This window comes from Pelecanus crispus, chromosome 21 (assembly GCF_030463565.1).
Source record: "Pelecanus crispus isolate bPelCri1 chromosome 21, bPelCri1.pri, whole genome shotgun sequence".
NCBI classification, from domain to species: Eukaryota; Metazoa; Chordata; class Aves; order Pelecaniformes; family Pelecanidae; genus Pelecanus; species Pelecanus crispus.
The window spans coordinates 590,925-729,300 of NC_134663.1; the positions used below are offsets into that span (position 1 = coordinate 590,925).

General features: G+C 54.8%; 8 protein-coding genes across 8 annotated transcripts; 1 reads left to right on the forward strand and 7 right to left on the reverse strand.

Moving 5' to 3' along the window:
- Positions 1-9,043: 9,043 nt before the first annotated feature.
- TCIM (transcriptional and immune response regulator) lies at positions 9,044-9,364 on the reverse strand. Its single transcript, XM_009490975.1, has one exon. The coding sequence runs from the start codon at positions 9,362-9,364 to the stop codon at positions 9,044-9,046; it is 321 nt and encodes a 106-aa protein (XP_009489250.1).
- Positions 9,365-30,473: 21,109 nt separating this feature from the next.
- Positions 30,474-38,802, reverse strand: LOC104023850 (indoleamine 2,3-dioxygenase 2). The gene is made up of 10 exons (XM_075724174.1): positions 38,704-38,802; positions 37,109-37,204; positions 35,762-35,881; positions 35,434-35,552; positions 34,990-35,004; positions 34,437-34,536; positions 34,115-34,232; positions 33,572-33,623; positions 31,566-31,714; positions 30,474-30,844 (listed from the first exon to the last, which is right to left on the reverse strand). The coding sequence occupies exons 1-10, from the start codon at positions 38,800-38,802 to the stop codon at positions 30,474-30,476; spliced, it is 1,239 nt and encodes a 412-aa protein (XP_075580289.1).
- A 3,644-nt stretch (positions 38,803-42,446) lies between these two features.
- On the reverse strand, positions 42,447-54,655 carry LOC104027314 (disintegrin and metalloproteinase domain-containing protein 32-like). The gene is made up of 19 exons (XM_075724175.1): positions 54,650-54,655; positions 54,432-54,487; positions 54,187-54,265; positions 53,373-53,449; positions 53,086-53,257; positions 52,249-52,314; positions 51,934-52,005; positions 51,626-51,792; positions 51,452-51,533; positions 51,073-51,209; positions 50,598-50,778; positions 49,611-49,700; positions 48,544-48,742; positions 47,414-47,519; positions 46,845-47,028; positions 46,474-46,554; positions 45,893-46,001; positions 45,553-45,706; positions 42,447-42,591 (listed from the first exon to the last, which is right to left on the reverse strand). The coding sequence occupies exons 1-19, from the start codon at positions 54,653-54,655 to the stop codon at positions 42,447-42,449; spliced, it is 2,163 nt and encodes a 720-aa protein (XP_075580290.1).
- Positions 54,656-54,714: 59 nt separating this feature from the next.
- LOC142595577 (disintegrin and metalloproteinase domain-containing protein 2-like) lies at positions 54,715-66,181 on the reverse strand. Its single transcript, XM_075724177.1, has 20 exons — positions 66,144-66,181; positions 64,571-64,655; positions 64,252-64,313; positions 63,868-63,946; positions 63,307-63,383; positions 62,931-63,120; positions 62,339-62,395; positions 62,047-62,118; positions 61,068-61,234; positions 60,740-60,821; positions 60,424-60,560; positions 59,026-59,206; positions 58,694-58,783; positions 57,979-58,177; positions 57,338-57,446; positions 56,725-56,908; positions 56,397-56,477; positions 55,685-55,793; positions 55,372-55,528; positions 54,715-54,862 (listed from the first exon to the last, which is right to left on the reverse strand). Exons 1-20 carry the CDS (start codon positions 66,179-66,181, stop codon positions 54,715-54,717), a joined length of 2,304 nt encoding a protein of 767 aa, XP_075580292.1.
- Positions 66,182-66,234: 53 nt separating this feature from the next.
- Positions 66,235-77,197, reverse strand: LOC142595578 (disintegrin and metalloproteinase domain-containing protein 2-like). Its single transcript, XM_075724178.1, is given in 20 exon segments — positions 66,235-66,451; positions 67,166-67,326; positions 67,328-67,555; positions 68,251-68,331; positions 68,656-68,839; positions 69,568-69,676; positions 70,464-70,662; positions 71,001-71,090; positions 71,388-71,574; positions 72,138-72,274; positions 72,454-72,535; positions 73,002-73,168; positions 74,735-74,806; positions 75,073-75,138; positions 75,517-75,706; positions 75,890-75,966; positions 76,115-76,193; positions 76,545-76,606; positions 76,886-76,950; positions 77,029-77,197. Coding segments are annotated over 20 exon segments (2,622 nt in total).
- A 2,041-nt stretch (positions 77,198-79,238) lies between these two features.
- On the reverse strand, positions 79,239-107,553 carry LOC104028492 (disintegrin and metalloproteinase domain-containing protein 9). The gene is made up of 22 exons (XM_075723917.1): positions 107,430-107,553; positions 97,738-97,835; positions 96,450-96,514; positions 95,277-95,355; positions 93,268-93,344; positions 92,323-92,512; positions 91,467-91,532; positions 90,949-91,020; positions 90,014-90,183; positions 88,659-88,740; positions 87,747-87,880; positions 87,359-87,530; positions 87,145-87,237; positions 86,728-86,923; positions 86,087-86,192; positions 85,145-85,328; positions 84,404-84,484; positions 83,369-83,474; positions 81,515-81,653; positions 80,928-81,030; positions 80,180-80,307; positions 79,239-79,396 (listed from the first exon to the last, which is right to left on the reverse strand). The coding sequence occupies exons 1-22, from the start codon at positions 107,551-107,553 to the stop codon at positions 79,282-79,284; spliced, it is 2,580 nt and encodes an 859-aa protein (XP_075580032.1). The 3' UTR covers positions 79,239-79,281.
- Positions 107,554-113,188: 5,635 nt separating this feature from the next.
- Positions 113,189-114,949, forward strand: TM2D2 (TM2 domain containing 2). The gene is made up of 4 exons (XM_075723922.1): positions 113,189-113,394; positions 113,470-113,557; positions 113,653-113,768; positions 113,955-114,949. The coding sequence occupies exons 1-4, from the start codon at positions 113,189-113,191 to the stop codon at positions 114,166-114,168; spliced, it is 624 nt and encodes a 207-aa protein (XP_075580037.1). The 3' UTR covers positions 114,169-114,949.
- Positions 114,950-120,147: 5,198 nt separating this feature from the next.
- PLEKHA2 (pleckstrin homology domain containing A2) lies at positions 120,148-135,863 on the reverse strand. Its single transcript, XM_075723921.1, has 11 exons — positions 135,723-135,863; positions 134,644-134,700; positions 132,500-132,548; positions 130,553-130,650; positions 126,576-126,722; positions 123,343-123,489; positions 123,094-123,162; positions 122,890-122,960; positions 121,836-121,899; positions 120,931-121,008; positions 120,148-120,492 (listed from the first exon to the last, which is right to left on the reverse strand). The coding sequence occupies exons 1-11, from the start codon at positions 135,861-135,863 to the stop codon at positions 120,148-120,150; spliced, it is 1,266 nt and encodes a 421-aa protein (XP_075580036.1).
- Positions 135,864-138,376: the final 2,513 nt, after the last annotated feature.

The window sequence follows — 138,376 nt, forward strand, 5'->3', positions numbered from 1 at the left end:
TGCTCGTGGCCTGCCTAAAAATCAGAAGCAGTGGCTTTGCCTGATCAGTGACCAGTGGCCAGCGAAACTGGCTGTAATCCTGCGGGAGCTCTGAGAGCCGAGTCCCGGCGCTGCGTGGTGCGTGCCCACGCAAAGCCTGGCTGCAGGCATGGCCTCGCTGAAGCAGAATAAACTTTCTGCGTCCCGACACCCATGCCGCAGCGTGCAGCTCCCGCATCTGCAGTGTGGCTGCTGCGCACTGGAAAGGCAGCGTGGGCTAGAGTGTCGCTCCATTGCATGCTTGCTCTTTATCATGTATGTGGTTTTGCAGGGCCTGTAATTTGGCTGAGTATATGACTGAATTGCTATAAGAAAAATATAGCAGGGTGTCCTGGTTTCAGCTGGGATAGAGTTAATTTTCTCCCTAGTAGCAGGCACAGTGCTGTGGTTTGGATTTAGGATGAGAAGAATGCTGATAACACGCTGATGGTTTAGTTGTTGCTCAGCACTGCTTATGCCAGGCAAGGACTTTTCAGCTTCCCAGGCTCTGCCAGGGGCACAAGAAGCTGGGAGGGGGCACAGCCAGAAGAGTTGATCCCAACTGCCCCAAGGGCCATTCCATACCATACGGCGTCATGGGCAGTATGGAAACTGGGGGGGTTGGCCGGGGAGCAGCGATCGCTGCTCGGGAACTGGCTGGGCATCGGTCGGCGGGTGGTGAGCAATTGCATTGTGCATCGCTTGCTCTGTATATTGTTATTATTATAGTATCGTTACTATTATCATTACTATTTTACTTTATTTCAATTATTAACCTGTTCTTATCTCACCCCAGGAGTGTTTCTCACTCTCACTCCTCCAATTCTCTCCCCCATCCCAGCGGGGCAGGGGCAGTGGGCGATGGCTGCGTGGTGCTGAGCTGCTGCCTGGGGCTGAGCCACGACACAGGGAGAAAATTGAAAAGGTTTAGCTTTAATGGACAGGAAATAAATATGTATCGGTTCATGCAGGCCGATGGAAACAGGCTGTTCAAATGTCCCAATCTGCGTATGAATTGCTTAGGTGCTTGTTGCTTCGTGCAGGGCAGCCTCTGCAGCGGGGATCGAGCTCGCAGGGACACACCGGCCTGCACGGCTGGGAATGGCTGTCGATGGGTGGCAACCGCAAGGAAGAGCGGAACAGGGAGGGGGCCTGCAGTGCCGCAGCAAGCAGAAATGCACCTACAGCTTTTTGTCTGCAAGGATCATGGGGGAGTTGGTTCAAGGTAGCACGGGTCTTTATTTTCCATCTTACCTGCGGATAATTCATTTCAGAAAGCAGATACTGTTTTATTCACTTTCCTAGCAAAAAGCTATTTTATTTTTTGGCCAGTTAGCCAGGGAAAACCTGGTCCTTGACTTTGATAAATATCTCTCCACCATTATATAATGCATTTTTGCATTCTTTTTATTGCAGCTAAAACACTCAGTATTTAGGAGGAGGCTTATTGTTTCAATCAGGATAAAACCAGCATATGTTTGGCAGCGCTTTCTGCAGAATATATTCAAGGTTTTTACTTCTGTACAAAATCCTTCAAGTTGCCTGTATTTTTTCCATAGGCTTCACTCGGGTCAAGATTTCGATATGCCTTTGAACTGTCGGTTTGTCCTTGAACTCTCTGGCAGCCCTGTGCAGTCATTCTGCAAATGGGCTCAGAAAATGACACTCGGGTGAGGGTGGTGGGACGTAAATCAGAGCCTCCCAAAAAGTTTGGCATAGGCAAAAAGGGTCTGATGGCTCACCAGCACATTTGTGAAATGATAAATTGCGTCTCCTACCTTACAGTTGAGAGAGAGGGAGGGAAGAAAACGCGTCTGGATTAGAACTTTTTTACCATTCAGGATGGCAGGTGAATTTTAAATAGAAACCCAAATGGAGAATACATCCAACCTGGGAAGCATAATTTGATGATTTTCTCCTGCCTTTCAGTTATGCAATGTCAAAGCAGAACAGTAGCACGTGGGGAAAGTACCTTGAGTCGCATCAAGGTATTGTGAGATGTTTGTATGCCAGTTTTTGCCTACTTCCTTGAGGCATGAAAGCACCTTTACTTTGCAAAGACAATGGAAATCCACTTTTTCTTCTGTATGGACATTTAAAAAAATTGCATTGTTCTCCGATGTTGTGGGAGAGCCGGAGAAATTGGAGCAGCCGTCCGGTCGGGTGCATTTCCGGGGAGGGTGCCATGCGCCGCCGGAGGCTGGAGCCCTGCCCGGGCTGCAGAGTCACGAAAGCCGGCCCGTGAGCCACGGTGCTGGGACCTGCTCCTGCTCGCAGGCACTGGAACACCGAGCCGTGGCGTGGCCGGTGCCTGCAAAAGGGACGTCCCCTCCCTGGGCGAGAGCCGGGTGCATCTGTGCTACCCCAGGCATGTGGGACGTCTCTGACTGCTGGGGTAAGGACAGGCAGGTCGGCGTGGGGCTGGGGCAGCCGCGGGACCCCAAGCACCGCTGAACCCCCACCCTCGGGGCAGCTCTGGAAAGAGCTCTGCCTTGGGCTGGGCAGGCTGGGGGACCTTTCAGGCCCCATGTTCCCCCCGAAAAACTTCACTGCTGCATCCTCTCAGCCCCTTCTGAGCGTTCACATAGCTTCTCGATACCATGGGGAATATCTTCCCCTGGAGCGACGGGGTGCTGGCCCCAGGGGCAGACCCCAGCTTGGTCTGGCAGCACGACGCCCCGCGGGAGGGCGGCAGGAAGCAGGCAGGGCTCGGCAGGACCAGCACAGCTGTGCAGGCAGCGCCGAGGAGCGGCTCCGCATTGTTTCCAGCCGGGTGTTTTGGGAACCGCTCGCTTTCGCATGAGTCAGTGAGCACCCCCGGCCCCAGGGCCTGTGCTCCGTCATTCAGAGGAAGCAGGTTTTCCACGGAGGAGGATGCGGTGCTGAGTCCCAACTGTTGCTCAGTTACCGGAGCCTCCACTCGCCCTGATGATGCTCCCTGCGTGTGGGCGTCTGGACGAGCTGGAGTCTGGGCGCTGACGGCTGCCTGGCTCAGCTCTGATTCACCGCCCAGACCCCCCTGCCTGCTGCGGCATGCGAGGGAGCCCACGGGCTCCTCAGTGCCAGCCCTCCCGCTTCGACCTTGCCGTGTCCTGCTGGAGAGCCCTCCTGAGCCCCTGCGCAGAGCCCAGAGCAGATCAACGTCACGAACTCATCCTGTAGGAGATGGCATTTTGGTTTTGATGCTGTAGGAGTGTCTCGGTACCTTGAATCCCTCGCAAGTGGTGGCTTCTGAAGTGCTTACTGTTGGGTAGGGGTGATGTCACTGCTTACCACAGCAGAGCGCGACATCATGCCGTGCCATGTGCACCAATTCGCTGTACAGCCTAATGGAAATAAGGGGTTTTTTCAGAGCTGTCTATTATTTTTGTGGTCGTAGCCTAACCTTTATTTTTTAGCAAAGATATATAGCAACTGTGCCATCTCCCGTTGGCGACAGTATTTTGGAGGCTTTTCTTCTCATAAATAGCCTTGTCTATCACTTCAAAGTGACACTGTAGCATCATTTTGCTGCACGTGAGGCAGTCATGCTTTGAAACCCCAGACCAGCTCTTCTCCGTGAAAGCCATAGTAACCTAACCATAAATCTCACTGCTTTACAGCTCTTCACGCACGTTTAACACGCTTTGTAGTGGAGGCTTTACTTCTGCAGCCACAGATGAAATACGCTTCATCCGTGCCTTTCTCTGCGAGCAGGGGTCCTGCCCTACGCCGTACCCTCTGCCGCTGAGCCGGGTTTGCGCACCTGGGCACCGTGGCACCCGCGCTCCTCCTTTCTGGGGGGGGCTGGCCGGGTCCGTCTGCCCACTTGCAAGGCTGGGCCACCTCCGTCCCAGCCACTACCCATCCCTGCGCCTTCCCAGGCTCCTGTGGCAGGGAGGCGTTTCCCCCAAGCCCTTCATGGGTGGGTGGTGTGCCTTGGTACTGCACCGAAGCCGGTTGGGTCTGGCACTAGCTTGGCATCGTTCCTGCTGAAGTTTAGTCATGCAAGCAGAAAAGTCTTTTTTCTTCCTGCTCACAGCCTGTCGCTCCGGAGCAGAACTGCTGCCAGCCTCCAGTTCCTCCCCTTGTGCCGTCTGGGGGACGGGTGGGTGGGCAGGCAGGGGAGGGGGTGGCTTTTGCTTTGCCCTGGGCGAGCGAACACCTCGTGCTCAGGTGCTTGCCTGTGGGTACCGGCTTCCCTGGGTGCACCCGGGGTGCTGAACTGCCTGTTTGCAAAGGAGAGTCTGTACCTTCGGGCGAAACAGATGTGCAGTTCAGCTGAACAGTCAATTTTTAACTCGCCCCATTGCTCAATGGTGTGGAAGGGAAACTTGCCCAGGAGGTGTTGAAGATTGGAGCACCCTGTCCATCCGCACACAAACAGTGCCGTGTGAGGTCTGGCCCAGCTCCGCTTTGGACTCTGCTCATGTTGTGTATATTTGATTTCACCAGAAATTAGAAGGTCACAGTACTGGGTGTTCAGACCCTGGGGAACATCCCCACCTCCTTCTGAACACAGCGGTCAGGCTGAGCTGCACTGTTGACTTGTTCCAACCCCATCTTCCCACCATCAGGATGGTTGCAAGAGTAGTTTTTTGGAGAGATGGGGATGGATGTCTGATGGGGGGACAGATCGTGGGACCTCTGCGCTGCCTGCCGTAACTGACCCCCTCTTTGCTCTGAGCTGTTTCTTTCTGGTGCCCTGTGAGCTGCTCCCCACCTTCCCCAGTCTGTCAAACCAGAGCTTGTGTGAAAAAGGCTTCTGCTCGTTTTCTGTCCCAGCCTTCCACGGCTTCTCCCCAGCTGCCTGCAGCAGGGAGCCCACCGGCGCGCTCCTGGGCACGGCCGCTCGAGCTGGGGGGGCACACACCCCCCTCCGCTGTACGCCCATCTATGGCAGAGCATTAGAACAGCTAGATAAAATTAGCTGTTCGGACGCATGTTCCTCAGGATGCCGGGACAGAGGGACACCCAGTACAGCCAGTTTGACTCATGAAGAAGAATTAATGGAAACACCCGGCTCCTGGAGGGAGGAAATACCTTGAACAGCCTTTTCCTCTGTTTGTTGCATGGGGAGGCTGACAATGGGCTCCGCGTCTGGCAGGAGCGCTGCCGGGCCGCCTCATGAATGCAGCCCGCGCGCGCCGACAGACACCGAGTCTGCGGCACCGAGCGCTCAGGAAGGGCCCGGCACAATGCGGGTGACCTGCCCTCCTGCGCCTCTTCTGCACAGATCCTGGCAGGACGGCGGAGCAGAGCGCGGGGAGGGCACTGCTACCCGCGGGGCTTTGCTGGGCTGTACCCCTGCGAGCACACAGGCTGCCGCCAGCGCCGGACTGCCAGGGTCCGGCTCCGGGTGCTCTGAACCATCCGTTGTGCGGCCCTGGTTGCAGGGAAGGCAGAGTGTGAGGAGCCTGCAATGGCTGGACATCTGTACCTCAAACTCTTGTTGACAAATGTTTCATATCAATGAATTGCAATTTATCCTGAGCCTGCTGCGAGACGCACTGCTGTTCACGGAGCACAAACCTGCCAAAATGGCACACAGGCTGCAACCAAGTAAAATTGCCTTTTTCCACTGTAAAAATCCAATAAACACATAACTTTTTTGTAAGCAGCCTTTATTTATCAGGGATGCCACTTGGGCCAATAATTTAAATGTAATGAGACAAGAGGGAATAGAAGGTCCCTAAGTCACAGGATCTTGTCGATAATGTTATGCAAATCTTTGTGAGCAGGAATGTCTGGGCAATTGTAGGACGTGCCAGCAGCAACTGCTTCAGCTGGTGTTGCTTTCAGTCTGCCGCAATCATGGCTTCCTTCAGATTCACTTTCTAGGAGGAAAGAAAGTAGCAGATGATGCATCGGGCTCCCCTGATTGTTGGTAACATTGGGCTGGGCGTGGATATGAGGAGTCAGAGGCACTGTAGCACAAGTCAGGGTGCTGCAGTCCTGATATGGGTGCGTGCGGCAGTCCCCATATGGGTGCGTGCTGCAGTCCCGATATGGGTGCATGCTGCAGTCCTGATATGGGTGCATGCTGCAATCCTGATATGGGTGCGTGCTGCAGCCCAGGCATGGGGACGTCTCTGTCCGGGGAAAACGGGCGGCTGCAGCCCTGCGCAGGACCATCACCCCCTTGCAGACCTGTGCCTCGTGGTGGGCAGGTTCTGGACGCGTGCTTTAATTGCGGCTATCAGTGTGAGGGGCCACGGGTTCTGCTGGTGCTCTGCCCGTGTCTTGCAGCACCAGCACCCTTGTGCGCGTCCTGCTGTCGGCCGCCTCTCCCCAAGCCGCACGGGCTGCCAAAGCATCTGTCCTTCCCTCAGCACGCCTTGGCCCGCTGGGAGCTGGGTGCGTGGTTTGGCACTGGGGGCCAAGAGGCGGCGAGGCCGTGACAAACCCAGAGCTGGCCCTGGCACAGGAGGTGCCCTGTGGAAAGCTCGACGGCCTGGGGCAGGGGAGAACAAAGTCCCAGCAGCGCAGCCAGGGAACTGGAAAGCAGCAGGACGGGATAAAGCTCATTTGGTACCCACGGGGGCATTTCTGAGAGCATCCTCTTGCGGCAGGGTTGTCGGGGTCCCATCGTATAACACACCCCAGAGGCAGATGGATTTGGTGTCTTTGAGTGTTTGTAACACAAGAAATGGCTCTGATGGGAAAACCTGCCGGAGCGGGAGGGAAGAAGCTGCATCCCAAATGCCTGGCGCGGCGCAGCGGAGGGACGGCACGGCAGTGTCCTGTGCCACGGGCGGCCGCTCAAGGGCCCCATTTGGCCTTTTTTGGAAACAGCTGTTTGAGGCACTTCGTGTCACTGCGGAGGGTTTTGTGGGGACATGTCACGAGGTGGTGAAACAGCTGAGCTGCACTGGAACAGGTTGAATGCCAGAAAACTGGCAACCGCCTCTGGAGCAAATCCCACACTGAGGCAGGTTTTTCTGAGTGAGGGCAGTTCTGAAAAGAAATTTTTTCTTTCAAAAAGGTCCGTCCCGAACCAGGCGTGACCCCAGCTCCCTCTAGTCTTCCTGGGAGGAGGGACCACCGTGCATCACCCCTCCCCTGCCCCAGTGAGGTCCCTGTAGCGGACGCTGAGCATGGGAGTGATGGGAGCGCAGGGCGCTGAGCGTGGCAGCGATGGGCGCGCAGGGCGCTGAGCGTGGCAGTGATGGGAGCGCAGGGCAGCGGTGCCCGGAGGTGCTCTCCTGCCGCCGTCCCGGCCTCTTGCCCTCCAGGCCGCGGTGAAGGCTGCAGACCCTTCTCCCACCTCCTGCTTTCGGGAGGCCGGTGCCGTGCTGCACAGCCCCAGGGATGCTCGGGGGAGCCGGCATGGCTCCGCACGCCGTGCATTGCGTTCCCAAGCGTGGTGCTCTCCGGGAATGCTTGGATAAGCTTCATCATGCTATAAATAATTACAATTATGCATCTCTTAAGTAATTTAAAGGATTACTTCTAGTCTCCCTGACTTATAGGCAATTTGGAGTTTTTACTGTAGGCAAAAAACCCTGTTGCTGGTCTATCATTCTTCTGAATTGTTTTATCTTTGTTGCTCTAAGCAGAGTCATGGGAATGTTTTTTTCTAAACGAGCAGGTTATTAGAGGACATACCTATAAATAACTAGTCTTGGCTATTTTTAAGTATTTTCAACATACTCTATCATGATGGTATGGCATAACCTGCAGAAAAACCGAGTCCAGTTCCACTGCCAAAGCATTCATAACTCACTTCTGTTTCTTTGGATGATAGGGAGCCAAGTCTGAGTTCTCGGTCTGCTTTGCAGGAATGCAAAGAGCCTGAAGGACCGCACTGCTTGCTCTGGCTCAGAACGGGTCGTTTTCTAAACCGATTTTTCTGTTACACTATTGCAAAAGATATAATTCTACTTCATTATATAGAGGAAGCTAACCGTTGAGTCTGATTTACAATTAAATTTCTAGGGATACCAGAGTTGTCACAGCAACCGGGGGTCAAACTCTGGTGCTGCTGGAGGGGATGGCGGGAGTGCAGGGGAGCCAGGGGCTGCTGCAGACTCTAAGAACAGGCTGCCAAATCGACACTTGGGAATTAAGGAGAGGTGCAGGGAGTCTGCTCTTAAAACAGAAGCTATATGAAATGACCAAAAAGGTATAACCGCACTCCTGCAGGAGAATTGAGCATTTCAGACAAGAGAAATTGTATTTACTTCATAATTTATTAAATTTCAGATCGCCATATGCAATAAATTATAGTCGATATAATAATAACGTCATCATAAAATATTACCATGAAGGATTTGTCTAATAGCTATAGTAATCTATACAAATAAGAACTGTAGCTATGATATTTACATTATTAGTGTTAATGGGAAGTGAACAAAATATTAAGGAACTTCACAGTAAATTCAGGGAAATATGTCATTATTATTGCTTCTGTGCAAACAATTTATACTGCGCACACACAGCTTGAGAAAGAAAAGGTACAGTTGCATAGTGCGTCTCGAAAGCAAATGCATTCCCTGAAGGTTGAACTTACTGCACCCACACGGTGCACTTCCGTGCATTTTAACAAATGCAAAGTGATCCATGATCAGTAGCTGATCAGTCTCTAGAACCTCCCTCCTAGCCCCCAGCAGCGAGGCTTAGCAAGGGCTCAGCCTTTAAAGAAACAAGTTTGAAAAGGCAAAGCACACAGTGAAGTCAGTGAACACTGAGTCCATTGGAAAGTCTGGAGTCGCGCCGGGTGCGGGGTCCCCCCACGGCTCGGTCCCACGGCTGCCTGGAGGAGCCTGGCTGCCTCCCGCCGGGAGCTGCCCTCCCGGGAGGCTCTGGCCGTCACGCTGCCGTCCGCACCGATGCCGCCGTCCACACCGATGCCGCCGCCCGCAGCGATGCTGCCGTCGGCGCTGCGGGTTGCTGCGTGCTGCGTGGGGCTGAAGCCCTGCGGGCAGTCTGTCAGGTCCGCCGGCCCGCCAGGCGCTCGGGGCAGCGGAGCGCGCCGTGTGCGGTAGGAGGTCACAGACAGTCCCATCCTGAAATGTTCTCCTCCACTTCTGCTCCCTTTGCCGGTTCAGTGAACTTTAATGAAGTATTTCCGAAATGTCAGGAACTGGAGCAGCTTGTCTTTTCGCCTCTGCTTTAGCGCCATTAGCGCTCTCGTTTTCTCCTCCAAGTCCTGGTCGGTGGCGAGGATTATCTTGGCTCTTTCCTCTGCCTTCTTGTCCCCGGAGTTTTTGAAGAGTTTCTGTAGGGACTCTTCATTGATGCTTTCAAAGATGTTGGCCACGGCTTTCTTGCGCAGGGCTGTGTCAAAGCGGTAGCCGTGGACCGAGGGGCTCACGCGCAGGGATGTGGACATGGCTGGAGTTTTGTAGCTTCTCTTTGCTTTCATCTATGTGGGGTGCTGCCGGCTTTGCCCTCGGGTCCAGTCAGAGGGATCGGTGCTGTGCTGGCTCCCAGGACTGGTATTTAAAGGCAGTCTGGAGAAAAAAACGGCGGGCTCAAGTTACAGCGATGAGATCACGCTGATGTCAATGCTGCATAGTCATAGGCGAGTTTAACAGTTACGCTGCCAACTTTCCTCTGCCGTGCAGCGGAGACGAAAAGGTTTCTGTGTTTCTGCGATGGGCATGGTTTTTCTTTGACCTGCTGCAGAACAGGCTTCACACAACTTCAGATACCGCTATGGGACTTTGAGCTAGCACAGCTCAAACTCTCCTCCTGGCCTGTTGCTGCCTGTGGAAAAGCTCTGCGTTCAGAAGATATAATATATAATATAATAAAATATAATAAACAGTTAAAAGTCCAGGTGGGAACTATTGCAATACTAGCAAGAGGTGTTAGCTGCGAGCCTGTGCACGCAGACGTGCACTTGTCTGTCTCTTGGTCAGACAGAAGTACAGCAGCACAGCAGAACCAGCTCAGGTCTGGGCATGGGATGCTTTCTGCTGCTTCCCAGATGATACAGCTCGTGTTTAGCGCTCACGAAGCTGTATTTTCCAATTGGCAGGGTTTACCAAAGGCAGCTGATCCTTAATGTCCTCTGAGGTGACTTCCCCGGGACGTCACACCTGAGCTGCCCAGCTGGCCCATGGCAATGCTGTCACTGGGGCAGCAGGTAAAATCTCTCTGCCCCACTGTGCAGCAACAGCACCGAGCAGTTTGTTGTCCTGCTCCTGCCTCGAGCACCCTTTTTCTCTAATTTCCAGCTCCCCAGTGCAGTTCCTCTGCTCCAGAAGAGCTTGCACTCTGCACCCTACCCTCAGCTCACACCAAGCCTTGGGCTGGGCAAGACCCACTCTTAGTCATATGGTTTAGTTTTAGGTAGCCCTGTGAGAAGCAGGGAGTGGGACTCGATGATCCTTATGGGTCCCTTCCATCTCAAGGTGTTCTATGATGCTGCGACTCCCTCTCGCTGAGGACGTGGACAGGGCATGGCTACCCGCGAGCGGCCAGCTCTGGCCACTGGAGTGTCCTGCTGGGCTTAGAAATCTGGTGTTACTGAGCACAACTAAATCTGGCCCAGAATGGCAGTTGGTTCAAAAGTCACTTGAGAGCAGGGAGCCAGAGATAAGTGTATTTCGGTTAATGGCTTAAAAGCGGCCGGATGCTGCAGGCACTGTTTGGATGGAAAATTAGCTGCTTGTTTACTGGTTGTGTCGATGACCCCTATTACTCATCCTTGCTGAAGAAGTCCAGAAACAGCCCCTGTCTCCATGCCGATTTGACCAACGGCCACAGGGGTTTCCCTTATTTACTGGAGAGCTGTGGAGGTGATCCATGACTGCAGTGGTGAGCAGATCCAAAGCAACATCGCCCAGTTGCTTGTCTTTCCACATTCCCTTTAGCGCTTCTATTCCTTTGGACAGAGCGAGGGGATGTGTCTGGGCGCAGCCCCTGCAAACCCCCTCTCCTGTGGCCAGCGGGAGCCACGGGAGAGGTAGGAGCACCTGAAGTCCATGTGCCAGGCATTTCTGCCGGCACGGAGCAGAGAACGGGATGAATTGTGAGCTGTTGCTCCCCAGGCAGTGCGCAGAGCGGGGCAGGCTGCTGCCGGGCCCCCAGAACGACGGGCAGTCCCAGCTCCATCCAGGCTCTCGTGAACTGCCAGCCGGCCAGGGCTTGCCAGGCTTTTATCTTTAGGAGAGGGAGCGGACTGCATGTCAGTGTTTGGCCACTTCCCTATCTGGGACTTAGGGAATCATCCGTAAGTGCTGGGCACGCCCTGGGGCAGCCTGGCGCCCTGCATTCGCCCGCATCCCGCCCGAGGACCGGTTTTCCCAGCGACTGCCAGGACTTTGCTCCGCACCACTGTTACTGGCATGAGCTCTCCCTGCACATGCCTGCCATTTTTTTCTGCTGGTTCTGCATTGCTGTCATTGTGCGGGTTACTTTTTAGAAATTTGCCTGATTTTCTTTTGTATGTGCTAGCTGTTATGTGCTTTAGTGTATAAACAACTACTTTGCAAAGCCTTGTGATTCTCCGTCTGCCAGAAAGACTTAAAAGCCTCTCACTTTGCTGTAGTCTTGCCGAATTTGTGAGAATTGCACATCAGCCGCTGTTTGCTCAACATTTGCAGGGCTGGTAAATCCACCCTGAATATAGGATTTTCTTGATGTGGCTGGTCCTGGGTCTCTGCCTGTGAAAAAGCCTCATGTTTTACAGACTCCCGTTAACATGAAATACGAGGTGGGGAGCAGTAGGAACAGGGACCGTGCTCATCTCCAGTCCCCTCCTGCTCAGATGGAAAGCGCTGCCTGGAGCGCCGTGTGGGGGGAAAACGTGCCTGTAAAAAATGCCTGACCAAAATGTTAAATGTACTTTGCTTCACTGGACAGGTAATACAGTTGCAGAGTACTTGGGGCAAAAAATAGTGCCAGAAGATCAACCGTCATCTTGTGGCTGTAGAAAACGAGCCCTTCTTTTGCAAGGCGCAGTTTCCACTAGTCGAAAAGAAGAGCTGAGGCATGTTAACATACGCCTGGTTTTCACCGCTCTTATTGCACATGGAATCGTTCTGCAGGTACTTGCAGAGACACGGCTGAGAGAATAAATTAGCAATATTTGTGGAAGATACAAGCTCAGAAAACCATGCCATGGAAACCGAGAATAAAGCTGATGCTTTAGGAGTAAGACATCAGAAAGCTGCCAAGATGAAGCATGCGTTTTCTTGTAAGCTCATCTTGCGCTGAGCAGTAACAAATGTCTTTGCCCCTTCAAGCTTCTCTGCCCACTTTGTATAATTTTAGTTGTGTTCAACTGTGACTGAGAGATGAAGCATGCCTCATCTTTTTTCCAGTAATTTTTGTTTATATGGGTCTTTTAATACTGCTTTCCCAGTAATGCCTAGGAGGAATTATTCATGTGTTGGATTGGAGCAAAACTTCAGACAAGATGTGATTTCTATCATAGCTCTCCTGGTATTGTTGTATAATTGCTTCGTGAAACGCAAACGCTCTATTTCACACATTAATGGGAGGATTAATTCCGATCCCCACCGTCTCTGCAGAGCAGCGCAGCCACATCCCTAATTGTGCTTTGCTTCTCACTGCGCGATGGGTTTGGAGCGCTACAGCTGCAGGGGCTCTTCTGGCCGGGGGACGGGCAGGACTGTGCCCAGCTTTAGGGTGCGTGGGGCCCTTCTGCAGCATCTGGCAGCGCAGCTTGTCCCAGGTCACGGCCATGAAGGTTTTGAAGCTGAAGCACTTATGATTTATTGTAGGCTAAACCAAGCCTCCGGGTCTCACAGTCAGAGCAAGCAATTGCCGGAGGGAAAGATTCGGGAAGGGCGGTGACTCAGTGGCCAGGTCTGCGCTCCGCTGGCAATGCAGAGCGTGTTTCAATAGACCCGCAGGCATCTCCCCCTCAGCGCTGTGAATTGCCCGAGGATCCCGCCTGCCCTGGCTGCACCGTTGCAGGAGAGGGGCAGGTAAAACAGGGAAAAGGGGAATGTCCCCAGCCCCTGCAAGGAGCCGGCAGCCCCGGCAGCAGGAGGTGGAGGGAAGGCCAGGGCTGCCCGTGGCAGCAGGGGTAGCTGGAGCAGCCAGTGCTTTTCCCGCAAACTCTTGCAGAGAACTTAGTCTGCATTTATGTAACCATCCAAAATCACTCCAAAGAAGGTAATCTGGGATGCCTTTGCATTTTGCTAGGGCATGTTTTGCATAGCTTTCCTTTCACTGGCCTGCCCAAGCCTGCATGGCTTGTAAAACTGCGCCGGCATTGAAAGATGCAGCAGTCCCCTAGGAGAGCACTGGTGCTGCAGAGACCTTCCCAGCCACATGTGAAATAGTCACGAACTGAGCCTTTGGAAGGCTTTGGGACAGGAGAGGAAAGTGAAATTATTACCTTAAAAATATATATATGTGCTTTGTCTTTAACGTATATAAAATTTAAGAATCTGAAATGCCCAGGAGCCTCAGACCATCTCTTCTCTTCCCATCCTTTCCCTCGCTACGTGTGTTCGACCTCTGGCTCACTCACAGCCTTCACTTCTTCCACTGGCCGTGGAGGTTGGAAAATCCCTGCCCTTCTCAGGAGCCAAAAATACCGTTCTTTATGTTTGCTCTTTTCTGGGAAATGTATCTGAGATGGAGTTCTCTGCAGCAGACACAGCTGTGGGATGGCTGTAAGGTCAAAGAGGAACCGGTTCATCATGTTCCTCATGGAATCCAAATTCCTGGGAATTTGTCAGACATCCAGGTTGTGCGAATGGCAGCGCCTGCCCCAGCTCTCCAACCCTGCCTACGGCTCCTTCCAGCCGTGGCTCATGTGCCTCTTCCTCTACAGCACAGGATCCACCTGGGATTTTCTGTTTGGTTGGTTGCTGGTTGGGTTTTTCTGTGGTTGTTTCTTCAGTAGAGCATCTGGGAAGACTTGTCCCAGATCTCACGGCAGGACACAGTGCCCTTTCCTTACAGAGCTTAACTAGACCATGTGTGTCGCCTGTGACTTGTCCTGTGGTCCCAGTTCAGATGTGCAGTGTGGTGGGATGTATTTTAACTGCAGTTCTACTGCAGTTCTGTTGCTGGAAAGTAAAGGCATTTCTCAGACTATCCTGATCCCACAGCTGCCTGCCTAAAAAAAAAAAAAAAAAAAGCTATTGCTTTTCAGACAGCAGTAGACATGATTAAACTGGTTAAATTCCATCGGAAAAGTTTTTAATAGGGAAAAAAAATTGCCTTTTGTCTATTTAATACTTTTCTTTATCCTACCTATGAAAACTAAATTAGATGCTGGCTTCTGGGCTGCTAAGACAGGCGTTGTTATATCAGACATAGTCTGCACGGCATTAATTCCGTGCTCCAGCCTCCCACAGCTGACGCGAGCAGGAGTATTTTTTATTAACATCTGTCACTCAGCTGCAGCCGGCAGCTCCCGGCATCTCTCCATAGGGCTCCCTCCGCCCCGTGCCTCATCTCCTTCACCAGCAACCTGCGTACCCATTCTGCTGACACCTGGGACAACCGGCAACAGCCGGCGACAGCCCAACTGGTCCTACAGCTGGCGTGACGTTTACCATTTTAAGGGCAGCACAGGCGGGTGATGAGTTTTAAGAAAATAATGAATTTTCACAGTGTCGATGCAGTAAGAGGAGTCGGTAAAAAGAGTCAGGGGTGCAAAGTGAGAACATCGCCTTGCCCCTCGTTGCTGGCCCTGGCAGCAGTGTCCCTGCGGGCAGGTCCGTCCCTGGTCGGTGGCACCAAGGGTGCAGGTTGGACTGGCTTGGGTGAGGGGGACGGTGCCCTTTGGAAGAGGAAAGCGGAGCTTTGCAGAACAGCACCGTCCTGCGCAGGCAGAAGGAACGCGCTGAAGCTGCCTGGCTGTGCGAACGCTGCTGCTCATCCGCGGGAGCTGAGCATCGCAGGGAGACCATATAAGAGTAAAGTTTGTGGTATTACTGATAATGAATGTCTCCTCATTTCTCATAAATTCTCTGCTAAATGTACGATCACTGAGTTAATAATGGAGTGGAGGACATAATGAATAACCAGTTACAGTAAGTAAATCATGCTTGTTAAGAAACAGAACAGAAACAGAAATTTCTGGCGCTTTTAAAAGCCAGTAAAAGCAGCCCTGCATTCAGCAAAGCTGAGCTGAGGACACACCGACTTCGGGCGTGAAACGCTTGCTGTCACGGCGGGCTGGGGGGGCCGGGGCTGGCGAGGGGAGGCTGGCTGTGTGCAGAAGCCACGGGTGGCTTCTCCTGTTGCCTGAGGCTTCCCAAAGCCACCTTGCAAAGGGGAACTCAAACTGCGGTGCTCCCCACTTGTGGTGGGAGATAATTACTAGAGAGGCTGGTGGCAGATTGCCAGCCAGAGCATGTGGTACAGCTGAAAATCTTGTTAAAAACCGAAAAGCTGTGTCTGGTGGGGATGCAGGCAGCAGCAGGCAACCGGCGTGCTCGGAGCATGCGGGCAGAGTAGCGGTGAGTGGGTTTGCTGGGGTCCCGGCTGGTCGCTGGAGGGGGCTGGGGTGACCCCGCAGCCGGGCAGCTTCCGCGGTGAGCAGAGGGCCGCTCCGTCAGGCGGGGGCTGCGTGCTGGCAGGACCAGCATCCTGAAATGGCACCGTGTTTGCAGACCGGCTCACCATGTCCCGCTATTTCCATGGGAGACAAGGAAAGTATTTTAATATCCTGACTTCAGCATCTTCCTCCCGGGTCAGGAAGACTGAGCATGGCAATGAAAGTTTAGACTTTCAAGCACAAACAACCTTTTTCTTTCTCTGCTGAGTTTCCTGTTTGATCTTCCTGAAGGTCCCCGAGTACCCCTCGCTGGAGAAGGGTGAAGGCAGAGCCGTCTCCAGTTGTCAGACAGCTCATTGTCTGGTGCCGCGGGGACGGGCTCACGGGAAATCCTGCCTTGGGGCTGGGATGCGGGGCTGGCTCGGGTCATTGTCGCAGCCCAGCCCACGGGCGACAGTACCAGACACACGTACCAGCGCTCAAGTGCCCCCCTCATCAGGGCTCTGCTTTCTGCCGAGCTGCTTCCTCTGCTGTAAAAGGGGTGGTGGACAGGATGCGTGCCTTTGTACTGCTCCACCTTCTGGGGGCCCTCTGTGCCCCCCATGGCTCCTGGAGCCGCAGTGGCTGCGGCCCCGGGCTGTGTACGGGGGTCGGCGCCGGATCGGGAGCCAGATGTGCAAAAGGGCACGGCAAAGCCTCCCACGGGGCTCGGGGAGCGGGGTCCTAAAGCGATCAGGATGGAGGCAGAACCGTGGCGACGTGCAGTCGTGACGCAACGTAAGGGTTGGGGGGGCTGATCTGTGGTACCTGGCAAGGGCTGTGATGGTGCAGAGGCGATTCTGGGCTTGGCAGCAGCTCACCAAGGGCTCAGGGCTGGTGCTCTGCCTGGGACCATGACACAGGGGAAAGCCTGGGCGACCTCTGCGCAATGCTGCGACTCCGCGAGTGGTCCAGCGTGGCTGGGAAACCCGCAGAGGGACTTTGCCGGGGTGCAAGAGCGTGAGTTAAAATGGCAAGGCACCTTCACGCCAGGGTGCTCAGCCCGAAATCTGGTTTTGATCTGCATCTGCTGCTTATTTGCCTGCTTTGAGTGAATTGCTGGGTAGCAATAAGGCTATTTCCCGGCTCTGGGGCGTGGGCAGTGACTGACCCCTCACCACTTTTGAAGCAGTTTTCAGTTCTGATTTGCAAAATGCAGTACCAGTTTGCGATCCACCCAGAAGCAAACTAAAGAGCATTGCCCCTGGTGAGGTAAGAAGCACCCGCTTTGCGCAGAGGGAGCTGAGCCGGGTCCTGGTTCAGAGGGACAGGCTTTGCTAGCAGAAAACCTGCAAATTTAGTTTTCAGTTCCTTAATCTTGTGGCGAAGCAAAACAGGCACATGGCAGAGGTAGCTCCTGTGCTGGCTGTGTTTTGGGGAAGAGCAGCGTGTATCTGGTAGCAGTGTGCAGCCAAGGCTTGAGGACATGTATCCGAGTAACACCGAGAGAAGAAAACTGATAATCAGAGCTGTGGGAATCATCCAGCCTGCGCCTATGGAGTTTTATCAGGAAATCAACCGATACCTAAATCGTGTGGGAGATTAGCTTGAAATTGTGGTGTTACCAGCCTTGTAGTTCATTCTTCCAGTAATAAAAGAGCTCCTTGGAGAAAACAGATGGTGTTTGCCTCCTGTCACCCTCTTTTGTGGCCTGACAGCTTTCGCTTTCTAGCTGCCAGAAAAGCAATTTCTGCGATCCTCCTCCTGTCACCGCTGCGGTCACCGGGGCAGCACTGCAGCCCGAATCCTCTGCAGGGCCCTGCCTCTACCCTGCCTGTGGCAGCAATGGCAGCGGCCAGCCGAATCGCAGGGGCTGCTGCTTGCATACAGGTCTCGGGGGGTTTTTTTTTTGCATGCTGAGGCCCTGCTGCAGATTCCCCCAGGGCACACCCGGGGCTGGCTGTGCTTCTGCCGCTTTAGGGGGGACGGGAGATGTACTGCACGGGTGTCGCATGGGTCTGCACAGGTGTCGCATGGGTCTGCACGGGTGCCGCATGGGTCTGCATGGGTGTCGCATGGGTCTGCATGGGTGTCGCATGGGTTTGCACGGGTGTCGCATGGGTCTGCATGGGTGTCGCATGGATTTGCACGGGTGTCGCATGGGTCTGCACGGGTGTCGCATGGGTTTGCATGGGCATCGCACAGGTTTGAGACCCACACAGCCGTCAGAACCAGGTTCAGGCCGTTCCCAGGACCGTTGCGGCTGTTTCTGGGGTTACGGCAGGTTGCTGAACTTCTGCCAGGGGTTGTTTTCCCCAGCAAATTGCAACTGGCAGCGTACGTCATCTCCCACTCCGAAGAGCAATAGCAGGGCTGTAAAGCCTATCTGCAGGGCAGAGGCGAGGCTGGCGGTTTCAGGCGCCGGGCCGGCTCCAGTCGCCTGCCCCAGCTGAGGTCTGTGCCAGGCGGAGCTGGGCCGGGGAGAGCCCTGCGATCCCTGAATCATCCAGAGCGCAGCGGGGCACGGACGTGCTCCGCACGGCCGCAGAGGGGGAAACCCTCTGAGGCTTTCCGAGCAGCAGCCCCCTGGCAGTCTCTGCTCTCAGACTTGTTTAGCTCTTGCAGTGATGACTTCTAGATGTTTCCGAACAATCACGTTGCCTAATTGTTGTAACCTAAGTGACTGATGCCTTGTTTACAAGGGAGCCTTGTCTTTGTTCTCGAGATCTGCCCTTGAATCCTTGTCAAGTGTCAATGCTGGTTTATGGGTATTTCGGTCTGTCTGCATCAGGTTATTTATGCAGGCAGTTCAAACAAAAAAGAACACTTATAGAACTGCAAGTTTATTTCATATGCGGCATATTAGGTCTTATAAGCCTGACTGCTTAGCTACGAATCTTCATGTAGGTTACGCTCTGTATTTAATAGGTGGAATTGCTGTACGTACACTGCAGAGTCCTTACTGCAGGTCACGGAGCTGCAAAGCCTGGTCCAAATCGTGCAGAGAAGTGTGGCAACTGGTTTCTTACCGGGGCTGGAGTGCTGGGGCTGTTCACGCAGCAGCACTGGGCTCAGTCGGAGGCTGTTAACCTCATAGAATGATGGAATCATAGAATCGTTTAGGTTGGAAAAGACCTTTAAGATCATCCAGTCCAACCATTAACCTACACTACCAAGCCCACACTAAACCAATCAAGGGTAGACTAGACTAAACCATGTCCCCAAGTGCCACCTCTGCCCGTTTTTTGAACACTTCCAGGGATGGGGACTCCCCCACCTCTCTGGGCAGCCTGTTCCAATGCTTGACCACCCTTTCCGTGAAGAAATTTTTCCTAATTTCCAACCTAAACCTCCCCTGGCGCAGCTTGAGCCCATTTCCTCTCGTCCTATCACTAACTGCTTGGGAGAAGAGCCCAACCCCCCCCTCCCTGCCCCCTCCTGCCAGGAGCTGCAGAGCGATCAGGTCTCCCCTCAGCCTCCTCTTCTCCAGGCTGAACACCCCCAGCTCCCCCAGCCGCTCCCCACCAGCCCTGTGCTCCAGACCCTTCCCCAGCTCCGCTGCCCTTCTCTGGACACGCTCCAGCACCCCAACGTCCTTCTTGAGCTGAGGGGCCCAAAACTGGACACAGCATTCCAGGTGTGGCCTCACCAGCGCCGAGTACAGGGGCACAATCACCTCCCTGCTCCTGCTGGCCACACTATTCCTGACACAAGCCAGGATGCTGTTGGCCTTCTCTGCATTCAGAGTCACTGCTTCATGGCCTCGACGTGGGCCAGATCAGCACACCGAGCAGGCTGGTCAGCACGCAAAGTGTTTTAGAGGTGGATGGGAGAGCCCTGATGCTGCTTCCAGCCGTGTCCCCTTTCCCTCTTTTCTCTCTCACATAAGAAACACTGAAAGACAAATGGGTCAGAACAGGCGTTGTCAATCTTGCTGACGTCCTGCGTGGCCTGGTGTCGGAGCCGTGTGTGACACAACCTTCCATGGACCTCACCGCAGTGGTCGACAGCCGCAGCGTGTAATTAATGTGCCGAAACGTCAGTGTGGAGCTGCGGGCTTTTTCCATAATACATGAAAGCCCCATTTAGACAGAGAATGCCGGGTAAAACAGCCCTTGTATGGGTTGTCTGCTGCTGATCTAAACACACTTGAGTCCCTGGATTGCTCTGAGCTGCTTGCTTTTGCTCCGCGAAAGCATCAAGGAGGAAAAGCTGAGCAATGCCCTGTGTTTTCACGAGCAGGGCAGGTGAAGGCTGGAAGGACAGTGCAGGGTCTGCCCCTGCGGTGGGCAGGGAAAAGGGGAAAGGGAAATTCAAGGTTTCAAGGTTTGGGTATTATCATGGACTGGGGTGGTCGCTGCTGCTCCTTAAATCACAAGTTGCTGCTTGAATGGTGCGCGCTGACCCTGCGAGCGTCCGCGCTTCAGGCAGGTTCGTGCAGGAGGGGCTGGGGAAGCCGGGGGTGCTGCGGGGTGGGTGGGATGCGTCGGGATGCGTCGGGAGCTCTGCGCACGCCACTCTGACGTGAAGTGCAAATGAAAATAAGATACATTGTCTATCAATAAACAGCGCTGAGTGTGACATCGAGTTAACGAGGCTGGTGAGCTCGTCTCCAGAACCCTGAGTCAGTTCCGGCCACTATAAGGTTCGTGGAAGGAGGGTTTCCCAACACTGTTTAGGGAAATCTTACGGAGAAAATAAACAAAATCCAGCAGATATCTGACCCCAAAACCCTACCCCTGCGCAGGCCTCTCTCATGACGGCAGCAGCTGGGGAAGAGAGGGTCATGGTGCAGCAGAGGGGACGGCACTTGCTCCCCTGACAGGCAGGGCTGCACCCGCATACCTCAGGGGGGACGGGATGGGGCGGGTGGGAGCTGCCCCAAGGACGGATGCTCAGGGGGGAGACCCGTGCCCCTGCCCTCGTACGCACCGCCGCCCCTCGCCCACGTGCCGCCGTCCAACCCCCGGAGCTCCAGGGTCTCCCCATGAGCAAGCGTGCCCAGCCCTGGCATCGCCGCTGCTGCCTGCGCGCAGCAGCAATGGCCTCGAGATGCTCTCAGGCACTGTGTTTGGCCAGCACGCGGGTAAACACCAAGTCTCTCGTTCAGCAAATTCATTGGGAAGAAAAAAATATTAACAGCCTTGCTAATCACTCCTGGCCTTGCAGGGATCGTGTCCTGACTCGCCCTGCCTGCTCGCGGGGCATCCCACTGCGAGCGAGCTGTGCCCTGCGTCTCCTCCGTGAAATAGTTTCCTCGGGGACTTCTCCCCCCCCCCAGGGCCATGGGGCTCCTCTCTGTTGAGGAAATGTCTTTGATCAGAAGAAATTAAACCAGGAAAATACTTTCCATTCGTGTCAGGATAAAAATGGCTCAAGCCAGGCGTGATTGACTGCCGAGAAAAATCGGAGCAACCCCAGTGCCGTTTCAGAAGGCTTCCTACTGTTCTTGCGTACAGTAAACACAGAATATATTTAGCAGCCGAGCCCAGCATGAGACAGCCTCTTACTGTAATAATAGCAGTGCCTTGTCTTTTTTTTCTTTTTTTAGTTTTTTCTAAGGAATCGGTTTTGACAGAGTTCTTGGGTAGCTGGGTATGGATTGCCTCATGGGCTCGCCGTGCCTGCCTGGAACGCCGGCACCTTTGTTTGCCCTTGTTTACCTGCTCTAGCAACCGCGGGCTGCAGTGACTAACTCCACAAACAGGCGTTGGGGCGGACGCCGTGCTTCCTCCATGTGGCACCGGCGACATGCCACCGCGCGGGTGGCGATTAAACCCCGGCTCCTGGCGTGAGCGGCCGCCCCAAGCAGCAGAGAAATCCTTCCCAGCCGTCCGGCCACTTTCCCCTCGTTAGACTGAGCACGCGCCCCATGGCCGGGGCTCGGGCGGGCTCTGGGGGACGGCTCCTCTGCACTGCTGCCCAGCGGGTCCACGTGGCAAACAGCTTTCTGCGCGAGGAAAGGCGTGCAGAAACGGGGTCTGCCCCAAGAGCGTCACCCCCTTGAATCCTAAAATGCAAACCCGGTGGAGCTGGAGTAAGAGGCGAGCTAAAGGAGGGGGATCTTGGTTTATTGCAAATCTTTGTCAGACACTCCAGCCAGCACCAACCGTCCCAGAAACACTCCCTTGACATTATACATGCAAATAATGGCCATGACTTATTTATTGGGAAAACCCCATATTTCATAATAATGCACTTTCTTCATGGTCTTTATTATTCAAAGTACTCCAACACATCGTCGTAAACCAGGAACCTGCTGTGCTCATCTCCAAGTAAATGCAGAAGAAGAGAGCCCCGGCCTCAGAGAGTTTGCACTCAAAGCCTGTGGATTTTATCACCTCCCCTCTCGGCCGCGTCCAGCTGCCTGGGGGGGCATGTGCCGGGACGGGGGAGCCGGCGTCTGCAGCCGGAGCACAGGAAGCCCCGGCAGCCCCCTCCTCCAAGGAGCCCCTGCTTCCCCGGGGTGCCCGGGGACCCCGTCTCCTCCCCTACTTCGCTGCAGGCGAAAGGGTGCCCAGAAGGAGGAATTAAAGCCATCGCTGGTGGTTCTTGTCCCTGAACACACAAGGTGTGCCTAGGCCACAGTCGTGGTGTACGTTTAGTGCTCCCCCGGTCTGTGGAGGAGGGGAAGCTGCGCGGCATACCCCTCTCATCCGGGTGCCTGTCTCCTAAAGGCGAGGCTGCAAACCCAGTCCTATAGCCTGCCATGCACTATATTTCTGCTGTACATTTTATGAACAGGAGAGTGATTTTTACTGTGTCCCAGAAACCCATAAAACCCTGGCTGCCAACTGAGACACTCAAGTTGCTAGCGGAGAGCTCGGTGCAGGGCTGCGGGCAATGGGGGCTACAGCAGCAGCGTGCAGTTACTGCGATGTTTGTAATCCTGGAAGGAGGTCTAAGACCTTTGCCAAGGCCTGTCTTTGGCTTGTTTCTGAACTGCGTTTGCCCCATGCAAAGCTATTTTTATTCTAATGTTTTGGTCTCTGGTTCCTTTTATTTCCAAACAGCATTAACAGTGCAATGGTTTATAAATACTGGCCGTACATGGGGGTCTTCAGGGCTTGAAATAACGCACTTTCCCAAAGGTCCCTCTGGGTATCCTTCCATCTGGTGACTCACTTTACACTGGTGCCATTTCCCAGCACCGACCGTCCATGGGAAAACATGACCAGCATTTGTCTGACACGGGCCGGGCTGTCCCTTTAGCTTCCCAGCAGGCAGAAACATAAGGTGCCGGGAGCTGCGGCCGAGTGAGCGTGTGGCAGCGTGACAGCCCCGGGCACGCGTCCCTTGTCACTTCGCCCCAATGCCACTGCAGTGCTGACATTGCATCTGTACAGATCACACGCTGCAGTGGCGAGCCAGCAAAAGAGAGGCAAGCATTCGGCTTCAGCAAACGGAGGCAGCTACAGGAGGTGATGGAGAGTGCGAATGCAGCCTGCATGGGCAGAGCGGGAGAGGGATCCTCGCACCGTTAGCAGACAGGGTAGAGATGCTTGCCTGCCTGGTAAGGCTAGGAAGCTAAAACACGGCAGAAACCTGGAGATTTACTGGAGGTCACACAGGGAGCATAAACAGACCCTGACAGAGGGTTCCTCCGAGGGCTGTTCACAGGCTGCTGCTGGGCTCGGGGTGGCAGGTCGCTGGGACACTTGGGCAGAGTGTACAAAATCGAGTGACAGAGCAAGTAGACAACCTGCAGAACAAAAACGATGTTGGCAAGAGGTCTGTGGCTGCCTCGGGGCACTGCGTCCGGGGTGTCCCCAGCACAGCGGTGCCGGTGGCCCTGGGCTGGGACAGCCCTGCGTTCATCATCTCTGCAGCGATGGCTTTTCAATCTGTTCCTAACTCCCCTTCCATATTAGGCATAATTTAACAGCTCCTCTCTCCTCCTCCTTCAGTGCTGTAATTAGCACTTTTTGGCTTGAGTCATGGCTTTAATCATATCTGGACAGCAGTCACTCCTGCCAAGGTGAGTAATTCCCCAGGCAGAGATAAAGCCCTCTGTGTTTCTTGTGCTCTTGCCAGGTCGAGTGTTCGGAGGGATACGGTGCTCAGGGCATGCACCCGATGCAAAGTCAGGTCTTGGGCAAGCAGCAGCGCCAGAAAGAAGATGAAGGCATTTATTTTCTGTGCCCTCCTGTCCCTCCCAAGAAGGAAATGCAAAGCAGACTTGGTTGTTATTAATAAATTTCTTTGAGATTTGTGGCCGAGCCATGCAGCAGAGTAGAGCCCGACTAGGAGACAAGTATTTGTCTGTAGAGATGTTGTCACCACGGGTACGCATCCATCACGGGCGTGCCATCGGGACTGTGTGCACCGCTCGCCCTGCGTGGCGTGCCGCAATGTCCATGCCTGGAGCAACGCGCCGAGCTGGGACAGTCGGCGGCCGCTTCCGCAGAGACCTGCTGGTGGGCTGTGGATGGTTTGAGCTCAGGCGTGAAGGGCAGCGTGAGCGGCTGCCCCGGCCCGTGTCTCTCCAGAAGAGCCCTGGGATGGTCCCTGACGGTGATGCAGGGACAGCGGGGGCTGCGAGTGTGACAGCTTTGGGGGGCTCACTGCTTTTCCAGGGTACGGTGAGCAGTTGTGCAGCAGGGCAAAATTCGGGATGTGACCGTCGGGAGCCCGGCAGCCTGCGGGTGCTCCCAGGAATGCAGCAGGCCAGGTACTCGCCTCCAGCCATGCAAGCTAAGCAGGAGTTGGTGCGGGCGGGGGGGATTGCTCTGAGATAAGCTTGCCAGCGGCTAGAGAAAGACAGGGATAAAAATGAGCAATCCTGGCACAGAACAGGAATGCATGGAGAGGAATAGCAGACACGCTTCGGGCTGGAGCAGGCGGTGGTTTTGATGGGACCTTCAGGGTTGTAATGGCAGCCAGGGGATCCTGAAATGGGGCTGCAGACCTCCTGGGCACTTAAGGAAGGTTGATCATGAAATGTTTTATAGCTTATGAGGAGCTCATAAGGCTGCCAGGACCTGGATAATAGGGGATTTTAATTACTTGGATATTGATGGACATAATAAGCATGCAGCAAACCACAAAGGGAAACCTGTGGCTAGAGGGGAGAGCGAGACTGATGTATGCACAGCATGTTAAATAACCTAGATCGTTCAGAGCCTCTTCTGGCCCTGGTTCCAGGAGCAGAGCCAAGTATGATAAATAAGGTCGGGGTTGGGAAGTGTCTAGAATCCAAATGTTTGTATTCTTGTTCGATTTCGAATATTCATGGGGACAAAAGCGGTAGCAGGAGTCACAGCAGAGCGCTTGGCTGTGTCTGCCTGGGGGCTGTGAGATGCCCTGGGGCAAGGGGCCAGCAGCCCGGCCACCGGGAAGGCGTCTGTGAGCGCCCACAGGCATCTCAGGAACTTTTGCACAGATTTGCTGCAGTGAAAGGTGACCTGGGTGAGACCCAGGCGAGGCAAGGAGGGAGCCAGAGGCCAAAGCCATTGAAGAAAAGGACGGAAAGTCTGAGCAAGCAGTGTGGGTGGAATGGGAGCCGCCAGGCTAGGCATGGCACAGGGAGTGGAGGAGAGCCCGGCAGGCAGGGCTGGCAGGGCAGGCAGGCAGGGCTGGCAGGGCTGGCAGGGCTGGCCGCATTGCTGTGGGCAGGTCCCGGGGCCGACCGGGGCTCTCGTCAGGCTTGGTGGCATCGATGGTGTGCCCAGGTGAGGTCTCCTCCCGCCACCTCGAGTGCGTACCAGGCGTCCTTCTCCATCACACTGGTCTGACCATCAGACATCGCGGGGCAAATCTCTGCTTAATAAAGGGGGTGACGAGGAGTCGAGAAGGTGGACACCGCCAGAACGGGGCTGGGAGTGCCGTGCCTGGGCTGCCGGGTGGCTCCCGAGCTGTGGATTGGCAATGGAAATGTGTGCATCAGCGCTGCGGGGCAGGGCCTCTGTTTGCAGTGATAAGAGAGTTTTCTGTGTGGGTGGCGCTAATTTTGGTCTGTAGCCGCTGTTCCGGTTGTGGCCGAGGGCTGCGGCATCTCTCTTGTTTTTACATCAGCTCCCTCGCAAGCATCTGTTCGGGCTGACCCGGCAGATACTGATGGGTTTGGGGAGGTGGTGCAAAATCCCTTTCTTGTCGTGCGGAGCCTGGGCACATAGTGCCATCCCAGCCTAACTGTGGAGAAGTGCCTCTGGGAGCTGAGGTCTTGGGGATGGCGGCTCTGAACGGGGGCGGGGTGGGTGGGATGGGGTGGGGGGGTGGGGTGTCTGCTCTTTTGCTGTTTTCCCCTTGCTGAAAAAACATCCACTTTAATAAAGAGCTGCAGAAACCCTGCCCGTCCCGTTGCAGGCAGCAGTGCAGGGTGTCTCAGGTGTCCTGCAGGCTCAGATTGTCCCAGTGGGGGTCTGAGCTGTGACCATGGCACAGCGCTCTTCCTGAATTTCCTTTGCTCTTCGTATTGCTCTGGGTGGCAGAAGGGCAGTGCCACCCTGCAAGGGCTGGGACCTGGCTGGGGAAAGGCTGTGGGCTCGAAACAGTGCGCAGTGGACCAGCGCAGCAGAGGCCAAGTATTGCTGCTCCACCTGTGGCTCTGTAAAGGTGATGGAGAGCTGTGGCTGGGCTCGTCCTGCGTGTCCCGGGCTCCCCCAGCCCAAAACAAACCCTTCAGGACAGAGCGGGACCTCAGGGCCACAGCCCCATCTTGCTGGGTGGCTGCGGGCGGTCCATTGCAGTGCAGTTCCTGGTGGGAGCATGCAAAATGAATGCCAAGCACCGTGTTAGTCTCAAATGTATTGTGGCATTTTTAGGCATAGGTGTAAATTATTGAAACGCAATGTGCTTACAGTCATAATGCACCTGAGACCTTAGATGTCTGTGTGTTGTGATCAATATTAGACAGCAGTGGTTTGGAAACAGAGAGAAATCAAAGCTCTCGTGAAGCAGCTGTCCCAGCCTGCCGAGAGGAAAGACGGGAAGGGTTTGTGCATCACTGTCTGGGTGCTGCGAGTGCGGCAGGATCCTCCCTGGATCCGACTTTAAAGGAACTGACTCTGATTAATGCATGTGCTGTCGCTGGATGCGTCTCTCACAAAGCATTCAGTGAACTGAACTCACATGTTGTGAGCCCTTGCTATGTAGTTTGCTGACCTGGGAATGCTGTGGTCTGACTCTGTTTCTGTGCAGTTTTTAGGCACCTTCTTCATCCCCCAATAGTCGTGTTGAGGGTGAGCATGCCCACCTTGGCTCTCCAGAGCCCTCCAGCGTCTCTCCTCCAGTTTCCCAGCTCCCTCTTCCAAGGTAGCACAAATCCGCCCTCCTTCCTCCTGAGCTGGAGCGTTGCTGTGATTCTGCCGGTCCGGGGCAGGGGCAGCACGTGACGGGCAGGGACCTGGGGCTTTTGTGAGGGTTTGCAGCAGGAACAAAATCCCCTCCGGGGGCCTTTTGCCCCTTCCTGGTGCTGGCATCGCTGCTGGCCAGCGTGGGCTCGGGCACTTCACAGCACGTGTGGAGCCCACGCGTCTCCCCTGCAGTGCCAGCCTGCACCAGCTCCCTGCAAATCCTAATTGTATTTTTTATTTAGCCAGAGTGATTTTTTTTTTCCCCCTCTAACTTTGCTGTTTTCCTGAAATGGTCTGAAATGTAATAGACCAAGACAATCATCAGAATGAAATATTTCCTACATAAAATAGGCAGCAGCTATTCAGAAATGAAGATCGACTGGAATGAGGGCTGCCAGGCAAAGATTTAAAGGTGCTGACATGTTCCCCTAGGTTGTTTACTGAAGATATTGTCTCCTAAGCCCCAGTTTTAAGACTGCCTTTCAAAAGAGGGCACAAAACAAAATTTAGCAAGGAGCTTTAATAGTTCAAGCTGCTGTGTGCTGAGCTTTTTGTTGCCCTTATGGGAACAAAGCCTCATTTCAAAGGACCTTGACTGTCTTCTGACAGTGCAGGAGAAGTGGCACTGCCAGAGCTATTTTTGCACCAAGACACGGATTGGGTGTGAAACCTGTCTCTGGTGGCTGTGCCAGCAAAACCTGGGCAGGCAAAACACAGAGGCATATGGCCTGATTTCCCTAAATATGCCGATTCCAAGGAATTTGGAGGTGCTTTCTCAATGTAAAAGGACATCTTGGGCACCTGGCATTAGGGAAAAAGCTTTAGCACTGCTCTTGGCGCAAAGATCTGCCCACCCATCCCAGCACGGTGGGGTGAGGCGAGCCCAGTCCTGCAGCCTCGGGGCCGGGGAGCGATGTGCGGGGGAGCAGGCGGGAGCCCTGGCAGCTGTGCCGAGCTGCAGGGCTCTTTGCTGGTCTTGCTTCATCTGCTGCGGCATCTGTATCATCGGAGCCCGTGTATGAGGTCCTGGGCTGAACTCGGCACCAGGCTGGGTGGGGGCCTGCTGCACGGTGAGGACCATGGGTTTATCTGAGGTGTTTTTCCCTTTCAGGCCTATGTACCTGTGTCCCCTGCCACAGCACGATGTTGCTCTTGGGGACTTAAGAAAGTGAATCCTGTGTGTGCCCAAATGTTGCAGCTTTGCCCCGTGACATCCTGAACTCTTACAAACAAGAGCTGCAATGAAGCTGGCAATGGAGAGTAAAACCTTATGCCCTAATGCAGGATCTCCAAGCGAACAGCAGCCTCCTGAACACCTTTCCCCACCTGCTTTGCTCCCTTCTCTCGTCCACTTTGCCCTCGCGGCTGGGTTTGAGTGACCGCAGCACCATTCCCATGGCTGGAGAGTTGGTGTTTGCCAGAGGCTTCCCCTGTAACTGCGGTCCCACTGCAGATGCACCAGCTATGTAAGAGCTCTGCCTTCAAAGCAGGAGCAGGCATTGCAGCAGGCAAAACTGTCCGTCTTGTACAGAAACAAGTAATAGTGAAATGCCGGGCAATCAAGAGCCCGACTTTTAGACTGGACTGCTTGTCGTCTCCAGCCCAAGTATCACATCAGGCTGAAAGGGCTGATGAGAATCGCTGACTGGGGACTGCCTTGGCTGTTCGGGACCCACAGGGGCCTGACGGCCCATGGCACATGAGAAACGTGTCGTGTCCGGGTGTTAACGTGCCAGGGCTGGTTGGTGTGGGGGAGAGGAGCCGTGCCTGGCTGCCGAAGGCTGTGCGGCGCAGTGCGAAGCCCTGTCTTGCCACCCGCTGCACCCCCCAGCCCCCCCAAATCCCGCCCGGTGTTTTGTGTTACCCCCTCGCTCCGCTGCTGCCAGGCAGCCCGTCTGCGACCGAGCCAAAAGCAGGTTTCTGCCGCCACCTCGCGATGGAGAAGCGCTGGGCTGTCGCGATGGGCCGGCGGGGGACGCGGCTTCGCGACGGACGCAGGGCCCGGCAGCACGGCGGGGTTTGGGAATCGCGGCTTTATTAGGGCCGGGCAACACAGCCCTGTCCAGCCCCAGCCGTGTCCAACCCCCACCATGTCCAATCCTGCCGTGTCCAATCCCGCCGTGTCCATCCCCAGCCCTGTCCATCCCCAGCCCTGTCCAACCCCCACCGTGTCCAGCCCCACCGTGTCCAACCCCCACCGTGTCCAATCCCGCTGTGTCCATCCCCAGCCCTGTCCATCCCCATCCCTGTCCATCCCCAGCCCTGTCCATCCCCATCCCTGTCCAGCCCCAGCCGTGTCCATCCCCACCCCTGTCCATTCCCAGCCATGTCCATTCCCAGCCATGTCCATCCCCAGTCGTGTCCATCCCCAGCCCTGTCCATCCCCAGCCGTGTCCATCCCCACCCCTGTCCAGCCCCAGCCGTGTCCATCCCCAGCCCTGTCCAGCCCCAGCCATGTCCATTCCCAGCCATGTCCATCCCCAGCCGTGTCCATCCCCAGCCATGTCCATCCCCAGCCCTGTCCAGCCCCAGCCATGTCCATTCCCAGCCATGTCCATCCCCAGCCATGTCCATCCCCAGCCCTGTCCAGCCCCAGCCATGTCCATCCCCATCCCTGTCCATCCCCAGCCCTGTCCAGCCCCAGCCCTGTCTGTGTCCATCCCTGTCTGTGTCCATCCCTGTCTGTGTCCATCCCCAGCCCTGTCCATCCCCATCCCTGTCCATCCCCAGCCGTGTCCATTCCCAGCCGTGTCCATCCCCAGCCCTGTCCATCCCCACCCGTGTCCATCCGCACCCCTGTCCATCCCCAGCCGTGTCCATCCCCACCCCTGTCCATCCCCAGCCATGTCCATCCCCACCCCTGTCCATTCCCAGCCGTGTCCATCCCCAGCCCTGTCCATCCCCAGCCCTGTCCATCCCCACCCCTGTCCATCCCCAGCCCTGTCTGTGTCCATCCCTGTCTGTGTCCATCCCCAGCCCTGTCTGTGTCCATCCCTGTCTGTGTCCATCCCCAGCCGTGTCCATCCCCATCCCTGTCCATCCCCATCCCTGTCCATCCCCACCCATGTCCATCCCCACCCCTGTCCAGCCCCAGCCGTGTCCATCCCCAGCCATGTCCATTCCTAGCCGTGTCCATCCCCACCCCTGTCCATCCCCAGCCCTGTCCATCCCCAGACGTGTCCATTCCCAGCCGTGTCCATCCCCAGTCGTGTCCATCCCCAGCCCTGTCCATCCCCACCCCTGTCCATCCCCAGTCGTGTCCAGCCCCATCCCTGTCCATCCCCAGTCGTGTCCATCCCCAGCCGTGTCCAGCCCCAGCCGTGTCCAGCCCCAGCCCTGTCCAGATGTGCCTGCAGCCCGGGTCCACGGGGAGCCAGCCTGGTGGGCTGCAGCGAGCAGGGCTTGGGTGGACATGGCTCTTCCCAGCGCCTGGAAGGGTGCAGTGCCCATCCCAGTGCCGTGGAAGGGTGCAGTGCCCATCCCGGTGCCGTGGAAGGTTGCAGTGCCCATCCCAGTGCCCTGGAAGGGTGCTGCGCTCATTGCTTGCCTTGCAGGGGTTATCAGCAGCAATGCTCTCCTCCCTCGACAACCCAGAACGCGTTCCCCGCATCACAGATGTGTGCGTGAGGAGGGGGCTGCTGAGAGGAGGTTTTTGGTGAGGGTCACTGCAGTCAGATTTTGGCTTCTGCGCTGCAGACGTGCACCCAAGCCGTGTGGCCTCCTGCACCTGCTTTGAGCAGCGCCATGCAAACCCTCAGGGCAAGTCAGGCACTTATCATCCCTTCCCTGGTCGTGTCCCTGACGCTCTTCAGGAAGCTGAAGATGTGGGACCCGCCAGTCCCTTTGGCCTCCAGCGCGGACGGAGGTTTCCCTGCAGAGGGGCCAGCCCTGTCGCCCAGCTCTCCCCGCCTGGCCTTGGCTTTGGCCGCTGCCACAGCGATGTACTTGGTGACGATGGTGATGTGGTAGGACCTGAAGTCCGCCAGTGCAGAGATGCACTGGTTGAAAGCCGCGCAGAGCTGCGCATCCCCGGAGGAGAGCACGTGCTGCTTCAGGGAGGGGGCACGGCGGATCTCCTCCACAAAGGCTCTGTGGGGCGGGGGCATGTAGTCCCTCATCCTGTGCAGGAAGGCGGCTGCAAGACACCAGTAAAAGGAAGAAATAAGTTGCGGGTGAATGGGTTAAAGCGCCTGGATGCTCTCAAAGAGCAGCCAGCCTGGAGCTCTGGTGCTGGCACGGTCTGCAGGGACCACCGCGCTGGATGGTACCCGACAGCATGCCCAGCCTCCCAGCCTCCTCTGTCCTGTCTCAGTGCCTCCAATTAATTGAGAAAGAAAACCCATATTAGGTCAATGCTCTGTTAGGGTTGGTCTTAACCCTAAAAGGCAGGGTTTAGCCCTTGCTCTCAGCCTTTTGGTTTCGGGTTGTTCGGGAATTTTTTTTTTTGCTATTAGAGTGGTTTTGCTAATTTCTGATAAATATACTCTGTTATGGGCCAGACTAATGAGAAGCTATGTGAATGGATGTGCTAAATTACTGGCAGGATGCTGGCGTGCTCTGCTCTCTCATCTCTGTACCCATATATAACCTCAATAAAAAGTTGACACGCAAAAAGCAAAATCTGTCCATCTGAGAATTTACAGAGGCGAGGAAGTGCCTGCCAGAGCCTCGTTTATAGACTTCCTCCCTAACGAACTGGGCAGAGCCTCGTCCCCGCTCTGTGAGCATTTTGCAAGGGCAAGATGGGTGCGCGTCTTCTCAACTGGCAGAGCTGGGCACGGCCACGGGAACAGCTCTGGCTCGGTTCTTCCCCCGCCCCTTATTTACTTCGGAAAAAGGAAAAGCGTGTGACTTACTGCTCTCCTCGCTATGGCGAATCCCCAGGAGCTCATCAAAAGCGTGAAGGACGGTGCTCTGTGCTGCGCTCCCTCCCGAGTACGCCATGGGCTCGTCAGATACACCTTCGTATATCAGCCCGTCTGGCATGGCCGGGTTATCTTTCCAGCTGAGTGGGAAGACACGGCAGTCAGGCAGGGAAGGCCATGGGGCGGCTGATAATGGGGCAGGGGGCTGCGAGAAGGGGCCCTGGGCTGGCAAGATTGAGCGAAACCTTCCTGACCTGGCCCATGGATCTCCTCCTCCTTGCTCAGCCTTGTCAGCTGTCCTCAAATGTGAGATAAAGTCGGAAATCAAACGCTGTGTCGAGGCGCACGACAAGGTCATGGATGTAGGGAGAAATCCTTAATTATCCTTTGCCTAGGAGCTAGGGATCGTTCTATGGGATTGCTGCGCACTGGTGAGCACCCCATGGCGTGTCCTGGGACAGGCTGCCCTGTGCCGTGGCTGCTCCTCCATCTCCGACTCGGGTCCTGGCTCGGGCAGGTGCTGCGTGGCTTTTGCACGTGCAGAGCTGCTTTGGGTGTGCAAGAGGGGAGGGGGCACTTGTCTGGGCAACAGTGGCACCTGACATTAATTCCTTGAAATCCCGGTAGCCTCTGAAGGAGAGCTGCCCAAACACTCTTCCAAGCCCTTGGAGTTTGTACTCTGGATTTTAGTCTGTTCTTGTTACTCTTGAGATGATGTCTTTAAAGACAGCGCAGGACAGCTTGCCTTTATTTATTTCAGCAGAGAAGCAGCCTGTAATGTGATTTCCTCCCTCTCATAAAGCTGCTCGTCCTCAGCAAGCCCAGGAACCAGGCAGCGTCGGTGCCTCCCCCCCCGTACACCATTAACTCACAGCCCCTGTCAGCTGGCTTTATGAGCCTGTTGTGCAAAAATGGATAAATGCTCGCTCACAAATGGAAAGAGGAGTTATAATTTCAGAGAGATAATGTGCCTGGCACAAAAATATCTCTTGACCTTCTGAAGAATGCAGCATTTCATGAAGCTTTTGGTGCTGGCTGCTAAGGCTGTTTGAGGGATGGAGCAGATTTTGCACAAAATTCAGAGAAAATAGATTCATTATCAAATACCGTAATATTTTTAGCTCTCCCAGGGATGTATTTATAGTAACCTTTACTAGTGGGAAGTTCTTATAAGCAGAAGAGAATTTAAAAGGCATGTTTTTCCAGGCTGATGACCATCAAGACAAGGTCAGCTTGGATAAAAAATGAGAGAAACATAATCAGGATGCATGGAGCCTTCTGACTTAGGAATGCTGAGATATGCTGAAGAGAAACAAAAATAGAAACCCCCTGAGAAGCCGGGGAGCGGAGCTGTTGGGGATGCTCGCAGCCCCGCAGGGAAGATGAGGGATGCCAAACCTGCAGCACTGGGCTCTCGTGGCCGTGTTCCTGCCTTGCCCAGCTGACTTTTTTCAGTACTGGGGGGGGATTGGGTTTTTTAATTAATGGAATTGTAATGGAGCAACAGCAAGAGGCTCGTTATAGATGTTCCCTTAACACGCAGGGAGAAGAGACCCCCTGCTTGGCTTTGTAGCTTTGTGTGTACAGGGTGTGAAGTAAAGAGAAATCAGTCTCCTCCTGTCAAAACTGTTCGGGCCAAGCGCAGGAATGATTCATTTCTGCACAATTAAAGCTGTTGCAGCACAGAGACCATGCGGGGGCTAAGCTGAAGCGCGGGATGGAGAGAAGCTGGGGGGGAGGCAGACCCCAGCCCTTCTGCGCCGTCCTTGCCCAGCGGCTCCGGCTCCGCACGGCTGGATCGGGCGCCTGGGAGCTCTCTCCCTCGAGGGCAGCAGGGCTGCATCACCCTCGGGGCCACCGCTGCCGGACGCAGCGCGGGTTCCTTCCCTGCACCGCGGGACCCCGTGGTTCGTGCTCCTTCCCAGCACATTCCCTGCTCCCCCTCGCCCCGGGAGCTGCGGACACAATAGCTTTGGAGGGAAAGGCACCACACTTACCCGGAGAGAAAGATCCGGATCACAGCATAAAATACTGCTGGATCCACATAATCTAGGAGGAAATCAGATCACAGATGTTATTGCGGGAAAAGGCAATTAGTTCCCTCTGCAGCGGCATTTCCCGTGTGGCAGTGCTCCCCGTGCCCCCCGCCGCAGCCGAGGCGACCCGAACGTGCTCCGGGAAGGACCCGGCAGGAGGGGCCGGCACGTTGCATGGTGCTGGTGCCTGCTCCCCACGGTGGCCTTCCCCTGGCAGGGCTCCTTGAGGCACCGCTGTGCGCAGCGCAGCATCGGTGCTCAGAGCTGCTCAGCCCGAAACCATCCCACACTTTTACCCTGGGCCCGTTTGGGTGCTCAAACGCCATGTATCATCCTGGGAGCACTGAGCTTCCCCTGAATTACTCCTGCCTCCTCCCGCTCCATCCCTCTGGAGAGGCTTTATGGGCCACGTCCGAGCACATTTACGCTAACGCATTCAATGAGCAAAAGCGTGCACAGTGATGTAAGGACACGAGCTGCCCTCCAGCTGAAGGCTGCTGTTACCGTGCATCCGTTTCAAAGCCTGGCTCATGTCCCCGATGGCCTCTGCCAGCTCCTGCAGGGCTTTGTGCAGGGTGTCCTCATCGAGCTGCAGAATGGCACGAATGGCCTGAACGATTGCCTGCGAGAGGAGGGAGAGCACAAAGTGTTGAGGAGGCTGGGATGTCTGCGTACAGCAGCTCTGGATGCCCGCTACCACCCAGGCCAGCTCTGCCCCTTCCCCAGCCTGCGAGCAAGCGTGCAGGGGACGGGTGCACCTCGTGGGTGCGTGCCTGCGGGCGCTTTCCAGGCGAGTAAAGAGCTACGGGGCACGGCGGTACCCTACCTTAATCCCGGGCACAGCCGCCTTCTCAACCAGGAGGGTGACGAGGATGAAGCCTCGCAGGCTCTGTCCCCCAGGCAGCGAGATGATGGTGTCCAGGTTCCTGCAGAGGCGATGGCCAAATGTCCGGGGATTAGGAGGGCTCAGGATTTCCCTGCACACCCCAGGACCCGTTGAGCCCTTGGAGCAAAAACCTCCCGGCTGCAGAGCCTCTTATCTGCACCCCGGGCAGAGACAAGCTGGCACAGAGCAAAAGGGGAGAGGGGCTGCGCTGGTTCTGAGGGGTCCGCGACCCTCCCCATGCACTTGTTGGGCTAAAAGTCTGGCCCATGGCACGGGCTCTGCGTGGACTAGAGCAGCCCACGGTTCAGCCGCGGTCACGGCACTTTGCTGTTGTTGCAGTGGCATTTGTGTGCCAAAGACTGAGCTGTTTTTGTTGCGCTTGTATATCAAGAGATAAGTTCAACCTAAGCAGAGCCCTGCAGTGTTGGGGCGCTAAGCCAATTCAAACACAACTAATACTGTTAGAAAATAAATAAGCATCTTAAATACTTACTCAATTTCTAGAGGCCTGAAGGTATTTCGGTTATTGCCAACAAACGCACAAGAAAAGGAGAGAGAAAGAGAGACGTTATAAATCGTTCAGCAACGGCCTGTGCTCTGTGGGAGACAAGCGAGCTCGCTGGCCCGCGGGAAGCGCCGTGCCCGGGGGATGCTCCCAGGGGGACCTGGTTCCCCACTGGGCGCCCCTGTCTGCGCCTGCAAATGCAGCACCAGCAGCCCCAGAGCGCACCGCTCCCCCCTGCCCGGCAAGACCCTTCCCCAGATCTTCTCTGTGAGACAGGCCCCCAGCGATGGTTTTTCAATGTTTTTTGGCAGAACAGGAGCGGTTTGGGAACCCTTCGTCCCTGTTGTGCTGGATGGGACTTGCTCAGGCTCTTCGCTGTTGCCCGGCTCGTGGGAGGAGCCGCGCTCAGTCTGCCGGCATTTGCCCATTTACCCGTTGGGGTTCTTCCTCCTCCAGTTGGCCAACACAAAGTCTGCGTGGCTGAGGATGGGGGGGAGGCCGAGGGCCTGTGAGACCTCCCAGAAGGGGACAGCGAGATTTCGGGGCAGGACCTAAAGGACACAAAGCACAGGAGAAGACGGGGACACTGTCAGGCTGGCGAAAGGTGCCCATCTACGGGCACCCAGCCAGGCAGGAGGGGTCATGCTCCTGCTGCCGCCTCAGGAAAGAGGCTTTGCTGCCATGGGATGAGAGTCCCCGGGGAGCAGCATCAGCTCCCAGAGCCCCAGGAGCAGGTGAACCTGCTCCACGTTGCTTTTACCTTCACGGCGCCCTCCTCGCCATCCTGCCAGAGGTAGCCCATCGTGATGAAGCTGAGCACCAGATGCGCCAAGTGCAGCTCCTTGCGCCCTCCGAGGTGCTGGGCGCTCAGCTGCGGCATCTGCCAGGGAGACCCTTGGGAGCAAGGGGCAGCGCAGGCGGTGCTGAGGGCCCCCCGCAGTGGGGGGCTGCCCCCCCAGCTGGGGAGAGACCCTCCTGGTTCCTCTCCCTGCCCTTGCCCTCTCCCCGCAAGCCTCTGTTCCCTCCCACCCCTGCAGGATTTGCTGCTGATTTGCTGTTGGTGGTTGTGAGCATAGAATCATAGAATCGTTTAGGTTGGAAAAGACCTTTAAGATCATCCAGTCCAACCATTAACCTACACTACCAAGCCCACACTAAACCAATCAAGGGTAGACCAGACTAAACCATGTCCCCAAGTGCCACCTCTGCCCGTTTTTTGAACTCTTCCAGGGATGGGGACTCCCCCACCTCTCTGGGCAGCCTGTTCCAATGCTTGACCACCCTTTCCATGAAGAAATTTCTCCCAATATCCAACCTAAACCTCCCCTGGCGCAGCTTGAGCCCATTTCCTCTCATCCTATCAGTAACTACATGGGAGAAGAGCCCAACACCCCCTCCCTGCCCCCTCCTGCCAGGAGCTGCAGAGCGATCAGGTCTCCCCTCAGCCTCCTCTTCTCCAGGCTGAACACCCCCAGCTCCCTCAGCCGCTCCCCACCAGCCCTGTGCTCCAGACCCTTCCCCAGCTCCGTTGCCCTTCCCTGGCCACGCTCCAGCACCCCAATGTCCTTCTTGTGCTGAGGGGCCCAAAACTGGACACAGCATTCCAGGTGCAGCCTCCCCAGCGCCGAGTACAGGGGCACAATCACCTCCCTGCTCCTGCTGCCCACACTATTCCTGATGCATGGACAGTAAACTGTGGGATTTTACTCAAAAAGGCGCTGGGATGCACGAGAGAGCGGCCGATCCCCGTGTGCCGGCGGGGTCCAGCCAGGCTGGGAAGCTCCCGGAGCGCCTGGGCTCCTTGGCGGGGAGCGCGGCTGGGATGAGCCGCGGCTCTCGTGACATCTAGAGGGTTTCCTCTGCCACCGCACACCGCGCTCCAGCCCTCGCTGCCTCGGCTGGCCGGCGCGACCGAGGCTCTGCCGTAGGAGTTATTTCTGTGCCAACGTTAGGGCTTTGCTTTTGCATGGCGTTAGTCCTGTCTGCACGAGTCCTTCCTGAGGACACGGCTTTGCTGTTGGTTTGCTTTTCTCTGTGTTCAGCAGACACTGCTGTGTCAGATGAAGGTCTGAGAGTGCTCCAGAAGCAGGAGAGATAACACGGGTACCTGGTGAACTTGTGAGCGGAGCCGACGGCTCGCGATCAGCTGAGGCAGGTCACGGGCAATCTCCATCCAGGGACCATAGGGCGCCGGCAGCTCTGTCTGGGTAGAGAGCGAGGGCTGTAAATGCACAGAGACTGGCAGCACACGGTGTCGCAAGGCTGCGTCTCTTCTCTGCCCCTGGTTCCTGAGCAGCTCAGGACTCAGGCAGGTGTGTCCAGGGGTTAAATCCGGGATCAGCAGAGCTGGCTGTGGAGCCCTGCAGGAAGCAGGGACAGGCTCAGGGGCGAGTGCAGCCCCCTCCCCTGAAGAGGAGGCTTCCGGGCTGTGCTGGGCCAGGGGACATGCTACCACTGTCGTCCTCAAAATAGCGAGAGGTTGTGAGAAACGGGACCCAGAGCATCCCAGCATGGGCAGGTGGCAGCTGAGGGGGGCCAGGTCACAGCAAACGTGGTGCTGCCAGCACCAAGCCTGGGAAGAAGTCATAGGGCTTAGAGGTGATGAGCCGGTTGAGAGCCGGGCTGGCTGTCGCAGCCCCTGGACACCGGGCTTGCGGGGGGAGCGGACGGGAGCGCACTCACGGGTCAGGTGCAGTGGGACAGCCAAAGTGGTCCCGCACCAGTGCAGCTCTAGGGACCGGCGTGACCCTCAGGGAGTTGCTGCAAAGGTGGATGGAGCCAGTCTGTCCCGGGGTGGAGAGGGCAACCCCGTGCTGGGGTACAGGGGTGCTGGGACAGGAGCGGGAGGGAACAGAGAGCCGGGAGATAAGCCCAGCCCTGGGTAAACTCTTTGGAGTTGAGGCTGGCTGAGAGGCAACACCCAAACTCTCCTGCTCCAGACCCGACTCTGCCTGTAATGCAGGAGCCGTGCAGTCTGGGGAGAAAAGGGAATTGGGGAGTGATGGCAGCCGGGGGCTGCACAGGGGGGCTGGAGCAGGACTGTGTCACTGCTGGGGCTGGGCAGCCCCAGGGAGGGCTGTGCCGGACATAGCCCAGCCAGGGAGGACTGGGGGTCCTTCACTGTCCTGCTCCATCGCTTTTGCAAAGGTTTTCCTGGGGCTCTGGCAGGGCTGTGCCTGTGGAGAAGGGAGGGGAGCAGATGCCACCAGCCCGGGCTCCCAGCATCCATCCAGCCTTGCACATCGCGCTAATGGTTTGTGTCTGGTTCCCTCTCTTGTAATACCAGCCTGTGTAATTGTGAATTAATGGATGATAAACAAGTATCTGCCTGTCCCTGAGTGCTCCCGCTGTGAAGTGAGCCCAGTGATAAATGGCACCGCTTTCAGCACAGGAGATCTGCAGTCTGACTGCTCTCCTCGTATGCCCTGAAATCCTGTAAAGCCAAGGCCAGTCTGTGGAATGCAAAGCTCCTTCTCTCCCCTGTGCTGCTTACTGCAGCCAGTTTAATAGTTTTTAATGATATGAGTCGTTTGTCCTACGAAACTAAGCCAAAATAGCATATGCCTGCCTCATTGCTTTTTATAAACTTACAGAGTAGCGTTAAATTGAAACCCAACCAGAAAGCCGCTCACCAACCCCTCTATTTTTCTGCTCGCTCTCTCTCTCGTAGCACGCAGACGCGGTGGCACAGCCATCTCCTACCAGAGGATCGGGAAGAAGGAAGCCGTACTCCTCGGAGAGCTGAAACCTGCTCAGCGCCAGAGGCAGCGGGGTCTCCTCCGTGCCATCGCAGACCTCCATCACTGGGCGCTGGCCGCAAGGTTGGGACGCGCTCTGGCTCGGTGGAGACGTGCCGGCTGCCCTGTTCCTGGTATGTGCTGAGCCAGCGCCGTGCACCCCAGCCATGGGAGCGTACCTTGTCCCGGGGGACCCAGGGCCTGGCTGCCCAATGGCCAGAGGGTCCGAGCAAACATGGTTAAAGGTTGCCGATAAGGCGATGTCGTGGAGCAAACATTGACCGCCATGCCCCTGGGCACCCGCCTATGGGAAGGCTCAGGGAAGCTCCCTTGCTGCGTGTGGGGGCTGTGAGCTGTCTCCCCCCAGGACCTCCCCTCGGAGCTGCAGGGATGCTCCAGGCTCCCATGGGCGGCTGCATCGAAGGGGCCCAGGGTGCTTTAGGCTGGCGGCAGCGCACGGACTCTGTCTCCGCAGCTGGGTTTCCCCAGGATCCTGGCAATGCCAGGCTCACGTCCTGTGCGCTGCGCTTGGTCTGCAGGAACCGCGCAAGAACAGGGGACCCTCCACATCTCGCTGGAGGCTGCAGAGCCCTGCACAGCATGAGCGCAGCATGGACCCCCGCACCGCAGCACGGACCTGCAGCCACCGCAGGTCCCAGGCACGGCCCCGGCAGATGTGTGTTGGTGCTCTGGGAGCTGCCTGCAGCTCCTGCCAGGCTGTGTGTGACCCCCGGCTGCCAGGGGCCTGAGGAGCTTTATCCCCGCAGGAGCGATATGCACTCCATCAGGCACGAACGGTATCCTCAGCCCCCTGCTCGCATGAGGTGCTGCTGATGTATGCGCTAACAATATGCCCGGCACTGCCAAAATGAATTAACGGGAGCCACAGCCAAAGCAGCTGCCACAGAAGCAAGAGCTGCATGGCGGGGAGTGAAACTCCCTAATCTGCGCTTTGTGTCACTTAAGGGTCTATCTGCATTTCCAGCAAACTGCCTAATGACTGAACGTGAGCTGATGTTGTCATTAAATTCCCAGTGCCGAGCAAAGTGCAAGACTGTAATGACGGTTTTACTTGGCAGTAGCGAATGGTGTGCTGGTAGTGCGCCCGCACCGGAGCCCCAGCCGTGCTCTCCTGCGGCTGCGCACCCCCACCCCGGGGAGGCAGAGCGGCCGGAGATGCACGGAGGGTAATGAGGCCTCTTTGCAATGAGGGTCTGCAGGCTTCCCATCTAATTGCAATGCACAGGAGCAAAACTCCCTGCCCGTTGGGTGGTTAATGCTGGCGAGGCTCATGCTGCTGTCAGGTTGGAGACAAATGAGGGACCTTGTGGCGGAGGCGGCTGTTTCCCCCTGTTTCAGCGCGGGGCTGCCTTTGTCCCCCCAGCAGATCGGTCCCCTCCCTGCGGCGGGTGCTGCTGCCATTGCAGCATGGGAAAGCACAGCACTGCAGCGACGCGGTGCCGGTGCTGTTTGCTCTCTGCGCCTGCTCCCCTGCGTTTCTCCCTGGGGGTCAGCTGGGACCAGGGGGCCCCGAGGTGGGGCACAACTGTGCAGGTCCTTCCCATGGAAAGGCTGGCGGGGTGTTGTTTGCTGGGGTGTGCCGTGAGCCGGGCAGGGCACCCTGAGCCCACCCAAGTGCAAGGGTGTGCGCCACGGTTTGCCTGTCCGGGGGACGTGGGCCACAGCCAGAGCGGGGAGGGTCTGCCCGGCACAGGGAGGGGGCTTCCTGGCGCGGCGCCTGCTCTGATGAGTCAGGCTTCCTCTGCTGCCGCCACCCCAGCCCACCCTCCCACCAGCCCCACGCCAGCGGGAAGGAGCCTGCAGCCACGACGGGGACCGCGCATCCGCCCCGCACTCTTCCTGTGCGTCGGCCGCGATGGCGTGAGCCCCCCGGCGCCACCAAGAGCCGCCCCAGCCCGGCGCCTGGCAGGGCAGGGTCCCGCGGCTGAGGGTCATTGGGGCGGCCCAGTGGGTCCCCCCCATCCAAGGGGGGCTTGGCAGGATGCTCTGAGCGGAGCCTGACAAAACAGTGGGTTCCTGGGGGTAAAGCAGCACCGTGAGTGCTGCCTACGCAGAAAGCTGCCCGTGCCGGGGGGGCCGGGGCTGGAGATGCCACGGGTGCATGGCAAGGGAAGGGCTGCATTAGTCAGGGCACGGACAGCGAGACGGGCATCTCTGTGGGGTGCAGGTCTGAGAGCACTGCAGGAAACGTGGGTGCCCCCTCGCCGGGGCAGGGGTCGAGGTTAGCGATGTCCTGGCCCGCAGGCTAAGGCAGCCGTGCTGTGCTGCACCGGGGCAGTCGGTTGCAGCGGGGGGTGTCGGGCAGCCCCTCTTCCAGGGCTGCTGGCTGGTCCTCACACCGGGGAACGGGGACGGGGAGGCGTCTGCGAGGGCTGGAGCCGGCAGAGCACAGCGGTGTGGTGGTAGCAGACCCTGGGAGCCTCCTGGTGTAGCGTGCTCTGAAGTGTAGGGCTGCATCGCCTGTCTGGGTGACTAACATTCTCCCTGTAGCCTCAGCCTAGAGAGTGTTTTGCTTCCTGAGCGGAGATTCGTTTTGCCCCAGGCAGTTTCAGCATGATGGTATGAGACCTGCCTCCGTCCCTCGTCCCTCGCATCCCTGAACGCACCAAGCAAAGCCATGGCCCCAGGGCAGATGTGCTGGACAGAAAATGGCTCTTGCTCAGTGCTGCTGCCAGTGCCCCACACCCCGGCCCCAGCCACCACTGCTGCCCTCACCATCAGGGACCCAAGTCCGTGCTGCTGTCCCCACCAGGGAAGGAGAGGAGGGCATCCAGGTTCCCGCAGGATAAAATGGTGTCCCCAGGGTCAGGTAGGTGATGTGCAGCGGGGATCGCATTAGCAGTTTTCCAGCTCTGCTGAGATGGTCTCTGTGTGCAGCACAGCCTGAGCCCCTGCTTCCATGAGCCAGCTTTGGCTGTAGGGGCAGGACAGGAGAGAGCATCCTTGTGTCTGTCCGGTTTGCACTGAAGCTGTCAACGCTGCCACTCAATCAATCAGTCGCTGGCATCACACTGGGCACAGGCCAGTCAGGGCTGGCCACGTCTTCTGGCTGTGTCCCGCTGTCCTGGTTTCAGCTGGGATAGAGTGCCAGGAGCACAAGAAGCTGGGAGGGGGCACAGCCAGAAGAGTTGATCCCAACTGCCCCAAGGGCCATTCCATACCATACGGCGTCATGGGCAGTATAGAAACTGGGGGGGTTGGCCGGGGAGCAGCGATCGCTGCTGGGAACTGGCTGGGCATCGGTCGGCGGGTGGTGAGCAATCACATTGTGCATCACTTGCTTTGGATATCATTATTATTATTATTATCATTAATATACTGTTACTATTATCATTACTATTTTACTTTATTTCAATTATTAACCTGTTCTTATCTCAGCCCAGGAGTGTTTCTCACTCTTACTCCTCCGATTCTCTCCCCCATCCCATCGGGGCAGGGGCAGTGAGCGATGGCTGCGTGGTGCTGAGCTGCTGCCTGGGGCTGAACCACGACACCTGGGCAGGAGCAGCCCTTGCCCACACCATCACAGCACACAGCTGGGGGCTCCTCCACTCACTTTGAGGCCTCCTGGTCCAGGCACAGTTCCAGTATGCAGTGCCACTCCGCAGGGATGACACAGCTCCTCAGAGATCGTAGACACCTTTTATTGAACAACAAACACCACAACAAGAGACACCCTGCCCGCGCTTACAGAGACACTGCGCTGGCTGCGGGCCACTTCGCTCCCAAGCCCGGGTCCATGGGCATCTCCTCCACTGCGCGGCACTGCAGCGTCATCCGTGCGCTGCTCTCCACGTACTGCACTGCGACACCCGCTGCCAGGCACCAGAGCCTGCCAGAGGGGAAACACCACAGAGGCACCGCTCACTTCTGGGCACCCACCTCCAGCAACCTTGTCCTGGTTTCGGCTGGGATAGAGTTAATTTTCTCCCTAGTAGCAGGCACAGTGCTGTGGTTTGGATTTAGGATGAGAAGAATGCTGATAACACACTGATAGTTTAGCTGTTGCTCAGCACTGCTTATGCCAGGCAAGGACTTTCCAGCTTCCCATGCTCTGCCAGGGGCACAAGAAGCTGGGAGGGGGCACAGCCAGAAGAGTTGATCCCAACTGCCCCAAGGGCCATTCCATACCATACGGCATCATGGGCAGTATAGAAACTGGGGGGGGTTGGCCGGGGAGCAGCGATTGCTGCTGGGAACTGGCTGGGCATCGGTCGGCGGGTGGTGAGTGATTGCATTGGGCATCACTTGCTTTGGATATTATTATTATCATTATTCTATTGTTACTATTACCATTACTACTTTACTTTATTTCAATTATTAACCTGTTCTTATCTCAGCCCAGGAGTGTTTCTCACTCTCACTCCTCCGATTCTCTCCCCCATCCCACTGGGGCAGGGGCAGTGAGTGATGGCTGCGTGGTGCTGAGCTGCTGCCTGGGGCTGAACCACGACACACCTCCACGCCGAGGTCCCTGTCTGCCCAAGCACTGCTTTGCATGGGACTGCCCTGGCAGCCTGGACGCGCGCTGCTGCCACTCTTCGGGCTCATGTGCCAAGAGAAATGGACCCCGTCTGGAGGCCGAGCCCACCGCAGGGACAGCCCTCAGCACCTCACCCAACTGACATTCGGTCCAACTCTCCACCGAGTCTGCTTGCATGGGCAGGCACCTCCACGCACCAGGCTGCTCAGCGTCCTGCACCCCCCAGGGCCACCCATGCCGCATCTGCACCAAGCACGCGTCGCTGCTGCCCGCCCCTGCACAAGCACTAAGACCAACAACTCCCCAACTTGGACAACACTCGCCGCCACCACGGTCCTCCCCTATCCCCCTGACAAACCACCACCCATCTGTAGACTGCTGAGGTTGGAAAAGACCCTTAAGATCATTGAGTCCAGCCGTTAACCTAGCACTGCCAAGTTCACCACTAAACCGTGTCCCCAAGCACCACATCCACGTGTCTTTTAAATACCTCCAGGGATGGGGACTCCACCACCTCTCTGGGCAGCCTGTTCCAATGCCTGACCACCCTTTCCGTGAAGAAATTTTTCCTAATTTCCAACCTAAACCTCCCCTGGCGCAGCTTGAGCCCATTTCCTCTCGTCCTATCGCTAACTACTTGGGAGAAGAGCCCAACACCCCCTCCCTGCCTCCTCCTGTCAGGAGCTGCAGAGCGATCAGGTCTCCCCTCAGCCTCCTCTTCTCCAGGCTGAACACCCCCAGCTCCCTCAGCCGCTCCCCACCAGCCCTGTGCTCCAGACCCTTCCCCAGCTCCGTTGCCCTTCCCTGGCCACGCTCCAGCACCCCAATGTCCTTCTTGTGCTGAGGGGCCCAAAACTGGACACAGCATTCCAGGTGCGGCCTCCCCAGCGCCGAGCACAGGGGCACAATCACCTCCCTGCTCCTGCTGGCCACACTATCCCTGACACAAGCCAGGATGCTGTTGGCCTTCTTGGCCACCTGGGCACACTGCTGGCTCATGTTCAGCCGCTGTCGACCAACACCCCCAGGTCCTTTTCAGCCAGGCAGCTTTCCAGCCAGTCTTCCCCAAGCCTGCAGCGTTGCATGGGGTGGTTGTGACCCAAGTGCAGGACCCCGCACTTGGACTTGAACCTCATACAATTGGCCATCGATCCAGCCTGTCCAGATCCCTCTGTAGAGCCTTCCTACCCTCCAGCAGATCGACACTCCTGCCCAGTTTGGTGTCATGTTCAAACTTACTGAGGGTGCGCTCCATCCCCAAGTCCAGATGACCAAAGATATTAAACAGAACTGGCCCCAGTACTGAGCCCTGGGGAACACCCTTCCCGCGACTGACCCTGGCCACGGCACCCAACTCCCGCACGCCCTCGGCCAGCCACCACTGGCCTCTTCGTGGCACTGCTGGGACACGTCCCGGCACCCGCACGCCGGAGCGTCACGCCACTGGCCGTTACGCTGACTTGCCCCACTAGCTGCAACAGCAACAGCAGTTGTACTGAACAACCATCACAGGTCTCTGCCAACTAACTCCACTGTTCCACGCCACTCTATTCCTCCCTGCTTTCCTATTACACTCATACACCTTCTCCCCGCAAGCACTTCTTAAGCTTCACTGCTCAGAGCTCACGCTAATTCACCACCACCCAGGCTGCCGTCCGCGGCCACGTGCCCAGGACTTGGCCAAATGCCACCTCCTGACCACCTGCTCCGACTCCTGTGGCTTTGACCAGCCACATCTGCAGGCACTCAGGAGCCAATGTGCCGCAGAAACTGTGCTGCTGCCCACCCGTGACTCCAACACCCACGCTGCCTGCAGTGTCCTGGCCCCCAGCCCGATGCTCCCACTGAGGCTGCTTCCCTGCCAACGTCAAGGCACACACAATGGCTCCCCCTCCCCTATTTCCACTGCCAGCTCCACTGCTATCCACACACAAGCACAGCACAAAAAACCAATGACTTACATTTCAACGTCCTTCCCTGCTGCACCGCTACACATCTGACTCGCGCCTTTCCTCGTCCACACAGTCCTTGTCTTCCAACCTAGAGTGGGACCAGGAAGGCAGCTCCTGTCAGTTGCAGAGCTGCCTAGAGCTGCAAGGAGCAAAAATCCTCCTCCCAGCATCGCTGCCAGCCCCATGGTGGCACCGCCTTGTCCCTTTGTCATCTATCACTCCTGCTTCCTCTTCCCACCTCAGGCGTGCTGCATGGCGAGAGTCCTTGTGCGGGCTCCAGCTTTCCTGCTGCCTATGGCCACCTCCGTGCCACCTACACACCATCACCTCAACACCCTTTGGTGCAGAGAAGACTCACTCGTCTTCATCCAACTCCTCTGTGGTGAGACAGCGCCCTGGGCCGCTTCTCCTTAGCGCCATGAGGATGAGCCCGATGGCAACAGGCACAAAGAGGCAGAAGGTCAGAAGCAGCCACAGCTTCAGTGAGCCCTCGCTCCCGACGTCTGCTTCGTCTAGGCGCAGGAAACAAAACAACCTCCCTGAGCCCATCCTGGGACACACCACAGGACCCAGACACTTGCTTACATGGCCCTGCTCTGGCAAGCCACCACCAGAACAGGAATCTGTTTCTCTGGCCCCAGAACCATCTCTTCCCATGAGAACCCTCACCCCAAGCAGCCGCTGCCCTCCCCACTCACCATCTCCAGACAGGCTGCTGTCGCTCACGCCCATCACCCCTGCTTTCTTTTGGCAAGTTGGTGGTTTCCAGCCAGGATGGCAATGGCAGCTCCCTTGGTTATTGCAGACCTGCATGACAGGCAGGGAGAGACAGGATTTATAGCCAGCTGCAGAGGATCATGCCCACGCGTCCTCACTTGTCAAACACTGGGCACAGATGTCAGGGCACCTCGTGCCAGGCAAAGCCTCCCCACGTGCAGCTTGCCCGGGGCTCACAGAACCAACCCTTTGCCTCAGTCAATGCTGGCTGTCGCCTCCCAGGGCACTGCCTTCTCCCCATCCTTATCGCTTCTTCCAGCCTCCCAGCAGGCTCAGACCCTTTCCATTTGGCTGATTTACAAAGAGGAGCCACTTGGCTCCATGAGAGAGTTCTGCTGGAGGTGCTACACGTGCAGCCTTGAGAGATGGTCCAGCACTTCCACCACCAAGCCCCCCTCGGCTGCTCTTCCCCACAGATATGACCAGAGATGCCGCTTTTGTGAGCCATGTCTCCAGAGAGGCGAACAAACCACAAACAACAACGCGCAGCACCGTGACTTACACCATGATTGTGGCACTTTGTCTTCATCTCACACGTATAGTTCAGGACAGTGGCAGGCACACACTGCTGGTTCAGGCAGATCTATAGCACAAGCACACAGGCAACCCTGGGTCAGCCAGCTGGGCGGTTACACAGCCAGCTCCAACTAAAGAGAGCTGCAGATCCTTCGGGAACTCACAAGGGAGCATCAGGCTTTGTGCTGGACCCCATCTGAAGGGGCTCGCACCACCCATACATCCATCCTGACTCCTTCGGGATGGAGCCAACAAAAAAGCCACTGCCCTTGGGGCGCTGATGCCGCTACTGCAGCAATACTTTCTACAAGTCCTTTTTCTCCCAAGGGAGCTGCTACACATCAGGGGATTGCTTGCCTTGTGGTCATCACAGACGGTGCCATCGTTCACCAGCATGGGGTCCCTCTCCGTGGGAGGCTTCATGTAGTCTAACGTTACACACAGCGTGTTCTGCACCCGGGCGTAAACCACCGCAGCCTTCTCCTTGGTAAAGGGCTTGGAGCCCCGATATTCACACACGAGCTTCCCACATCGGAGATCCCTGCAAAGGCATCGTGAGCAAAGGACTTGACAACAGCCACCTTCATCCTTCCATTCCAGCTCTGTTGCCAACACTGAGCGAGTGCTTGGAGAACGGACCCCGAATGCCCGATTCCGAGCACATGGACGTGGCATGCTTACGTCTGCCGTGGGCCCTTTCCACATCCCCCCTTCCCAGCCCATGCACTCACCAGCTCTGCACGGGCACATCCAGTGCCCCTGCCCGCCCAGCCCCGGGACGGCACGCTTCTCTCCACCAATGGGCGGCTGAGCTCACGGAGCCCGTCTGCGGTCCACCTCTTCCCCACCGTGGGGCCGGGCTCCCCGCTCTGCGGCAGACCACGCTCCAGCCAGCGCGCCCCGGCACCCTTTGCTATGGCACTTACTTCCACGCACAACGCTGGTAACCGTGGTGATCGGAGCCGCAGTGTCCCATTCTGTCCTTTTGGCCATTAAGTTCTTCGTAGCAGGCCAAAGGCCCGTTCTTGGCACCTGCAAACATATAACAACACTCATGGTCTGTCCAACAGCCTCTCTCCACCTCAGGGTTCGGCATCACCACTTAGGCCACGTGCTACACCCGCTCCTTGGTGATGTCTGGGGCCACCTGCGTGCTCACAGGCATCCGGAGCCTGTGCGGGAGCCCAGACCCAGCCTGCTCACCCTCATGCTCCCTACAGCCGCAGTGGGATGCTCCCTCCGGCTGCCTCCCATCTGCACCCCTCCATGCCCATCAGCTCCACACCAGGCTCCCCCCACAACAGCCACAAGACCTTCCAGGACATTTCTGGGAATTGGGTCCCAGAGAACAAGACCATCCACCTGGCTGGAAAGGACAGCGCTCGCAGCTAGCCAGCCCCATCCTGCACGGCAAGTGTCCCCCACCGACTGCTCCCACCACCACTTCCAACTACACACCACTCCTTCGTTGCCAGCCTCCCTGGAACAGCACCAGTGCTGCAACACAACGCGTGCACATCTCGCCCTGCGGTCACGAGGCAGACGCTCATTGCGAGCCATTTCTCCAGGTGCCCAGGACACTCACGACTGCATCACACCCGACAGCGTGCTGCCAAAGCAGCCCCGTGTCTCCTGGCAGATGCGCTGTGCCACCCCAACTTCAGTTACGCCAGTCACAGCCTGGCCGGCTGCCCACCCTTGGCCCGGGACACCCTTCCCGTGGTGCACTCACGGGCTCTTCCACCAGCCCCTCGGCCGCTTGCTCTTTCACCCAGCTTGGATCAACTTCCATGAGATCGCTTCTCTTGCTGACACCTCCACTCCGGCTACGGGGACTCGGTCCCTTACAAACACCCCCAGACTAACCAACACCGCGGCAGCACACTGATGGACAGAGGGCCCAACACACCTCCTCCCTTTCCTCCACACCTCCTGTCCCTTTCTGCCCGCACGCACGGGTTGGGCTGCCAGGGTTTCCCACTTCAATGCTTCCCTTCCAGGTATTTGCATTTCCCACATGACAGCCAGCTCCCCTCCTGCAATCCATCACCCTCACCTTGGCCGAAGACCTTCTGACACTGCTTGTCGGCTGTCTGGCAGACCCCCCGGTAGCAGAAGGCTGTGTTCCTGCTGCAGGGATGCCCGTCCATGACCCAGAGGTCAGGTGTGCACTCCCCAGAGGTGCCATTGCAATATTCCTTCAACTGGCACTCGTTCTCGGAGCTGCTTCTACATAACATGCCTCTTTTCACAAACTAGAGGAAAGAAAATAGATTAGGTTAGATTAGATTAGAATAGATTTAGTATAGAATAGAATTTCAATAGAACAGATTAGAACAGAATTAGGAGGAATGCCCAAATGCCTTTTCAACACTGACAGGCTTGGGGCAGCCACCACCTCTCTAGGAAGGATGTTCCAGCGTTTGACCACCCTCTTGGTAAAGAAATGCTTCGTCGTGTGCAGTCCAAACCTCCCCTGGCGCAGCTTTGAGCCATTCCCAGGCATTCCGTCCCTGGATCCCAGGGAGAAGAGCTGAGCACCTCCCTTTCCACATCCCCTCCTCAGGAGCAGAGCGCGATGAGCTCGCCCCTCAGCCTCCTTTTCTCCAACATAGACAGACCCAGAGTCCTCAGCTGCTCCTCAGAGGACCTGCCTTCCAGCCCTGCCACCAGCTTTGCTGCCCTCCTCCGGATGCATTCCAGGACCTTCACATCCTTCTTAAACGGTGGGGCCCAGCACTGCGCGCAGTACTCCAGGTGAGGCCGCACCAATGCTAAATACAGCAGGATAAGCCCCTCTCTTGACCGGCTGGTTGTGCCATAAAGTCGGCATCTCCTTCACCTCCGTGCTTTGGCAGCAGGCACCATACCTGCGCCCTAAAAATACTTTCCTGGGACACAGGCAGCTAACTGGGACCAGCACTTCACAGCGCTCGCTTCACCTTCCGACACTCGCTGACCCTCCACATCAGCGCACTAGCCAGTACCGTCAGTGGGAGGCACAGTCCACGTTTTCCCCCTTGAGTCCCGTTACATTCTCGCTTCAGGCATGTAAGCGAGTGATGCCGGCACAGGGGCTATCCCTAGGGAATGCAGCGTGCCCGATCCCACCATGCAGCTTACCCGGCATTTTCGGCAGCACGGTCCGGACAGGCACTGCACCCCTCTCCTCATCTTGCAGCCAACGGTGCAGCACGGGTCACGCCGACATTCCTGGAGGTGACCAGCAGGGACAGTCAGGCAACATTCCGCTTCTCCCAAGGACAATGAGGGAACAAGCCGGAGAGCTTGGCCTTTCCCTCCGGCAGCCCCTGTCATCCGAGTCAGCCAACTCCCAGGCTCTCCAGCAGCAGCCAGGGTCCCCGGGCAGAGCCCCTCTGCCACGCTGGCTGTCCCCAGCCATCAACGCTCCCACGGCAAGACCATATTTTCTGTCCTTACAACCATATATGCTTGAGGCCGGGGGGAGCCATTGCTGGGGCCGGCAGCACTTGCAGGGGCAGGGATCGCTTGCAGATGTGCGCACACGGCTGCGCCAGCTTGGCACAAAACTGGGGGGGCTCCTAGCGAGACAGAGGAGTTCATCCACTGCTCACCAGTTCTCCTCTGCAACAGGAGCACTGCTCCCCGACCAGACCTGCCCTGCCAGCAAACCACACAACCGCTACAGCACCCCTGCCTTTTTGGCAGGCTACAGCCACAGAGTTTCTCCCCGCAACATCACCACGTGCCACTCTGGCGTGCAAAACTGCTTCCCAAGCGGTACCCGCAGCAGGACACCTTGGCAGGTCCCTCAGGCAATCCTCCCAGCACCGTTCCAGGCTGTCCCTGCGGTGGGGGGCTGGGGGCAGCCCCTCATTACAGCTACAACCGCTCTACCCAACACCATACGGCAGCCTATGACGGCTGCTTCGGACAAGGTGGCAGCCATAGCCAAGTGTCTGCACGGTGCTGGTGCTGCTTTAGGGTTTCATAAAGCCTCAGGTTCTCTCTGCCCTGCACTGAGGTCTGGAGGGTACAGGAGCAACTCACACCTCTCCTGGGACAGTTCATCCCCCCGGGGACACGTGGCTTGGCACCTTCCCACTGTACCAAGGCTCCACAACTAACCTCGGCTGAACCGCAGTCACAAGCCTCTCCCGGCTCCACCACTTTGTTGCCACACACGGGAGCTTTATACGCTGCATCCATAGCTGGCCTGTTCAGCAGACACTGCCCTTCTCCAGAGGCGAGAAAATGCTGAAAGTCTCTTACACTGCAGCTGCTGAAGGCTTTCACGCCAGCTGAGTGTCTGCAAGTCAGAGGACAGGGCTGCCATTACCACGGTCTGCACTTGGGGCTGTGTGGCCCTTCCCGCCCACAGAAGACATCGGCAACACGGAGCGGCTGCTCTCGGCTGCGGTCGCCCCCAGGAGCTGCCCGCTGTCTGCCCGCTCCACCCCTGCACGCTCCTGGACACGTCCCCTGCTCTGCCCCTCGCGCACAGCGTCGCAGACGGGCACCACGCACACCCAGCGGGAGCACACCCCACTTGTGCCATCACACCAAAACCAACCGTGCGCCGAGGGGACAGGGCGAGCCTTACACCGAGCTGGCCTGCATTATGCAGGCTGCTCCTGCGCAGTGACAGCTCCCGGGATCGTCGTACGCCATCCCCAGGCTGAGCCCCAGCAGCTGCGCCACGACGACTGCGAACGCCTCCAGCGTCATAGCCCTCCGGTACTGCAGCGGGGACAAGGACCGGCCTCAGCCCCCCATCGCTGCCGCACCCAAGCACCAACAGCCCAGGGGGCACCCGGTCTGCATCCCCCAGCGCCTCTGCTGCACGGCCCGGAGGAGCCTCTGCTGCCGGGGTCCTCAGCCTCGGGCTGCGCACGGGGCTCAGCTGCTGAGACACTGCTCACCACCTTACCTACAGGCACGGGAGGTTATGGGGACAGACAGGCAGCTCAGTGGTACCGTACCAAGGCAACCCCTCCAGCATGGTTTCTGAGACACAGCTTCCTCGCAGAAGATGTCCCCGCGTAACGGGACTGCTCCCTGTAACTGGGAACAGACCAGACTCAGTCCAACACACGGTGTAATGGCACCTTCCTCCTCCTTTTGTTTCCATGCTAACACAGCCGTCCTCATCTTACGCAAATAAGAATGTTATGTCCTGCAGCCGCAACACACGGTGCACATTTTTCCACTGCAAAAATCTCTGCAGCAACTCCTCAGCATCTCCTGTGGTTGGGATTTTGTTCTTTTCCGTCCAAAACTCCAGAGAAGACAGTACTATCGTCAGATTGAGGCGAGCAAACATCTGGAGGCAGACAGACACCACGGCTGGCCCACAGAGCCCTGCTGCTCCGCAGCCTCCCTCTTGCTTTAGCTACGGGGCCTTATCCGTACCGCTACCACACACTCCCCATGCGCGTCCAGGATGTGACCAAAAGCGACTTACACTGTTCACATAGCTGAAAAGCTGCACTATCTTGGCTGTCACAGCATCCTTGTCTGCTCCCATATAGTCATACTGAAAGGCAACAAACACGAGAGCACATCAGGGCACCGTGCAAGGCAAACTCCGAGAGGGCTGGCTGTGGTCCCTGCCACAACATATTCCTGCCCACGTCCAAGGGAGTCAGTTCGCATTGCGTGGAGACTCTCAAGCCTCGTGCAAATTGCCCTTGACATTCTCGTGTAGCTACAGACTTGCTGCACGCAGAAGTCTTTTCTAGCAGCAACAATTTGCAGCAGAGAGGATGGAAAGACTTACCAGAGGCTTGTCCAGAACCACGTGCATTTCCAGATACCAAGGGGATCTACTGACAGCTTGCTTACTCTTTAGGAAAATCAAATAACAAAACAAACTAAACAACAAAAACAGCCCACGCGTGCATTAGTGCAGAGCTTCTGCAGTTTGTAGCAGCTCTGCAAAGGAGACCTTTAGGTCCATGGTCAGTTACTGCGCTTCATGGCCATTTGGAGCCGTAGGACAAACAGTCCCAGGCTCCCAGGAAAACAGTCCTTCTATCATCTACAACATGACATCCTCAGCCACAGATTCCAGTCCTATTTACAACAACAGACATTTTGGCAAGGCCACAGGCCAATGGAAAAAAAAAAAAAGGCAACATATACCAGAGAGCAGAGGCAAACATTGGCTCCTTCCTACTCACAACAGCTCTGCAAGCCAGCCGTACCGCACGCCAGCCGCTTGTTGGGACCGCTGCCCTCCCAGCACTGCACACGGCCAGTGGCTTTGGCCCAACGGGCTAAGTTCCAGCGAAGGACCGTGCCCTCCCCGCGTGCCTGGCTCCCTCCCGCCCCGTTAATAAGCAGGCAGGGTTGACTCTTGCATGATAACCACAGACGAGAAATCCCCGTCCTGCTCGCCCAACCCTGGACCACCCTCACAGCTCCCAGCCGTCACAGGCAGACCTCATCCTTAGCGCAGATGAGTTACCAAGCCCTTTAGCATCTGCTGCACCAAATCAACTCGGAAACAACACACTATTGCACAAACCGAGGCACCCTTTGGCTACAAATTTCCCATGGCTGTGGTTACCATCCCACCGAAGAGCAACCGTCTGGGACGTGTACTCACTGCTACCGCATCCTCCAGCTTCTGTGGCACCTCCCCAGTCTGGGCAAGAGAGCCGTTTTCTACGAACAGCCCAGTGTCTCTGTTTTCGTTCCACATTGGGTACACGAGGTGCTGATACCCGGCTGCAGCCTCCAGAGGCTTGATCCCATAGCTGGCATTCGCGAGCTGCAGGATCCCGCTGGAAAGCAAAGGTGCAGAGCGGCAGGAATGGCTCCTCCGCCACCTTGGGACGACACTAACACTGCCCGGCGCTTGCACTAACGCCTGTCCCCACACTAAGGCAACCACGTTACCTCAGGCCGGAGCAGGTGCTAAGTGCCACGAGCGAAACAGGGAAACCCTCGATGTAGCCTTCATAGAAGCAGTCACGCTGGAAGGAGTAAAGCCATATCAATGGCTCGGTGCCTTCTGCCTGGAGACCTGGGGAGCTCTGCAGCATGTGAGGCACCAGACCTTGCTACCTCCTGCGCTGCGGTCCCAGTCCCCGCAGAGGACGGGCACACAACGTGTGTGGGGAGAAGCACAGCACTGCGGTCTCCTCTGGGAACAGACACCTGCACTGACCCAGGGTTGGCCTTCGTCCCCTCCTCAGCTCCGTACCGTCCCACGCCCTCGTGTCAGCCCTCGCTGCGGCGGGGCGCAAGCCAATGCGCGCCGTCAGCGTGGCTGCCCCCCCAAATGCTGTGCTGGCTGGGTGACGCGGCCATTCGCCTGGCAGCAGCCGCGGCCCCCCAGGCAGCCCGAGCCCACGCGCTGCAGGCAGGCTCCACCATGGGACGTGGGACTGCTTGCATCGCTGCGTCAGCTAGAGGCTGAGCCCACACCCCTGCCCCTCTGCAGAACCGCTGGCTGGCTGCTGCCCACCTTCCTCTGACCACGCGGTACCAACCACAGCGACGTTTGAACACCGCTGGCTTGGTTACCTGTGGTCCCGGGGAATGGGTTGGGTGCCTTGAGAAAGTTCCTGCTGGCACCGTGTCCGGGGAGAACAGGGCTCTACAGAGCACCGCTGCAGAGGGGAACCTCCTCTGCACGTTCCTCCTGGAGCGCCTCCGTGGCTGCTCTGTTCTCAGAGCCCTGGGGTACAGCACAGGGCGGGACTATTACCTCGATACGTGCCAGTTCGGATTTCGCGAGCCCCCCTCGGCCATCGGTATAGATCCGGAAATCCTCCGGCAAAAACACTCTACACACAAACCAGAGATGACGCCCTCGCAGTCGGCCCCGTGGCCACACGTGGTGGCCACCGCACGAGGCAGCGGCCCTCCCTGGTCCCCGTCCGCGACAACCCCGGGGGCTGCAGAGGGGCCGGGGGGGGACGCGCTCCTGCCTGCCCGCTGCACCCCACTTACTGCTGCCGCAGGCGCAGGGTGCGGGGGGTCCCCTCGATGGGGACGATGTAGGCGCGCTGCCCGCGGGGAGAGGAGCGTTGGGGCCGGGGGGGGCCGGGCTCCGCACCTCCCTGCGGGGCTCTGACCGCCGCCGCCCGCCGCCCCCCCAGCGGGGCCAGCAGCCCCAGGGCCAGGGCCAGCAGCCCCGGGGCCAGCGGCAGCCCCAGCCCCAGCCCCGCCCGCATCGCCCCGGCCGGTAACGGCGCCGCACAGCGCGGACTCGCGGCTCCGCCCAACGCCTTTATTAGCGCCCGCGGCCCGGGCCCGGCTCCAGCTCCGTGCCCGGCTCCAGCTCCGTGCCCGGCTCCAGCTCCAGCTCCATCTCCGTGCCCGGCTCCGTGCCCGGCTCCGTGCCCGTGTCCCGGCCGTCGCTGCCCTCCTCGGCGCCGGAGCTGCGCAGAGACCCGGAGCGGTGCCTCAGCCCCGGCCCCCCCGTGCCCTCCCCCAGCCCTGCTTCCCCGCTCGCCCTCTCCCACCCGCGCTCCCCCTCCACATCAGACGCACTCCTCCGTTTTTACTGGAACCCGCAGCTTCTCCTGGGTCCCGCTTTTCCCCTTTTACGGTTTGCTTTCCCCAGGAAATAGCAAATGGAAAACCTCCTTCCTCCAGCTCTTGCACACGGACAGCGTGCTTGGTGCCAGGAAATCCACCCTTAGTTTTGCTTCTCCTACATTTGTATATTTTAGACCTCTCTTTGCTACTTTCTTCCCTTGATGACCAACAAACAGTTCCCGGTTTACCAACACACAGTTACTGTTTCTCAAGCACCACTTTCCCTGCTCTGCCCAGGCTGTAAATACCACTCACCAGCTTTTCCACTAATTCTGTGCTCCCACAAATCCCTGCCCATCTCCCATACCCAGAACAGAGGATTTGCATTAAGTAACTCATATCAACTTACCCATCCGTTTGCGATCCCCTCCTCGCATAGAATCTTTTCAGCCGGCTCCACTTCATAACCACGACGGTGCCACAGAGCAGGGCGAGGAGGATGACGCTGAAGCTCAGCAGCAGCCAGTTCTTCAGCACGGCCGGGGCAGAGCTTTTGGCGATAGGTTCTAGGGAGAGAAGCAAAGGCACAGCTCCGGGTGAGGGCTGGGAGATGCCACGGTCTGCTCAGCTGCGAGCCCGCCGAGGCCGCTTGCAAGGCCATGGGAGCTGCTGTTGCACCCGGTAAAACCGCGGGGCACCCAGAGCCCGGCTGCAGCACTCACCAGGGCCCAGTGCGCTGTCGATGCTGCCGCCTACAGCAGATCCTCGAGTCTTGCACTGGGGCGGCTTCCAGCCCGGATTACAGTGGCAGTTCTTCTTGTTATTGCACACCTGCAAACACCGGGGTGGGCAGAAAACATCCCTCATGGTACAAACCCCTACTGAGGAACAGCGAGTGCTCCATCTCCACCGGGATTGCTGCTTTCCTACCCGCCCCTGCTCTCCGCAGCACACCACTGCACACCCCGCTCCCGCGCTGCGGTCACAAGCAGCCCGCCGGCACCCCGCGACACCGCTGCGCGAGAGCCCCGCTCCGCCTTCCCCTGGGTCCCCACTCTGCTCTTCACCACGCTGCCCCTCGCCTTGCACAGCTACGCTGATCGGTTCCCACACTATTTCAATTACGTGCAGTTAAATCCTCTCTAGATGCTCTTGTTCCAGTTTTCTGCTAACCTAGACAAGCAAACACTCCAAGCCCCTTTATCTCACTTATTTTTTGCTTGGGACAGAAAGTACATTGGGTAGTCTCACTGAATTTCTCCCACAATAACTCATTACTGCGTGATGATGCCAGGGAATGAGTGTTGGCCCAAAACACAGGTCTAGGCAATTCACAGACAAGCCCCAGGGGGCATTTTAACAGAACCACTCTCTCTTCTTTGGCAATATTTGTCAAACCAGTAACACTAACTTAACTGCCTTGCTGCTACTTACTCCGTGCCCGTGGCATTGTTTCTGCACGTTGCAGTCATACTTCAGGACTGAATGCGGGTGGCACGTGCCATTCATACAAACCTGAAAGACCAAAAGGAAAAAAATCCTGCTGGACACTTTTTCATCACCCTTTACCACACTTGCCATAACTCTAGAAAGGATTCCTAGCCCTAAAGAATGATCAAAAGTCAATAGCACAGGTAATAATTACTAAAACTGTAAGTACAGACCACCTTTAACTCCTACTGCAAAATGGCAACTATTTCTAAAACTGTTACGGTGGTGCTGATCATATGCCACTTCCAGATGCTCATGCAGTATTTCTTACCTTTCCAGGACCACATTTTGTTCCTTCTTTTACCAGGAGAGGATCTAGCGCTGTGGGTCCACGCATAAAATCGAAGGACACGCACAGATGTTCTTGCACTTGAACATAAATTATGGCCCCCTTGACTTTTGTGAAGGGAATACGATTCGGGTATGTACATATTAACTTTCCACATCCTAGATTCCTAAAAAATTCGTTAGCACAATAAATTAGAACAGTACGCACAGCATCTGATCAATCACAGTGCCAGAGATGTTGAGGTGCACAACTCGGGGAGGGGGATTTACACAAAATAAAAACATAAGCATGTGAAGTTTCAGAAGAGTTGAATCCTTGATACCAGGGGAGAAGCCATCCTATGAGCCATCAGAACATTAAATGCTTGCACAATTAGGTGCGTGCTGAAGTTGCCCTCAGAAGTCTCCAGTTTCTCTACAAGACCATTTCTCTAAAGAACGGCTAGAGCTAAAACTGCAAGTCAGTTCCACCCAGCAAAAGAAAAACATACCGAAGGCAACCTTCTCACAGGTTATCACTTTGCATCGACAGCAAAGGGAAGCACAAATCAAATATATATTCCCAATTCAACACTTTGCATTCCCTTGAAACCTACGGCCAGGAACAGGGTTGATAGCCATCCTTCGGGTGGTTGCCACAGTGTCCAAACCTGTCCTGCTGACTGTTGACTTCTTCGTAACAGGCCAAAGGAGCATTTTTTGCACCTGCAAGTTTAGAAAAAATACTGATTACCACTGACGGTAATACAGACTAAGATACCTCTGTTGCCTCTAATACTCAGCAGTTCTGGCCTCTGACAGAGGAGTACTTGGCTACCGCTCCAGTCCCATCGCTAGCCGCCTCTGTTCGGGTTGTGGGACAGATCTCACAGGCAGCGGAATGGCCTGACAAGTCCAAAACCCCTTCCTCAACAGCATCAGGGTATGTTTCAGGCTCCTTCTCCTCTCTGAGAGGCAGTGAGGTGAGCATGACTGGCTGTGTCAACATCCAGCCGGAAATCCCCACGGACACTGTCACCCTCTTCTGACGGCCCGTTCCCTTCCCTTCTCCGCGAGCACGGGAAATCCATCCTGCGGTCTCCCCTGCCCTTCCCTACACTGCATACTCCCAGCGGTCCCCAGCTTCCCCAGTTTCACGCAGGAGAGTGGGCATCCATCGTGCTCAGATGCCGCCTTCTGCCCTACACCAGCCCCGGAGCTCGATGTTGGTGCTAGTGACGACAGGGCTGCCTGCTACCTCTCCCGTAGAGCGCCTGGCACTGCAGGTCCGGCGACTGGCAGCGTCCCTGGTAGCAGTAGCCGGTGCCGTGCTCGCAGCCGTGCCCGTCCTGCACATACAGGTCGGGGGGGCAGGACGCGGAGGAGCCGTTGCAGAACTCGGCCAGGTCACACTGCGCGTCGGCGCGGGGGCGGCACTGCGAGTTTCTCCGCTTGAACTGGCAGAGGAGGCACAAAGGACGCTTCTCTCCATCCTTCCGCACCCACCAGCGTGCTCCCCTCGCGGGCCCCGCACCCCCTCCCGACGCTGTCCTGACACGCTCCCTCGGCACCGCCTCGGAGGCGCTCGGCTCACCGCACGCGTTACACTGCCCAGGACAGCCTGCCCCCGCTGACAGTCCTGCCAGGGCTTTCGGGGAGCTGAGCTGGAAAGCCCTGCCCCAGGAACCTCGACGATTCCACAGCGGAAACTTTGTCTCCATCCTTCCGCAGGGGAACATACCATTTCTCCAAAAATGAATAACGATTTTGGGATAATTATGAAAGCATGCTTTACCTGACATTCAGTGCAACAGAGTCCAGAGACAAAATGCAGCATAAATATCGTTAAGCTTTTTTGGAGATGCCCATCCGAGCAAAACCAGAAAGCTGGTTGACAGTGCTGCTATAGAAACGATGACTGCTCCAAAGTTTAAAAATGGCCTTAACTTCTTCTCATTAGTCGCACACCTTACCTGGCAATTTTCACAGCATAATCCCAAAGAGCACTTCATGCCTGGTTTGAGGTTACACTGGGGAGTACAGCATTTGTCTAACGCACAGGCCTGCGAACACACCAGAAATCATTATTTGCTGCAAATTTCCCCATCTGCAGGACGACTGCTTGCCCTGAGCCCCCTCCTCCTAACAAACGGCGTGCCTCGGAGGAGCCGAGGGAAGAGCAGCACTGCCGCGCTCTGTGCCTTACCACAGAAACGCTTCATGCACCACCCGAGACCCCCCCCGGCTGGCGCCCGCTCTCCGGCCGAGAAGGAAGCCCAGCGCCCCGCCGGAGCGCAGCGCCCACCTCCGCCGCCCCGCAGTCACACTGCTCGCCGGGCTCCACGACGCCGTTGCCGCAGACGGCCGCGCGGTAGGAAGGCTGACGCAGCGCGTGCCTGATGAAAGGGCAGTCCCCGTTCTGCTTCAGGAAGGTTTCAAAGTCCCTGATGCTGCAGCTGCTGAAGGCTTTTGCCCCGCTGAAATGTCTAACATAAAGCAATGATCCGTACTTGTGTTACCACATCTACCCCGTTTGTGCTCTCAAAATCTCTGCGTAATTCAAGGACTGGTTCAGATGCTGGCACAAGGCACAGTGGTCCCCTGGACATCTTTCAGATCACTCGTTAAACCTGATTTTACAACTCATTATTAACAGAGATTGAGAAGCATTCAGAAATATCTTGCTTTCGAAATGAAAAGTGTCCATTTCTCAAGTCAAATCACTATATACTTTATCGTTCCTATAGTAAGAACAACTCAATTTTTCAATGTTTCAAGTTCCTTTTAGGATATCACTCCAGATATGCTATTTTAAATTTTATTCAACATGCAATCACTCTATAAAACTTGATTCAAATCACGTATGTCTAGGAACACAGGCAGAAGTGCTGGAAGAGCATGCCCTCCTGTTTAAAGCAAATACAACTATTCCTTCTCAAAAATATTCACTAACACCAACATTGCATTTTTTACGGCTGAGATAATAAAATGGAAGGCCAAAATGTCTCAGGATATCTAGTAATTAAAACATATTTTTACTTTAACTCCTATTTTCTCATTGGCTATTGTTTTCCTAGTACTAACAAAATCAAATCTGAGGTGTAACTTTTTTCCTTGAAAAATATCAGATTGACTGTTCCCTTAATGTTGGTATCTACACGTACATACCATCCTGTGTCTACGTATACCTGTACACACGTGCGCGCGCACACACACACAGATATACAAATACAGCTCCTCAGGCTCCGTAGGGAATGCTTCCTCCCCGTAAGCAGACTCAGCTCACTGCACCGACCACTTACCCCTGCCCTCTCAAAGACAAAAAGCGTCTGCAGGCAACGCTTGCTTACGAAACTAACCTTTATCACATCCACAGTAACTAGAAATTAATTCCGCTATCTGGACGTTCGATTTCTAAACATTAAAACTCAAAAAAGAAATGGATCTTGCCTAGCTTAAGTAAAACGCGCCCCAGACACCTCTGAGGAGAGGACACCCCGCGATCATCCCCGCCGCGCGACCGCAGCACCGCGCACACGCGGCCGCACGAGCCGGACAGCGCTGGCCGCGGCCGCGGGACCGACCCGGCAGCTGCCGGGGACCCCCATCTCCCCCAGCGCGTCCTGCCCACCCGCCGCATCCGCCCCGGCCACCGCAGCCCCCGGGCAACGCCGCGGGCAGGGACGGGACCCCACCGACTCACAGCGCGTGCGGGCTCATGAGGCAGACGCGCCCGGGGCAGCGGCAGTCTCGGGAGTCGTCGTAGCTCATGCCCAGGCTGCGTCCCAGCAGCTGGGCCAGGACGACGGAGAAGGACTCCAGCGTCACGGCCCCTTGGTACTGGAGGGAGCAGAGAGCGGGGCTGCCGCGGCTGCGCCTTCCCTGCGGAGACCCCGCTGCGCCCCAGCGCCGGCCGCGCACGCTCCCGCCCATCCCCGTCCCTGCCGCCCGTGGGCGAGCTCCGGCTTCCCGGACACGGCGGGTGGTGGGGGACAGGGAGGGCACAGGCGGCACCGTACCACGGCCACCGCGCCAGCAGCGTCTCTCTGACACGCCTTTCCCAGAGCTGTTGCGCCCACGAACGCTGCTCGCTCCCTGTACCTGAAACACACGGGCGCTCACCGGCCGTCCAGCCCGGGACGCCCCGGCGCTGCCAGCCCTGGCCAGAGCCAGCTGGGCGTGCCAAGCTCGGGCACATCTCGCTGCACGTTTGCAATACCTCACTGCATTCTCACTTAATTTTTACAAGAGGCATCGCACTCACAGCAAAGTCTATTGTTCAAAGGCGTGCGCATTCAGCAGGTTGTTACCGGCTGCTCTTAAATAACGACGACAATTTATTCTTACAGGAGCAGAAACGGCACTTCATGGGGCTGCAGAGCGGGGCTGGTCTGCTTCCACTCCAACAGCCGCCCCAGTGCTTCTTCTCCATCCCCCGTCGTCTTAAATGTCCTGTTATCCATCCAGACCTCCATGGAGGACAGCGTAACTGCTAGATTGAGAGACCTGAACATCTGAAAGTTTAACAAGAGAAGTGGCTGTTCCCATATGTTTCATTTCAAGTGCTGTTTAAACGTTTGTTCTTATTAGCAGCCACACTGCTTCAAGGGAAACAGACGGGAGCAGTTGGCAACTGATGACTGCTTCGTATGTGTGTCAAGAAAAAGGTGTAGGAAAAATAAAACGGAAAGACACAGAAACGCGTTCAAAAGAGGGAAAAAAAAAAAATGTTCCAAAGACAACTTGAATAGAGATATTAAATAATTAAACATACAGAATCCACAAACTTGTCCTTGTCTGCATTTTTTTAGGTTTCCAGGAGGAAACACAATACTCCCTGTGATTTCAAGTCAAACGCTCACCCAGCTGTGTACTACACAGGCAGGAAAACAATAAAATCACTCCCCCAAGACAGAGGCATGGAAACGAGCAGCGGTAGCTGCCGGCACCTGCCTAAGTGCAGGATGGCCCCTCAGTGGAGCACGTGCCGTGGGACAGCGTGGTATCTCGGAGATTTTAGGAACAGGCACCGCTGGACTCTGGAGCAGCACTGGTTTCGAGCACGTGTTGGTGTTGGACAGCGAGGGGTAAAATCCCCTCCACACCTCCTACCCCAGCCCGGACAAGTCCTAGGCAAACTTGGAGCTCTGACAGACCAAACCAAAGAGTCAGAAGCTAACAAGCTGAGACTCGGTATTTCCAGAAAGCACATTTAATTACTACTGTCTCAAAAATTAGACAAATCCTACCAATACCTAGCCGTTACTTGGCTGAAATAAGCCATCAAATTTTCCATCTCAGTGCGTATCAACCAGGAAAAACTTACACTGCTGAGCAAGCTGAAGACCTGAACTATCTTCTGTGTCACAACATACTCATCTGCACCCAGGTAGTCGTACTGAAAAATGACATGAGATTATATCCAGGTTATTTGCCACGCTGAAGCGCACGAGGTTATCGCGACCTTTGTGGCTTCTACCCACTGACACAGGGCCACAAGGCACAGACCGTGCAGAGCCAGGCAGGACCATGTAGACGACCACGGCGAAGCTTTATCACAGCTCAAGCAAGGGCAAAGAAAATAAACAGGGAACAGGAACTGGCGGACGCAGACTTACCAAAGCCCTTTCTAAAACTATGTGGAGTGCCATCTCTCCCTGGTATTTGGACACTGACTGGAAAAAAAAAAATTCACTGTTAATAATTCATTTCTCCATTTCAGTCATGAGGCATAAGAAATACTGACTTGTTGAGGGACTGAGACACTAAACCCTCCACGAGGCATTGCTGTCTGCTAATCTTGTTTTCAGGGCGGAAAGCAAAGGCTCTGTAACACCTAGCACAACGCTGAAGTCTTTCGCTAATAACATTGGCTCTCAGCTCAGATGAGCGTCGGGGCCCTGGGGCACTCACAGGAACCCTGTGGCCAAAGTGGCCAGCACATCGCTGCCAAGCGTCTGCAAACTGGAGGGAGAAATACCCCCACTTTTACAAATCCATCAATAAATCTTGTACCCCTTGGCGAAGCCTCTCGTAGGCATTCGGTGAGGAACGATCCACGCAACGCCCCACCACAAGCACCGGCACTCCTAAACTCCCCCCTCTCATCTCCGTCCCCCAGTCGACACCGCACAAAGCTTCCTGCGGGATCGGGCCCCTCCTCGAGCGACGGGGACATCAGCACCGCCGCGAGAACAGCCACGCGCTCACCTCAGGGTACGTGAACGCCAAGATCATCTCCTCTGCTGTCAGCCTGCCCGGCCCTCTCTCGCGGTGGCCGCTGGCAAAGAGGGAACCCGCCGTCTTCTCGTCGCTCACTCGATACACAAAGTGCTCGAACGCAGGAGAATAACCCAGGGGCTCGATCCCGTAGCTGGCGTTCTCAAACTGCAGCAAGCCCCTGCCACGGTGACGGCGCGGCGCTCGTCACCGGCCGCTCACCACCGGCGCTGGCAGCCACGTCGGGGAGGCTGCCCCAGCCCCGGCGCCTTCGAGCCGGGCTGCCGGGGCGTCCCTGGGCTCCCCCGCGGGAAAGGCCCGGCAGCGCCCACGGGCAGGGCGGCGCGGGGAGCTGGCGCTTCGTTACCTGAGCCCCGCGCAGGTGCTGAGGGTCACTGCCGAGCTGGGGAAGCCGTCGATGGACCCCCGGTAGTGGCAGCCTCCCTGCATCGCGACAGAGACGGGGAGCCCCTTCCGCGGCCGTGAGGCAACTCCAACGGGATGGCACAACAAGGCTTTTGCGGACAATCTCTCTTTGGCCCCAGCGATTAAGAACACGTCCCAGTGTGAGGACGTGGCATCCTCACGATAAGGAACTGCCCTGCCCTGTGCCCAGCCGCGCTGCTGGGCGTGGGGGCTCTTCTCCTGGTCTCTCCGTAAGGAACGGTAGCCACGGCCAGGATTATAAGCTTCGAACCAAGCAAACTCAGCGACTCCAAAAACCCTCGCAAACACGAATCTGAACAGGCAGTTGCAAGAGAAACTTTTTGTTTCGCCCCAGCACCTCCTGCCATGATTAGGGAGCAAAAATCTGGAGAGAGAGAGAAGCACTGCTCCCCTGCCGTAACTCGTGACATCCCCAAAATACCAACAGCGGGGCTACCCTGGGAAAACACAGCAACAGAAACACCAGGCAGGTCACCATTACCTTGATACGGGGCGAGCCAGAGCACAAGGATCCATTCTCATCGTACGTGTAAATCCTGAAATCATCAGACAAAAAGAATCTAGAACAGAAAAACAATGAAATCCTTTGAAAATGCCCTGGTCTTACCCAGAGTTTCCTGAGCTTACTCCAGGTCCTGCAGCCCGCACTGTTGCACTGGCAGCTCCAGAACCCGCTGGCATCAGGGCTCACGGGCACAAACGTCCCCCAAAGCCTCCTCCAGCCCGCGGCCACCCCTCGGCTCTCGGCCGCGTGGCACACACGCACGCATCCCCTGCCCGAGGGAGCAGCGCCAGCGTGAACGCCCGCAGGCGGGCATCGCCCCGCAGCCCGGCACTGTCAGAGGCAACGCCAGGGCCAACTTACTGCTGCTGCAGGCGAATGGTGTACGGCCGCCCCTCTATGCTGAGGACGTAGGACACCGCGTCCTTGCGCGTGCGGAAAAGCAGAGAAAGGGAGAGTTAGGAACGGGGACTCTGGCAAAGCCCGCTCCGAGGGCAACTACAAATGCTGAGGGCAAGCAGGCGAGCTCAGCAGAGCGCGGTGCCCCCATCGCCCGCATGGGCAGAACACGGCTTCCTAAACCTGTCCCTCTACCAGTCACACCGCAGCGGTTGCACGCCGCATTCCCGTGCGCATATATCCACTCGCACGCACGCACAAAATAACTTGATTATTTAAGTACCGTCCCTCCAGCTGTTTTTGAGAGCAGCCTCTGGGGAACTGTGATGTGCAGCAGCATTTGCGAACCTAGAGAAAGAATTTGTTCCCTAGTTATAATCACAGATGAGCATCGCCACGCTTGCACCCATCAACCACAGTGAGAATCGCGTACGTCTGCGACAGACACCTTTAGAGCCACATGGGCAGACGCGGTGTCTACCTGCAGAGGTTCACCAACTCTACTTTCTACCCTGCTATCCTTCACCCACACTTTATCGTAAAGTATCTAGGCACTTGCATAGAAAAAACAAAATTATGCGCACTTACTAGTGCTGGATCCGAGGCCAGGAATACGAGCACTGGATGATGGGAGCATGAGAACAAGCTCCAGTTGAACAAACCCACCTTGCAGCAGGAACAGAAACGGGGATCAGAGAGGCCACTCACACACGCATCCAGAACCACGCAAGAAATGTCGGCCTGAGGAGCCCCACCACCCGCTCCGTCCCCGCAAGCACCACCGTCCCCACCGTACGGCTGCCAGCGTCACGCAGCCTCACACACTTCGCCGATCGACGCAACCCAAGCGCCACAATGGCCCCGCAGAGAAAAAGGGCGCTAGCAACGGCTGCAGCCCCTCAGCTCCCGAGAGCAGGGCTTAACGCTTGTCGAAAAGCACAAACTAAGCGAGCATAAAACCCTTCCAGGGGATTCCTCCCGCTGGATGGGGTGCCGTGCCGGGAGGACCCCTGCCACGCAGCCGGGAGGAACCATCGCCCCCAGCCCAACGCCAGCCCCGGGGCAGACGGGCTCCCACGCCGCGAAACCTCGCCCCAGGTGCCGGGGGCCCTGCCCTGGGCTCGTCCCCGCCATGACACCCGGCCGGGGCTGCGGGGCCTGGCGGGGCTCGGGCGCGGGGGGACCGGGGCCCTGGGGGAGGCTGCTGCTGGCCTGCGGGCAGCTGCCAGGGTGTGATGTCAGGTGCCAGGGTGTGACGTCAGCTGCCAGGGTGTGATGTCAGCTGCCAGGGTGTGACATCAGCTGCCAGGGTGTGATGTCACTTTCCAGGGTGTGGCATCAGCTGCCAGGGCGTGACATCAGCTGCCAGGGTGTGACGTCAGCTGCCAGGCCATGACATCAGCTGCCAGGGTGCGACATCAGCTACCAGGCCGTGATGTCAGCTGCCAGATGGTGATGTCAGCTGCCAGGCCGTGATGTCACTTTCCAGGGTGTGGCATCAGCTGCCAGGCCGTGACATCAGCTGCCAGGGCATGATGTCACTTTCCAGGGCGTGACGTCAGCTGCCAGGGCGTGACGTCAGCTGCCATGGCGTGACGTCACTTTTCAGGGTGTGGCATCAGCTACCAGGGCATGACATCAGCTGCCAGGGTGTGATGTCACCTTCCAGGCCGTGACATCACTCCCAGGGCAGGCCAGCCGGCTGCCCGGCTGGGAGGGCCGGTGGGGTTTGGTCCCCGGGGGCAGCGCCGCGCCGGGACCGGGGGGTCGGGGCGGGGTCTGGGGGTCCCTCCCGCCGCGGGTGCCGCAGGGGCGCCCCGGGCTCTGCCCGCCCGGGGGTGCGGGCCCGGCCCCACTCACGCAGCGCGGCCAGCAGCGCCAGGCGCGGCCCCATCGCGCCCGGCCGGCAACGGCGCCGCGCAGCGCGGGCTCGCGGGTCCAACGGCTTTATTGGCGCGCGCGGCCCGGCCCCGGGCCCGGCCCCAGCTCCGTGCCCGTGCGCGTGCCCGGCCCCAGCTCCGGCTCCGAGTCCAGCTCCGGCTCCAGCTCCGTGCGCGTGCCCGGCTCCAGCTCCAGCTCCAGCTCCGTGCGCGTGCCCGGCTCCAGTTCCAGCTCCAGCTCCGTGCCCGGCTCCGAGCGGTCGCTGCCCTCCCCGGCGGCGGAGCTGTGCGGAGACCCGGAGCGGGGCCTCAGCCCCGGGGGATCGGCTCACATCCCCCGGGAATCACCCCAGCCCCGGGGGGATCGGCTCACATCCCCCGGGAATCACCCCAGCCCCGGGGGATCGGCTCACATCCCCCGGGAATCACCCCAGCCCCGGGGGGATCGGCTCACATCCCCCCGGAATCACCCCAGCCCCGGGGGGATCGGCTCACATCCCCCCGGAATCACCCCAGCCCCGGGGGGATCGGCTCACATCCCCCGGGAATCACCCCAGCCCCGGGGGATCGGCTCACATCCCCCCGGAATCACCCCAGCCCCGGAGGGATCGGCTCACATCCCCCCGGAATCACCCCAGCCCCGGAGGGATCGGCTCACATCCCCCCGGGAATCACCCCAGCCCCGGAGGGATCGGCTCACATCCCCCCGGAATCACCCCAGCCCCGGGGGGATCGGCTCACATCCCCTGGGAATCACCCCAGCCCCGGGGGATCGGCTCACATCCCCCGGGAATCACCCCAGCCCCGGGGGGATCTCCTCCCATCCCCCAGGAATCACCCCATGCTCCCACCGAGAGAATCCCCGCAGCCCCAGGGATCACCTCAGCCCCCACCCTCCCCTGGGGATCACCCCAACCCTCCTGGGGGAACACCGCGGCCCCATCCCCTGCCCCCCCAAGCCCCCCCGGGGCTCCGGTGGTGGGGAGGGCCCCGCTCACCCCTCCGTGCTTGGCGGATGCCGCCCGCGGCGCCGGCGCAGCACGTGCCGCAGGAGGACGGGGCAGGCGGCCGCGGCGAGGACGAGCAGGAGGAGGCAGGAGCCCAGCAGCGGCCAGGCCAGCGTCGCGTCCTCCAGCGCTCGCTGCAGGGAGAGGCCTGGCAGGAGACAGCCCAGCGGGCAGTGGGCAGGGGGGCCGGGGCCGCCACCCTCCCCGCCTGCGCCGGGGACCCCAGCCCAGCGCCCGTCCCCACCTCCGCTGCGGGTACTGACCACCGTCCGTCACCTGCGGGCCGCTGTCCACGCTCCCCCCAAAGCGGGATCCCTTCTGCCGGCAGTCAGGGGGCTTCCAGCCAGGGTGGCAGTGGCAGTGCCTCTTGTTGTTGCACACCTGAAAAGCCCGGCGGCGGGCGGTAAAAGTTTGCGATGAATTCACACAACGGATTCTCCTGCCCGGACCGGCATCAGTCTCGCCGCCGCTGGTCAGGCTGGGACAAGGCCACACGCACTTAGCGGCGCTCTGGCAATTTAGAAAGCGTATCAGACAAGGAACACGCCGTAAAGTGCAGGCGCTAATAGCCTTGAGACGTCGAACGAGCAGAAAACATCACCCTCCTGCAAAACCCACCGGCATTTCTGTCTGATAAGCGGAAAACGGGAGCGGCTCGCCCCGGCTACCAGCACTCCGGAGCCAGGCAGGGGTCCCGAGAGCGCGGCAGCCCCCCGCGCAGTGCAGCACAGCTCTCCTGCTCCCTACAGCCACACAACGGTTTTATCTACGCCACCTCCGATGCCCTCAGTTCTACATCCCTGCAATTTTGCTTCCTTTTTTCCCCCCCTCTGCAAACCAAGCGAACCACCAAATTCTCCATTTCAGTGAAAAAAACCTGTCACTGTATTTTGAGACTGCTTTTAGGACCGATAGTTTAAATGGTGTCACTCCACGTGCTAGCTGACAAGGTCACGATTTTGTCGGGTATCAGCCTAAAAGGGGTCTTCAGCCGGTTCCCGTCCCAGCCCCAGCAAACCCGTGCGAAAAGCCACCCCCCCGCTGCAGCACCACGCGCGCTGCGTGGAGCGACTTACGCCGTGGCCGTGGCACTTGGCTTCGCTGTCACAGTCATATCCCAGGACCGCATGTGGGACACAAGTGTTGTTTATACACACCTAGGAAAAACCACCACAGCTCCAGTTCCGCGCTCCTTCACCATCGCAGCACTCGGCCCGTCAGTCTTACGGCCCAAAAGGGAGTGAAAATACACGACTTGTAAAAAAGCAACTGTGCTTTTAAAAAGCTGCATGTCCTCTCTCGGCGTTGGGTTGTGTCTAAAGTTCACACCATGCCACATTTAATGCAAAGTGTGCATGTTTTTACAGCGTTTGTAAATATCAAGTACAGTTATGCTGCAAAGGAGCAAATTATTTCCAAACCCTTTTTATCATTTACGATTTATACCTGACATTTTAGACGATTATAAAATGTTTTCTTACCTTGCCAGAACCACACTTTGTACCTGGCGGAACCAGAAGAGGATCCAGCCTTGCTGGCGCATTCAAATAATCCAACGATACACATAAGTGCTCGCGCACTTGGACGTAAAGAACGGCAGCGGCGGCGGACGCGAATGGGGTGCTGTACGGGTACGTGCAGATTAGCTTTCCACATCTGAGATTCCTATAAAAGCGATTTGCATAAGATGCGTACCGCACGCACACTTACACGTACACCTATATGCTACCTGATGAAACCCTAGAAACATTAAACAGCACAATACAAATCTGGAGCGCTGCATGATAAGACAAAAAAAGCAGGACTGGGAAGTCCAAGAGACGATCTGCAACATAATGCAGATCCAGGGGAGGTTTGGATTGGATATTAGGAAAATTTTCTTCACAGAAAGGGTGGTCATGCATTGGAACAGGCTGCCCAGAGAGGTGGGGGAGTCCCCATCCCTGGAAGTGTTCAAAAAACGGGCAGAGGTGGCACTTGGGGACATGGTTTAGTGGGCATGGGGGTGTTGGGTTGATGGTTGGGCTGATGATCTTAGAGACCCTTTCCAATCTTAATGATTCCTAGTTTTTACTTTTACTAAAAAATAATCCAGCCACCAAGCCAGGAAACATAAAATTGCTATTCTCCCCGTAATTGGTTCACTGGTGGATTTGGTAGTGTAGGTGAATGGTTGCACTGGATGATCTTAAAGGGCTTTTCCAACCTAAACGATTCTCTGATTCTATGATAAGGGGAGATGCCGTATTACTAACAAGGAGAACACACACGTCACTCCATTTATCGCTTCACAAATCTTCCTGTCCACTGGAGTCTTGATACTTTCCTCGTCTGTAAAGTCCCAATTAAATACGCATTTTGAGCGGAGCAAGTGCCCTTGCCCTCCAGCATACCTCCAAGCACAGGACTTATAGCCCTGTCTGGGCTGGAACCCGCAGTGCCCAAATCTGTCCCGCTGACTGTTGAGTTCCTCGTAACACGCCACAGGAGCATTTTTTGAACCTACAAGTTTAGCAGTAATATCGATTATCATTTAAAGGAACACAAAGGGACATATTATGGTATCTCGTAACTTTTTAACATTTCATCCTGTTCACAGCAGAACACAGATGCTGTTCACTAATTAGAGAAAATAGAATACCTGTCCCTGAACTGCCAAACCCTCGGCAGTCCCAAACCCCAGAAACACGGGATTAGCAAACAGTAGCTAGCTCTCTGATTGTGTTCGCTCACAGATAATAATCTGCTTTTTTGCTGCTGTTTTCATTGCTATCACTGAGTAACTGGGAGAACTATGTGCTACTGAAGTGCGTATTAACCAGATTCTAAACTGAGCTTGAAATGCTTCCTAAAGCTGTGTCCTCCCCTCCTCGGGTGCCCCACTCCACCTCCTGCCCTCCCCTCGGGCACTGTGCCCACCCTTCCCCGGCACCGCAGCCCCTGCTCTCCCTCCGGCCCCCGGCTGCACGCACGGGGAGAAGCCGGGGCGCAAGGCAAAGCCTTGCACGGCGCGCTGCGCCTCATCGCCCGCATCGGATACGCTCAAGTGCCCGAAACCCTTCCCGCTTCAACAGGTGCTTGACATTGGGCTCGGGCTCGCAGGGGAAGTATCAGAAATGAGTTACCAACCAACCACAAAGCGTCATTTCCACCAAAACCAGGCTAAAGAGACACAGTGGGGCCAACCATTAGAGAGCACAGGCACAAACTGAGCATCGGTACTACTGCAGCCACCCCTGCACCGGGGCAGTGCCAGTAGCACCAGTGCAACCAGAGCAGCCTCTGCTACCTCTCCCGTAGAGCGCCTGGCACTGCAGGTCCGGCGACTGGCAGCGTCCCTGGTAGCAGTAGCCGGTGCCGTGCTCGCAGCCGTGCCCGTCCTGCACGTACAGGTCGGGGGGGCAGGACGCGGAGGAGCCGTTGCAGAACTCGGCCAGGTCACACTGCGCGTCGGCGCGGGGGCGGCACTGCGAGTTTCTCCGCTTGAACTGGCAGAGGAGGCACAAAGGACACTTCTCTCCATCCTTCCGCACCCACCAGCGTGCTCCCCTCGCGGGCCCCGCACCCCCTCCCGACGCTGTCCTGACACGCTCCCTCGGCACCGCCTCGGAGGCGCTCGGCTCACCGCACGCGTTACACTGCCCAGGACAGCCTGCCCCCGCTGACAGTCCTGCCAGGGCTTTCGGGGAGCTGAGCTGGAAAGCCCTGCCCCAGGAACCTCAACGATTCCACAGCGGAAGCTTTGTCTCCATCCTTCCGCAGGGGAACATACCATTTCTCCAAAAATGAATAACGATTCTGGGATAATTATGAAAGCATGCTTTACCTGACATTCAGTGCAACAGAGTCCAGAGGAACATTGCACTCCCGGCTTAAACTGACATGTTTTAGTACAGCATTTATCCTTCGAGCATGCCTGGGGACACATCGCAAAACCACGTTACGCTACTTTTTTGTTCTCCCAGACCTTTTTACTGTCAGAGATTCTCCTCCTCCTCCTTCTCCCCAAAAGCTGCACTTGGGCGATATCTAGCAGCAGAAACTGGCCAAAGCTGCCGTCAGATCAATGCCATCATAGAAACGATCCAAAACCTGACATCATCCTTCTTGGGTTGGCCTCTACCTCAGCTGCGTCCTTAGTCCCAAGGGTTCATTATTCTCAGCGGCCGAACGGTACAAACGCACGTCTCGCCATCATTCCCACAGCACCCACCTCCGCCGCCCCGCAGTCACACTGCTCGCCGGGCTCCACGACGCCGTTGCCGCAGACGGCCGCTCTCCGGTGGGACAGCCCGGTCAAGGTGGGTCTGCTGAAAAGGCATGCGCCTCCACCGTGCTTCAGGAAGGTTTCAAAGTCCCTGATGCTGCAGCTGCTGAAGGCTTTTGCCCCGCTGAAACGTCTAAAATAAAGCAATGATCCGTACTTGTGTTACCACATGTACCCTGTTCGTGCTCTCAAAATGTCTGTGCAATTCAAGGACTGGTTCAGATGCTGGCACAAGGCGCAGTGGTCCCCTGGACGACTTTGAGATCCCTCGTTAAACCTGATTTTACGACTCACTAATAGAGACTGAGAAGCATTCAGAAATACCTTGCTTTGGGAGAGAAAAGGTCTCTTTTTTTAAAATTAAGGACTGAATCCCTAATTTAATTGTTCTTTTTTCCTTCAGAAAGAAATAAAAGCAGATATTTCTGATTTGTTGTAATTTTTGCAACAGAATGACGTGCGTTGAGGACACCTCTGAGGAGAGGACACCCCGCGATCATCCCCGCCGCGCGACCGCAGCACCGCGCACACGCGGCCGCACGAGCCGGACAGCGCTGGCCGCGGCCGCGGGACCGACCCGGCAGCTGCCAGGGACCCCCATCTCCCCCAGCGCGTCCTGCCCACCCGCCGCATCCGCCCCGGCCACCGCAGCCCCCGGGCAACGCCGCGGGCAGGGACGGGACCCCACCGACTCACAGCGCGTGCGGGCTCATGAGGCAGACGCGCCCGGGGCAGCGGCAGTCTTGGGAGTCGTCGTAGCTCATGCCCAGGCTGCGTCCCAGCAGCTGGGCCAGGACGACGGAGAAGGACTCCAGCGTCACGGCCCCTTGGTACTGGAGGGAGCAGAGAGCGGGGCTGCCGCGGCTGCGCCTTCCCTGCGGAGACCCCGCTGCACCCCAGCGCCGGCCGCGCACGCTCCCGCCCATCCCCGTCCCTGCCGCCCATGGGCGAGCTCCGGCTTCCCGGACACGGCGGGTGGTGGGGGACAGGGAGGGCACAGGCGGCACCGTACCACGGCCACCGCGCCAGCAGCGTCTCTCTGACACGCCTTTCCCAGAGCTGTTGCGCCCACGAACGCTGCTCGCTCCCTGTACCTGAAACACACGGGCGCTCACCGGCCGTCCAGCCCGGGACGCCCCGGCGCTGTGGGTATGTGGGGGATCCCGGGTCTGCACGGCCTGAGCCCCCTCGGTGCCCCCGGGCGGCTCCGCTGCCCCCAGTGCCCCCCGCCAGCCCCGGGAGCCCTGGCCGGGGCCGTGCGGTGGCCGGTGCCCGTGCCGAGCGCCAGGCAGGGACCAGGGCAGCAGCGGAGCCTCTCCTCAGCCGCGGGCTGCCGGGACGGACGGCACCATCGCGTAACGCTACGTCGCCACTGAAAGGCCAGCTGGAAGCTATGTCTTGAAAGAAATGCTTTCAGAATGTTAAGGAATTAGGAAATATGTAAGAAATACGTTTCTTTTAAGAAAGCATTTCTCATGGGAACCGCAACAGTTCAACCTACATTGGTTTAACTGAGTTCTAGCATGTAATCTTTCATGAGCAAGGAAACCTTTATCTTACACTAGTAGATAAGCCGTGTCATATGACTGCAGAGCGAGGTAAGACCGCTTCCACTGTAAAAATCGCTGTAGAAGGTCATCCGCTTCCCCCGCTGTCGATATTTTATTCACCTCCGTCCACAGCTCCAGGGAGGACAGCACGACGGTAACATTAAGAGGGCTGAACATCTGAAAGCAAACAGAGGAAACGCCTGCTCACACACCTCTCCTCCTGAGCAGAATTACAGCTCTATACACAACAAACCACGCAGGAAAAGCCAGTTGCTATTGTCAGTCACTGAACGACATCCGTACGACAAATAGCAGGAACAACCCTGAAAATTAAAAAAACAGACCAAGAGGCATGAGAGCAAAGCCTAATAACTTCATAGGAAGGTTTTAGGGGTTTTGTGAGTAACTCGTCATTGTACACATGAATCGCGACAGCGCCAGCAAAGAGCAGGATTGGAAGTTGCTTAGCAGCACCTGTGTGGAAACACTGATCGTATGGCTGATCAGTGAGACAAGAGCTGCAGCACAGGGAGGGGAACATTCTAGGAAGCTTCAAAATGTTGGACTTTGGCCGCCTTAAGGCAAACTGCCTACGTGTTCGTAAGTCTGCGTGAGACATTGCCACCCTGTATGGAAGGATGTTAATTTGGAGCGGATTGATGGGTGTCCTGGTTTCAGCTGGGATAGAGTTAATTTTCTCCCTAGTAGCAGGCACAGTGCTGTGGTTTGGATTTAGGATGAGAAGAATGTTGATAACACGCTGATGGTTTAGTTGTTGCTCAGCACTGCTTATGCCAGTCAAGGACTTTCCAGCTTCCCATGCTCTGCCAGGGGCACAAGGAGCTGGGAGGGGGCACAGCCAGAAGAGTTGATCCCAACTGCCCCAAGGGCCATTCCATACCATACGGCGTCATGGGCAGTATAGAAACTGGGGGGGTTGGCCGGGGAGCAGCGATCGCTGCTGGGAACTGGCTGGGCATCGGTCGGCGGGTGGTGAGCAATTGCATTGGGCAGCACTTGCTTTGGATATTGTTATTATCATTATTGTATTGTTACTATTATCATTACTATTTTACTTTATTTCAATTATTAACCTGTTCTTATCTCAGCCCAGGAGTGTTTCTCACTCTCACTCCTCCGATTCTCTCCCCCATCCCAGCAGGGCAGGGGCAGTGAGCGATGGCTGCGTGGTGCTGAGCTGCTGCCTAGGGCTGAACCCCGACAATGGGTCTAGAGAAAACCTCAGGAAACACTTCACAGGCTATAAATGCCAGACAGCTTACTCCACGGTCCTGGTGCGGCCGCACTGTGAAATGGAACCGGGGGGGCAGTGGCCAGGTCCTGCAAATTCCTACTCCACTCTGCTGAACAGAACTTTCCTTGATAGCGACTTGTTGCAGTTCAAGACTCACCCCCAGCAGTTAACCGTAACTATCGTGGGCCGTACTGCCAGTGCCGTTACAGCTTTAAAAGAAAGTATTTTCACAGTTGCTAAGCCAAACCTTTGTATCGGCCCACGGGGACTAAAGCCCTCGCCCACCTCTGATCAAGTCTGGCCCGGGCTGCTGAGAAGCTGGGAGCTCCGGCCCCACCGTGCCCAGCCATCGCGGCCAGAACATCGCGAGCCAAGACCTGGAATTTTTTACATAACCTCCTCCTAAATCCAAAAGCAGCTAGGAAATAGGTGGCCATTACTAACATAACCCCCCCCATCATCTTACAAAGCAAGACTTCCAAACTTACATTGTTGACTAAATTGAAGACCTGGATTATCTTCTGCGTCGCGGCGTTCGTGTCTGAACCCATGTAGTTGTACTGAAAAGCAACCCAAGAGGACGTAAGAGCAGACAAGGCGTTTACCACGATGAAGCAGAGCAATGTTGAAGCGCTGAAACGATTGCCAACATCCAAGCATGTAAATGCGAGCTACCAATTTTCATTCTTTCTTCCCTACAAAATCCACGGTACGCTTAACTTTTCAAAAGGGAAAACAAATACATAGAAAAGCTGGGGAATGGCACCAATTCTATGCTCACAGAAGCCAGGCAAACACAAGGAGAAAGTGACTGGCATGGACTTACCAAAGCCTTGTCCAAAACTACGTACACTTTGAAGTATTTGGGAGATCGTGCTGCAGCTGAGAGTGGCTGAAAAAGAAAACGGTCTCCAATGCTATTGATTTCTACGTTCCATGGTCACCTTTTTCCTCAGGTTGGCTACACTACTCAAGCGCCCATTCAAAAGCAATGCTTCGATGCTGTCTTCAAATTAGCATAATGTAAGAGGCCATTCCAACTTAGCCATTTCTGACTTTTTTTGGAAGCCTTTCTACTTTGGCGAAGCCTCTCATAGGCATTCGGTGAGGAACGATCCACGCAACGCCCCACCACAAGCACCGGCACTCCTAAACTCCCCCCTCTCATCTCCGTCCCCCAGTCGACACCGCACAAAGCTTCCTGCGGGATCGGGCCCCTCCTCGAGCGACGGGGACATCAGCACCGCCGCGAGAACAGCCACGCGCTCACCTCAGGGTACGTGAACGCCAAGATCATCTCCTCTGCTGTCAGCCTGCCCGGCCCTCTCTCGCGGTGGCCGCTGGCAAAGAGGGAACCCGCCGTCTTCTCGTCGCTCACTCGATACACAAAGTGCTCGAACGCAGGAGAATAACCCAGGGGCTCGATCCCGTAGCTGGCGTTCTCAAACTGCAGCAAGCCCCTGCCACGGTGACGGCGCGGCGCTCGTCACCGGCCGCTCACCACCGGCGCTGGCAGCCGCGTCGGGGAGGCTGCCCCAGCCCCGGCGCCTTCGAGCCGGGCTGCCAGGGCGTCCCTGGGCTCCCCCGCGGGAAAGGCCCGGCAGCGCCCACGGGCAGGGCGGCGCGGGGAGCTGGCGCGTTACCTGAGCCCCGCGCAGGTGCTGAGGGTCACTGCCGAGCTGGGGAAGCCGTCGATGGACCCCCGGTAGTGGCAGCCTCCCTGCATCGCGACAGAGACGGGGAGCCCCTTCCGCGGCCGTGAGGCAATTCCCTCACCCATCACCCAAGCAGCCGAACTGCACGCACTGGACAGCGGCTCTATGCCGTAACACTTACGGTACAAAAACCCCAAAGCAATCCAAGGTTACCTTGATACGGGTTGAACCAGACTGCAAAGATCCCTTCTCATCAGACATGTAAATCCTGAAATCATCAGATAAAAAGACACTACAAAAGAAAGGCGTAAAGTGAAGCACTTTTAAAATAGCATCTCTTACCCAGTTTCTTGAGCTTACTCCAGGTCCTGCAGCCCGCACTGTTGCACTGGCAGCTCCAGAACCCGCTGGCATCAGGGCTCACAGGCACAAACATCCCCCAAAGCCTCCTCCAGCCCGCGGCCACCCCTCAGCTCTCGGCCACGTGGCACACACGCACGTGTCCCCTGCGGCCTTTGGGAGGTGCCCGCAGCAGGGCACGATCCCGGCAAGAGCCCGAGGGAGCAACGCCAGCGTGAACGCCCACAGGCGGGCATCGCCCCGCAGCCCAGCACTGTCAGAGGCAACGCCAGGGCCAACTTACTGCTGCTGCAGGCGAATGGTGTACGGCCGCCCCTCTATGCTGAGGACGTAGGACACCGCGTCCTTGCGCGTGCGGAAAAGCAGAGAAAGGGAGAGTTAGGAACGGGGACTCTGGCAAAGCCCGCTCCAAGGGCAACTACAAATGCTGAGGGCAAGCAGGCGAGCTCGGTGCTTCCCCAAGGAGCAGGCACAGCCCTTGCTGTGCTGGCAGCACCGGCCTGGGGCCTCCGTGACCGCCGCCAGCGCATCCGCGCCCCCCAGTCCTCCCCTGCAGCCAGAGACGCGGTCTGCCCCACACCCCCCCACACCCCGAGCCCCGCAGCGATGCGCCCGCCGAGGTACCGCCTGTCCGGTCGCGTTGGGGGGCAGCCGCAGCGGGACCGTGAGCTGGCACCGGACCTGCGAGCCTGGAGGGGAGAGAGACCCGTGGAGTGCCCGGCCCAGGCGGGTGGCCCCAGGGGCAAGGGGGGCCCGGCGGGACTCACGCAGCAGCGGCAGCAGCACCGGTAGCAGCAGTAGCACCGGTAGCAGCAGCGACAGCAGCCCCCGGTGCGGCCCCATCGGCCTGGCCGGTAACGGTCCCACCGCAGCAGTTCGGCCCCGCCCGCCCAGGAAAGCAGAGGCGGACGAGAGCGCCTTGTACAAAACCGGCATCTTTATTGCTCGTTTGTCTCTTACAAAGGGGGTCGGGAACAGCCCTTTCGTCAGACCCCGACGGTACAGGAGCCACGCGCGTCGGCGCACCGAGAGCGGGGACGGTTCCGCGGCTGGCGAAGGTTCACGCGCGTGGCGGACGCGGACATCGCCTCCGCTTTCTCCGGACCTACTCGGGGGACGGGGATAAGCGTACACTTTAAAAAAAGAAAGTCAGTAGTCTTCGTCAATATTCAACACACATAAAATTTGAGCTATTCCCTTTCCATAGGATTGCTTCTAAAAACGGTGTGTTCGCTGCCCTGCACCACCACCCTGCAAATACTGCTAACGTGCATGCTGGAAGTATAAAAACTCTTTATCTATTAAAAGGCACCATTTTCAGCATAGTTTTAGTTCACACATACAGCTTCAGATACAATTAAGTACGTCTCTCTCGGATGACTTCATTCCCAGATTACCTCTCGTCCCCACCCTCCGAGCCGCGAGCTGCCTGGAGCGGCTCCCACGGGCATCTGCCTCATTCGGCTGCAAAGCTCGTCGTTACAGACAGACAGACAGCCCAAACGGAGTAGAATACAACAAAAATTAGGAAGTGATTATCTTGGAACAAACAGAAGACCCCCCCACAAATACCTCTGGTGATATTCTAGGGGACATTTTACATATTTTAATACTGTTACAAATCTTAGTCTAAGTTTATGGGAAACCACAGGAGTTCAAGTATTTTATTACTGCAAATGCAAACACTATATATATATATTTATATATGCATATACAGAGGAAAAGATTTTTCTTTTGGCAATATTATGGGGGATTTTACAGATTGAGTTTGTACTCAGTGGCTAGCACAAAGTGAAAAAGCCAAGCACTCTTTTCAGTACTTATTTCACTTCTAGCAAGTTTGTGCAACAGATTTCTACTTGTGACCACCAGCATCCAGTTTCTACCCACGGCACAAGGGTATCGCGCTTAACAGATCTCTTCTCCTTGGCCAGCGCACCAAATGCTAAGCTCTCCTTTTCCGAAAGAGTTTTGAAATCTAGTTTAAGTCAGTGGTGTAGAAACGGATGGCAGTCCAATCTAATGCAAGTTAGCCTGCAAGCATCCTGACTGACACTAAAAAGGTCTGAGAATTAGGTGAAATGTTGCGTTGGTCAAGAGGTTCCTGTTTAAAGTGCTCAGAGAAGCTCAGGTGGTCTAGGCAGACAGACATTTTTTGTTTCTTAGTGTTCTGCAGGGACCGCTACTCAGTCTTGAGACCCAAATTAAAACCTAAGAGCACCCCATTTTTTAAACCCAAAATATGGCCATGTCTTTTCGTACCTTATTTTCATTGCCCGTTCACGATATTAGTGGAAATTAGTACAGGATTCTCATTTAGCAACTCACAATTGCTAATTTAAAACCATTAAACTTAGTGCTCACACAGCACAGCTTAGTGTCAGTCAGCATGAAAGTAAGAATTTAAGTGCATTGTTACACATCAATAAACATATATACATGCATAAACATGTTTACAATATATTTATCTTCCTCTGAAAAAGTACACTGATACCTTATTTCACTTGTGCCATTACTGTGTAAATGGATAACATTTTCCAGTCCATGCAAAATAATTTTAAATTAATTGGCCAGATTTCCTTGTTTTGAAAATGGTATGGGTTACTTCAATTCTTCACTGTACATTTAGGAAGACGACAACAAATCAGACAATTCCATTATTAGGGCTCATCGCAGAACTGGGGAAACCAAAAGCAACTCCCAAGTGCTGTACTTTAAAGATTATTTAACTGCAGACTGCTCCACTTCCAGCTGGACAGCCCTGCTGCAGTGTACAAAGCCACAATACTCAGATCTAGGAACGGGTTAGATGTTTTCAGGTCCTGTAGCTTTGGTAGAGGTATTTAGTTTAAAGTTTTACATTCCTCATTTCAATATCTCATTTGCCTTATCCCAGGCTGCAGAAGGAAGGCTTTCCAGGGATTACCATGGGCCACTCAATGCACGAAGGATAACTGCAATTTCAGCTCTGTCTCAGTGAACAGGTTCAGCTCACATGAAGGCCTCAAAGAAGCCAAAAGCTATTTGGGAGGCAAAGGTGCCGGTCGAGAAGGAAAATACTGTCCCTGAGGTAAACATTTTTGCTGTGATGGACGAGGTCCCTGAGGTGGACATTTCTGTTGCGGAGGTGGCGGCCTACAAGGGGGACAGAGAAGCCGTCGTCAGTCCAGGTGACTACACCCACCACGCACGTCCCCCTCCCTCTCGCCTGGCACCAGCACCGCGGCCACTGCAGAGACTCCCCCCGGCCAGCTACGCTGCTTCTCGCAGTCTCAGCTTCCACGCCGTAGACTCATCTCAAAGCCACGGTCAGACTCTGCTTTCCATTGCCTCCAATCCTCAGGGAACCCGTTTGTTAAACACCACTTTTCCCAAAATAGTTTAAAGACCCCCATGAGCTTCCCACCAACACAAGCTATTTCAAAGTACTCCCTCTTGATACCTTGCGCTTTCTGGATACGCATGTCTTATGGCATAGGCTTCACATCTTAGAAATACAATTAAAAAGTAAAACAAAAAATAAAGGAAAACTTTCTGTTCAAAGTTAACGAGAAATGATCCTGTACTTGGCAATAAAGCTCACGAATCGGCAAAATGAGAGACTTGAGTAATTGCTTTTTAAACTGCATATTTCGAGAAGCATTTTATTCACCTGTATGCAGGGCTAAGCTGGCCCCAGAAAAGCATTCTGAAACCTGTTCATCAAAATGTAGCCGTGACAGCGTGTAAAATGAATGCTATGGGTAACAGCACTTTAGTTCCACCACGTGAAATGAAGGAGAAACTTCTTTCAATAAAAGATCAGTCCTGCTTGCATATAATACGTGATGAAATACCCTAATGCTTACAGAGAAGAAGGCAAAGACAATCTATATACATCAGCAACTGCCAATAGTTATTTGCAAGAGCTCAACCAACCTTGTCGGCAGCTTCTGTGGCTGTGGTGCCTGGTATTGCAGAGATGGGTAGTAAGACTGGTGGTAAGCCTGCTGAGGGTGCTGGTTAACTGGGTAAGATGGAACAGGAAAGGTATTTGGTTCCAAATCCTACAAAGAAAACATAACGAGAACGTTCACAAATTTGCCCTTAGGGAATTGCAATATTTGTTTCATTAGTTAAGTGATGTTTAAGACCACTTGCAAGCAAACCTGGAAATGTCAGAGTTGCTCTTTCCTTCTGAGAAACTCAGGAGAAAGAAGCAACATCAGTCTGAAAAGTACTGTTATTTTGGAAACAACAGAACGGCTGATCACGACAAGCGTTTGAATTGTTCTGCAAGCCTGCTTTGGTGAGTTACTGCATTCAGAGAGACAACTGGTCTGCAAAGGAGCGCAGCTAGGGAGCTGGCAAGGATTGCTCCCTTCCTTGGGCAGGGCAAAGGGTTCCAGCGTAAGGGAAAGGCGGTAGCAAAGCAGGTAAACTGCTCGCCAAGCCAAGCACAGCCTGTAGAAAAGCTTACACAGTGGGAAACTGAGGAGTTCCCCCCACACCTTAGGAAATAATTATTCTCTTTGCCTCTTAGCAAAGAGAAAACCCGATTTGCAGAAATGAAAAAATAAAGTAACTTTGAAGCTTTTATTAGGGCAAAAATTATATAAACTGCCTTTAACTGTTACTTTAGAGTAACAGATGACAAATAAAGTAACGAGAAGTAGATCATTCCTACCATGGGTACGCCTCTCGGAGCATAAGGCATGCCGTGTGAAAAGCCTCTGTGGTGGTAGTCTCTCGGTTCGGTTTCTATCCTAGGAGGTGGTGACTGAAGTGACCTGAAACCCAAGTGATTTGGACTGCGTGAGCACATAACCTTGGCAGAATGACTGTGCAGGCTACGAATCCAAGCACTTTGAACCTGCTAGACGGGTTTATACTATCTCAGCACATATCAAATGTCAGGAAGATAATATTTGCCACGAATCTAATAAACATAACCCTTTTTCTATTTAGAACTATGGCAGCTTTATTTTGCCACTTCACACCAAAGGTGGGACCCAAAAATATAAAACCCATCACCAATGCATGACAACAAACATAGTGGTAAAAAGAAAGTTCTCTGCTCCCTCAATTTAAGATGAATTTATCTTATCCGTCATTGCCCAGGGCAAGCTACATGTGTCATCTGATGCGGGGGCCTTTGCCTGCCATCTTGGGACTGGAATATGCCTCCACACTTTGGCACTGCCTTGTGTAAACAAATGCCTATGGACTACTTCAAAAAGGCAGGGGAGAAGGTAAAAGGGAGCCCATACTCACGAATGGCAGCGTGACATTAATCTTCTAAAGCATCGCTTCAGCCTGTCTCTTTTCGCAAATGCCAGAGCAGCAGCTATAAGGAGTGGGAGGACCAGGAAAAAAAATACCAGCAACCCATTTCTCAGCGAGGTGTCTTTGTCTGATGGGGATAAAACGACGGAGAGGAAAAGAAGTATTACATGGTGTTACCGCCACTTGACTCATTGTAGCAGTGAATATTTGGTAGGATTGGTTCTACAACTATTTTCCATTTTTCATAGAAGAAAAACTAAAGAATCTAGTAAGACTGCAAGATATATGCCCAAATATATTGTTTGCTGATTATCTTTTCACAGGGATTGTCTGGTCAAAGATGAAAAAACTGTACGTGCCGCGATACCCCAGGCTATAACAGCATACTGAATTACTAGATCAATACCTAATTTTTCTTCCACTACATTACTGTGAAGATCTTATGAGCTCAACTGAAAGAGAGGAAAACAGAGCTTCTGCCTTTTGGTCTGATCCTAAATTTTCTTCTTCTCCTACCATTGTTTGCTGTAGGCAAGGAACTCAGGTTCTTAACAATCTCTACATTTGTATATGCAGCAAATTTCTCCACTGCAAGCTGTACAAAAAAAGCCCTTCCCTTTTTTTGTCTGATGATTTGAGGCACCAGCCCATGCTTCAGTGTGATTCTCCAGTCTGTTATTGCATCAACATAGCGTCGAGCTTCCCCCAAAACCCACACCATCTTTCAAAAAACAGTCTTCAAGATCTTTCTTGCAGCTCATAGAAAGGACTACATCAGTTCCATCTTCATATACTCCACATGGGCATTGCACAAGCTTACCCCAAATTATAACTTGGATTTGGTTTCCTATTTCATCTTCAAACTGTCAGTGAGAAAAGTAAGCTTCACAGCCTCTTTCAGTTTGCTTTCTCATGTTCATGAATTGTGCTCCCCTGCCCCAGGCACCATTTTCTCACTCTTCACATTCAAACATAGATACATATATCATCCAAGTACACAGGTGCATCATCTTGCCACATCAAACACTGATCTAGTATCTTCCCTGGGGGAAAAACTACATGAAAAAACCCCACAAAATTCCCTTCCCAACTCGCCTTTTCCCTCCACCAAAAAAAACCCCCAAACATCCCTAACTAGAAATCTGCAAACAATGTTGTGTCACAAACCTCTGCATCTCCCCATTTCTTTATTGCGTACCTCTCTTCTTTACCGTAAGTTGTTTGGGGCAGGGACTACATTTGTACTTACTACCAAACAAAGCACACTGTCTGCACTCAAATAATAAACATTACTAAAACAGTGACTTGCCAACATGCGTTGCCCTAGCCCACCTCGGCCAGACGTTAGTCCTGACTGCACCGCAGGTGCACGTGCACCGACCTGCAGATACCAGAACAGGGCAGCTCATCTCTACCACCACTGCTAGAAGCAGCACATCCTTATGGAGATGCAGATTCACATCCATGGATTTGAACCCACATGCTCAGCCAAATTTCACATTTTGTTGGGATCTAAGAATGGAAGGGGCTTCAGTTCCCAGATCGGATACAGAGAAGTCCAAGAGGATCTTGGTCCAAGGTGGCAGAGATCACCTGAAGGCAATTAAACCAGCCCAGTTTCTTTACAGATCCCCAGCATCCCAAGAGAGCGAAGTGCAACACCTTGAGCCCAAAACCTTAACTAATTCTAGTTTGCAAATGAAACCGGGCGGAGAGCCAACCAGCAGCACTGCAGCCACCAGAAGCTGGCTGCTTCAGAGCAACCAGGCACTCTGTGCTCGGCCCAGCACCACCCCTAGCAGGACAGGCCCACAGCTCCGGCGCTGCCTTACGACTACTTGCCGTTGTAAGGAGGTCCGCTGTCCAGACTTCCTCCATAGCCTTTGGTATCGCAGTAAGGAGGGGCCCAGCCTGCTTCACAGTGACAGTTCCTGTTGTTATTGCACACCTGTATTCAGACAGCACAAACGTCAGGGTAAAGTCTATTTAGAAACCTAAGTTTCCATGTATTTAAAAGCAGCATGCAGTAGCCGTGACCGTCAATGCTGCCCCCTCCCTATCACTCAGCCTGGAGAACTTCAACTGGTAACTCCCACATCAATTCTAAATAGTCCTTGGCCAGGCGTCTCGAGATTTCACATGACTGAGCAAGCACAGCATTGTTCAGGGTGAGCTTCCAAAGATTAGCTATCCCAACAGTTTAACGAGAATGGCTTTTTTTTTTTTGGTGAGATGCAGAGTTTCAAATTACATTAGTAATACTGGAATTGGGAATTATTCTTGGCTGGCAAAAAAAATATCTTTTTAAGAGCTTTTGTTATAGGTTATAGATACTGTTATAGGCTGTCTTGCCCAGAGACATTTTATAGAGAGTTTTACAGTTAAACCAAACAGAAAAATTAAGTTACTATCCACCATTTTAAAACTTGCTCAACTTATGTAACTCTGGTCCAATTTTCACTGACTGCTAAAGGCACTTTTCTCATTAACAGTACCAAAAAGTAGCTTTTTATAGCAAAACCCATCCTCAAGAACTCCACAGATTTTTTTAATCATTGCATCTAGCATCATGATTACTTTATTCCACATTAGTTACAGCTTTAAACAGTGAAGGGCGAAAGACTTCCTAAGTGCAAAGAAGACTAGTATATAGACACTATTGATTAAGCACAATTATACCTGGCTCAAACTGGGACCTTTGATAAAAAAAGTCTGGTTATATATTTGCACAGTCACTGGGGTCTAAAAATCTAATGTTCTCGTAGCAACGATGTCAGAGGACCTTATAGAAATGCTGCCAGGTTTATCACAACTTACAGACTTAGCGCTCCTTGTAAGTGGGCTATCAGTAGGAGCGGAGGCTCTTGCTCTACTTACCCCATGTCCGTGACACTGCCTCTCCACGTCACAGTCGTAGTTCAGAACAGAGGCACTCACACACTGGAAGTGCCTGCAGATCTATGGGAATCGAGAAGCACACAAATGAAGCAAGATGGCATTTCACTGACCTACCCTTTCTTTCCCCTCCTGCCCGCTCCACAGCGCACGGCTCTGCAGCCACTCCGTGCTCACGGACCACAAAGCAAGTCTCATACTCATACATGATAAACCCCAACTCTACAGAAACACGTCTGTCCTACAAAAGGCTTCTCAGTATGGGGTCTGAACTGTCACTGGAAGTCTTTTGTCTCTAGTCTGAATGTAAAGGCACAGCAATTATATTGTGCGCAGTAAGGGTATGTGGAATGCACATTCCTCTGCTGGAGCTAAGCTTCTAGGCTTCTTAGTTTAGTTGGATTTTAATTGAAAGTTGTCTTAAAGGCATCTGTGTGCGCCTAGCTCTTCCTGCTCATTGACAGAGCAAAGAGTCTGGCTCTCAACAAACTTAATTTCTTTTGCTTCATCTATAAATGAATGGCTTACTACATTTTTTTATGCACATGCACTGCAGTACTAGGCAGCGTGGGGAACCAATGGACTCTCTCAGTTGCATTAACTACAGGCATCAAAAAAATTAATGGCCATAAATATTCATGAAACAACGCAGCTGATAATTTTATTCACATGAAAACCCCAAAATTATTACTTTAATAAATCACTTTTTTTATTGTTAATTACCTTTCCAGTATCACATTTGGTGCCTTCATTCACCATTCCTGGGTCCGGGACATCAGAGCCTAGCTGGAAATCTACACCCCAGCACGTGGTGCCTCTAATGGGAGTTTGGATAATAGCAGGCTTAATTCCAAAAACAGGCATAGTTTTCACATTTTCACATTGCAGCTTCCCACACATGGCATTCCTGCAACATCAACACATGAATGCTGTAGTGACACTTGAATTTATTCTGAGAAAGAGACTATCACACATTTGATATGATCTTTTCTTCCTACTGGAAAACACTACTTGAAAAATAAAATTGAGGCAACTCGCCAAAAAAAATTGAGCTGGGCCTCATTTCAGTGCTGCAAGAGTATGGATTTATCCCTTCTTTCTGTAAGCTGTTGGGATCTTTACATTAAAGAAAACGTGACTATTTGCTACTCGTTCTTCTGTTACGCGAACGCTTTAGGCTAAGAACAATCAATGATGGGAGATGTCGAACACACTCTCCTTGCCGTAGCCCCATGTCTGAATGCGTGATGCACAGATCGCCTGAGGCCACAGAACACCACACGCACAGGAAACTGCGACATGGGCCCGAAAGCTTCAAACCCAGCCATGGAAGAATTGCCTGAACATGCAAACTCATTTCAAATATTGTGTGCAAGAGCTAAAGCCAGACAATTTAAAATAAAAGTCAACAAAACTTACAACTGCGTAAGTGTGGGGGCTTTAAGTGCTAGTAACAGCTTCAGAAATTAGGATAAACCACATTTTTTCTAAGCTACCTCACTGTGGTTTCAGAATGATGCATACATGTCAATAAGGTTAGATTATGGGATAACATGTCTGTCCCCAGTGCACCTGCTAAAACTCCCCAAACTAATACTACAGCACCCGAATAAGGATTCTCAAGGACACGTTTAGGAACTTCTTGATGCACTGGGCTCAACTCACCAGCTGGAACATTTCTTGTAGTCATGGCCATGGAAGCCACAGTTGCCAAATCTGTCACCCTTGGAATTCACTTCAGCAAAACAAATGTTTGGGGCTGCTTTGGCTTCTGCAAACAACAGCCCGTCCCCCCGACAGAGGAACCAAGTTAAACAGGGACAGAAACATCTCAGATCATCATGCCTCCTTTACCCAGAGCAGTTATCCTGCTACACCTAGTATTTTCCAAACAGCACAGAGAGCTTAAGAACTCAATAGATCCAAACAGTGAAGAGGTTGAAATTGTCAGCACTACAACGTTCCAAGTTTAAAAAGAAAGAGAGAGAAAAATAGTCACTTAACACTGAGTCAGCTATATCTTTTGATATTTTTTCATGGCTTCTTTACAGCCCTATACTCCAGAAGCCCCACTGTAATAGGAATGATCAGTGCAAGAAAATTACTACTTGAATCACCAGCACAGCATTAAATGTAACAAACAAAGAATGTGGGAAGGCTAAGCCATAAATACCACTATTTCAAATCCTCTGCCAAAGCCAGCTGGTCTTTGTTACAGGAAAACAAATAAATATATTTTAAATAAACTTAGTGTATTCTTTTAGCTACAGCTCCCAGAAAAACTGTAACACCGTGCTCTTCCTTACTTGAGCCAAAGATATCCTGACACTGTGCATCGTAGTACTGGCAAACGCCATTGTAACAGTAGGCTTCCTCGTTGTGGCACGGGTGACCGTTCTGAACCGTGAAGTCCGGCTGGCAGAACTGGGACGTGCCGTTGCAGTACTCTGGAAGGTCACACTCGTTGTTACTCGCCCGACACTCGGTTCCTCCAGGAAGGAGCTAAAGAGAGAGAGAGGAGGGAGAACTGCGTCAGAAAGTAGAAACCTTACAGCAGAGACGAACACTGCACCCGACCCCAAATAAAGGGCGTTGATCTGAAGCCCTCGGTGGGCGCCGTGTACACATGACAATTCCCTCTCACAGATGCGCTGGCTAGGCTAATGCTCTCCTTTTCTCAACCACTGAAGAACACTTCCAAATACTACGTTTGAGTCTCTTACCTGGCAGTTTTTACAGCAGTCGCCATATGCACATTCGGCACCAGATCGGAGTCTGCAAGTACCTGGTTCACAGCAAGGATCACTTTCACATTCCTGAAAACAGAAGTGCTGTGAATGTCAAGAAATCGCACTCTCCACCATGCACAGTCCCCTCTCCAGCGAGGGGCACACAAGGCTACCCTGGCAGCATTTGTAAAACACACAAGCTACTAACCTTTGGTGAACCACAGTCACACTCCTCCCCAGCATCTACCAGCCTGTTCCCACAGTACGGGACGCTATAGGTTTCATCAGGCTTCGGGACGTTGAGCAGGCAGCTTCCACCTTTGTTGAGAGTTAGCTTCTCAAAGTCTTCTGCACTGCAGCTGCTGAAGTTCCTCGATCCCCTGCAACAGAGAACATGAGCTTATCTTTAGAAGTCAACCCACAAGCATTCCCTCAGTTTGTAGAACAAGGGTAACATTTGCTTTCCCCACGAGCCGCAAGTGTGACATGACTCTTTGCAAGAGTACTCCAAAGGTGAAAGCAACCTGTAAAAATTAAGCGCACAGGTGGAGAGTTTTGACCCTTGGAAAATGCGTTCCCTTTTGTCAGTTACTTACGATGCTCCAGAGCTCATAATGCAACTGCTTGCTCCGCAGTGACAGACACGTTCATCATCATGGTTCATCCCCAGGTTATGTCCCAGTTCATGAGCCATAATTGATGCAAACATCTGTATACTGATTCTTCCAAACTGCACAAAAGCAAAACAGAAGAAAATTAGCAGACAGCTCATATTGAGAAAGTTGGTGTTTACTTCTGTGCCCAAAACACACTTCTGTCATTCTGTCTCTACAGTAACAGGATTCTCAGACCAACTGTGCCTGCTTTCCAACCAAGTGCATGCCATTTGCTTAGTAACAAGAGCCCTTAGATAAACAAATTTGGGACACTACCTAACCACCTCTACTTCCCAGTGCAGCTGCAACATTAACACAAAAACTAGAGTTTTCCATACCAGCCCAAATCTCCTTAAATACGCAAACTCCAATTCCAGTATTTCTGTCACTAGTCCAAGAAAACAAGATTGCTGTGATTGCCATTTATCTGAGATCAGCAATTCAGTTCATTAACGCTCTGCAATTTCACATAAAGAGGGCAGTCAACCGGCACTGCTCTACGAGTTCATGACTGCGGAGGTCAAGCAGACACCAGAGGACAGATTTGAGAACACCCACAGCTCCCACATACTTCTAAGGCAGGGGTGCTTAAAATGTCAGCAGAGAAATCCTGTCCCTTTGTCATGAGTGCTGCACACTGAGGAGAGGGAAGGCTGAGCAGAAGATGCAGAAGACCACAGAAAAACTGTGATCCAGATATCATGGAAGTGCCAGAAATGGTTGGGGACCACATAAAAGCCCCCACTAAGCCACTTCAGCTTTGTTATTAGAGATTTTCCACTTGCAGGAAGAATTCTGGAGTGCAAAACTCTTATCTTGATCACATTCACAGTATCACTAAAGATATCTCACCACATTAATGCCTCCTGCGTGGCTCTTGGAGCACACTGTTCCAACATAGGCCATTCCAGCTGTGCCACCAAACCCCTTCTTCCTACAGTCACGGGGAGAAAAAGGAAAGGCAATCACCCTGACTGTACAGACACGACCCTGCCAACAGTACAGCCCACCCGCACAGCCACTCAATACATCACTTCTGCTGGTGGGGCACAAAATACTGCTTTTCCAGCTTTCCAGCACTAACAAAGGAGCACTGCTAGGAGCACTGCTATTGACTGCGGCTATGAATGTACCTGTTCAGCTTTATCTTTCTGTTCATGGTTCTTTTATTCTTTTAAATTAAGACGAGAGTTTGCAGAGAAAGTTATCCGCTTCCACATCTTCCCTCTAAATATAGAGAGCTAAATGGTCCACCCTTGCGATCATGTTTTAATTGGCCGATAGCTGCCTTTCTACTATTGCCAAACCACACAGATTTCTTTCCTTGTCAACTTCCTTCTCATTACTGTCTTATTTTGTTTCTACATAGTCCTTAAACCTTATGTGCAACAGCACAATGCACCACATTTTACTTCATATAAAAGAATTTTAAAAATGAGTATTATTTCAGCCATTTCATCCTCATCACCTGAACGGTGCTGTTCTGCTTCGGAGGAGAAGAGGCTCCCAGCTCCTGCGGGAAGGGGAGCTTCTGCTTTGCACGAGGGCAGGCTGGGCTGTTGCCCCGTGTGAAGCAGCGCTCTCGCCTCTGCCCTTTCTTGTACTTTGGGCAGTGACTTCCTAAGGACTGCGCTATCTGCGCGAGCGGGAAGTGCACAGGGGCACGTGTCCTGGAAGCGGGGCAGAGACGACAGCTCAGGAAGCTCTGTGCTAGTTTAAGGCAGCGGGGACGGAGAGCTTAACATCACGTGTCAAAGCTCAAACCATGGGGCTAGCTTCTGGATACCAACTGCAGAAACAACTTTCACTCCATTAAAATGCAACGCTCTGCACCAGGTTTATGCTCATATTCAAGTGGAAAAAGCCCTAGATGACAAGTCTAACCAGTGTACAACCTGACAAAGGATTATCTGAACAGAAGCTTTATACAACACAACATACAACATTGCAGAACATGCTGGACAGAAAAAAAAAAATTGTTACTTAGCAATATACCTGTCAGAGAGGACACTGAATTCAAAGACCACAGAAACCTTCTTAAAAATGCTTCAGTTGACTTGGAACGTTTTCACAAGTACATAAAACACAGCAGATTGCACTGGGTTCTCTGCTGAAATACAGTGGCTACTTTTGATACTAGAGCACGGCTGAGCAGACAGGAATAGAATAAGCTTCTTAAGAGTCAAAGGGAGGGAACTGCAACTCACAGAACAAACTGGGCACTGTCATGTCTCCGGCGCAAAACAAGATTCTTCTCTCGCCACTGTACAAAATTTGCCAGCACATCACCAGCACCTCCGTCTGTGCTAATTATGTTTTCATACTTCCAAATCTCTAGACCAACCAGCACAATGCGGATGTTCAACATGATGTACATCTAGGGAGGAAAAAAAAAGGAGAAATATTTCTGAAGACCTTCAGATAAGAACAAGTGCTCTGGCGTTATGTATCTTATTGCAAGAATCTACTTTTTCTGTTTGGTTTTTGGTATTTTTGGGTTTTGGTGGGTCTTGTTTGTTTGTTTGTTGGTTTTTTTTTTTTTATTTAGTACACAATTCAGATCACCAGAATGCATTTTCCCTGTGATTCAGACTTTTGTTAGCTATAAGAACAATGAGAAAACCCAAAACAGAAATAAAAAGGAGTCTCGATCCCGACAAAAAGCATTGTCTGAAATAGTCAAGTGAAAGACATGCTTTTTCTCTAACCTTGACAAATACTTAAGAATTGCAATAATTGCAACAATCTGCCCTATCTCTCACTGTACGTAGCGCAGGTTGGCAGAGTTCCCTAAATTAATTCTCAAGTATGATGACTGAAGATGAATTTACGGGGTGGAAAATCTTTCATAGTGATGCATTCACCAAAGCCCACTGTCAATAAATATTGCCATCGCTTTGCAGCCCCTGCTCCTCTGGCACTCCTTCAGCACAACACGCAGGCACGACTCTGCATTCTATCAGTCACCAACATGATGGCTGAGGGAACAGGTTAGCTCCTGGCTTGATAAAAACCTGTCTTTCATTCTCACAAAGTGGTAACAGAACAGACTCCAAGGTGGAAGTTTACACAAGTAAACAGAGCTGCAGGGCTGCTGCACACAGCATCATTCCCGCTTACACTCAGCGTAGCTTTAACTTACACTGTCAAGGAAGTTTGCCAGTTGCACCATGTGTTCTCTTACTTCTGTTTCACTCTTCCCAAAATCTTCAAACTGCAAGACAAAGAAACTTAGTCATGACGAGATAAAGACAAGGGTTAGAAAAAGGAACAAAACATTTTAAGACTTGTAACATGAAAAACATTTTTGCCTGGCTCCAAGTCTCCTGTCAAGAAGATGCTGATCGAGACAGCAGCATCGTCATTGCTATTGCTCAACAGCTCAATATTCAAGAGAAAACAGCAAAGGCAGTTTTTGCCACGTGTTTTCCTTACATTATTAGATTCCTTGCTGACAGAAACTCTCCATGTCTGACAGTTTACTCTTTTCCTGAAGAGTATTGCATAGAACATGTTTATTCGGTTTTAGGTTAGCATATTTGCATAACCTTGGCTAAAGCGTCAGCGTCTTTCAACAACCCATTTGGGCGTAACGAAGACCGAGGGCTTTTCAAGCCATCTCCTGGGGAGAAGTTTGGGAAAGTGACACACAATCCCTACCTTTTCTTTATCCACAACTATGAACAGCTCCACATATCTTGTTTGATGTAAGACCGCTCTCTTTCTCTGCGGAAAAAAGTTTCAGACAACTTCAATTTTATTAATTCAAGTGTAAACAAAAAAAAAAATCATGACATGGTCATGTTTCACTCGATACAACTAGTGGTTCGAGAGACACACCCAAAGCACACTGTGCCAAGACAAAACCAAGAAGTGTAATCCAATGCAATGACAATTTCTCTGTAAGTCTTTTACACTAAAATTTTGCTGCACAAAGATTTCCTGAGTTGCAAAAGCAAGGGACCTTTTTACTTTTCACACAGGTTTCTCTGGAAAGACAAATACACTTTTATAAAGGGGCAGAAAGATACTAACAAGCAAACTCCGACAACCTTGAAGTGAAACACAATGTTTTTCATACTCCTGCTTTTACTGCAATCTTTCCTGTATAGCCAGTCCTTAAACAACAAGGGGGACCTTCACACCAAACTGTTATTCTGATGGTTAGGAGAACGGAATAAACACCACAACATTCTCCTGGCTTCTGATGCAACACTTTGTTAATCAGCCTCTCCAATGAGGGTAGTGTTCCTGCCCTTAAAAGCCCCCAAAAACTCTGCCCATGAATAATCTAACTAGCCACTCCACTCTCACCGCTGTGTGCGGAAGCAGAAAGAAATTGCAATGGCTTTGTTGAAGCCAGCGAGTTCTTCAGCAGCGAAGAAAGCCCTCTGAATCAGAAACCTTGAGGTATGTGTTAAACCCCAGGAAATCTGATAAGCTGCTTCCATATTCTTAGCTGAACACTCACAAAACGCATTAGAAGGGACTGTGGAGAAAACAGTGGAGTACTTACTCGCAGTAGCTGAGTCATACTGGGATGGTGATTTTCCTCTGTGTGTTCCCTTTCATGGTCTTCAGTGGTTACTCCACACATAGTGGGCTCTTTCTTCACATTATCCAATCGATACAGAATGTGTTTAGAGCCAGAAGAGGAATCCATGGGCTCAATTCCATAGGTGATGTTCCCTATTGTCACCAAACCCCTAAAATACGGTAGCGTGTGAGAAATTCTTGCATTAAGCACAGAGGATAGTTACCCGGATTTTTACAGTAAAACAAAGGAACAATTATTCTCTGATAACTAAAGGCATGTCTATATCTCAGTCCTTGCAAAACAACATGCTTCATTTCAACCCTGAAAGCAGCCTTTCACTGGATAGGGTCTTCACAAATACAGCAAATTGAACATTTTTGTAAGAGTCTGCAATGCCCAAGAAATTAAGTCACAGGCCTTAAGCCGAAATGCTTTAGTTCAATTACTACTGCCACTTTGGTGTCTGACATGACACTGCAAAAAATCGAAGTCCCAAGAGATATGGAAGTTAGCCCAAAGCAGAAAAAATTTCCAATCAAATTTGATGTGCATAAGCTTTAAGGCCAATTTTGTAAAATTTGCACACTAGTATTTGACTTTCCATTTTTGCACTATGTACAGTTCTTTGTAGTGACCATCTATCCAAATAAGAAAATAAGCCAAAATTTGTGTCAAAGAACGCCTTACAGTACTCTGATAACAAACTGCAACTTACTCAATGTTATTTCAAGTATCTATTAACTACATGAATAAAAGATACCACAGAAAGACTGCAGAAAGGCATGCACTATTGCAGCTTGGCCCCGGTCAATCAATCCCTGTCTGGCTGAACAGTAGTTAAAAACAGAGCAGGAATTTTGTTTCAGGTTCAGCGAGCTGCGAGACTCACGTGACAACAGGGACACAAAAGACGAGCTGTGCTACCTGAGCCCCGAGCAAGTGCTGACAGCAACCACAGAATCCAGGGTCCCCTCCACGTACCCCTGATAATGGCAGTGATCCTACATGGGAAAACAAGGGTGCGTTACACACATACTCCACGCATATCTGCACACCCAGTGCGATCTCTGATCGTGTAATTGCCATGCCTGCCACTGACCGGCAGTAGTTACAACTTGAGAACATAATACATTTTAAGTTAAAATTTACCATATGCCTTCTATCTACACTCTAGAGCTTCAAACATGCCTCTAGCTCTACCACAATATAACAGCGTTTCCTTCACTAACATGCATCTAAAAATTTCCTCACCTGCCTCAGTACCGCAAGGACTTACATATACGAAGCTAATCAAGATGCCAGGGGCACAGCACTCCAGCTGGATCCCTACCTCCCTGTTCCGAGAAGCAGATGCTCTTCACAACTCGACGGGGCCAGCGGTTCATTACACATTTCAGTTTAAAATCCCACTCCCCGACTCAGTCATTCTGCCTGAAGCCGGATTCAGAGCTGGTGCTGCTAACATGTTATAAATACCAGGCAAGCAGGGCTCAGAAGCATTATCTAGCAACTGGATTTCTTAACTTGACTGTAAGCCATCCGACTCTTAAGTTCTGTCCTCCACCCTGCCTCAAATATTTTGAGGCCAGCCCCTCCCTACCGATTTGGGCCAAATGGCCATCCAGCCTTCTAGAAAACAGTCCTGCAGAATGTTTGACTCGTACGTAACCTCTCTCCAGCGAGAAGAGGGCCAACACCTGCTATCCTCGCTAACAGGCACTGCGCTGCCGGTTTGCTGTGCTTTTCGGTCGCACAGTACATCCCTCGTCAGCCCTCACAAGGCAGAATACTTCCATTTTGTCCTCTGTATATACATATTTTGGCAACTAGACAAGGAGGCAATATGGGGCAAATACGCTCCATTTTCTCTGGCAAGTGCATTTTTGAACGTTATTATAGGAGTCAGGTAGATTATGTTGCCTGTTGTTTCAGCAGCGAACAACAGAAAGCACTGTCGGCACGGAAAGCACTGTCATGACCTTGTGCAGAAAAAGCATTTTTCCTCTTAGTCAATCACTTTGAACTAGGAAGTAAAACTCACTTGACTCAGGTGCTCTGTTTTCAAAAACAAGATCCTACGAATCATATGTGACTAACAGTTCCCTTTCAAAGGAACAATGTTGATACATAACAAGAGTGAAGCCATTAGAAATACCCTCATGATTTTTGTATCACATGAGCTGCTTTTTACTCTTATTCTACAGAAGCAATTAAATTTTCAAAGGCAACCCATCAGGCAGCCTGCTTGTACAGAAAAAGAGGGCTGCAACTGCTTTTTCAGTGGAATAACTCCAATGCTATACAGATAACATCCTTCTCAAAGGTCCTCCAGACTTGATCTTGTCCATCCCTTCTAGTAGTTCCCAAATTTCTGGACTAATGGATAGCCTGTCAACCCTCAAAAATTTTTAGAGTCACAGACAGCCTCACACAACTGAAAAGATGGGTCAGCAGCTCCCCATTCATTTTGACTTGTGGACCAGTCTGGAGGGCCGTTGGGCGTAAACGTAAAGCTATATACCCAGGCACTAGACCACCCCAGTTCTGCTCCGTGTGTTCTGGTCCCCATGAGAAGCAAGGCCTGTGTCCAGAAGCAATACCAACACTGCACTGTGCTGGATGACAAGGACAGCACCGCTCTTGGGTAACGAGACACGTGACAGCTAAAAAGCGCTTTCCTTTTTAGAGAAGGGTAGCTTTTAGTTAGACAGAAATCACCTCCACATAAGAAAATAGGGATCTATTACAAGCTCCAGGCTAGAGCCTCATCCAAAATCAAGGCTTCTCCCCACGAAGCGTGCAGCGCATGCACGGGATTAGAAGGTGGCCCAGCGAAAAATACAACTCTCATTTTATAACATGACTCCCTCATCCTGTAGATGCTCAGTGTTCAAGTCACCTTCAGTAAGGGTATAAAAAGAAAGAAATCCTACCTGGATATCTGGATATTCAGATTGCAACTTCCCCTCTTTATTATAGGTATAAACTGTGAAATCTTTGGGCAGCAGTTCTCTGTAAGGAAAGGGGAGAAGGAATACAAGAGGAATTTCATGAAATGACTGTGACACTACAGCAGGGCTGTAAGATTATCCTAATCAAAAGTGTCACAAATACGTAAATTGCAATTAAATAAGAAAACATTCAAAAGGATACCACCAAATTGTGCATTTCCACAGCAAAATCCAAGATACCAGAATGGTGGAACTGTTAATGAAATCAAATCAACTACCTCACCCCAGATAAGTAAAACAAGTTTCAAAACCCATTAAATTATGCTAAAAGTTTGCTTTCATGCAGAATTAAACAAACAAACAAAAAAAAATCACAGCACTCAAGTCTGCTGCATATGACTTCTCTTCCCCAGTTTTGGAAGGAAGTGTATTGGGAAAGTCTCCCACGATTCAGACTGCTGAGCCATACTGGCAAATCCCTTGATGCAGTGCAGCTGAATTCCCATGTTTCTGAGGGTCAGGGGCTTGGCCAGTGGCAGCTAGAGATTCCCAGGGCCTTGTACGTTTAAATAGTTCTGTCTCTTTTAACTATTATGAGGGCAGTTTTAAGAAGCAATAGCCTGACAAATGGTAACTTCCTGTTGCCGCAAGTAGCCCTTTAAAAATTAAACTCAAGACAGACAACATATATTGTCTGTAAATTATGGATATTAAGGCCTCGGATATAAAGTCAGCTTCCTCATTTATTAGTATTCTCGTGCTACTCAGACAGGAAAAAAAACCCTGAAACAATAAACAAAACCCAGAAGAAAGCGAAAATATTTGCTTGAAATATAGTTCAGTTTGTTTATTTTTAGATGTGAATGGAGAGAGTCATTTCACAGCGATTCCCCAGATCCCCTTTGAGCAAACTACTGCTTCCTTCACTGAAAGGGGATCACCAGGGTTGCCGGAGTTCAACAAAATTTCTGGCTGATAGCCAGACTGTGTGACTGAATCCACTTTTGCCGTCTTTCTCTGCAGACTTCACAGAGCTAGCATATAACCGCACTTCTCAAAGAACTTCAAGAATCGGAACTCGCATGGTACCTGCCAGCTTTTGTTTTTTGGACACAACAGATGGAATTTAATAATCTAAAGAAATTCATCACTTACTTGTTCTTTTCTAGATGAATCGTGTATTCTCTTCCCTCTATCTCAATAGCATATGACACCTTGTCCTGAATATAAAAAAATTTGCATTTTACTCACATTAGTGAATAAAACATTCTTTGAAATCAACAAAAGTTTAGCAGAAAACAGTCCCTGCGAACTCCATTACTTCTGACTATAGCATTCAAATCACTACTGTCACCTTCCGTAACTCAGGACCAGCCTGTGTTGTTAGCCTGGTTCCCCGACATCCAGCAGACAAAATGACTGCCGTGTTCACACACTGGAATTGCCAGATACTGAGCTAATAAACTTTCCTTCTCAAACCTTGCTAGTTGCACCAGACCAGGAATAACCACGTGTGGGTGAGCCTGAAACCTATTTTATAATTGTCCCTACCTCCGGAACCTGGCATCCCTTCCTGTGTAACTGGGGAATAGTCACATGAAGGAAGCCGTTTCAAAATAGCTTTGTGGTTTTCTTATTCCTTGTTTCTAAGACTTCCACAGCAAAACCCTTAGTTACAGCTGGAGAAGGACAACACAGTTTTATTCCTGAACTTTCACAGCGAGCCAGTACCTCCACAGCGTTGTGTTAGCCAAGTGCTACACACAGCAGCTAGGGTCCTTAATATTAAGTGGATAAGCTGAATCGCCTGACCACTACATTAAATATCACAGCAGGAGTACTAGTCAACAACTGCAATAAACTGCAAGGCATTTTTGTTAATATTAAATTCTGCCAATGTTTATAAGATTTGTGACTAAACACAGTTGGTCTAATCCAAATACTTTGAAGCGTGCAGTCTTTAGTTACGTGGCTACAGCAGAATAATGTAGGCTGGAAAGTACCGCTGGAGGTTGTCTAACCCGACCCCCTGCTCAGAGCAGGGCCAGCTACAGAGTTAGCCCAGGCTGCTCAGGGCCTCCACCAGCCAGATTTCGAGCATCTCCCAGGAGAATGATTCCACCACCTCTCCAAAACTCATTCCAGTGCTTAAAACTCTCTTTATGCAACTTTTACACCCAGATCAAAAATCCACTGCAGCAACTTGTAACCTCTGGAGCCGGGAGGTATTTACCATAACTCAGCTAAAGGCAATGCTAGATGTAGTACCTTTTGTAAGGTATCTTTACAAAAGGTATACCTTTTGTAATATCCTTTTGTAAGGATGGATACTTGTTTGCTGCTAGATGAGTCCGATAGTTGTGGGGAATTTCAGGTCAGTTTTGGGTGGACCTCATTAGGAAGCAGATACTAAACTGAAGGCATTTTTAAGACTGCCCAGTACCTGTACTGACGAGACATTGGAAGCCTCTCGCCGTTCTCTTCCTAACCTCTGCGGGATTACAACTTCATAGGAAGACAACAGAGAAACCTGCTGGAAACCTAGAAAGCAGAACAGAAACACTGGCTAAAGAAACAACGCAATCGGAAGGATAAGGCACAAGGAAGAAAACGCTATTTCAGGAAAATCCCCTTCAGCAGGGAGGAGGCAGCCTGTGATTCCAGTTCAGGTCTCCAGCTTCTCACAGACCCCTGAAACCGGGCTGCTTAGCGTGGGTCTGCAGCGCTGCGCTGGGCAGATCCCTCTGCCACTAGATAGACTGGCGTCGTTTCTTGTCGCATACTTACAGGCTCTACTTCTAAGAAACAACATCGCACCACATTGCCAAGGCACCACACGCGTTCAGAGAGCTGTAACCCAAACAGAAAAAGCCAAAAGCCCTGATGCACACAGCAGAGCACAGAGCAAATCTCAGAGCAAAGCACACCGATTGCCCTGCAAAAGCCCAGAGAAAACAACACACAAAGAGCAGAGACGACAAGAAGGTTCCAAATTAAAAGCTTCGCATTCCAATTACTGTCTTACAAGTATCTATCTCATACACCATCACTTTTCATCAGCAGGAATCGGAGCACTTAACAAAGCAGGTCAGCACAGGGAGAATTTGTTCAAGGACACACAGAAAGACGGCGTCAAAACCAGGTGTCCTGTGCTGCAAAGCTGCAGAACCGCACCAGCTCGACCACGCAGCCTCTCTGGATTAGCTCCCAGGGGCTCCAGCAGCTCCTGTGCTTCCTAATGGCACGGCGGCGCGATGCCAGCCCAGCGGAGCTCAGCGTTACGTCCTCGCCCTGCACATCACAGCCACACTTCTGACACGAGACTAGTACTACTCCTTACGTTCTTAGAGAGCTCTTAAGGACCTTATAAAAAAAAAAAAAAGTGAAGTGAAACAAACATATGCAACAAAGCGACCTTTTGCAGATCACTTTATAAAAGATTTGCATATGCAGCATCAGCCAGATCCGCTGACTGAACAACCAAAGTCTACGGTCCACGTTTCCTTTATAAGGCATCAGTTTTTGCAAGCAACTCTTCTATATCGACTGTGTAAACAATAATAAATTGCACATGTAAATTACTTTTCCCACCAACAGTCTGCCTGTGCCTGGCTCGGGAGCCGCTCCCCCGGGAAGCAGGCGGTTGGTCGCCCGGGATCGCAGGCAGGATTAAGAGCAAGAGTTTTACTAGCTCATGGCAATGGAATCAGTGAGCTCATCAGAGGGCCTGAGCTTCCCGACCCAAAGGTAGGGGGGAAGGGAACAGTTAACCTCCTTGTCACTGTTTATCTCCAGAAATAATTGCCACACATCTGGGGGGCGGTGAGGGGGTGTTTGGTTTCTGAGATCCTCCCAAAACTCTCCGAGTGGGACTAAGATGCTGCATTCATTTAAAAACCAGCCGCTTGGAGCACACCAAAACTCACACTGCGACTCCGAAGGCGTCTCTGCCTTTGCGACTTGCACAAAGGCACTGCGGGCTCGAAGCCTCCGTGGGAGGCCTGCTCCATCCTTCGGGAAACGGGCTGGGGCCCCCGTGCAGGCTTTAAATGCTGGGGGTTCCCCTGAAAGCCTCCCCGAGCCAGCACTGCCAAGCTGCAGTGCCATTCAGGCTCCTGCAGATGCTTTTGCAGCCTCTCTTCCCATCCGCAGCGGGCTGCCGCGCAGCCTCCGCACCACGAGCATCGCCTCGGGTCAGCGTTCCAAACGGGCATCCCGGTAAGCAACGGCCCAAGTAAAAAGCACACCTTTCCACCGATATCCCCATAGAGGAAGCAAAAGCAGTTAGATTGCTCTCAACTTCTCTCGCGTTACAGCACGTTTGTACGTCCGTTTGGAGAACACGGATGCACTGCAGCGCGCCTATTTGTAATGCAGTATTTTTGTCACACAAGCATAGGCAGAGCTGTGCTGTTTCTCAAGAAATAACATACTATGCGTACTGCAGGGGAAGTGTCATTAATTACAGTGATTGTTGGAAAAAAGGTATTAAAAAGGCAAAGAGAAACTTTCTGAAAATAGCCCTTATGTTCACAGGCTACAGAAAGTACAGTGGCAATACCTCCCCGGCCCAAAAACGGGAGGGAAAGGCTGCTTCCTTCCCTGGGATGAACCACTGAAAGTACATACTCCAGCAAATCGCTTCTCTACATTTGTCACTTCCAACCGCACATTTCACTGTTACCTGGTCCCGAGCACTTGCACGTCGCTGCTCTGCGCTTGGTTCTTCCCCGCTGCCGCCCAGAAGCGCCTTTATTAGCAGGGATGCGACACTGTGACATTTGGACAGTTTTGGAGACGCTCTCAGGACACATGCTACAGAAACAGCAGGGCACGGTTAATCTCTGCAGCACTCAGAAAGCGGCATGCCTCCCCAAAAGCAGCTTGGAAGCAGAAGACAAAGGAGTGAATCATCATACGAAGCTAGCGAAACTGGGAGGGATTTCTGGGAAGAGTGCAACTCCGAGAGGCTTCCTCTTAGGGAAATGGCACTAAAAGAGTACAATTTTCAACAATCTGAATACTCTGACAGTTCTCCCCCCGCTTTCTGCTCTCCTTCCCTCCCTTCACTACCACCAGTTTGGGAGCTGGTTTCAGGTACAATGCCTTATTCTTCCCTTCAAATTCATCAGAGGAGGAGGGAGTATAACAAAGTGTTTCCTATTACGACAAGCTAAAATGAAAGGGTAGGAAGGCACCACCTTGCTTTCAAGTGGAACTAAAAAGAGAAAAGCAGCCTTCACATTAAAAGTTTGAACTTCATGCAAATAGCTTTCCCTTTAACTTTCAATTCTCCTTCCTTTTCTGGCAAAAACATCCTTTCTCTCCCCATGTTTCGATACAGATCAAATCGACAACAAGCTCACTGAGGTACAGAAGAGACAAGAGTTTGTTTTGTGGGATTCTCACCAAGACAAAACCGCTCCGCAGAGGCTGAAAGCGCAGCGCACCCCTTCACTGGCACCCCCCAGAACAAAAGCATCGGCTCCGGCAGGTATCCCCAGCGCATCGACCCTCGCTTTATAAAGAGCCTATTTCCATGCTGACTGCCCCGTGCAACTTTTCATGCATCACTGGCAACCCTCAAAGAGGGCACCAGACTAGTTAATCAAAAATCCAATGAAAGGGACAAGTGCAACGAAGCAGAAATTAGAACATGCAAAAGGCAACCCTGTCCCTAAATCTTCCTCCTACAAAGGCTGCTACTAGGGGACAGGCCTTTTTCCTTCCAAGAAACACAAATCTGGAAAGCTATGTCCTTAATCCAGTAACACACTGGCCACCTCAAGCCCCACCTAGCACCCCACGCTCCTTTTAGTGACTGACACATTCAGACCTTATCTCACCCAGGGAAGAAGAATGTACTCAGTCTGACCTAATTAGCACAAGGCGAAATTCTAGCAAGGACAAGGCAGTTTGCAGCTATCGCAGCAGTCTAGCTGAACACTAGGTTCCAGCATGCTGTGAAGGCATTATCAGATACGCTCCTGCAACCACATGGGTATTACGATGTTACCCTCCAGCCAAGACGGTTACTATCCATGAGAATTCATCCATACATTTCAGTACAAAGTAAAGGTGGTTTAATTCACAGCAATTGAGGAAAGGCAGAAGTGACAGCAAAAACCAAACCCAGATACTCGGCTGTTTTCCACGTAAGATGTTTCAAGATATTTATAGTCCGTTTTCCTAAGACACGCTATTTTTTGTAGCTTTTTCTCCATCCCCTTTTGAGAAACTTCATTGCAATATAATAAGTATGGTTCTCAAGCACGGTAGTTTGCAATAAATTTTTCAGTAACTTGCAGGACTTCCTGTACTCAGGTGCTTCCTGCCACTGGCCAAAGCTGCTGTCTGAGTTGTGCTACATGTCACCACTGAGAATATGCTTCTTATCATTTATTCTTGGGTGTAACACTAGTGGAGATTGTATTTCCAAGGAGAAAAAAACAATTGCATCCACTACACTTATCTTGTCTCATTAAAGACTGCCTTTAATTACCAAGCATCAGAGGCAACTAGGAAGACGTGAATCATCTTCCCTTCCCCGCCCCAAATCCACAGTAGGAATTTTGTGCACGTTCCATAGCGTGCGGGAGCTTGAAAACCATCGAAACGTGTCACAGCCGTTACGGCTCTCCAGACGCTGAGGTAAGCTGTTAGGGTATTCACTCGCCGACAGGTAAGATCTATATTCTGCAAAAGTCAAGCTGCATCTCCTGTCTTCACAGACCTTGGCACGCCTGCAGAGCGTTGGCTTGGTTACAGAAATACAGCACACAGCTACGTCCACCCACACTAAGCAGTTCACCCCAACTATCGTCCTTCTTTTACCGTAACTCCTTCCCAAGCCTACTACAGTGAGGTCAAAGATACACTCTTCAATGGAAGGAAAAAAAAAAAAAAAAAGAAATAGGAAAGTTTAGGCTGTAGCCTATTACACCACAAAATGAACTCATTTCATAAAAACAAGCTCATCAGCACGTGACCAGCGCAGCAGCTCAGGCTGCAGACAGACGTTAACAAGAAACGTGCAAAAAACCACCCTTCCCACACCGAGGAGGATTGGGATCACGGAGACAAGGCTCAAAACCGTCCCACCTGCAGCACCACAGGGTCCAGCAGTGCACTGGGGCTGCCAGCAATGGCTGCGGGGCTCAATTTCTGCTCTGACCACCCCTTTCGGATCCCCCACTGCTTTCAGCATCACAAGTGATACTGAAGAGCATCATGCAATAAGCAGAACACTAGAATTCCCCTGATACTACCCAAATCTGTTCACAGCTGCCTATCAGTGAGACTTGGCGAGATGACACCCAGTATGACCATTTACTTGTATTCACCTACTTCAATTTACTGAACCCATGAGTAAGAGTGGAAAGTTTCCTATTGAGCCAGGAAAAAAATCAGCACCGCGCAGAAGTAAGGCATCGCCAACACTCTCTTTGGATTTATCCTGTGCCTGCATCCACCCTGGCAACTTTTAGCCATTTTCCTCCAAACGTAAAGGCTTGACCAAAACCATATTAAACCTAGAGCATCAGTTAGCAGCAATGAGTTTTAATCTTCTATTAGCTGTGCACATGCCTGAGTCAAAAGATGCAGATTGCTAAAGCATTAAATACACAAACTCATTAAATTAACCATTGTTATAATCAATTACAATTAAGAGATGAGGTCAGCTGCACCAGTCATTTGACACTTAGGCAGCAGACTGCTCACTGGAAGAAGTGCCAAAAGCTTTACACAGCCGTCTAGTCCATCCTTGGGTCCCAGGGTAGGATCAGTTCCACACAAAGCATCTCCAGCAAGCATCCCTGATGCCCAACAGATTTCCCTCGCTGTGTTTCAAGTAGTGCCTCTAATCCCCAAAGGAAGTGGACAGTTTACTCCCCTTCTGTCTGGCTGCAAATTTTGAAATTTTCAAAGTGTGCTGGCACACTCGCCTCTCCTTTCCTTCAACTAAGTAAAAGCCAATATCCACTATTTCCTTGCGGAGCCTACTACTTAGGTCTCTGACTGTTCATATTAGGCTCTACTGGCTCTACTCTCCAGTTAGACCATACCTAACCTTAAAAAAAGATCCAAAACAGGACGCAACAGGCCAGTGAGGCTTCACAAGTATCAAGGTTCACATGCTTTGTGTGTTTATCCATCTCCACAGGTTAATCTTTCTTCCACAACAGACAGCACAGCTGATTCACTTGTCATTTCACCTGCTCCAACACTCATTTCCTTTCCTGCCAACGTGCTCCTGCACCCCATTTTTTACCCTCTCATACTTGTGCAGACAATCATTTCCACCTCAGCGGAACACTTTGCACCCGTCCTTTCGGAGCCACATCTTTCTGCCAGGTATTTCTCTCGTGTCCGCATTATCAGGACACTCCTTTAAGGAGCCTGAATCCTATCTCACTGGAAGGGTATCAACTGCAAGTTCAATTCAATATGCATTCTCTGTATCCCATTTTCAAAATCTTAAAGGACTTTGCCAAGCAGTATCTGTTTGAGGAGAAACTTCTGTGAATCGGCTTACAGATGAGCTTCCAGAATGACATGTAACCACCGATGCTTCTTCAGGGTATTTCTTCAATCGATTACATACTAGGAAAAGCATTTTTAGGTGTAGTTGACCTTTCCACTAAGATGCCAGTTGTAGCAAGATTTACTCTTTGGATCACTGGAAGCAAAAATCTCCTTCACTTTCACTATGTAAATACTATCCAAGTCCACTTAAAAATATTTAGAGATTTATACAAAACACCAAGCTAGCAAATCTTCTGCTAAAAGTAGGAACATTTCCTATGAAGCCAGCAGTTTCAGTTCCTCCCATACCTCAAAGGCTAAAGAGTGCCTTGGTGGTGCTTCATCTCCAAAGCACACAGGAACATCTGGCCAGCTGTTCTTCTACAGGGTACTCCTCCGTGTGACTCTTCTTTCCATCTCCTCCCTCCCTTGCTCTGCATCCTCAGACCAAGCGGGTCTCCTTGTGTCACCAGTGCCTTTTTAGACGGTAGGAAAAGATGACCAACTATCATGGCAAGAGAAGCAAATTCATCTACTTGATTTATTGCTCACCTGGAATATTTCTTTAACATTAAAGCTGGCAAGAATGGTTAATGCAATTTCTCTTAGTATTTTACTGGGGGTGTTGGACGTTAATGAGGATATTGAGCACTTCTACAGCAGTATTTCCTAGAAAATTCTTGCCTCCCTCTTGCTGAAATCCTGACCTATGCTGTGTTTCCTGTCTAGACTCTTACTATTCCTTCTGCCCTTTCTAAAGCCACGCTAATTTGTCTGCAAGACAACAGCACTCTTGTTCCACAAAAAGGACTATTGCTCCTCTTCTCTAGCACTGTCACAACATCCTCTTCACCTTGGAACCTTCTTCCAAGGAGAAACAGAGCAAAGCCACGCTATCCTCTGGTGCAAGACAATCAATCTCACCAGGACACCCTTCTTCCTGGGTCAACGGTCCTGGAGTCTCTGCCCTTCCATCCACGACAGCCTTGCCCACGGAGAGCAGCTCCTCGCACACAGAGCCCACTCACTTCCTCCACATCTCGTCAGCTGTGTAGATGTCAGCTCACTTCACACAGCGGAGGTTCGTGGGAATGCTTCTCTTTGGAGATGTCGCTATCTTTAAATTTGGCCACCAAAAGGAAACCACACAATACAAATTCGGTAGACTTGAGCAAATAAACTTTTTTTTTAATTTTAGCTTGAGAAATGAGAATGATCAAGACATGCAAAAACTACAAAGTCATGTTTCAAACTTCCTTTATCTGAAAACAAAGCACTACAAGAGGTAACATTAGCTACAATGAGATTTCTTTCCTCTTTCTATTCTTCACACAGAGGAAATAACCACAAAACCCCTCTTTGCTGAATGATCATCCCAGATTTGTTGAAATATGGGTGAGGCAGTGCTGTGTTTTTCATGAGCTGAACAAAAGAATTATCTTAACCAAACATTGCATCTCCCCAGAAAACTGAAACCAAAGCATTTAGACACTTTAAGAATTCCTTTAAGAATTGGTAAAGCATGGCTAGAACATCCTGGTGTCTCTATGACACCAAGTATCAGGGAAGAGACCAAGTAGCAAAAACCACAGTCCCTGCCTATAGCAGCGCCAGATGGTTTCTTTATGAATTTATACAGCCAAATGCTGAGGCCTCCTACAGACACAAACAGGAGGGGAAAGTCTACACTATACACATCCCCTAAGGCTACACATCACTATATGATTATGTTCACTCGAGAATTTTCAGGTAGTAGTTTCTGGTAACATCCCATTTCTGTCTCGCATCCCTATTTATTGGGGAGTGTCCAAAGCACATACATCCAACCCAGAAGTTGGAAGTGCCTGGATAAACTGAAACAGGTGACTTGTTTCTCCCCTCTCCTTCACGCTCAGACCCGTGACAAGGAAGGTCTATTATCCTTCATCGCAGATTTAGCATTATTAGCTGGGACAGAGACTTCAGAAGGCAGAGAGAAACACTGCCATCCAGCATCGGTAACTCAGGGACCTGTGTTTCCTCCCACCCTCAGGTAGGAACTAAAACATTACACCTCAAAACACCGACCACTCCGTTGGCAGAACACGCATCCAATATCCAGGAGATGCGTCATTTTATACTTTGCTCCTTGATGCTCCGGCAAGGCAGTTTCCAACGTGCCGTGCACCTCCACCACAAGCCAGCAGCCACCTTTCAAAGCCTGGCTTTCGTCTAGCACGCAGCTCACAACTGCCAGGAACAACAGGCCAAGTGAGAGGCAAGAGATTCACAGCACAGAATCCCTCAGGGAGAGAGACCCACCACAAGAGCACTGTTTCTCAACATGAAGTGTCAAGATTAGTTGTAGAGAAGATTCCTCAATTAGGAAGCCCTGACTATAAAACCATGCATTAATGATAAACGCAGGAGTTTAACACGGTACATATATCCCTTCAGGAGGGGGAAAACGACGACAGAGGCGACATTTCTGCCTATCGCGTATATGTAACATGAGAATCAGCATCATAAAAGCCCATAAACAGAACAGTTCCAATTCATGAACAGCCTCTGAAGACAGCACAGCGTCAACACATTAAAAGCCCATAAAGAGCGCATGGTGTCCGTTCACTGCCGTTAGCCACGGCACCGTGCTGCGCCCGAGTTCGTGCCCCAGGACGCAGCCTCCGTCCTCCTCGGGGGAGCGCAGCCGGCCGGGGTCCTGCCCCGTGCCCGGCTGTGCCAGCGCAGGCGGTGCCCTGGCTCCACGATGGCTAAGGCCGGCACAGAGAGGGGCAGAGGTCCTGCACGTCTCCCTTGAAACGCAGCGCAAACAACGTGGGTGTTCTGCCACCTCCACACAGGAATGCAACATCCTCCGGGTGGGGAAATTACATGGTTGTACCCAGGATCTGCTCACACAAATTTTTCCGAGACCCGTGAACAGGCTGCCCACCCCACCGCGCGTGTTACGGGCTTTCTTGCACACAGGTTGCCACCTGCCTGGGAGAGCATCTGGAGAGCAGCCGGCCTCGCCTGGCACCGGAGGGCTGGAGGGCAGAGGCACCAGCGCTGCCCGGCCACCTGCAAACTCAGCAGGTGCCGGGGGACCCCGCCAGCTCGCCGGCCGAGGTTGCGCCTCGCGTGTCAGGGTCACGCCAAAGGCCCCGCTGTCCTCTCGGCCCCTCCGCAGCACCTCCGACCACGCACGTCTACCAGGAGCGTTTTGGCAGAGGCCGCCCGGCGCAGGGCCCGGGTTGCGTCGCCAGCCAGGGCACCCTCCTGCCGTGCGGTCCTTCAGACCCCCGCGACCCCCGCGCCGTGACCGCGGCCCAGGGCCGCCCTCGGCGCCCCACACGTCGCGGGGCAGGCGGGGACAGCCGGGCAGGACGCCCTGCTCCGCCAAAGGCAGCGGGGGGCTCCCAGCCCGCCTGGCAGCCCTCGGGGCCGGGCCCGGGAAGGGCAGGGGGCTGCCAGGCCGGGCCCCGGCAGCCCTGGGGGCGATGGGGAGAGGGCCCGGCGCTCGCAGAGGGGCCGGGAAGGGGCGGGGGGCGCAGGCCGGCTGCCAGCCCGGCCGCAGGGAGCGCGGGGGGGGCCCGGCCCCGGCCCCGGCGCAGGCCCCGGTGCACTCACCCGCGCGGCCCGGCTGCCCGGGCGCGGCCGGCGGCAGGAGGAGGAGGAGGAGGAGGAGGAGGAGGCGGCGGCAGGGGCAGCTCCGCGCCGCCCGGGCCCAGGCCATGGCGCTCGGCGTCCGCATCGCCCCTCCCGGCTGGGGCGCTGGGTCCGGCCGGCGGCCCGCGGCCTTATGGAGCCGGGCCGGGGCCTGCGCCGCGCCGCCCCCCGCCGCCCCGGGGCGGGGCCGCTCCGCCCGCCCGCCGCCAGCACCGCGGACAAGGGGCGGCCGGCAGCGGCGGCGGCAGCCGCGGCCCCTGGGGTGCTGGGCACCCCCCAGGCACCCGCCGAACCTGCGGAGGAGCCCCCGGGCCCACCCGGGACATCGCGCCGCGGCCCGGCCCCGCGGGCCGGCGGCTGAGCCCGGGCCGGCTGGCACCGCACGCAGCAACGCCGCGCTCCGGCAAAGAGCCCCGCGATGTCGGGAGAGTGCCCCAGCGACACCTCCTCGTGCGACGGCGGCTGGAAGAAGTCTGGCGTTAACGTTTCCAGTGCTTGCTTTGAGGAAAAAGCAAGCGAGCCCCAAAGGAAAAGCTTGCTGGAGGGAGCTGCTGTCAGCGCGGACCGCAGGCACAATGGCTCTCCTGGCCTTCCCTTCCAAAAAACTACCTCGCGAATTTGAAGCGCACGCAAACACAACTTCACTTAGCGCTCCACCGCGCGATACCATAGGATACAGGTGAGTAAGAGAAAAACTCTCCAGAATGAAACACCGTCACGGGCTTTACCGCCCGCCAAGCGTCATACGTGTTGCCCTGACCTGCCTCCGGCCAGCACACAGCGACCCATTAACCACCCTCCCAAGGCACCGCATGGAGCCTTCTTCCAGGAGGAGGAGGAAAAAACAACATGTGACACATCAGTCACGTTACTGAACGGGTGATGGAGAAGCACCCTCATGCCATAGTGATAAGCAGCGTACAAGAGCCTAGACAAACAAAATCCAGTTTTACCGACAACTTCTCACATACTGATAACCTTTCCTGGTTTTCCAAGCATAGTACTGCACAGGGTTTTTTTGAGCCTCCATGTTCTTTTCCATACTAGGTCGCTGCTCTTGAACAAAACAGATGCAGCGAAATACCTCACTGTAGGTGCAGAGGCAGCCCGACGCCAAGGGCCACACACATCTCGTCAGCACAAACGACAGACAACGAAATGCGAGTGCCCTTTGAGGGCTGGCAGCCAGGAACATCCGTACGCACCCACGTTCTCACTCAAGAGGGGCCTGACTGTCATCTACAATGTTTTAGAAATTGCTTTTGAATGCATGTAATGCAAAAGATGCCGTTAACAAACACGTAACGGGCTGAGCAATTGGTGCAAGTCTTCCCTCTCTCCTTAATGATGAGTTCTTGGCAGACTTTGTAAGAGGTTTATACTGCCATCACCACAGTGAACAATTAAAGAGGAAAGAGTCATTTCACCCTTCGCATTCCAAAACTCCGCATCCATTTTTGCAGGAGCTGTAGAAAGATGACCTGCGACTCAGGTTTCCCCCCTCACAGCTGCCAGCAACCAGAAAACCTCCTGTTCCTGATGGAAGGAGGTGACAACTCAACTTTACAAAGCCACTTTTACATATCGTAACAGACCAAACCATAAAGCCATGCAGGAAGCCAGCACGCTAAATTGCATAATAGTGCAAGGTGAGACAGGATTTTATTCCCATCTGATGTTAGAAACAACATAGAGGTTATGTATCTTCAAGCCTTACGGCACCTGCACATAGCTTTTGAGTGGGGTGATACCCTGCGCTTCCCGTAAGCTGGGCGTTACCCGAGATACAGGAGGCTTCCCATGGATTAGGATAATATCATGGATCAAATACAGATAGCACTGTGCACTGTACAAATAACGTACAAACAAGAATCATCCCGTGGTTCCTGCCTGAGGGGCCTGAGATTTCCAGGTCTGTATTTAGCAAGAGCTACATCCACCTCCCCTGACTTCTCCCGTCACTCACCACCACCACTCCAGCCTTGCAATACAAGGAGTTGAAGTCAACACACCTCAAAGCTCCAGAAATGAGGCTGGAAAGCTAGGGCAGCTTCTGAACACGCGTTTTGGGTCAAATGCGAACCTGCCAACTTTGGAAACGAAAAACCTGGAGAACTGCTCATCTGATCAACCAGTTGAAACACACCTGAAATGCCGACATCAGCAGGGCTATTGCTCAGACACGGTGGAAGATGGTCTTGGAGAAGAACCAGGTGAAACAAACCAATAAATCCCGGAGCTCTGCAAAGTCTTAAGTCACAAATGAAACCAAAGGCAAGCACTGGGATTCGGGCCGTTAGTTATCTTCAGCACAGACTTTACGACTAGAAGGCGGCAAAGTGAGAAAACACATTGCAGACAAGAGCCTTAGAGATTACTTGATATTAAAATTAGGATGTTTCATGCTTTCAAAGGCTTAAATAGGAGCGATACTCTCTTAAATAGGCATAAAAGGCAGAAACAGGAAATATCTCAAAGAAGTGAACTCACTAAGAAAAAAACATACACAAATGGAAACCAAATACCTGTGCTGGACATCTCATTTCCACAGGATGGTGGTAATACAAGAGTAAGCCATGCAATACAGCAGCCAGTCCAGCTGAAATCGCTTGCTGATGTGGCTGGTGAGCCAAAAAGATGCAAGCCCAACTATTTACACCAAAGGCAAAGTACTATCCAGTGTGATAACGAAGCTTATGTGGTAGATGTTGAAAAGGACCTCACTGAATGTGTGGGGAAGGGAAAATTTGGTGGTTTTCAAGGAAAAGCATTCCATCATCCTTTGGCAGAGCAGGGACACAGTCCTCTTGCCTGTGGGACCACAAGCCAGCAGCCCCATTCCCAGGAAGGCAGCGGATGGTGCAAGGCCAGATATGTCATGATAAGCAAATAACCGGGACCTTTGCATCTCCTCTGCAGCGGTAAGGAAAGCCCACGCAAAGAGGCATTTCCTCCTTTGTGTTTGTCACTGCTGGTCCCCTTTGGAGGCTCTAGAAGATTTTTAGACTGGTTTCCAAAGGGAGCAAGGCTGATGTACAACATGAGCGGCAGTACGGTCCCATGTATCAGGGCATAAACCTTGTACATGTGGGTACTTGTGGAGTTCACTGACGCTTTGTGAGCTGGATGACAGACATCGCCGGGCTGTGGTTTAGCGAGCCATACTGTGCTCGAGCAGACAGTGAGGGCAGGGGAGAGGCTATGGAATGAATTCCCCAAATGACATCTGCTGTTTGTCAGCTATTTTCACAATTCTTTGTAACAAAGCTGTAGAATCAGCAAAAAAAGAAATTTCTGAGAAATCCTCATGTGACGGGGCTGGCCATTACACTCCCTTTTCTAGTGAATGTTGAATGTGTACCTTTGCCAGACTGAAGGGTATAAGGACGCCAACTAAACCGGCTAAACATATAACAGTAGTTTTCAACAGCGAAGTCAGATGTGTCATGTTATGCCTCCAACCTCAGTCCTGCTGGCTCCCACATCCTCTCCACATACCACGTGCATGGTGTTTGCTTATAAGCAGCGTAAATAAGACAGATTAAGGATTTTGGATGCAGTCAGGACTTCACTGACATCACCAGCAACAGCCCAGCTGGCTTAGGAAGCACACTCGCTAACACCGCACCAGTGATCGCTGGCTGACAGGCACCTACAAATCCTGGTAACGGCTCCTTCCCAAATGCATTCTTATCAAATTACATGTTTTGCCTGGCTTCCAGCTGGAGTTAATGAATGCCACATACCTGTCTCAAACTGCGCTTGGCATTTCCAATCTAATGACCTCAAGCACTGTGGGGGGGAAGTAGAAGAAAATGAGGCAGAAGAAAAACTGATGGAAACAGGCAGCAGCTTGTCCAGACGTAGAGGGTCACTAGCAGGATACCAGTCTCTAACCCTCTACTTTTATATAGCTGAGCGTGCCGCTCTCTTCAGTTAATCACCGAGTCTCATCCAGAAAGCCCTCAGAGGTGGATCTCTGCAGCTCTCTGAGCGTAACAACGAAGGGCCCAGACTAGGCAAGGGGGTCTCCCAATGCCAACCGCTTTGTAGAAGAGGTAGGGGAGTCAGGATAAAAAAATTCTACTACTTGACTATCCAAGCAGGACTAGCTCCTCCTCTGGGCTGGGAGATGATCTAGACAACTCTCGAAATCCCTTCCCTGTTTTCCTGTTAATGGGAAGTTTGCTCAAGGGGTTGAGTCCCATTTATTTCCAAAAGACTTCCAGAGTCACACTTTGGGGAGCCCAAGGGGACAGAGGCTCAGTTTCACCCCTCCTGGCTCCAAGCCTCCTCCAAGGGGCACCTGGCTGTACAGCTCCCTCCGGACCGTGGCATTGCCTTGCTGCCGCCTCTCGCCTCCAACAGCGTTCCCGGCCCCTTTGGACAAGATCCCTCCCCCAGCAACTAATGCGGTGAAGTCTGAAACGTCAGGCCCTAAAGCACGAGTTTCATTTACACCCATTTCAAAGGTGCTTTACACTGGCAGAATGGTGTAAAACCCGAGTAAATCACACATTGGATGTGATCTTTCCTCTGCCTGCCTTAGTGCTCAAATGAAATCCACTGCCACCCAGCCCACATGCTATGCAATCTTTAAGCTATTTCTAAAGCCACCTGGAAGCCTCTTAATCATTAAAGAAGGGCTTAGTGGGACAGCTGGCCCCCACATCCAGCACCCAAACCAATTCCTTCTGTGGGTCAGAGGAAACCTGACTCTGGCAGAACCACCACCCAGCTCTCCAGCCCAACGCCAGTCGTTACCCGCCGGTTCCTTCAGGAAGGTGCCGTTACCGGCACACAGGGGACTTTCAGTCTGACCCTACGGGAAGCTGTTTGCCTAAACCCCCTCTCCCATGGAGGGCGCAGGGAGAAGCGGCGAAGCGGCTCTCCGTCCCTGCCGGAGCTGCCCCGGGTGCCGGCGGCTGCCTCGGGCCCAGCCCGGGCTGGAGGGAGGCTGCGAGCCCCGGGGAACCTCTCCCTGCCGCTGCCTCAGCTGAGGCGGAGCTCGCTCCGCCTGTCACCGTGCAACACACCGGCACACGGGAGCGCAGCCCCAGGCCTTCCCGGTGCTAAGGGCAGGCGGCGGCGACCCCGGCAGAGCCAGCTCCCCCCGGGGAGGGAGGCACGGGGTGCGCCCACCCGCGGGGAAGGGTCCCCGAGCACCGGGACAGGCACCGCGGGACCTCCCACGGGCGCGGGGCGAGCGCCTGGGCGGGCAAGGGGCGGCCGGAGGCGGCGGGGCCTGCCTCCGCGGCAGCGGGCCGCTCCCTCCCGCGCCAGACGGCTCCCACCGCGCCCCAGCAACTCACGCCGAGCGGGGCAGCGCGTCCGGAGCCCGCTCTCTGCCGGAGGCCTGCGCGGGGAGCGGCGGGGAGCGCCCCGGAGCGCGGCCGCCCCCGGCCGCCCCTCAGCGCGGGCCGCGGCCCGGGCAGGACCGGGAGGGGCCGCGCCCAGCACCGGGGCCCCGCCCCCGGCCTCGCCCATAGGCCGGCAGGCCTCCCTGGCAGCCAATCGCCTCCTGGCCTGGCGCGCACTTCCGCCTCGCCTCGTCGCGGCACCGCCCCGCAGCTTCTTCCGCCTTCGCTCTGACTGGCTGCGTGCGGCTCTGCCCCGCCCCCGCGGCGAGACGGCGGGCGCCTATTGGCTGGCGGCGGCGCGGCGGCGGTGCGGCCCGCAGGCCGGGGCGGGCGCGGCGTTTCCTAGCAGCGGCCGCCGCCATGGCGCCGCGGCGCGGCGGGCCGGTGGGCTACGCGCTGCTGTGCGGGCAGGCCGCGCTGCTGCTCGGCAACCTGCTGCTGCTGCAGGGCGCCTCCCGCGGGCCCCCCCACAACGGCACCGAGCCCGACGCGCCCGCGCCGGGGCCGCCCGCCGCCGCCTGGGCCTACACCGACCCGCGGGCGCCGCTCGTCCTCTGCACCTACCTGTGAGCGCCGCGCCGCGCCGGGGCGGGGGGGAGCGGCCGCCTCGCCCTCCCTCACCGCCGCCTCCTTCCCCGCAGCCCCGAGGAGTTCGTGGAGTGCGAGGAGCCGGTGGACCACGGCGGGAACGCCACGGCGCAGCAGGAGCTGGGCCACGGCTGCGTGAAGGTGAGGGGCGGGCGGGCAGGGACGGGGGCGGCTCGGCCGGGCCTCGCTGCCGGCGGCCCCCGGGCCCCGGCTGAGGCCGCCCGCGCCGCCCGCAGTTCGGCGGACAGGCCTACGGCGAGGTGGACCACACGCGGGTGCAGTGCCGGGCGCTGGACGGCATCGAGTGCGCCGAGCCGCGGACCTTCCTGCGGGGCAGCAGGCCCTGCGTCAAGTAGGACGCGTTGCCGCGGGCGGGAGGGCCCCTGCGCCGCCCCGGGCCCTGCGCCTCCCCCGCGCCCCGCCGGAGGGAGCCCGGCCGCCAGAAGCGGGGCGAGGCCGGCGGGGGAAGCCGAGCCCAGGGCGCGGGGGCGGCCTCCCCTCGCAGCCCCCGCCCGACGTCCCGCCGCTTCCCCCGCAGGTACACCGGACACTACTTCATCACCACTCTGCTCTACTCCTTTTTCCTGGGTTGCTTCGGAGTGGATCGGTTCTGCCTGGGCCACACCGGCACCGCCGTGGGGAAACTGCTGACGCTGGGAGGACTGGGGATCTGGTGGTTTGTCGATCTGATTCTCCTCATCACCGGCGGGCTGATGCCCAGCGACGGCAGCAACTGGTGCACCGTGTACTGAGAGGAGCCAAGGCTGCTCCCCCGCGCCGGCCCCAAAAAAGGCTGACAGCGTCTCTGCAGGACTGGAGACGGACTCCTCCGCTTGTTCCGCAGCACCAGAGCGGGCTTCTGCCTTGCACAAACATGGATTTACAAAGCTGTAACAAAGCAGAACGATTATTCTTGTTAATTCCTCTGTACAAACCTTGGACATAAAATTGTTCGCTATATATTTTGCTTGTTTAAAATGATCTGGACACCCCCCCCCTTCAAGCAGTAACAATTTAAGAAATCAGACCTTGCAAACACAGGTGGTCAAAACAAATCTTAATAAAGTCTGGAAGGAGCTGACTCCACATCCTTTCAGTATTAATAGAGAACATACAGCCACGCAGAGATGCGGGCCGCTAGCATGTGGTTTTGCATTACTAGACTTCGCAAACCTGTACAGTTCAGGAACCTAACATAAAGTTATAGAGACTCTGTGGCAAAGTGATGAGCTCTAATTCTATGTTATTTGTTTAAAACCACGTTCACTGGCTGCAGGGGGAGCTGGGTTAGATTTAGTGCACCCTTTGGAGAGCACGACTTCCCACTTTCTTGCCGGCAGGGAAAGAAAGACACAGTGCAGCAAATAAAGTTACTGCTCAGGCCTCTCAAAAGAAGCACTGGTGTCCATGGATGTAACTCTCTCTACCATGCTCATATTCTAGAAATGTCGTCTGTAGGACACTGCAACCACTCCAAAGTAGCGCATGTGTTATTTTAAAATTACCTGTTTCTCCTCCTGTCCCCTGCCCTTCACAGTAAGTCTGCTTTTCAGAACGTATTCCCATTGCGCTGCCACGGCAGCAGCTTGCATTCCCTTTCCCTGCTGCCAGACAGTTGTATTCTTTAAAACCCGTGACCCTTCAGTGGCAACCATTTGTGTTTTACAAAACTGTGAAACGCCAGCTTTGCCTCATTAGCGACAGAGGGCTCGTTTCCACCCGGCGCTGCAGGGAACGGACGGGAGCTGTCGGGGAGCGGGGAAGGGGCCGGGGCTGCCGAGGGGTAGCTCCCGTCCGCGTGCCGGTCACCCCTCCGGCTCCAGCCCACGGCACAGGGCACGTGCGGTACCGAAATGAGTGGGAGCTTCAAGCAACCGCGCACCCAAAAGAGGAAGCCCCACCAGATGCAGTCTGAAAACTTACCGAGCTGAATAAAAACGGGAAAAGGAAGCTGCAGTAAGTCACAGCCAGAACCAGACATAAAAATCCGTATATGCAAAAGTCCAGTCACATTTGACGTAAAATACAGCAAGTGTACACTCTCCGTCCTTACACGGTTCTGCAAACCGAGGACCCTCCAGCCATTCTATTTAGCGAATTTCCGCCTGTGTTACTTCTACTTCTGCCTCCAATGGAGCTGCAACAGGGTTCAGTTTGGCCAGGAATTCTGCCTGTTCCAGTTTCGGTTTGTGGTTTATTGCAACAACTCCTCCTCTCCGGGGAATGGGGTTTATATCCCATTTAGGTCACAAGTAATCTGAATTTGGCAGCTTCAAATAGGTCTCAGGGCATTGGGGTTGGGGGAGGCTTCATTATGAAACTACCACATTCTTCAGACCAGTGGAACAACGGGGCTGAAGAGCCCACGGTGGGGAAAAAATTATGCAGCGAGCCAGAAGAAAAAAAAAAAAAAAAGATCCTATGTGCAAAAAGCCCATCATCATTAACATCTCCCCATGTCCTCAGCCCAGCAGCTGCCAGCTAACAGCAGGACCTCAAATTCCTTCCGTGTACAAGGCTGTCACGGACTACACTGAGGAATACCAGCGGTATCGGTCCGACAGCTTTCCTCCTGCCCGCGGATTCAGAAAGGCAAAGGTGGTTGTGATTTCCCTGCCACCGCCATGCACTCACCCTGCTCGCACCCAGACCCGAGCTGTGTGCGGGGCAGCAGCGCCTGTGCCCGCTTCACAGATGGCCACAAGAAGTGTGCTCAGCCAGTTCTCGCTGGAAAATGTGACCTTGACAGGGGGAAAAAAGAAAAAAAAGTAACAAAGTGTTTAAACCAAGAATTTTATTGGGACACACTTACCCACGGAAGGGCTCAAGATGAGCAATAGCTGGAGCTGTCTTAACGTCACCAGGAATAAAATGAAACTTGCACCTCAGGCTGGGAGGATGCACAGTGCCTGGAGACGGACGCTTTCTGCTCCAATCTGTTGCGTTCCTCACCAAACACACGCCCTGGGAGCAAGGGATGCTTCTTGCCCGGTTAGTCTCCATCCCCTCGTTTTCTCACAGCGACAAACGAGACCAACAACTTTTTCAAAGCAGAGGCCATGACGGCCCTTCGCCCTCGCCTCGGTGCTTTGCCCCGCTGAAGCTGGCTGGGGGCCGGGGTGTCCGGTGGGGTGCTGTGGGGCGCGAGGTGCCGTGGGGCACCGTGGGGCAGGCAGCCCAACTGGCTGCAGCAGGGGCCTCCAAGGGGCTCCAGCCGTAAGCGTGGCACAAGAGACACCGGGCAGGACTTTGGCAGCTCCGTGCAGCATCCCCAAAGCTCCCCCAGCACACGATCGCTGCTCCCCTCGCACGTGGCGGGGAGCACCCGCCGGTGCCCCCCGTGGTCCCCCTACCCCGGCAGGGATGGCGTTCAACCCCACAGCAATCATTACCCCAAACACACAATGCAAACGGACAGCCTGGAAAAGCGACTAGGATTTCCTTCTTTATTTAAAAACACAGGGGGAAGAAGGGCGCTCCATCTCCTGCAGCCAGCATTTCCAGGCGAGGGGTGGGAGATGGGTAACCCGTACCATGGGAGTCACAGAGCATCGCCCACACCAGGCACCCCGGCCCTAAGAGCACTTGAAATTCACCGCCAGCACTCACAGAAATGGCTGAAACCACTTGGAAGTTTTCATAGAAAAGAGCAAAGCCATCTCTCAGACCACTCTTTCAGCAGAAGATTCCTGGAACCTGCACGCACATCCCTAGGAAAGCGGGGGAACTCACAGCACATGCTTCATTTTCAAAAGGGAGCAGCTATGGGGAGATGCGTTCATCCCCATGCAGGAGAGCCAGGAGGCAAACGCTGAGGTGAGGGGACACCAGTTTGCTTTAAAACAATGCTGTCAAGCTCCATCCAGGTCTGGCTGCATCTGCCCGGTCCTTGGGGATGGGAGCGAAATTCCTCCCTGCAACAGCACCTGTCCCATGGACGGGTCTGGAGCCCAGCTCAACTTTGAAGACGCTCGGTGCAGTCTCACGTTCAGCCTTTACGTTGTCCTGGGGATGCAGGGAGGGTGGGAATGAGAGACAGAAATGTTGCAAGAGCGCTGGAGCCACTGCTAGTTTGTCCTCCTGGATAATTAACCCTAATTGTGCAACAAGCTTCTGCTTTACCATCCCAGGCCCGAGGAAACTTTGCAATTATCAAGCAACAAAAAACCTTGGTACTCCATGGTTTTGAAGCCTTGCACAAAGTAACCATCATCCCTCTGCACTTGGTGTTTTCCAGAAATGAGGTCAGAGCGCTATCACCAAATGCTGTGACTCTATGATTGATAGGTTTGCCAAACTATTAAAACATTTTTGAAACACCATGTTATGAGCCAAACAGCAAGTCAGCAAAAAAAAAAAAAAAATTCACACACTAGTGCAAATAAAGCAGAAAGGAACAGCATGATCTAGGTTTCTACAATTAAATAACAAATATTGACACTCACCCTGTACCGTTTGCATCGATTCCCACTCATTTTCATAGTTTCAGTGTTCTCCAGCATCTCCACACAACCCCACTTTGGGCCACTCTTACCCCAAATTTGGGAGGCCCCGTCACCACCCCTCCAAGGCTGCACCAAGGCACCTGCAGCTGCGCCTGCCCCGGGCTCCAGCAGAGCACGGCTGGAGGAGCAGCCCCTCCAGCACAGGAGGGGAGCGGTGCAGGAAGATGCAATTTTAATCTTGTTAAGATCCATCGGGTTAATCAACGCCCCAGAGCTCCACCGATAAACCTCCGCTCGATCAGGCTGAGCCTCAGCTAGGCTAAAGCACAGCTGCCAAACAGCTGCGGACTTGGAAAGGGCAGGGACAAACCAGATTTTTTTACTCCTGGAGAGCACATTGAGCTGATTTTGCAGAGCAGAGAATGCGTAATGACACGAAAAAAAGGAAAAACAAAACCAAAAAAAAACCGGGTAACTAGTCCACAGTAAAGGGAAGCCTTGTTAACTCCAGACTACTCCATGCGCTGCTACGCTTGCAATGCAATTCCCACACCAGCCACCCAGATTTATCAGCTGGCATCTATCTGAGACGGCAAAGAGCCAAAGAGCCTGACACGGACACGGCAGCGCAGCTGGGCCAAGGCAAGCGCATTTGGAAGATCCCACGTGCCCGTCAGCAGGGCCCCGCGCAGCCCCTGGGACCTGCCTGCAGCCCTGTCCAGAGCTCCGGTGCCCAGCCGGGGCACTGCTGCTGCTGCTGTCGCTGCTGCTGCTGCTGCCACTGCTGCTGCTGCCGCCGCTGCTGCCCACAGGCCACGCGTGGGGCACCGCAGCTGGGGACGCCCGCAGACCGCAGCGGCTCAATGCAAGGGATGCCTTCACTTGCTCGTTTCAGCTTAATGCAATTCCAGACTAAAGCTTTCCCACCCAAACGCGTGCTGCTTTCCGTGGTGCGCGGGCACCGTCCCAGCGACGCTCCTCACCGCCGCCTTGGGTCTGGGTACATCAGGCCGGAATGAGAGCCCTCAAACGGAGGGTGAAGCAGCACCTACGCCTGGATGGGCTTGATGCAGCTCGCAAAAAGTCACACCAACATAACCTGCTGCTGACAGCAAGGACGGAGAGGGGTGTCCTCGCTCCGTACCAAGGATTACACACGCATCTCGGGGTGAAGGTATCAGACGATCTCGCTGCCTAGGGAATACCTGAATTTTCTACATGCTGTTTATCACACCTCCTACAGGAGCCGATTTGGTTATGGAAATGCCAAGTTCGTGTTGCTCTAAAAACTTCTGCTCATTTTCATTTCAAGGCAGGCAGCGGGCGAGTCGGTCGGACAAGTCTTCCCACTTTCATTTACACGCTCGGCTTTTGTTGCTTTTTGCTAAGAGCACTTCACCGCCACGGCATGGCTTTCTGGTGCCCATGGACGCAGTGCAAAACCGACACCGTACCTGAGGATCCTCCCGTCCCCGGGAGCCACCGTTGCACCGGCTGCCTGCCCGGGCTCACGCTCAGGAAGTACCGATAAGCTTTCCGGACCGGCTGAGCGGGAGCGTGCCAGCGCTGGGGTTTAACAGTGGCTGCAGATATAAAAAGATGTAATTAAAAGCCAACGGATACATCACTAGCCAGGCAGCGTAAAGAGCTGATCTCCTAGGGAAAAAGTCACCAAAATTGGAAGTTGCAGCATGTTCCTTGTGCAGGCAGCTGAGGGCTGCCTGGGGAAGGCTGAGCAGCCCGAAAGGGAGAAAAATGATTTTTCAAACATAAGAAAGGCCACACTCCCCTCCCTTCATGCCTCTGAGACCTCCTGCCACTTCCTAAAGGCTTGGTTTTGGGGGAAATTGTGTGGTCGCAGAAGAGGACGCCCCTGCGCCAGGCCGTGCTGGGGACCAGCGCTTCCCGCCCTGCGCAGCGGCGACAGCAGCACGAGGCACCCGCAGGTCGCCCTGCCCGCGGGCAGCTTCCAAAACACGGAGCCACCTGGGCTGCAGCCGGGGCAAAGCCCGGGCAGGAGCAGGCAGGGAGCCCGCTCCCCAGCAGAGCGGGACGCGGGGACGTGCGTCCAGCCGGATCCTGTATCGCAGGGAAGAGCGGTGGTGGAGGGAAGGGGCGCTTCACCCCCGCCAAGGCGACGGGGTGAGCTCGGTCCGAGGCGCCGAGCAGACGCGTGGAGACCAGCCGTCCCGGGCCCGGCGCGGCCGCTCGCCCCGCACCACCCCGTGGGGACCCCCGGCAGCCAGGGCGGCGGCGCGCAGAGCCGGGGGGTGGCTCGGCGCCCGGTCAGACGTCGGAGGTCCGGATGCTTTCATCGTCCAGGTCAAAGGCGAACGGCTTCTCCTTGAGATGCTGCGGCTCCGACTTGTGCCGCACGCGCTTGCCCAGCGTGGCTCCGGCATCGCGCTCCGTGAAGGCCGGCAGGAACACCGAGTCTCTCAGCAGCGTGGGTGCCTCCTCCGGTGCCGGCTGCTTCCCCTCTGCCTGCGGCACCGGCGTCCAGGGCTGCCAGGAGGAGGTGGAGGGGGCTTTGCACAGCGCTCTCCTCTCCTCCGCCGCCTGCCTCTGCTGGGAGAGGGCTGCGGAGCCCCCGGGCTTGACCATGGAGGTGGATCTCGCGAAGGACATCTCCTGCAAGGACAGACGCAGAGTGAGCTCTGGCTGGGATTGGGTTTTTGTGTGTGCAACTGCTGTGAGCAATTTGCAAAGCCCTGGGGACCGGGACCAGGCCCTTTACATGCTCTGCAGAAAGGGTCAAAAAAAAAAAAAAAAAAACCCCTAAGCGAAGTGAAAGTCTGAATTAAATGGCCCTCTGCCACCAGCCAGGCTCTCGCTCGTGCCCTGGAGCAGAGCACGGTTCACGCGGGTCCAGTTCGATGACTGAATCTTACTTTTCAATTCTTTTCAAGGAAACTTTTCCAGTGACTGGCAAACCAACCCAGAGAGGGCAGGGATCTCATCCTGGAAACGGGCTAACCGAGCGCTTACACAAGCCACTAAATAAGTATCTTGCACGCTGGCATGATCTTCATTTGACACTAAATATGAAGCAGAAAGGACATGACCTACCCTCGGGCGGGTTTTCAGGGCTTGGACTGCCCCTGTGATTACTCGGATCCAGCTCTGCATGTCCTCGGGGCTGTCTGCCTGCAAAACACGCCAGCCCGAATGAGACTGTGCCTTCTGCAAGCCCCCGGTGCAGCCAGAGTTGATCCCCGCCGCAGCGAAGCGTGGACACGCAGACCAACAGGCTACCACGGCTCCCAGAGATTTGCTTGCTCAAAAACCACTGCACCACCCCGTCTCCCCCCGCAGAAGGGGAGCCGCTCTCCACATTGCAGCATTTTTATAGCAGGAACAGATAAAGCATTTAAAGAAAAAAAAAAATTGCTGGGGTGTTACCAACCCTGCGCCTGCTCTCTGGGCAGCAGCGTTTGGGGTTTTTGCCCGCGCACGCGGGGATGCGCACCCACTGCATGGCGTGGCGCGCTGCCTGCTCTTTGGGGACTGGCAAGCGCCAAGGGGTTTTGCAAATGCCAAGAGCACCGTGCCCAGCATCCCCCAACTGCTGCCTCCCCCCGCCCAGCTCATCCAGCAAACGGGGAGACCGACTTATTGCCCCCGCCGACGGCAGGGGAGGGCTGGCCAAATCTGCAGGACAGGGGAGGCGCCGACACAGCCCCGCACGCTCGGGATACTCATCGGATCGCCCTGTGCTTTTGCCTCCGCTTTTTCCTGCTCACACAAATAGCCCCTATTATAAATAAGCCCAAGGGGAGAAGTGAAACCGCCTGGTAGTTCTTCCTCGCTTGCGTGTGCCCCGCCGCCGGGCGAAGCTGCTACGCGCTCATCTGCTTGCGTTTGCTGGCCGCGAGGCTGCTGGGGAACAGCCTGCTTGCGGGAGCGTGGCTTGCACGAGCTGTCGAGAGCTGATCTTACTGCGCAGAAAAGCAAACCCGCTTCAGCTGCCTCACCTGGATGTAGAAGGTTCTGGAGCTCGTTACAATTTCAAAGAGGTTGTCCCGCATGAGGAGGTCACTAGAAACAGCGAGAAAGAGACGGTCACTACTCAGAAGTCATCGTGGGTGGGGGGGGGGGGAAAAAAAAAAAAAAAAAAATCTGTATTTACCCTCATCTCTAGAGCGTACTGGGGAAAAAACATATTGAAGGCAAACCTTGGATCTCGTCGGGATTTTGAGCAGACTCCAGCTCCCCAGAGACCTTCAGCTACAAACACACTCTAGCTTCTGCTGCCTGCAGGCAAACCCCCGCCCCTCCCCAGACCCGTGATCCATCTCGCTTGCAGTTCATTTTAAATGTGAACTTTCTATTACTTATTGAGAATAAAAATTCAAAGATATATTAATAAAATATATTTTTACTGTAGCTAAAGAGGTTTGTTTTCTTAGTTCATTTTCCATTGCAAGTCTTCAAGTTACTTTGATTTTACCGGCGTTCGCTGCAATAAATTGTTCCCAAAACACTGTGCAGCCACCTGTGCTAGTTTAAGGAAAACGCCTCGATGCGGCTTTTGGCAGCTTTACGAACACCTTGGTTCTGCCGCCATAGGATGCCATTTGCTGCGCAGGGCCCCACGCTCCTTCACCTATGGAGGTAAGAGAGCCGTAGGAGGACACCTGCCTAGAGATGGCTATCAGCGCCAGAAGTACAGAGGACAGACAATATCCTGCATCCAGCCACATTTCCCCGGCCTGCTCATGGAGCTGAAGGGGAAGAAATTTCTTAAAAGCAAAACAAAGCGGCGACGTTTGGGTTACAGGGTTGTAAAAGAAAAGCGAGCGGCAGCACAGCTCAGCCTGACCCCGGCTCGCAGCAGCGGCCGCTGCCGGGGTCCCCCGGGCTCCCCGAAGGAGGGAGCTGAGTTTCCTTCCTGCCCTCCTCCGGTTCAGCTCCTCGGGGAGCTGCTTCCCACCAGCAGCCAGAGCTCCCGTGAGCTGCTCCGGCCCCAGCACAGCCCGGGGCTACGGCAGGAGCTGCACCCCAGGGATACGCAGGCGGCAGCATTACCCAGACTTGACCAGGCACTCGTGGGTCTTGCAGACGTCCTTCAGGAGAATCGAACGCAAGGGCTCCTTGTCCTGCGGAGATGAGAGGAGGTGATGGGCTTGGCTAGCCGCACTGCGACGTGCCTCCCACTGAGCCCCCCGCACCGGCATGGGAGCGCAGCAACCCCTGCGTAGGAGCAGCCAGTCCCAGGCAGGGGCTGCTCACCTGCTCACACTTGTAGTAACTGATGGAAAATTCATCCAGAACGAAGTACCGGCGCTTCCAGCTCTTCCTCTGGAAAAGAGAGGAGGAAACCACTCGGTGCCGGGCTTCGGCGCTCTCCCCACGCTGTTGCGGTCTGGCATCCAGAGCATCCCTGGAGCATCCCCGACCCACGGGGAGCAGCCAGCCCCACGCCACCCACCCGGCTGAGCCACCCCGCCGCCCGCGGCACAGGGGACCCCCGGCACTCACCACGTTCCCCTGCTTCACGCAGTAGCCGCTCTTGAGGACGGGGGGCCCCACGGGCGGCTTCACAGCCGAGGTGGGGATATAGCTCTGTGAGCGCCGCAGCAGCGGGTGGGCAGCCACGTCGCTGCCCTCCCCTCCGTCCCCTCCATTCTGCAACCGGAGAGCACAGGGTTACGGGGGAGCACAGAGAGAGAGCAGGGAGGGGAATTCCCTGCCAGAAGGCAGGACACCTGAGCTGGAGGGAAAAGCCAGCTGAAGCAAGCCCTGAGCGCAGCGCTGCGTGCCAAGGGCTAACTGCAATGCCTGGACACGAGCAGGGGAACGAACCTCAGCAGAGAGCTGATTTTATCTCCTTGCATGCAGCTTTTCAGACTGCTGCCTGAGTAGTATTTGCTCTTTTGGCACCCACATCTTAAAAACAACATTAAGAAATTGGAAAGGCTACAGAAAAGCCACAGAAGCAATTTGAGGGCTGAAGAAAATCCCTTGCACCGGGGGAGTTAAAAGACCTCATCAGCCTGGCTTATCAAGCACCGAGAGGTGACTCGACTGCACCACAGACCTTCTCGAGGGGGAAATGCAAGGTACGAGGAGCTCTTTCATCTTGCAGAGGGAGGCAGAACAAAAACCACTGGCTGTAAGCTGGAGCCAGACGAACGCGAGTTAGAAAGCAGGGATGCTTTCCAACTGGAGAAGGCAATATATCATGGGAACAAACTGCTCAGGAAAGCTGTCGTCTCCCCTCCGCGTTTTCAGAGCCAAATGCTCCCAAAAGAAACTGTGATGTTCAGAGTTCAGGTAGAGAACTCGCAGCTCCCCTGGCCCCGAGCTGTCTCTCCCCAGGCACAACGCGTGCTGCTGTGAGCACGGACAGACTGCGCACGTGGCTGTGCATCCAGCATCCACCCCTGGCTCACCCCAAGCCCTTCCCAGTGCATCCCAAGGGCCGGACCCTGTCCCGCTGCCAGCATCACCCCTCTCTCCCCCGCACCGCCCCGTCCCCCCGGAGCGCCCTCCCTTCCCCCTCGGCAGCGCAGAGGATGGCTGAGGTGAAACATCTGCGCTCATCTCCTTCCCCCGTCCCTCCAACCCCTTCCTCCAGCTCCGCGCTGAGGTTTGAGAATTGCCATGGCAGCCGGGGTGGCTCTCGCCGCTGCCAGCCTTATATGGCACCCGTGCCGGTGTGACTGCCGGTGCGGTTAACCAGCGACCTGCCCGCGCTGCTCCTTCCAGCACCTTCGAGAGGCTGCTTTGGTTTCTCCAGGACAGAGACAAGCAGCCATTTGGCTGGCCCCAAAGTGCCGCCTGGCACCTCTGGAGAGCAGTGGAGCAGAGCTGCAGCCTGGCTGGGAAGGGGAAACCACCCGCTCCCCTCACCCGGGCTGCACCAGCTCTGCCGAGCGTTACAGACGTACGTGTCCAAAAAAAGAGATGGGAATGCTGCTGCAATAGGGAGCATTACACCCAGGAGCCAGGGTGACGCTGCTGGCTGGTCTGGGGGTGCAGCTGGATCGTGGCCCCCCCCGCCACGGTCCCAGAGCTGCTGCAGGGCAGCACCGGCCAGCCGGGGCAGAGCCAGGAAACCACAGACGCACCCAGGAAGCTGCAGCGGAGGAATAGCCATTTCACACGGGGCAAGCAGCAAGAGCATGGAAAATAGTCCAGCAGCTCATGCACCACCTCTGAAAAAACCCTCTGTGAAAGAAAGACGTTGGGCAAGGGCTGAGGATGGAGCTCGCGGCTCCGGGAGGTGGTGGCAGGGGAGGAGAGGGAGGCAGACTCAAGAGTCAGGAGGAGAGAGCAGCTTTGACTCACTGAAACAAAAACGAAAAGTCACAGGGCTGGCTGCTGCCACTTGTTTGTAAGCAGGCAGCCAGGCTGCCCCGGCTGCATGGCACAAGGGTGGCGGGGGGGGCACAGCCTTCCTTGCCCGTCCCCACCCCGCGCACGGCCGAGGGTCCAGCAGCGTGCCACGGGGCAGCGTGCCACGGGGCAGTGGCACCGGGAGGGGACAGCTGCTAGCCCAAGCCCGGAGGCAGCCCTGACCCCACACACCTCTGCACCCCACACGTCTCCGCACCCCACTCCCCAACCCCGCGGCCAGGGGCACGTTAAAAGTGCCTGCCAGCAAAAAGCGCTGCAATGATCTAATTCTCTGCTCTATTTTTAGTGCTGCCGCTGATAAGAGCTGAAGTGAGAACCAGAGCTGGAGGAGCGCCCAAAGGTGGGAGACATCGACGGCCACGTGCACACCCGGCCACGTGCCGAGGGAAGGGGGTGCAGAGCCACCGCCCCCGGGAAGGGTCAGTGCCTTTGGCTGCTTCGGTGGGGGAGCAACACAGGGCCCCTCGATGGGGGATCTGGACCCGGGATGGGTGGGTGGACGGTGCGGGATGGCCAGGAAGCCGAGCAGATTTGTAGCCTCCTCCTCACACCCCCTCATCTCATCACACTTCAGAGCGAGACAAAGGAGAGGTGCGACAGGGTGCTAAGTGCAGCTATTTATACACCCCTGAGTGGGAAGGGTTTGCAGGCACCGAGCTGGCTTCCAGAAATGAAAGTGCAAAGCAGCCTCCCCAACAGCCCAAACCAGCAATTGCCTCCAGCCCCATGGCTGGACCTCTCCCGGACCCCCAGAGCTCCCCCCACACCCCCGGGCCCCACGCCACGCCGGGGGACTCGCCCCCACGAGCTCTGCTGCTCCGACATGGCGCTGGAGAACAGAGCCCATGGCTTCCGTGTATTAACAGCATTTCTCCACCCATTGCGCTGCTCAATACTGGCGGGGCACAGCAGGATGCTAAAGGAATAATAACGCCCAGACACGCACTTTCCCTGTGTTTTCCATTCCTAAAGCAGAAATCTGAGTATCATTTGCAACAAGCGATTTGCAGACCCAGCCACCCTCGCTCCGCTTGACTCGGAAGGCAGCACACCCTTGCTGGCAGGGCAATGACAGCAGCAGGAGCAGACACAAAACCCAGCGGGCAGGGACCCCTCAAAGCCCAGCGCGAGCACCAAAGGGCCCCCGGCAGCGAGGTGTGGGAACATCAAAGCAGGGTGTGGTGGGAATGCCCTCGCCCAGCTATGCGTGGAGAAAGCTGCCACCTTTTCTGCTCATCCCCATTAGGAGCTGCTCCTAAAACACAGGGAACAGAGAGACCAAAGCAGGGTGCTGATGCTGCAGGGATTTTACCCCCAGGATGTGGGACGGTGCACAGATCCTGCCAGCTCACCTGGTTGATGGAGATGGGCGTGTGGACCACCACCCCCCCGATGATCTCGGTTTTGTAGGCCACCTGGGGCTTCCTGTCCTGGGCCTGGGGCACCACCGGAGGCTTTGCGATCTCCGTGGCCGGTGGGACGCTACCGCCCTTTGGCACCTATGGGAGAAAGAAAGGGGGTGAAGGGCACAGGTATGACCATGCCAGGCAGCCCCACGCCTACACCAGGCACCATCGCCTCTGTCCTCCCAGCCTAAATGCAGCAACGTCCCTTTAAAAAATAATAAATGAACAAGCCACCCCAATTAAGGAGGGTGTGGGCCCCACCCAGGCAGTTTGCAGGAGGCACTGAGATGGGAGATGAGAGGTGGTGAATAATTAATCATCGCCTCACATGAGTCTGCGACTCACTTCTGCGGCCCAACGCTTTTATGGGACACTTGCTCCTTTAATTGTCCCTGCTCTACTTACAGCTAGGCTTAATGATGAGCTTTCATCTGCCTAACGAGGCTGAGCTGCAGCACGTCCACACGCTATTTTACACGCCGAACGCCTGTGCGTCCTGCACCAACGTGCAGCCGGGGGGGTTGTGTCTCTGCTGCGAGCGGCCCCGCACCCCCAGGCAGGGGCTGCGCCATGGGGACCTGGCCCCCAGCGCCGGCATCCTCCCTTTCCCCCTCCCAGCTCCTTCCCCCCAACAGCCAGCTCCGGACAGAAAGGCAGGCTTCCAAGTTTTCCTTCCCAAGTCTGCAGTTCCACTTCTCTAACGCCATTAATCAGGGTCTCTGGCTCCAACCCACCCTCCTGTCTTCCACCCTGAAATGCGCAGGGAGCCACACGCGGTCCTCTCCGTGCGAACCACACCGTGCATCGGCTGCTGGCTGGGCAGCGCAGAGCTCTCAGCTGCTCTCAAGTCCCTCCTGAGGCTGGACTCGCGCTTACGCTGAGAGCTGGCTTAAGCCTTGGGGGGCAGAGGTCTGTGCTAAGACCCCACAAACCCGCAGGCAGGAGAGGAGGAAGGGCCAAGGCTGAGATCCCGGTCACCCCACGGCCACGCTGCCCGCACAGAGCCCCGGGTGCTCTCCAACAGCCGGGCTCGCCTGACGGCGCAGGCAGCGCTGAGCAGGCAGCAGCGGCAAGTTCAGGCACCATCGCTTCCTGCTTCGGAAAATCTGCTGCCGTGACAGCGAGGGGTCAGGCCATGGCAGGCTCCCGCATGCCTGCGCTGCGCGGCCCCGCGCAGAGCACCAGCACCCGCGGGCACTGGCACGCAGCACCGCCTGCCCCGGCAACGCGGGCCAGCTCGCGGCGGGTGCGCGGTGAGGCTGGGGAGCCGGCACAGGCTGCCCGGCCAGAGGAAACTTTCTCAACGCAGATGCAGAGGCATTGCGTGCGCAGGCAGCGGGGCAAGGGCAGAGGGAAGGAGCTGCGTCTCCCTGCAGGCAGCAGTGCAAGGGGAAGGCGCTGCTCGGTGCCCGGCACGGGGCAGTGCTGCCACCAGCTCGAGCCTCCTCGTGCAGAACTGAGCAGAGTCCCTTGTCGCAGTGGCACCAGCCCGCTGCACGCCTCACGCCTTCAGCCGCCGGAGCCCTGGCTACGCAGACATCATGCAGGGTGAGGAAACACAGGAACCGATTTGCCAAGAGCAGAGGAGAAGTCTCCGTGAGAAGCGGAAGCTGAGCTTGGATCTCTGCAGCAGGAGCAATACCCGAACTGCTGCCCCATCCTTCCCGTCCCACCACGGTGAGCGGCTCGACCGGCGGCAGCGTGCACCGAACATACAGCACGCGTGAGCGCGCTTGGTGTGATGCAGCCCTGCAGAGCCCGGGGCAAGGGGGAGACCTCTCCAAGGCCAGAGGCTGGTAAAGGGCCAAACCCCGCCGAAAGCCAGAACGTCTCCCCATGCCCCGCTGTGCCTCTCCACCCACGCCAAGGCGATGAAGCCTTTGCAACTCAGAGCAGCCCAAGGAAACCCAGGCGTAAATGGAGACCTACAGGAAGCTGCAGCGTGGGGAGAGGGATTTCCCACGCAGGGCAGAGCGGCAGCGTCGCCTGCACCCCGGTAGCCCTGCGTTTCCCAGCCAGCCTACGAGAGCTCCTCCCTGCAGGGCTGGACGAGCCGGTCAGCCAGCCGGGACGCAGCCAGGGCCGGGAAGGGCTGGCCGACATCAGGGTATGAAAATCACCACACTTTATTGCGGAAACAGAAGATGAGGCTCTTCCTACCATCGCACCAACTCCCACCTCAGCCAGCCTGGCAGCGCAGCAACCAGGAAGCTGCCCCGCGGTACACCGAGACAAGCGGTGTTGGCAGGCTCTGGTTACAGCTCCTACCCAGCTTTGGAGGTGGGGTTTTTGTAGCCAACATCACTTGAACCCATAAGAGAGAAGGTACAAGCCAGAGCCCGTGCAGTCAGTTTGGTGGCTTCAGGCGCAGAGGTTGTCACATTTAATGTATTTGCAGATTAAAAAAAAAAAAGAAAATACAAGCCAGGTCTGGTCTTGTAGATGAGTTTCCCACAGGGATTACAACACAGCACTCCCGTGATTTTAAACAAAAAACTCCAAGAAAAAAGCTATTTGATAGGCCCCAATCCTAAACCATTTGCCATGATTTTTCCTTAATTTAGTTTACAAACCACCACCAACGTGCATCAGTGCATGATCTAGTGAAACCCTGCCAGCATTAACCATTGGCAATCCTGCTAATGCCAGGGACACAGAAGCCTGCAGTGCCCCCAACCCTTTCGCAGGGATCCCCCACATCCCAGGTCCAGGAAGAAGCTGTCCTGCGGACACCTAACCCAGGAGCCCCAGCGCGTGGGCGCTGCCACCTGAGCATCAAACGCACAGCGTGCAGACGGCGCTTCTACTCCTGCTGCACGAGAGAGGGAGCACAGCATCACCCCGCATCGCCAGGAGCACCGGGCAGCTGAGGAGCGCAGACTCTGCGAGTTACTGGGTCAGCGACCATTCATTTACAATTCTATGAACACAAGAGTAAATGAGAGGAGATGCAAACTCCTTCGGATCCAGGCGAAACCCGCCCTGAGATGCCCTACAGCGCAGGGCATTCGCTACGCCTCGTCACAAGACCCGGCGCTCCAGGAAGAATACAAATTGAGTAACTAAATTATTGAAGCACAAGAAAGATGCCCTTTGAGAGCCATGGCGAGGAGCTGGTTACGGGTATCCCAGCTGTCAGGAGGGAAACGTCCCTGGAGCAGGTGGGGATGGGGACAGGTCCCGCAGGACCCTGCCCAGGGTGCAAGCGCCGTCCCCCACAGCAGCTGGGCAGGGAGCGCGAAGATGCAGGAGCAAACAGCAGCAAAGTAAATCCCGACTAGGAGGATCCCTGGGGATGGTGGAGGGAACATCTCCCATCTGAAGCCAGACCCTTGAGAGGGGTCACCACGCACCTCTGGCCTCGCAAAGGGGCACGGCAGAGCCGTCCAGCCCGCGCACCGAAAGGCTGCATCGCCAGCACGTCCCTCCTCTGCCCGGAGCGCTTCCCCCGCAGACCCAAACCAGCCCGGCCCCGCGGGCTGGCAGAACCGCACGCAGCCCCGGGGCGTCTGTAAGAGCCCTGCTCTCGCCGGGGTCTGGGGGACCAGGGCACGTCCCCTGGGAATGAGGGCGTTTGGGGAGCTACGGCCCCGTATTACGGCTGCTTCACTCAACAGCAAAACAAGGGACGCAGCAGGAGCAGAGCGGGCTCCAGAAGGAAGACAAGGCACTGCAGCCGCCAGCCGAGAGCTGCGCTTCCACCCTTCCCCAGCGCAGCCTCGGCTCTAACCCTGGCGAGTTTGGCACAGACCCGCGCCCGCGCTGGGGACAGCGCGGCCACCACCGTCACTGCTCCTCAGGTGGGACCGGGGAAGTGACGGAGGAGGAGAGCGCCGCAAGAAGGAAAAGCACGGCTCTTCCAGGCATTTATCGAGTGGCCCATCAGGGCAGGACACAGCAACATAATGCATAATGCAACCTACCGTGATCTTACTGGCCCGGTTCAGCGCCTCCACCCAGTCCTGCAGGTCTTTCTGATCGCTGGCTTGTAAGAAATAGCGCTGAGATAAAGCGTTGATAACTATCAAAGAAGGGAACAAAAAGAAGAGTTAGGGAACCCCATTCAGTGCCTAGTGTTATTAAAACAAATGAAACAATAAATCAACAAGACAGCATCTCTCAACTCCCAGTCCCAGAGCGATTTGCAGATATCAGCCTCGTAACCTCTCGCATGGAAAAGCGGCCAAGGGGCCAGCGCTGGGGCGCGGAGCGGGGACGCGGAGCTGGATCCTTGCACCAGAGCTTAGGGAGGGCAGGGCTGAAGCCAGGCTGAAACCAGGGCTGTGTCACGGCCCAAACCAGGACTTAATCCGGTGCTGAAGTTACCCCCTCGCACAGGGCATTTGAGGGCCCTTTGCTACTTCCTTCACTCGGCGCTTAGGTTTTAACTCTCATCCGAAACGTTGGAGCAAACCCCAGGGGGGGTCTGGGAAGCTCCTCGGGGTCACGCTCCCCGCCGACTCCCCAGCGAGCGCTGCCTCCCGGCCGGCAGCCAGACAGGTCAGAGGAAGCTCTTGGAGGATGTCTGCACCAAAAAGCTGGAGATATTTTTAACCTCACAAGATCTTGCTGAAACTCCCACGAGCCTCACGTCCCGGGCTCTGCCCCACCGGGCTCCTCCGGAGCAGCCCCGTCCCTGCGTGGGGATGCGCCACGCACGCTGGTCTTTGTCTTGAGCTACGTCCCTCGTAGTAAAGCATTGCAAAGGTTACACCGATTCCGTAGGACAAGTACGTGCTTGTGCTGCCGTTTCTGTGGCTTTAAACCTGAGCTCACGGCTCTCGCACAAGGCACCGAGGCAACATGGGTCGGGCTGAGGCCATTTGAGGTGAGGGCGAATTGGACACAAAACACCCCTTCCTTGCACCAACAGAACAGAAGCTTATGCTGGTATTAAAAAGGAAAAAAAAGCTGCATTGCACAACGTAGTGCAGCACAATGGGACACACAGAAAGGATTCAGGAGCACAGCAGAAGCTGGGGTCTGTGCAGGGGACGTCACAGAGGGGACCCATAGGGTCCTGCCTCCCTCACCAGGCTCTGCCCGTGCATCTTACATGGGGGGTGTCCCGGTTTCGGCTGGGATACAGTTAACTTTCTCCCTAGTAGCTGGCACAGTGCTGTGTTTTGGATTTAGGATGAGCAGAATGCCGATAACACACTGATGGTTTAGTTGTTGCTCAGCACTGCTTATGCCAGGCAAGGACTTTTCAGCTTCCCATGCTCTGCCAGGGGCACAAGGAGCTGGGAGGGGGCACAGCCAGAAGAGTTGATCCCAACTGCCCCAAGGGCCATTCCATACCATACGGCGTCATGGGCAGTATAGAAACTGGGGGGGTTGGCCGGGGAGCAGCGATCGCTGCTCGGGAACTGGCTGGGTATCGGTCGGCGGGTGGTGAGCAATTGCATTGGGCATCGCTTGCTTTGGATATTGTTATTACTATTATTATTATATTGTTATTATTATTATTTTACTTTACTTTATTTCAATTATTAACCTGTTCTTATCTCAGCCCAGGAGTGTTTCTCACTCTCACTCCTCCGATTCTCTCCCCCATCCCAGCGGGGCAGGGGCAGTGAGCGATGGCTGCGTGGTGCTGAGCTGCTGCCTGGGGCTGAGCCACGACAGGGGGGCACGGTGACAGGGCCACTGCACGGAGCTGAGGCCCTGCACTGGCCCCCTGGCACGACGTGCCAGGCGCTGGCAGCATCCCCTTCCCTCCCCAACCGCAAGGACGCTGCAGGCAGCTCCTGCAGCTCTGTCCGGCAGCAGCCGGGAGGGCTCTCGGTGGGAGCCACCTACGCCGCAGCCCCCGGGAGGGCATCCGCCCCGGCAGAGCCCCGCCGGGGCCCGGGGTCACCCTCACTCACCAAAGCAGAATGGAGTTTTCGGCTTCTGTTTTGGTGTGGCGATGCTAACCTGCAACAGAGCAAATTAAAGACAAAATTAAAGATAATAGTGCACGCCAGCGGCACGCACAAGAGCTGGAAGCTTCCATCCGCACCCCCATGACGGAGGGGAAGGCGGTGTTCCCCGAGCTCCAGCCCACTCCATGCTCCCGGTTCCTCTGAGCCCCCGTCCACTGACGCCGCAGCACGAGTGCAGGGCCGAGGAGCGAGCGCCCGGCCGCCGGCACGCCGCAGCCTGCACCCTCGCTATGCTGCACCCAGCAGCCGCTCCGGCCTGAGGGAAGGCATCATCTGCCCTCCCCAGCCCTGCAATTACCCCGTCTGCAAACGAGAGCAGAGCCAGCTCGAGTCAGGGGAAAACGAACACGGCTGGTGGGCAGAGCCCAATTAGCACGTGTTCCTCGTTTCCTTGTGCACTTCCCTGTCGGAGCCCTGCTGCATGCCACGGCGGGAGCCCACAGGGCACGGCTCCCACCCCAAGCTCCGCTGCCCCGGGAACGGCGGGCAGGACCCCAGCAGCGCGGACGCTGGGCTGACGCGGGCAGCGCGGCCCTCGGGGCGCTGGCGCATCCCATGCCCGCGAGGACGACGCGCGCGGCGCGAGCCCAAGAGCCACGGCGCAGCTGCACGAGCTCTTGGGAACTGGCCCGTAGCGGATGTAACGCAGAGCACATGCGGCAGCGAGCACGCGGTCCCGGGGGAAGGTCAGCGCGGAGACGGGGCTTTCATCTCCCGCTGTCCCCCCCGGCGCTGGCTGCACTGTAAAGCGCAGAAAGGAAAGCTTTCAAAGGCCTTGAAAATGCGAGTTTCTGCTGGACTAACACAGTCGCTCTTGTCAGCAATTAAGAAAATTGAGGGAAAATAGCAGTGGTTTCTCCCTAAAGAGGAGGAATCATTTATACAAGAATAATACTCCCCGGGGCTCCAAGCACAGCATTCATGGAGTATTTATTCTGACAGGCTTCCTCCTTCGGAGCCAGTCTATAATGCTTTAAATATGTTTTCTCAAGCAAACCTCCATTTTTCTGGCATATTTACAGTTGGTAGTTAAAGCCGCTGGCATAACCCAATCCTGCAGTTTGTGACCAAATGCTGTCCTACAGCAATTTTCATTTAGACTAAAATGTATATAATTTATAAGCGAGGCTCTTTCCAAAATGGGGAAGGCTCAACCTCCCAGCGTTGCTTCATCTGTGCTTAATTTATAAATCATGATTCAGCAGGAACAGAGAGATCTGTCCAATTCTTTATCCGGCTCCAGTACGGAGCCGAGCCCGGCGCGGCAGCCGCGAGCCCCCGCTCCCCGCAGCAGCGGCAGCCGAGGGGCAGCTCGCGGAAGGACGGCGGCAGCTCCGCTTTCCGCAGCCACGCTTGCACCCACGGCTCCACATGTTCCCCTCACCAGCCCTGCAACAGTTGTCATTTATTGCACTGTTTTTGCCTTCCCGTGGAAGCCGGATAATGCCATTAAGACCGAGCTTCCAGAAGGTCTCATCCTTCAGGGTGCTGCCCTCTAAGCACAGGGGAGAGCTAGTGGTGCCCCCGAACCCATCGCAAGAGGGACCTTGGGACCATCCCCACCTCCCCATCGCCATCGGGTCTGGTGAGCTCGGGCTGCAGTGGGAGGCACCGCGCCGGGGTCACGGGGACCGAGCGCCAAAGCGAGGGGCACCGCGGCATGAGCGCAAACCCCGGCTCGGTCCGGTGCGGGAGCAGCAACACCGAGCTGATTGCCAGCTCTGTACCCAGCTCGCACCGACACCACGCTCCCGTCCCCGCTCAGCCCCGGCCACCCTGCGTCCTTCCTCATGGCAGAGGAGTTCCTCTTCCTCCCGCACCCCGACCTCGCAGCCCGTCCCGCGCCAGTCCGCGGGTGAAGGCGAACGGCGGTCCCAGCGCTGGGACTGGCCGTGCTGCGGGGACGCTCCCCCCTTCCCACAGACCCCCTCAGGCTCCCGTCCCAGGGAGGATGGCACGGGCTCGGGCAGGACCAGGACCTCGCCTCGGGCGCTGCCAGGGCGAGCCATTGCCTCTCCCGGGGAAGCTGCACGGATAAGGGGACAGCAGGGAGCGTTCATTTTCCCCCCACCCCACCCTGACCTTACCTTGGAGATATAGGTCAGCTGCAGAGATCCGACAGCACCCGCGCCGATGGCCAGGTTCTGCAAAACATTTAATGAGCAATGGGAGTTGAATGACAGGGAGAAAGCAAAGGGGCGAGCCAGGCTGTCATTTAGCGTCACTGGGGTCAGGCAGCAAAAGCAACAGCCACGCTGTCGGCCTCGGCCACTTCCCTTCCCTCTGCACCTGGTTCATCTCGCACCCTACAAGCAGCTGGGACCGGCCACGCTGCGCTGCACTGAGCGCCGTGCCCTCCTCGGTCCCGCTCCAAACAGCCTGTCCCGCTCACTGCCCCATGCAGCGGCACCTCAGGTGCAAGACGGGCTCCGACTCCCGCCTCGCATGGCCCAGAGAGCAGGAGTTTGTGCTAGCACCGGCCAGGAGGCTGCGGGCGGCCGCACGCTTCCCCTTCCCCTTTTAACAAGGCAATGAAGAATCTGCTGCGAGATGCTCTTCAGGAAGGCAGGTGCCTCCCCAGCCTACAAGCAGTGCTCAAGCACCGTGGCGTTTCCAGGAGGGTCTTCCTAGAGCTCTGGGCTCTTGCTCTTTTGAGCTCGACTGCAAGCGCTGGGGCAGCTCCCCGAGACATCGGGCGCAACATGCACAGACTCCGTCTTCCCCAACCGCCTGGCTCCTGGTCTAAGCGCTTTCGCTGCATGACACCACTTCCAAGATAAGTATTTCTAGGATAAGCTCTTCTCTTTCTTGTTATCACTGTCTCTACGCTCAGACACAAGCGAGACGTAACACCGCACGTTGGCACAGCATTTCTACAGGCTCCTCCAGGGTATCAATGGCTCCTGGTGGTGCAAGCTGCTGCTGGGGCATTCCTGGAAACCACAGAAGTTGCAGGGGGGCTGCTCTGCTGGAGCTCGGTCGTGGCCGCACCCAGCCACGGGGGACCCCAACAGATGACGGATGCAGCAGGCAGCATCTCCCTTCGGGGAGCGGAGGAGACGCCTCCAGCAGGGCAGCCCAGCGGGGAGCCCGAGATGCAGCTAAAGACTCGCTAACAACTTCCAGGGACGCGCCCAGCGTGATGCTGGGAGCAGCGGGAGCCTACCTGGGGGTTGTCCATGTACCACAGGAGGCAGTTGGCCTGGGTGTCCAGGATGAAATACCTCCGCAGAAACTTGCCGCAGGTCTCATTTTCTTCGATGTCCAGGAACCCGCAGATACGGTTCTGTCGATCCAAGTACGGCATGCCGGGCTCCTTCTCGCATCACCCTGCAGAGGAGGACAGGCAGGGAGAGGTGGGTGCTCTGCTCCCACAGCCCCAGCTCCCCAGGGAGCCAGCTGCTCCTGCACCTACAGCCAGCTGCTCCTGCACCTACAGCCATCTCAACCCACCAGCGCCAAATGTGCCAGGATGCCAGCAGTCGGTCAGCCCGCACCCAAGCTCACAGGAGGGAGAGGGATGGGACAACCTGTGAGGGCTGACCCAAACGAGCACGTTAGCTGCTTACCCTCACTGAAAAATGAGGCATTTGCATAAATGCGTTCCTCCCCATGGGGGCACACGTCGCTCCGATGTGCCCCAACCCCACTTGGCCAGGGAGCTCAAAGGCGTGAAAGCCCGCACGATGCTCGGTGGAGGGTCTGAGGCTTCGCTCCTCATCCAGCTCCCCCCTCCGCATCATGCTCCACGGCCGCCGGCCGAGCTTCCTGCAGGTCCAGTTTCCCAACCTGCCCAAACCTCCTTGCTGCCTCTCCCAGGCCTCCGCAGCCCATGGCTTAACACACGAAACGCAAAGTCAAACTGCTACTGCTGCGCGTTCGCACCGTGGGGAAGCTGCCAGACACAAACGTCACCCAGCACGCCTTTGTGAGAAGAAGGGGAGCCAGCGTGCCAGCCCCGGGTGCAGGGCAGATCAGACCAGCGAGCAGGACCAAAATAGCTCAGCGAGGAACTGCGGGACTTTGGAAACCCGGGAGCTGCAGATGGACTCAATCACCGCATGCTGCTGAACAAACACTCGCTGGCCCGGCTCCGAGACTGCTCATGGCACCGGGCAGCACCACGGCCACTGGGACGTCCCAGGGCAGCGACAGACCGATGCCGAGTGACAGCCCTGGGCCCCAAACTGCCCCATCGCAGCGGCAGTCGCGTCCCACCGAGCTGGAGAGCTCAGCAGCGTGGGGCAGCCCCGTGCCACAGCTCGGCCCACCAAGAGAGGAGCAAGTAGCCACAAAGGATTTGACATGAGACACCAGGTCCCTGGGAACCGTAACAAAAAATAATCCCGAAGCAGACTGCATGCTAGAGAGAGCCCGAGCACACTCCCAGGAAATGGAAAACAATCTGCAACTCCAGCAGAAAATCTGTGCAGCCAGGATGCCTAGTCAGCAGGGAAAACAATGACCCATCGCCGCGGGGCCACGCCGTGTCACCAGGTCTGCCGCAGGCATGGACCCTCCCCGGCACTGCCCCCAGCCAGGGCGAGCCAGGACGTCACCTCCACGCTCACCTCGGCCACCGCAACTGCAGAGGAGCAGAGCTGGGCTGCAATACTGACCTCCCGGGCAGCCGCAGCACAAACCCCCTCTGCAGAAGCAGGGAGAAACGCCGTGCCGAGCTTGCCGCAACACAGGCGCGGGGCACGATGGCCCTGAGCAGCCAGACTGGAGGGCACGGCAGCCGCGGCGCCCATAAATGAGCTTTGCTTGGGTCCCCCGTGGGCGCAAGACGCTCCCGGTCACCCCGCAGGAGCAGCGGCTGCTTTGAGTCAGCGGGAGTGGGTGCACGCTGCCACCGCTTTAATTTGGCAGCAGCTCCCACCCACCTTGCACAGCAGAGCTGGCTGCAGAGCCACGGCGAGGGGAGCCCCTCGGCACCCCTGCAACAGACTGGGTCTCGCACCGTCACCTCCAGCCCCGCGTGGGGAGCAAAAGCGGCACCGAGAGCCGCGGGCAGGCAGGGCACATCCCTCTGCCCGGGCAGAGCCCCCCTCACCACAGCCTAGGGTGGACGGGCGGGGATGGAGGCAGTGGTTACCAAAAGGATGCGAACTGAACCTGGTGTGGTTTGTCCGGTAGAAGAGGGGTGACTCACGCAGGTGCCAGAAGTGTAGGCTGCACAAATAAAAGATCTCATGCAGAAAAGGAGGAAATACTATTTTTGAGCTGAATAGCTGCAGTGGAGTGGGGCCCTGAGAGGCAAGTGTTGTGCAAGAGTTGTGGTGCAGCTGCAAAGGTAGAGGTGGCAGAAAACAAGTCAACCTGCTGTTAGGATCTCAGAGATGGGTATCAGGGCTCTGCTAAGAGGGAAATCGCACTGCTTCAGTAGAAGAGATTGTTTTAAAACAACACATTTGCCCTGATGCAAGGGTTATGCGGGCACTTCACATTTCACTGCTTTTTTGTGGGGTTATTTTTGTGGGCGGGGGGAAGCACACAGAAAGCAGATTCCCAGGTACCTTCAACCATACCAACACATTAGGACCAGGCCTCATAAATTGTCTCTTCCTCCCGCTCCTAATAAAAGCCTGGAGATTTCTGCTTACGAGAGGGACGAGAAAGAGCCAAGGCGTGCCGCAGGCAGCCTGGGGACGAGTCCCCAGGCCCTCAGGGCTGTGGTGCCAGACCCACAGGACACCTCCTGGGACTCCCCACGTTCCCCCTCGCCATCCTTAATTAACACGGGCTTGGCTGAGAGCCCGCAAACCAGCTCAACTCTTTTGTGCGAGCTGACCTGGAATTGCACTTGGATATGCAAAA

Coding starts and splice junctions, on each gene's coding strand:
- TM2D2 (XM_075723922.1), top strand. CDS start 113,189: ATGGCGCCGCGGCGCGGCGGGCCGGTGGGCTACGCGCTGCTGTGCGGG. Junction 113,395..113,469: donor CTCGTCCTCTGCACCTACCT/GTGAGCGCCGCG, acceptor CCTTCCCCGCAG/CCCCGAGGAGTTCGTGGAGT. Junction 113,558..113,652: donor TGGGCCACGGCTGCGTGAAG/GTGAGGGGCGGG, acceptor CGCCGCCCGCAG/TTCGGCGGACAGGCCTACGG.
- TCIM (XM_009490975.1), bottom strand. CDS start 9,364: ATGAAAGCAAAGAGAAGCTACAAAACTCCAGCCATGTCCACATCCCTG.
- LOC104028492 (XM_075723917.1), bottom strand. CDS start 107,553: ATGCGGACGCCGAGCGCCATGGCCTGGGCCCGGGCGGCGCGGAGCTGC. Junction 93,345..95,276: donor CTGAATATCCAGATATCCAG/GTAGGATTTCTT, acceptor TTTCCCATGTAG/GATCACTGCCATTATCAGGG. Junction 90,184..90,948: donor TGGCAAACTTCCTTGACAGT/GTAAGTTAAAGC, acceptor TTTCCTCCCTAG/ATGTACATCATGTTGAACAT.
- LOC104023850 (XM_075724174.1), bottom strand. CDS start 38,802: ATGGAGGTCTGCGATGGCACGGAGGAGACCCCGCTGCCTCTGGCGCTG. Junction 35,882..37,108: donor TCCGCTCACAAGTTCACCAG/GTACCCGTGTTA, acceptor TCTCCCTGGCAG/ATGCCGCAGCTGAGCGCCCA. Junction 33,624..34,114: donor GGCTTTGAAACGGATGCACG/GTAACAGCAGCC, acceptor ATTTCCTCCTAG/ATTATGTGGATCCAGCAGTA.
- LOC104027314 (XM_075724175.1), bottom strand. Junction 52,315..53,085: donor CACAGAAGCTGGAGGATGCG/GTAGCAGTGAGT, acceptor ATTTTCCTAAAG/AGTAAGCAAGCTGTCAGTAG. Junction 51,793..51,933: donor TTTTCAGCTATGTGAACAGT/GTAAGTCGCTTT, acceptor GTCTGCCTCCAG/ATGTTTGCTCGCCTCAATCT.
- LOC142595577 (XM_075724177.1), bottom strand. CDS start 66,181: ATGGGGCCGCGCCTGGCGCTGCTGGCCGCGCTGCGTGA. Junction 61,235..62,046: donor TCTTCAGCTTGCTCAGCAGT/GTAAGTTTTTCC, acceptor TTAAACTTTCAG/ATGTTCAGGTCTCTCAATCT. Junction 55,794..56,396: donor AACAATGCCACGGGCACGGA/GTAAGTAGCAGC, acceptor CGGTGTTTGCAG/GTGTGCAATAACAAGAAGAA.
- PLEKHA2 (XM_075723921.1), bottom strand. CDS start 135,863: ATGCCGTACTTGGATCGACAGAACCGTATCTGCGGGTTCCTGGACATC. Junction 126,723..130,552: donor ACCGGGCCAGTAAGATCACG/GTAGGTTGCATT, acceptor TTTCTCCCATAG/GTGCCAAAGGGCGGTAGCGT. Junction 120,493..120,930: donor CCCTGAAAACCCGCCCGAGG/GTAGGTCATGTC, acceptor CTGTCCTTGCAG/GAGATGTCCTTCGCGAGATC.